The 144,179-nt window shown below is 40.0% G+C and overlaps 1 protein-coding gene across 2 annotated transcripts; it reads left to right on the top strand.

Annotated features, from left to right (window-relative positions):
- The first annotated feature begins 31,314 nt into the window (after positions 1-31,314).
- On the top strand, positions 31,315-143,734 carry TNFRSF19 (TNF receptor superfamily member 19). Of its 2 annotated transcripts, none has more exons than XM_066380997.1 (10): positions 31,315-31,664; positions 59,965-60,067; positions 62,152-62,262; positions 80,720-80,898; positions 86,199-86,284; positions 127,445-127,609; positions 128,243-128,362; positions 132,878-132,980; positions 133,575-133,966; positions 140,866-143,734. In XM_066380997.1, exons 2-9 carry the CDS (start codon positions 59,999-60,001, stop codon positions 133,930-133,932), a joined length of 1,191 nt encoding a protein of 396 aa, XP_066237094.1. In that variant the 5' UTR covers positions 31,315-31,664; positions 59,965-59,998; the 3' UTR covers positions 133,933-133,966; positions 140,866-143,734. The 2 variants fall into 2 exon arrangements, with proteins under 2 accessions (XP_066237094.1, XP_066237096.1); XM_066380999.1 differs by lacking the exon at positions 31,315-31,664 and adding an exon at positions 39,789-39,962.
- The last annotated feature ends 445 nt before the right edge of the window (positions 143,735-144,179 follow it).

The following is a 144,179-nucleotide window of genomic DNA, read 5'->3' as shown; positions in this document are numbered from 1 at the left end:
CCACTGCATCACCTCACGAGCCAGCAGGCCAATCCAAACCTTCTGAGCCTTCAAAGAAAGCCAGAATGCAAATAGACATGGAAATATTAAACTTTAGCAACTAACTCAAGTTTTCAAAAATAAAAATATTGTGGCCAACACTGCTTGAGTCAAACAAATCCTACCTGACTCCTAACCCAGAGGCAGCCAATTTAGGGTACCCAGGCAAGAGTGATGAGGTTAGAAAGTTTAGACATTGGAAATGGTGTTAAGTGGTTAGTGATCACTGAGACAAGACAGGACAGAAGTGACGTCATACATTGCTAAGCAGTGAGTGAAGTGTTGAGGAGATGGAAAATCACACTTCCTTGCTGGTCTCTTGATTTCCTGAACCATGAAGAACGACAACATTGGAGAGAGCCCGACTTAAGGACACATAAAACTCACATGATCAGAATAGCACAAGCCCTAGTTAGTTATTTATAGAAAACTCAGCACAGAGAAAAAAATCAGTCATTGTCTGTCTCTAAAAGCCCTACTATATATCAGGGGCTGGAGAGCAGGAACTGGATTTAATCAGTCAAGGTCAGTTCCATTAGTATCCCATTAATGTGGTCGCTGTCTATGATTTCTTTTGAAGTTCTACATGGTCCAGGCAGATTCTTTCAAACCCTGAAGTGATTTTGTTTTGGCTGTTGCTGGCTGAGATGCCAGAATAAGAGCCCTGGGATAGTGAGAGCACAGTGTATAGGCTGGGTCACTGCCATCACTTAGCAAATATTCACAATGAAAGGACTCTTCACTGAAATCTGTTCAAGGTGGCTAATCTTGCCTTTCAGAGGGCCTTTGCTTGGTCAGGACGCCTGGATGCTAGTTCCCACTGGAGACTGAGAAACTAGGGGAAGGTGTTTCTCTAGAATTTGGCTATTCCGTCAATAAAGTAGAAATAATGAGAACAAGGCACAGACCTGGTCCAGGAGGCTCTCTGCATCTTTCATAGTGCAATATGAAATTCAGTACTTAATCAATGTGTGCGTGTTTAATGAAGAGCTTCTATCACAAGTAAAAAAAAATTAAAAACTAAGATTTTTTTCTCTCTTTTTTAGTCTATCTCCAAATCACAAAAGAAACAGATGTCATATGACACACCTCCAATGAGCTTTTACAACCACATTCTTCATCTCATTGGAGACATTCCCAATTGTTTCAGTTCAAAGGCAGTGTTATTTAAAGGTTATGAAGTCTCTTATTGGAAAGCTCTAGTAAGTGTATCTTATTTCACTGAGCATTTCTGGAAAGCTACTTCAGAATTATTCAAAATGGTACAGGGCTATTCTGCTTCACTCAAAAGCAACAAAGGGTAATTTAGTAGCCGTGGACTGAAGCTAAATGATGTTGCTCAAACAGTGTGGAGTGTCCTGCTTAGGACCTTCCTTTAACCAATAGGAATAATTCTCACTTTCATGAATACTGAGTACAATTTAGGGTTTCTGAAGTCCTCTCTTAATGCACAGTTTGGTTCACTTAATGTTTTATCTTTTCCATTGCTTTAAAGTGTGGATTTGTTTATTTTGTAATCATTTCTGTTTAAAGACTCTAATTTGACTGTTGTGCCCATTCTTGCAATCCTTGGGGTTTTAGAAGCTAGCTATCACAGCCAATCGTGAGGCCCATTCTTCTAAAAGAGAATAATGGGATTAAAGTACCACACACATGCAAAGAGTATCTAGGAATACAGTGGAATCAATTTAAATATATGCTGTGTAGAAGATAGATGCATTGGATAGAAAGCAGATGCAAGTTCGTTCAAATGCGAGGCTTGTGTGTTCAAAGCACTCTTTCTTCCAGCTAGTGTGGCTGGTGGCAAACCCCTGGCCTTGGGTGGCCTGGAGAGATCTGTCTCCTGTTGGGTAATTCTACCCTAGGGCAAGGAGCTGGGTGAAGGCCAGAGGCAACAACACAGTGCGTGGGCCTTCCACATATAAAGAAATATTTTTGCAGGCTCCAGAGAAATTTGACCTGATGTGGTTTCTTATAGCAAAACCGTTCTGCTCTTAAGATACCATTTTTTCACCACTGCATGTGCCAGTTTGTACATTTCAAAGTAAGGGAATGCCTTCACAGTGACTGAGCTCCCGTGAGGGGTGCTGGGCAATAAGGCATATAGACAAGTGGTGACATTAACTCCTGAGGAGTGACCATCCTTGGAAATTTTACACAGTTCTCTTTGCCATTTTCACATTTAAAAAGCCTGCCATAGGCTGAATGCTGTGTCCCCCTAAGATTCATATGTTGAAATCCTAAGCCCCCAAGATGATGGTATTAGGAAGTGGGCCTTTGAGAGGTGATTAGGTCATGAAGGTGGAACTCTCATGATAGGGATTGGTGCCCTTTTAAAAGAGACCCTATAGAGACTCTTAACCCCCTTTGCCACATGACTTAAACAGCAAAAAGCCTATGAACCAGGAGGCAGGCTCTTAAACAGACACCAAGTCCACCTGTTGGTGCCTTGATCTTGAACTTTCCAGCCACCAGAAATGTGAGGAATAAATATCTGTTGATTGTGAGCAACCAAGTCTGTGATGTTTTGTTATAACAGTTCGAACTGATTAAAACCACGCTAAAAGGAGAGACAGCCATTCAGGTATCTCTTAATCATGATCTTGCATAATTAGAATGATATGACTTAGTACTTAGTGTGTAAATGCTTTTAAAATACTAGTAAAAATGACCTTTGCAACATCATTATGTTGTCCTTAGAATGAAATAGAGTTAGCATAGTTAGGAGAATGCAAAAGTACTTTCTAGCTTATTCAAGCCTAGAACCAAGGTAAGAAAACAATACTATTAGTTTGCTTATCTCAGACCAGATACCCTGGTTCAAAGAAGGCTACACTTAGCAAGTGTCAGAGTCATGATTCCTCTGACTTTCTCAACACCATTCTTTCCCACTTTCCACCATTACCTTTATTTTTATTGATTTTAGAGAGAGGGGAAGGAAGAGAAAGAGGGAGAGAGACAAGCATCAATCTGTTGTTCCACTTAATTGTGCATTCATTGGTGGATTCTTGTATGTGCCCTAATCGGGGATTGAACCTGCAACCTTCACACATTGGGATAACGTTCTAACCAACTGAACTAACTGGCCAGGGCTACCATTACCCATAGAATGACTTCCTATTACACGGTATTTGAAGGCAGGTTAAGTGTCTTGCCTAATCAATTAACAGTAACTAAAAATCTATATCAATTGAGCTGGCAACTTGGATATAATACAATCATTTAAAAGGTTAATAGCATTCAGTATACTTGAAGTACCGAAAGGAATTCACTATAATATTGCTCTTTCTTGGCCCTGGCTGGTTGGCTCAGCGGTAGAGCGTCGGCCTGGCATGCAGAAGTCCCGGGTTCGATTCCCGGCCAGGGCATACAGGAGAGGCGCCCATCTGCTTCTCCACCCCTTCCCCTCTCCTTCCTCTCTGTCTCTCTCTTCCCCTCCCGCAGCCAAGGCTCCATTGGAGCAAAAGATGGCCCGGGCGCTGGGAATGGCTCCTTGGCCTCTGCTCCAGGTGCTAGAGTGGCTCCGGTCGCGACAGAGCGATGCCCCGGATGGGCAGAGCATCGCCCCCTGGTGGGCGTGCTGGGTGGATCCCGGTCGGGCGCATGCGGGAGTCTAACTGTCTCCCTGTTTCCAGCTTCAGAAAAATACAAAAAAATATATATATATTGCTCTTTCTCTTACAGACCTGAAAACAGCAGTCCTGGGAACAGAGTGCATGAAACTGTTGCTGTCTTCTTTGGCTATGGCGATGGAGTTCTCTGTAAACCTCGGAACCCAGCATTCAGTACAGCTCCTGGCAAGGATAAGGGGTGCAGTGCATTTTTATTGGATGCTTTTTAAAACATGTTATTTATCTCTTGCTGAACACTGATTATCATTTGATTCACTTAAAATATTGAACAACAGACATACATCACTGAACAAACAATGTCCACAAGCTTAGTATAGTTTTCTTTTTACTGATTTCCATTCCTATACTAAACAGAAATCCTCTCTAGTAAGCTGTGTACATCATTTTGAAGCTCTGGTGTGTCCCTGAAATCTCTCATCACTGTCTTTACCTCAGTTCAACGACTCTACAATATTGATTCTTCACTAAGTTGCTTCTTGCAAGGCAAACTGTCCTCATTTACTCACAAAACTAGAAAACAAAATCTAGCAAGTGAAGGCACTGGGTGAGTGTCAGCTAGTCAAACGTTCATGGATTCATAGGCTGTCTCCTGAGTTCCTGTTAGCACACACCCATAGCACCTAATTATAATGTTGCTCTTCCTAGTGGTGTTAGGAGCAGCGATCTTTATTCTATAATTTATTATTACCCTTTTCAAAGAGTTTTGAACCATTATTTTAAATCTATTCTCTTATAGAACTAGAGCAAATATATTATTTCATTAGCTTAATCTGAAATATGAAGATGTTAATGTGTAGGCTTTTGAACAGTTCTTCCAATTCTGAAGATTACAGTTAGCAGGTAGGTGAACATACCTCTTATGATTTGAAGTTGTTACATCTAGGGGAAAAAAACACACCAAGAGATGAATTAATTATTAATAATTTAATAATTATTTTCATTATCTGTAAAGCATGTCCTCGCCCTTAGTGGCAATGATTTAAGATAGAAGAAGATGAATGTGTTTAAATCAGTGATTCTCACAACTGAGGGTACTTTTGTCCCCTACGGGACATTTGTAATGTCTGGAGATATTTTTCATGACCTCAACTGGGGCTTCGGAACAGTTGATACTCTCATGTATCATGATACTCACCAGGGGTGTTGCTAAACATCTTACCATGTGGGAGATAGCCTCCCGCCAAAACAACAAGCACCACACAAAGAATGTCAGTAGTGAGAGGCTAACATCGTAGGGACTTAACTTAGGTTGAAGGAGTAGTTTCCTGCCACCACTTCCTAGACTCGGAACAACATGGGTAGTTCCCAATCTTTGGACATAGAGAAACAGGTAGAGATATAGTGATCACGATCTCATTTTTGTGTCACCAGTTGCCGATGCTGTAAAATAATTGCAAACTAACAGACATCTTTCCCTCATTGTCATCCACACATTGATTTTTTCACAGGTTGCTCTCTCCTTCAACAAAAGCAGACTTGTAGAGGATTCTCTGAAGATTCACCTAACTTTAGATATTCTAATCAGAATATATATTTTTCTACTTATTTTCTGAACTGACTTGACTAGAGATTAATGTTGTCTTTACTATGGCCTCAAGGGCTTGAAAGTGACTATTTAAATCATATCAGCTTCCATTTAGGTTAAAAATCACAGTCATCATTAGATCTGAGATGTGTTCCATCTACCCACTATGCCTCCTGAAATTGCAAATTTCATAGTAACTAAATGTAACTTGGAAATGTTTTCTGTTGAGTTTTATCTAGCATGTTTTAACCTGCTCAGCCCAGCATAAAGCCAGAGAAGAAAACTGTAAATAAATTAAAAAGCTTTTCAGTTCAGTGCAAACAGTAATCCACATTCAGGGTTAAACCTTAAAATTCCAGAACAATTTGAAGGTTTTATAAGATTTATCCACCCATCATATTAATTTCAACCTCTTGTAGTATCTAATTTACTTTCTTTGAAAGACAATTATCAAAATGACTTCTTTTTCTTTTTCCTTTTAGCGTGAGGGAGAGAGAGGAGAGAGAGAGAGAGAGAGAGAGAGAGAGAGAGAGAGAGAGAACAGATGGAGACAGACAGGAAAGAGAGAGATGAAAAGCATCAATTCTTCATTGTGGCACCTTAGTTGTTCATTGATTGCTTTCTCGTAAGTGCCTTGATCGAGGGGCTCTAGCTGAGCCAGTGACCCTTTGCTCAAGCCAGCAACCCCATGCTCAAGCCAGATGAACCCGTGCTCAAGCTGGTGACCTCGGGGTTTTGAGCCCTCTACATCCCAGTCCAGTGCTCTATCCACTGCACCACTGCCTGGTCAGGCAAAATGACTTCCTTTTCTAGTAAAGATTTTGTCAATATATGTTGCTTATTTCACTAACTCTCAAACTTATGCTACTTTTTAGGAATAATATCTTTAAAACTATAATAGATGACAATAAGTCTGCCAAGGTGCTGTCTTAAATGTGTAAGATTTCTCTGGTGGAACTAATTATATAGGACACTGTGTGGTATAGCATTTAACATCCAGAACCAGAGTCAGACTGTTTGGGTTCAAATCCAGCCTTACCTTTTTCTTTGGGGGAAGGGAAGGGTGTACCCACATTACTCAGTCTATGTCTCAGCTTCCCTGTGTTTAAAATGGGGGAAACAATAATATCTTCCTCACAGGTATTTGTCAGAATTAAATTAATTAAACCAGTGTGGCCCACAAACCAGTAGCAACAGCATTACCTGAGAACTTATTAGAAATGCAAATTTTATGGCTGTACCCAGACCTACTAAATCAAAACCCCCCGGAAGTTCTGATACACGCTGTAATGTAGATCAACTTTGAGGACACTATGCTGAGTGAAGTAAACCAGTCACAAACAAGCAAATACTGCATGATTCCACTTCCATGAGGCACCTAGAGTAAATTCACAGAGACAGGTAATAGAATGGTGGTTATGGGAGGAGGGGAATAAGAATATATAAAGTTAGTGTTTAATGCTTAGAGAACTTCAGGTGTGCAGAATCAGAAGTGTTCTGAAGGTCGGTTGCACAATGTGCATGTACTTAACACCACTGAGCTGTATGCTGTGAAATGGCTATAATGGTAAATTTTATGTAAAATACTTTACCACAATTAAAAATTTTAAGTATACATTGAGTCTTTCAACCTACAATCACAATATATCTTATTTGTTTAGATATTTCTTTCAGCTAAGTTTTGTAGTTTTTAGTGACCAGATTGTACAATATTTTGCTAAATTTATCACTAGGTTCTTCATGTTTTTGATGCCATTTTAAATGATGTTGTTTAAAGATAGTTTTACTACTCGTTTTCAACTTCCCTTCCTTCCTCACTTCCTTCCTCCCTCCCTCCTTCCCTCCCTTCCTTCCTTCCTTCCTTCTTTCCTCCCCTCCCTCCCTCCCTTCCTGCCTTCCTTCCTTCTTTCCTTCCCTCCCTCCCTCCCTCCCTCCCTTTTTGCTTCTTTCCTTCCTCCCTCTCTTTTCTTTCTTTCTTTCTTTCTCTTTTTTCTTTCTTTCTTTTCTTTCTTTCTTTCTTTCTTTCTTTCTTTCTTTCTTTCTTTCTTTCTTTCTTTCTTTCTTTCATTCTTTCTTTCTCTTTCTTTCTTTCTTTTTCTTTTTGTTTTCCTTTCTTTTTCCTTTTTTTTCTTTTTTCTTGTTTTTTGTTGTACATTATATTAATTTGTATATAACCAAGATCAATGTGGAGAATAACTTTTATATGGGCAGGAACAACTCCCCTAAGCCTGTTATTCATGGCTCTTTCCTTCTTCACTTCTGCCCTGTCCTGCACAAATCTTCCAGACAGTGTCCCTGCGCCTGCAGTTGCAGGTCTTCCCTGGGAAGTGGTGACAGGTGCGAGAGGCAGTTCATTGAAAAGCCAGGGCCTCAGTCCTGCAGCCTTGTGTGCACCTGAAGGAAAGGAGCACAGTAGGAAGCAGGTGCTGCTGGACCCCAGTGTGAGCTGCACAAGCAAGGGGCAAAGCTTTCTGAGACTCCTGCTGCATCAAGTTCCTAAAAAAGTCCACCTAGATCATGCCAGAAGACAAGCTGCAACTATGGGGTGGGCCCAGACACACTTACGCTCTGGGATGAATAGCTAATATTCTACTTGAGACTAATTCAGCCCACTCTGCTCCGTTAGCTACAGGAAGAGTGATGGGAGGAAACAGAAGCCTGCCACTCACACTGAAGGAAAAGGCAGGAAATGAGTGTTACAGTGGATGAACTTAACAGCTGCACAGTCAGCCAGATTTACAATCCAAATTATTTCCTGGGCAACAGGAAGAGGAGATAGAGGTGAAAATTTCACTTCATGAATACAGGGAAAATGTCTTCTAATATGAAAGTAATATCTATGACTACCTATAAGTTCCACATCAGGAGACAACTAAACCCCAGCATTTCAGTTTGGGATCCGGGCCATTCTTTATTCTATGCTGAGTCTTCGTGTACATGCTTTCTACCAGTGCTTTCCAGTTTGTTTGCATTGTCTAGTCTAGGTCCACATCTGTCTCTGTCACCACATAAAAGCTTCTTTAAGGTCTGGGCTATGTTTTATGCCCTCTGTGCCAACCACAGTATTTTGCTTGTGTTCAAAATAAAAGGCATTAACAGATATTCTGGTCACCTAGGAAACCAAGACAAAAGTCTTTTCCTAAACATTTGATACGTTCCTAAACATTTTATATGTTCCTAAACATTTTTCCTATACATTTTATTCTCATCACTTTAAGAACAAGGAGCAATTCTTATTAGAAAATGTTTCCAATTCCAGGTATGGCATAGGACATTGCAAAATAAATACCACAGGAAATTAAAAAACAACAGATATCCAACTTTAAAACTCTGACCATAAACAACACCATAGCAATCTGTCTCTTTGGAGTCTCCAGTAGATATGTCCCTTTGAGAATTTTCTGCACCTTACTCACACACTTCAACAACTATGTAAAGTACCAATGTCTGTTTTGGAAAGCTAGCCATGAAGAATTCTGGATTCTCTGGCTGCTAACAGAAGGTTTCAATTTTACTTCTTAAGGTAACTCAGAGGAACTGATTTTACTCTACAAAGATCTATTGTCAAGGCAAAAATTCCTTAAAGATTTCTGCTTTCCCTTGCACACTTAATAGTAACTAAGATGCTGGGGCTTTGTTACCGCATATGATACAAAGATGTGAATTTCAGGGAATATGAAATTTGGTCATGAAGAGATAGTAGTTTGTGAATAATCCTCATGTTAGGCCACAGGAGATTAAGCAGGCACAATTCTGGATAGCATCCAACCTGTCTTTTTTTGGATGATGGAAAACAGGAGTAAGCAGACTAGTGAAATTTTCACATGAGATTGAAGAACATCAAAAAGAAATAGGCTGGGGGAAATGCTGAAGAATTTCTACAAGAAAAATACAGATAACATATTTAAAAATAAGACATAGCTTAGAAAAAAGAATACGTGTTAATCCACCCATTGAAATATAGAACCCAGGGGATCACATTTAAGAAATAGGTCATTCCTAACAGAAATTAGCCATTCACTTATTTAACCAGTCTTTATTGATCATCTGCTGGGCCACACCCTATTTAAGATTATAGAATGGCTACCAACATATTTATATAAGGTATTGATCTAGTTTCCAATGAAACTTTAGGGGCAAGATGGGCCCCACACCAATTAACTTGTGAAATACACAATACAACATTTATCTTCAGTTTTCCTACTTCTCTCAGCTCCTTTTCTCTCTCTGTAGCTAATTTTCTAATTTTAGACTGCCATAATTTAAAACTTATTCTAGGTAATATATATAGTTAGTGTAGTCCCATCTCAGTGGGAATTTAGATCAATGCATTTCTGCCAATCGTATCAATATTTTAAAGCTTATATATTTTAATTGAAACGCTTGACTGGCTTCAGAAAAAAAAATTCAGAAGCAGGTGTAGACAAATTCATTAGCAGAAGATGCCAACAAAGAGCCCTTTCTGTTATTCCACAGGTAAAGCTATCCTACATTTTATTATTGTTAAGAACTTGAAGGGCAAGCTTTAACTCTAAGCTTGAAATACCTTTAGTTATAAAAAATGTCTTGAGTTGGGTCAAATGCTTCAGGGATATACATCATGGAACAATAAAGAAATATTCTTTCTATAATCTGCTTCTTCAAAGACTACAGCTGGGCTGTGCAGAGCAATATTTGTTAACAGAAGTAAGTTGATATAGTTTAGAGGGTCCAGAGCAAGGCACCCTTATGATCAAAGGCATGACTTGTGCATTAAGATCAAAAGACCTGGCAGTGTGTCAACTGGTCAAGTAATGGTGGAGGGGAGATACCTGGGTACTTGATAAAAGTCTACAAATATTTAAAAGGTTGTTAACACCAAAGAAGGCAAGTCCTTATTTTGCTTGCTTGGACATGACATAATGTGAAACAGTAAAGGTAAAACTAAAGAAAGAACCATGTACATAGAATATCAGAAAATATTTCTAACAAATAACAGTTGTGGTTTTGCAAAACCAGACAATGGGAAACATTACATCTACTATGCCCATAGCAGAAAATACTAATGAATAACTTCCCTTATTTGTGACTCGTTTGTACCCATCATTTAATACTTAACTAACCCTTACTTTCTTCTACTGCCATCTAAGTTTTCTATATCTTTATAAGTCTCACCAATGACATTGCACCTACTTTTAGGCAGAATATGATTTATGTATCAAAGTCATACAGACATACAAATAAGAAAGCATGTGCATAGTTGCATTGCTATATGTGTTCCATATGTAGCATCTTTTAAAACCAAGGAGTGCACAGTTTAGGATCACAGAATTTTAAGAACTAGAAGCAAGCTCATCAGACCAGTAACCACTTTCATCAGCAAGGCTGGGTGAAGTCTCTAAAATACACAAGCCTGATGATGGAGCAAAACTGAAACAAAGTCTTCATAGGGCCTGATTCCGGTCATATAGCAACATCTTTTTCTTTGCAGTCTTAGTTGGATTTTTGGAAAGTTATGATTAGCAAATTTTAGAAAAGTTTTTGTTGTCAATTTACAAACATTCACACTTTTACTATTGCTAAGAATAAATTTATTTTAAATTGCAAATTAGGTTCATTAACAATACAGCTTTGTCCTAACATGAAAGTGATGTTACAGCAGTGTTCATGGGAGGTCAGCCTATCCACACAGTGAGATACTAGAGCGCTGAGAAGGGCTCGCCTTCACAAACAAATAAACACTTCTGCTCAGGCACCACTTCTCTACCTAGACTGGGTTTCCCATGGGGCACACCTAAGTCTGAAATAGGAGACCTTGAGTTGCCAAGAACCACTATAGCATTCTCACCATAGTCTGAGATAATGTCACCAAAAAACGTATTTTACTGATGGGACTATGGTTGTTTCTTTTTTACCTAAAAAATTCACTAGTGAAAGATGATTGTGGTGTGTGAATGGCACCACACAATTATAAATGACAGGCATCACCCATTGACCTCGTACTTCACTGACTACAAACTTTGTTCTCAGCTCTGAGCCAGACTTGAGGAAAAAGGATGAGAACAACACGATTTCTTCGCTTGAAGAGCCAAGGGTCTATATAAGGTACAAAGTGGAAACAGAAATCAACTTATAAGACTGTGATAGGTGCCAGGGTAGAGATGGTAAGTGCTGTGCTGAGGGACCCAAGAGGGAGAGAAGAGGCACAAAACCTTGATGATGTTAAAGAAAGCTTCCTAAAAGAACTGTTTTGGTTATTAAGTATTCTTCTTTCTCTATTTCTCTCGGTCTATACACAGCTATTCATACAGATAGTTTTTAGTGGCTTTTTTCTTCATACAGATTGTTAGGCAACTTGTTTTCAACAAAAACTCAAGAAATACCATCTCCATCCTTCCATGCATATTTACCTCCCTTTTTCAAATAACTAGAAAATTTGTATTTCCATCATTTATTTAACCTTTGCTCCTTTTTTAAAGACAATCATTTTTACTAATATAATCTGAATGGCAATTTACCCTCCATTTGGTCCCATGGGAGCTATGTGTGCAGTGGAGATGAGGATGGGTCTGGAGGTCAGCCTTGAGGATGGGTCTGGAGGTCAGCCTTGAGGATGGGTCTGGAGGTCAGCCTTGAGGATGGGTCTGGAGGTCAACCTTGAGGATGGGTCTGGAGGTCAGCCTTGAGGATGGGTCTGGAGGTCAGCCTTAAGGATGGGTCTGGAGGTCAGCCTTGAGGATGGGTCTGGAGGTCAACCTTGAGGATGGGTCTGGAGGTCAACCTTGAGGATGGGTCTGGAGGTCAGCCTTGAGGATGAGTCTGGAGGTCAGCCTTGAGGATGGGTCTGGAGGTCAGCCTTGAGGATGGGTCTGGAGGTAAGCCTTGCAGCTCTCGGAGTTGGGTCTGTACTGGCTAACACTCCTCTACACCAGTGGTCCACAACTAGATGGTTGGTGCTTTCCAGAAAACTATGGATGAGGGGTTGTACTCTTCCCTAAAAAACAATAGAATCTCTCTATCTTTTTCAGCTCAAATACACTTTGACCTCCAAGGTCCCTAGAGGTAATACTTTCTTAAAAGACAAAGCATTCTGAGTATCCTAAGGTTTTTCAGATTTGGGGACAGTATGGGGAAGAAAGGGGGGGAGGTGGTACTCAAGAATTGCTTGTTTATTCTCCTAACTCCCCCTGTTGTTCCCCCTAAGAGGGCAATGTGTTTCTGTTTAGTCCTTTGAAGGACACTTTTCAGGTGGCTGTTTCCTGACTAGACGTCCCCTCATCTCCGGAACCTGCCAAGGGCTGACATTAAGTGGTCCCGGCCACCACACCACTGCCCCTCAGAAAAGTTAGCCCCACCCTACAAAGTAACAGATGAGGCCTCAGCTGAACCACAGTGGAGCCTTTCTTTCTCTTCCCTGTCCTGCTGTGACTTCTGGAAAGCTGGTCTAGCCTACATCCTGGAAGGAGAGAGTACAGAAATGAACGTCTCTTAGTAGTATCTTCATCAGCAAATCTGAGGCTGCTTAATCTCCTAAAGTACCTGAAGAAACACAGTTTACCACTAATTTACATGAAGAATTTGTGATCAAGGCTATTTTTCCTATTACCCTGGCTTAGACCCTATTCTTGCAATAATGACCTTGGCTGAACTATGTCAAAGATGTGTCATTCTCTCCTGGCCTGATTACTATTACCGATGTTTCCACTTTACCTGAGAATGCATCTGCATTAGCCATCATGGCAAACAGCACCGCAAGCAGTCATGTTTCCTCTGATCTCCAAACTTCTCAACTAAAAGTACAGATGAAGCTATCGTATCAGTATCTGCCATACAAAAAATGTTGAGACAGATGCCCTTGCCAATGACCCTTGCACACACATAGAGCATATCCCCAGAACTAGAATAGATAAATGCAGATATAAACCTACTATCAGTGTATGACAAATTCTACTCTCCTTATGCATCTCCAGCAATTTAGATGTGAACGGGGAATTTTGAGGATGGGGTGAAATTAGGCAGAAAAGACAACAAGGATAGGAGGAGCACAGGAGATACTATTAGATGAAGCAGCACCAGAGAAGAGTAGAAAGACAATACATGTGAGAACTAAATTCATTCATGCACACATTCATTCACTTACCCATTCAATTCATCTTCTTCATTGTATTAGGTGCTGTGCAACTAAACAAAAACGAGGTTTATGCTGCTGGAATATGAAGTTCAGAGTTGCAAAGAAATCAGGTTGGAAGTATTGCAGAAGTTAGATGACACACAGTTGTAAGAAAGCTTGGTCCCCATCCTATAGGTAAAAGAGAAATGACTCAGTGTTATAGACTGGATATTTGTGTCCCTCCAAATTCTTCTGTTGAAACTCTAATCTCCAGTGTAATGTATTTGGAAGTGGGCATTTGGGAGGTGAGTAGGTCATGAGAGGAGAAGCATCATAATAGGATCAATGCCCTTCTAAGAAGACACAGAGGGGATAGTGTAATTCCTTTCCCTCTACCTCTTCCCCCACTCTATCCCCACCATGTGAGGACACATCATGAAGGTGGCCAGTTAGCAGTACCCTGATCTCGGTCTTCCAGCCTCCGGAACTGTGAGATATAACAGGTTGTTGTTAAGCCATCCAAGTCTATGGTAATTTGTTATAGCAGCTTGACCTGAGTAAGACACATGACCACATGGGAAATGGATTAAGGGAGCTGACACTTAGAGGCGTGGTGGAGAGAAATGCTTGTCTTTTCTTTCTCTCTCTTTCTCTTTTTTTTTTCATTGATTGATTTTTTTTAAAAGAGAGCGATAGAGAAATATTGATTTGTTTCACTTACTTACACAAATAATTGGTTGATTTCTATATGTGCCTTGACCAAAGCTCAAACCTGCAATCTGGGTATATTTTGGTGTATCAGTACAGTAACCAACGGAGCTATCCAGCCAGGACTGTCTTTTCTCTCTTGAGAAACGTGATGAGCTAGGACACTTTTGAATCAGAATTAGAGAATTTATCCCAATGTAAAAGCATATGCTGCATTGTCATGTGTTTATACCTTAAAAACTGTCATCCTAAAAATATTAACATTACAAAGCATACAAATGCCAGAAAGTCTCCCAAATGTAAGTAAGCTAAGTACTCTGAAAGTGATGTGATAGCTTGATATTTCTGCTAAAAAAAAAGAGAGGATACTCTAGTTTTGAGAATTTAGGCTTCCCTTATCATGATACAAATCCAGATCAAGGGAAAAAAAGTGTGAAACTTTTTCATTTGCATTAATACACAATGGTAGATACTGGGGGAAAGGGAATAGATAAAATCAGAAATGAAGATGAAAGGGAAAAAGTAAAATAAAATAAGGTAAAAATACAATACAATAAAATAAAGGAAAGTATAATAAAATAGTAGATCAGAAGAGTTTACATAAATAATAGTTTGCCACAAACTAAGAATAGTTCACTGATTGTGTTATAGGCATGTCCAAACACAGTCAAGTTTAAAATGCAAATAGGAGATTAGGAGATAATATTGATAACATATGTAATAGATGAGTTATAATAATATGAAAGTCACTGTTCCAAATTAATCAAAACATGTTAAATAATAGAAAAAGAGAGGAAATCACAATATTGAAAATATAAATGGCCGATAAACATGTAAAAAATTGTTAGCTTCACTTATAATCTAATGAGGAATACAAATTAAAACAATGAGATAATATTTTTCACCTCATTGACAAAAATATTGAAAATACTGATAAAATTCAATGTAAAGCAAACCTGAAGTTTACAGAAAACTTCATTTTCATATATTCCTGCAATAATATTAATTGGTAAAACATTTTCTAAAGTAATGTAGCATTACTATAAATTTTTAAATGCATATTAATTGTCTCAGCAATCTTTTAGTAATCTTTCCTAAAGAAACATTAACATGGGCTGGCAAAGATACTAACTATGATATTACTTATAATAACAAACTAATTGGAAACAACTTAATATCCACTAATAAGGGAATACCACATTAGCATTCTGATATATTTAGTGTACAAAAATACAGTAGAATATAGTATAGTCACCTTTTGTTAAAAAAAATGAAAGGTGTGTGCCTGTGTGTAGTGTGTGTCCTTTGCAGGGGTGTGTATGTGTGTGTGATGCATATGCGGCATGCGGTGTATATGTATGGTGGGGTGGGGTGTGGAGGTTTGTATGGAGGAGTGGGAGGCATGGGTGGTGTTTGTGTGTGAAGTGTGTGTATGCCTGCACAGACACACCTTTGGAAGGTCTCTCATCAGGTGGGTTGCCAAGGTGAACCCTGTGTAATAGGATTGGAATGGAAATGACAAGGAAAGGAGGTCATTGTCACTGTATACATTTCGGTGTCCTTTGAGTTCTTATAACACAACCCTGTCTTGATGTTCTCATCCCTGAGTCACATTTTCTTTCTATGCAAGACCTTTAAAGAGGAAATGGTGCAATTTTATTCGAATTCCAGTACAGAGCCCTTTTACTTAAAGAGCCTCACCAGAGGCTCTTGTTTTGCAATCTCTTCCCCAGTGTCAGAGACCTTCCTTGTAAAGGGAGTGATTGTCAGAAACATTTATTTTATAAAGCTTCATAGGTAGATACATTTGTGAGATAAAGCAGCAGAAATGCCTTTCCTGTATTAAATATCACACAGAGGTGGCACTTAAGATAGCGAGCAGAGGTTAAATAAACAAAAAAGGAAGAACACTCTTGGCAAAAAATAGAGTGCTAGTAACTTTCTTTATTCAGTATTTGTCAGTAATGAGAAAGGCAGTCTCAAGAGAAGTAGCAACAACAGTGGCTGGGTTACATTCGTGTCCTAAAAATCAAAAGAATATCAACCTGGAATAGCAACTTTTGACCTTTCTCATCTCAGTGGCACACCCAAAAAAATTTTTTTTGCTCATTTTACAGAAAAATATAGGTATAATTTTTTATTCATTCATACCCAATGGCTATTGTGTATTGACTGTTGTCATTTTTTTATTTGACAGTCTAAAGGAAAAAGAGGTCAGTGCCCCTGAATAAACAGTCTGGTATTGTATATTTAAAAAATTCTTGTAGCACACCAGTTGAAAATCGCTTATCTAGAATTATGTTCAACAAGCTGTTGACAGTCAAAGGTTTACCTCTGGGGGAAAGGACAAACTTCTGCTTCTTGCATTAATTATTTAAATCTATATTCTTTCAAAAGAATAATAAATTAGAATTATGGATGATATGAATGATTATTTTTACTGTTATTTTATGTATATTTATCCAATTCTCTATAATAAGTATATGATGTTTTATAATAATAATTTTAAAAGCTAATAATTAAAATTTAACATTTTTTTAAAAAGGGCCCGTAAGCTTCCTGTGGCCCAAGAAACCTAGTTAATTTACAGAAGCTATCAACACTTAAGTTGGCAGGTCTTCCTACTTATGAAAACAAAAACAGCCTTTTAGAAAGACATTAATTAACAGAAAAATAATAGTGAAAAATAATTGTGAGCTGGTAGAAGAACACAACTTTAGAGTCATACATTCTTGAGGTTGGTTTTAACCATGTGACTTTGAAAAGTGGCATAGCTTTTCTGACCCTTAGTGTCCTTGGCTGTTAACTGGAGATGTTGATTATGAAGCTAGCAGAGTACCAGGCTAAGGGGAGATAGTTAACCAGGAACAATTGTTCATAGCGCTGCAGAATGCAAATAAAAATTGAGAATTCTGGGGTGTTCCCAATCTCTTGAAGTCCCCTAATGAACTTGTTAGGCCATTAAGGCATTCAAAGGAGAGCTGGAAAATTCCTTACTTCTGATCAGAACCTCGCCTGCCAGTGTCTGATGCACACTGAGCGCTGAGATATTTCATTTCTAATGGTCTGAGTTTTTCCAGTTAGACATCCTCCATCTTTACCTGCTGAGGTCTCTGCTATTCACCCATGTCATATGCAATTCTTCAAGATCATATCCTTAGCCTAAGCATAAGAAGTTCAGGTTCCTCCCAGTACTTCAAGGCTTCTGTCCTCTTTCAGAAAACCCAGAATAGAATTATAAAATGCTGCCCCTTCCCGAGCCCCTGCCATATGCAGATCACCTCTATTGTCTTCCCCATTACTCCCCTCTGTCTCCATGGAGATTCCTGCTTTCCACCATACTCTTCTCCTGTGCACTTGTGAAGAACCAAAATCCTTGTCTGTTTGGGGGCACTCTGCCCCTCTGATCACAGAAGACTCACTCATCGTCTGGCAGTACCTGTATAGGAAAGACTAGTGATAAACAAATAGAGTTCAAAATTGAGAAAACAATATAATTTACAATAGCACCAAAAAATTAAATAGTTAGGAATAAATTTAGCAAAAAAAGTGAATAATATTTATTCTTATAAATACAAAACACTGATCAAAGAGAACCAAAACAGAGAGAAATGTATTACAATGTTCATGGATTGAAAAACTTAATATTGTTAGAATGTCAAGTCTCAAAAATAAGGCCTGTAGAGTCAACATAATAGTAATTTAAAACCCAGAAAGCTTTTTATATAATGTAGCAAGCTTTTTCTAATATTTGTATGGAAAATCAAAAGAACTAGAATAGTCAAAACAATTCTGAAAAAAATAAAGTTGGAAGATTCATACTACCTCATTTCAAGACTTATTATAAAAGTACAGTAATAAATATAGTGTGGTATTAACAAATTAATAGACATATGAGTCAACAGAACATAATAGAGCCAACTTATTTTTTTATTTTTTATTTTTTGTACTTTAGTGGAGAAAACTTGGTCTTTCTTTTCAACAAATTGTTATAAAATAACTGGATAGTTATAGGCAAAAAAATGAATCTTAATGTACAACTTACACTATACATAATATATAACTCAAAATGGATCATAGATTTAAAAGGAAAGTAAAAATCTATAAACTACCAGGAGAAAATATAAGAGAAAAATCTGTGTGAACTTGAGTTCATCAAACAGTTTTAAAATAGGACATCGAAAGCATGATTTACTTTAAAAATTACTACAGTAGAATTAATCAAAATTTAAAACATTTCCTCACTTGACCAGTAACTAGAGCATTGAATAGATTCAGTGAATAGAGCACTGACCTGGGACACTGAGGTCCCAGGTTCAAAACCTCAAGGTTGCCAGCTTAAGCACGGGCTCACCAGCTTGAGCACAGGTTCACCAGGATGAGCATGGAATCAACGTGATTCCACGGCTGCTGGTTTAAGCCCAAATGTCACTGGCTTGAAGCCCAATGTCACTGGTTTGAACCCAAGATTGCTGGTTTGAGCAAGGGGTCACTTGCTCAGCTGGAGCCCCTGGGTCAAAGCACATATGAGAAGCAATCTGTGAACAACTAAAGTGCTACAACTGTGAGTTGATGCTTTTCATCTCTCTCCTTCCTTTTTTATAAATAAATAAAAAATTTTTTTTATTTATAAAAAATAAAACATTTCCTCTGTGGAAGACACTAATAAGAGACTAAAAAGTCAAGCCGCAGACCAGAAGAATTTATTTTCAAATCATATTCCTGACAAAGAACTCTGAAAATTCAACAATAAGAAAACAAAATACCAATTTAAAAGTGGGCAAAAAAATCTGAACAGTCACTTTACCCAAAATGTAGGCAAGCAGCAAATAAACAAATGAAAAGATGCTCAAAAAAATAAAAAAATAAAAATGCTCAAATCATTCATCATTAGGGAATTAAAACCACAATGAGATAACACTACATATCTATTAGAAAAGCTGATATTAAAAAATGGCAATACCAAATGCTAATGAGAGTATGGAACAACTAGAAGTCTCACACATTACAGGAAGGAATGCAAATGGTACACCCTTTTTAGGAACGTTTGGAAATTTCTTATAAAACTAAAAATATCTATCATTTGACTTAGAAATTTCACACCTAGATATCTACTCAAGAGAAATAAAAAATTTTTGTTCAAACAAGAACTTGTACATTATATATTTACCAGCTTTATTTATAATTCCCAAAATTTAAAACAATCTTGATTTCTCTCAACTTGTGAATGGATAAACAAATAGTGGTACATCCATTCAATGAAATAATGTTCAACAATAAAAAGGAACAACTAATGATCCACCCAACGTAGCTACAATGGATGAAGAGTGCAGGGAGGTATTGAATACAAAGGGACAGTGCAAGGATATTGTTTGGATAATAAAACTGTACCATATGGAGCTGTGATAGTGGATACATGACCTTGCATTTGTTAAAACACACAGCACTATAACCTACAGCATAAATGTTCTGAATAATTTCTGTAGTTTATCTGATAGTACTATATCAAGATTAATACTTTAATTTTAAAAATTGTTTTATTGTTATGAATAATATTTATACATAAAAAAGTTGGATGTGATACAAGGAGACTGGACTTTGGGTGGTGAACACATAATAAAATATATGGATGATATATTATAGAATTGTATACCTGAAATCTGTATAATTGTATTAACCAAGGTCACCCCAATACATTCAATTAAAAAAAAGTTGGTGTCAGATATATGGGAACTCTGTACTATTTTTACAATTCTGTAAATTTAAAATTTTCTTAAAAGACTTTTTTCAAAGGTAATTTTATAATAAACTGAGTATGCTATACTGAATAAGATTTCTCACATAAACTTCCTTTTATTTAAACATATTAGGAGAGAAAAAATTAGTCTGGCCTTAGTAATTTTGTTTAAAATGTACTACAAACTGCATTTCTAAACATTCTCTTAACTTATTCTTCACTGTCTGAAAGTGATTGTTAATTGACTCTAGTACTTTACCTTGTGGTTTAGTTTTAATAGAACTATTCTATTTTACTTATTTTTTCACAAAACAAATTTTCTTTTTTCCTGATTTTGGTCAAGAATTATAATTATTCTGTGTGTTTTATGACCCCAGCTATATGCTAGCTGTCTTTTCAATTTCATAAATAGTTGCATCACCAAATATTTTGATTTTAGATCAGCATGTCTTAAAGTAGTCTTTAAAGGGCAGAATATCTAATCTCGTACATCCTGATGAACCCAAGTCTCTCTCTCTCTCTCTCTCTCTCTCTTTTGAGCTATTATTCTAAAGATATTTCTTACTGTCTCTTTCCAAATTTTCTCATGATTCCATTAGCAGTTTTGTTAGCGTTATCAAACTCTGCTTAGATTCACAATTAGTCTGGTATATTAATCAGCATGAGTTTTAAATAGGCAGAAGTAAAATGAAAAACATTTACTTAATATAAAATATAAGTTTGATGTTTATCTGAAAACCAGCCTGGGTGCTGAGACATTCTTTAGGATGATATGGAAAATAAGAATGATTTTGGAATCTATTGAGCCAAGTTGGAAAACAAAAAAGAAGCAGCTAGCTAGGTGGTGTGAGAAAATTGCACTGTGAATAAAGCACACTTTTGGTCACTAACAGATTGCGGCTGTGTTTTTATGTGTCTGTTGAATTAATTTATTGTTGCTGTTTCACCAGAATCAGAAACACTGCACTGCATATTTATCAGATACACTACTGATATATCACTACTTTGAAACCTCCTAAATTTGACAGATTGTTTAAATAACTAATGGCTCCATTTTTTCTGTAATTATGCCTAAATGCTTCTCTAATTTCCAATTTTACATGAAGGACATTTAAAAATGGAAGCTAACAGTACTATATATATTTGTGTGTATATGTATCTGTGACAGAGACAGAGAGAGGAACAAATAGGGACAGACAGACAGGAAGGGAAAGAGATGAGAAGCACCAATTTTTGCTGCGGCACCTTGGTTGTTCATGGATTGCTTTCTCATATGTGCCTTGATGGGGGGGGGGGGTAGAGCAGACTGAGACCCCTTGCTCAAGCCAGTGACCTTGGGCTCAAGCTGGTGAGCCTTGCTCAAACCAAATGAGCCCACGCTCAAGCTGGCAACCTTGGGGTTTCGAACCTGGGTCCTCTGCATCCCAGTCTGTTGCTCTATCCACTGCACCACTGCCCGGTCAGGTTAATGATATATTTTTAAAGTGACAAATAAAATCATAAGAATTAACAAAAATTGAAATAATGAAACGTACAGTATTTAAACATATATTTTTAACATAAAAGATCAAAATAAGCATTAACTACTTGGAAATGTTGAAATTCTTCCTTAAACTACAGCTGGTTCAAATATATATATATAAGAACCAAATATTTAAATAATAATAATGATTACCAAAACATTACAAAATTAAAACAACTTGGCCCTGGCCAGTTGGCTCAGTGATAGAACAACGGCCAGGTGTGTAGATGTCCCAGGTTCGATTCCCGGTCAAAGCACCTAGGAAAAGCACCCATCTACTTCTCTACCCCTACCCCTTTTGCACCTCTCTCTCTCTCTCCGCCTCCCCCCTGCAGCCAAGGCTCAATTAGAGCTAGTTGGCCCGAGTGCTAAGGATGACTCCATGGCTTCTACCTCAGGCACTAAAAAATGGCTCTGGTTGCAATGGAACAAGGGCCCCAGATGGGTAGAGCATCCCCCCCTAGTGGGCTTGCCGGATAGAATCTAGTCCAGGCACATGCAGGAATCTGTCTTTGCCTCCCCTCTTCTCACTAAATTGGCTCATTGTTAGAGCGTCAGCCAGGCATGTGGAAGTCCTGGGTTCAATTCCCGGTCAGGGCATACAGGAGAAGTGGCCATCTAGTTCTCCACCCCTCCTCTTTTCCTCTCTCGTTCTCTCTCTCTTTCCCCTGTCCTCCTACAGCCATGACTCATGGTTCAAGTAAGTTGGCCCAGGGAACTGAGGATGGCACCATGGCCTTGCCTCGGGCACTATAGTGGCTTGGTTATTTGGAGCAACACCCCAGATAGGCAAGCCCTAACGGGCTTGATGGGCAGATCCTGGTCAGGATGCATGTGGGAGTCTGGGAGTCTGCCTCTCTTACCTCTCTGCCTCTCACTAAATAAATAAATAAATAAATAAATAAATAAATAAATAAAGTCATTATTCCTATTCTCTCAATAAGAAAAAAAAAGCTGAAAACTAAGGACTTTTCTAGATCCATAAGACAAGGTCACAAGGCAAACTGCCACCCCAAAATCTAAAGAGAAAGCCAAATACAGAGAATAAAAGCTGACATCTGATTACTTGGAGCAGAAGCCACAGGAGCCAGTAGCTGTTAGAAACACCTACCTGATACTTTTGATGAATTATAAAGGCTGAGTGTAGACTTGTGTGAGAGTTAAAAACTGGGGGACAAATTTTAGTGAAACAACTTCACTTATATTTTACCTCCATGAACTCCACCAGATTCTCACAATGATGATCAGAGTGGAAAAAACAAAAACTCATGTGTTTTGGTAAAGGAAGGAGAAAAGTAACCATTTCAAAATATGCTCAGAACATTCTCCATAACAAAAGCCTGTCTTCCAAAGGAAACTGTATTACCAGAGATGTATCTAAACTTGGGGAGAGCAACAGGTCAACCACAGCCCCCTCTAGAATCCCTGCCTTTAATAGGTTAGAAATGCTTCACAACTCATTGAGTCTGGCCCACTACAAAACTGAGATTTAAATATAAGATCATAGGAAGTTTCCCTTCCTTATAACCTTACCACCACAACAAACGGGCTTCAATAAAATAACAATGGATTGCATTGAGAGAACTTTAAGACACAGACTCCATTTAAGAAGTTCTTAGGGAAATTCAATGACAACGGGAGAAAAACAAAGCAAGAAGACTGTAAGACACTGAAACTTCTGGCACCTACAGCTGCAGCGAACATTAAATATAGCCAATATCTTTAGCAGATTAACATAACAGTAGCCTAACATCACATAAGAGATTAACTTCACATTAAGAGTCTAATTACTTCATACATCATGCCCTACTTTCAACAAAAAATTACAAGGCATTCTAATGGGGACAAAACACAGTCTGAAGAGACAAAGCAAGCATCAGAACCAAGACTCATTACATGGTACAGATTTTAGAATTATCACATAGAAAATTTAAAATAACTATGATTAATATACAGGTGGTGGGCAAAAGTAGGTTTACAGTTATAATACAAATAAATAATGCAATAATTAATAAATAATAACACAAAAATAAACTCTGTGTTTAGTGTACTCACTATAGTAAACTTACTTTTGCTGATCCCTGTATTAAGGGTTTTGATGGAAAAATAGACAATGTGATAGAACAGATGGTAATGTAAACAAACACAAACTCTAAGAAAGAATATAAAAGAAATGTTATATATCACTGTAACAAAAATAAAGAATGTCTTTGATAGGCTCATCCATATACTGGACACAGTAAAAGAAAGAGTCAGTGAACTTGAAGAAATATCAATAGAAACTTCCCAAACTAAATTGCCAAGAATAAACAAAGAATGAAAAAAAATCTGTGAAACAATTACAAAAGTTTTAACTTACAAGTAATCGGAATGCCAACAGGAGAAGAAAGAAAGAAGCAGGAGCAGAAGAAATAACTGAAACAATAGTAGCTGTGAATATTCCAAAATTAATGACAAACAGCAAACCACAGACCAAGGAAGCTCAGAGAATACCAACAAAAATAAATGCCAAAACATTTACACCTAGGCATATAATATTTAAGCTAAAATCAAAGGCAAAGAGAAAATCTTGAAAGGCTAAATAAATATAAACTACCTATTGAAAATAGGAATAAGAATACCAGACCTCGGCCCTGACCAGTTGGCTCAGTGGTAGAGCGTCGGCCTGGCATGCGGAAGTCCCGGGTTCGATTCCCGGCCAGGGCACACAGGAGAAGCGCCCATCTGCTTCTCCACCCCCCCCCTCCTTCCTCTCTGTCTCTCTATTCCCCTCCGGCAGCCAAGGCTCCATTGGAGCAAAGTTGGCCGGGGCACTGAGGATGGCTCTGTGGCCTCTGCCTCAGGCGCTAGAGTGGCTCTGGTTGCAGCAGAGCAACACCCCAGATGGGCAGAGCATCGCCCCCTGGTGGGCGTGCCGGGTGAACCCTGGTCCGGCGCATGCAGGAGTCTGTCTGACTGCCTCCTCGTTTCCAGCTTCAGAAAAATACCAAAAAAAAAAAAAAGAATACCAGACCTCTCATAAGAAACTATGCAGGTAAAAAGAGAGCAAGATTAAATATTCAACGTGTTGAAAAAAAATTCCACAAATCTAGAATTTCTTATCTGACAAAATTATCCTCCCAAAGTGAAAATGAAACAAATACTTTCTCAGACAAATAAAAACTGAAGGAATCTGTTGCTGATAGAGCTGCCTTTCAAGAAATGTTAGATGTTTTTCAGAGAAAAGTAAACTGACAGAGGAAAAAAGGTAGACCTACATAGAGAAAGTGTGAGTAAATACCTGTAAAATAAAATCTTTAATTTTTGTTATTCTTAATTGATCTAATAGATAACTAAAGTAATAATGGCAACAACGTCTTGGGTGATGATAGAATATGGATGGATACATGAAATAAATTACAGCAATGTTATAAGGGGTGGGAAAGAGGAGCTGAGGATGTTCGGTTATAAGTCACCTGTGGTATCTGTGAAGCAGTACAGTATATTGTATGAAAGAGGATTTAAATTAATTTTTATTGTTCGCCCTAGAGTTTGCAATATACATTTACAGTTAATCAACAGATTGAGAAGAAAGAAATGAAAATTTGTTTGCTCACAGATGACATGATTACAAATAATCTCAAAGAACTGACTCCAAAGAGTTAACCAAATTGACCAAAACATTCCTGGAACCAGTAAATGATAACAGCAAGACTGCAGAATATAAGATCAATATACAAAAGAGCCAGTGTTTCCTCTATATGAGCATTGTACAATTGAAGTTATAAACATAATATTATTTATGTTAATAACCTTCAAAAAACCCTAAAATAATTAAGTATAATTTTTTAAAATGTATAATATCTACATGGGAAAACTATAAAATGTTGATGAAAGAAATCAAAGATCTAAATAAATGGAGAGCTGTTTCATGTCCTTGGATAGTAAGATTCACTATTGCTAAGATGTCTGTTTCTTTCTCAATGTGATCTATAGGTTCCATACAATCTCATTTCATTATGCGTTTGTCAAAATCTATAGAACTGTACAACAAAAGTGTCAACTTCAGTGTAAACTAAGGATTTCAATTAATTATAATATATTTGTTCATTAGTTATTACAAATATAACACCCTAATGTAAGATGATAATAAATAAGGTAAATTGTGTATGGGGTACAGGGGGCACATGGGCAGTATCTCTACTAGCAGCCTAATTTTTCTGTACATCTAAAACTATTCTTAAAATAAATTCTATGCATATAAAAACTTAAAAACCATCACGAGGTACTACTCAACACCATTTGGATGGCTAAAATTACAATTATTGATAATACCAAGTGTTGTCAAGGATGGAAATCTCATACACTGTTGACAGGAATGTAAAGTGGTACAACCACTTGGAAAACAATTTGAAAGTTTTTTTATATAGTCAAACATATATCATATAACCCAGAAATTCTATTTCTAGGTATTTACCTAAGAGAAATGAAAACATATAGCCACTCAAAGACTTGTACACTAGTGTTCATTGCTGCTTTATTTATAATAGCCAAAAATTGTGCTTTCATCTCTTTCTTTAATAGCTGTCAGTAATACTTTGCTTCACTTAACAGTACCCCAGAGGGCACTTTGGGAGAAGGAAGGAACCTTCTGCCCATAAAAAAGGTATACTCAAAGCAGGAGTATCTATAGCCGCTGAGAGGGTGTTTTACAAAGCAGATGGTAGGCTGTACTGAGGAGGAGAACATAGCCTTCTGAGATGTTGGCTGGGGGCTCTATGCTGCTTTGCTAAGGCTGTCATGACAAATAATTACAGACTGGGTGGCTTAAACAACAGAATACGATTGTCTCACAGTTCTGGAGACTAGAAGTCTAAAGTTGGGGTGTTGACAAGGGTGGCTCCTTCTGAAAGCTGAGTGAAGCAATGGTTCCAACCTTCTCTCCTTGGCTTGCAGATGGTAATCTTCCCCCTGTGTCTCTTCACATCACCTTTGCTCGATGTGTGGCTGTGTCCAAATTTCCCCTTTCTAGAAGGACACCAGTCTTATTGGTTTAGCGTCCACTCTAATGACTTCACTTTAACCCAATTGCCTCTGTAAAGACCCTATCTCCAAATAAGGTCACATTCTGCGGTGCAAGGGGTTAGGATTTTAACATATAACTTTAGGTGGATACAATTCAAGTTGTAATAGGCTTGAACCATTTTCTTTTTATGATCATGTACAGGGTGGTCCTAGATGATTTAAGAATGGTCCCTGAACTGTTAGGGGCATCTGGGTTACCCTGGCTTCAGATTAACCAGACCCAAGAGCTATGTGATAGCCTGTCCTTCCCCTTTGGAAAATGAGCCCATCTCAAATTGGAGTTTGATCTTTCAGTTAGTATCTGTGTTAAGGGTTTATTCTGCTTGATACTATCTTTTTTGTTTTTTCAATTTTTTATTGTGGTAAAATACACATAACACAAAATTTACTATCTTAACCATTTTAAGTGTCTATGTTGATAGTTCAGTAATATTAGTACATTCATATTGTTGCACAACCATCACCATCTCCAGATCTTTTTTTATCTTGCAAGACTGAACATCTGTACCCATTAAACAGCAACTCCCAATAACCCCTCACCCAAACCCTCAGTGACCACCATTGTACTTTCTTAAACTTTTAATCTCCTATTTTTCCGCACAGCCTCTGGTTAGCATCATTCTACTCTCTGTTACTGTGAGTTCAGTGAGGTTGTTATTTTGCTTTTTGTTTGTTTGTTTTAGATTCCCCCTATAAGTGAGAGCATATGCTATCCATCCTCTGTGTCTGCCTTATTTCATTTAGCATATGTCCTCCAGGGTCATACACGTTATTGCCAACATGAAGATTTCCTTCTTATTTAAGGCTGACTAATATTGCATTATATCATATATGTCACATTTTCTTTATCCACTCATCCATCCATGGACACTTAAGTTGTTCCTACATCTTGGGTGATTGTGAATAATGGTGCAGTGAACGTGGGGGTGCAGACAGCTCTTAAAGGTACAGTGATTTCATTTTCTTTGACTAAATACCAGAAATGGGTTGCTTGAAGCTCTCTATGTACATTTGTTGTCCCAGACACATTAGCGAGGTGGATGTTGTTCCCTTCTCATAATTTAGGAAAATGAAGCCCAGTGAGATTAAGAAGCTGACCCAAACTGCAGATAAATAGATTGAGACCCAGACCTTTCTGACTCTAGTGTCAATGATACTTTCTTAACATTGAGCCACTTCACACAAACACACAAGTGTGTAAATAAAATAAATTAGAAAATGATTCCTCTAACTTATGTATGAAGCTGGGCTTATCTGATACAATGCCAAATGTATCCTCTGAACAGAAACTTTAGAAAAGATGATATTACAAAGAAGCTCTAGATAACTCCAAGAACTTTGAAACTTAAAGGAAAACAGTATTGTAAATTGCCTAAATCTATATCTCACAATCAGGAATTTATGTAGTTTGCCTATCAAGAAAGCATGTTCCAGGTGTTGTAGAGAAAATAACCCTCAGTGGCAATCGGAAGAGAGGCTACGCAAGACCCTCCCCCTGAAGAATCTCACTCAGCTCCCTCCGTTCTTTGATGTGAACTATTAATATTTTCTCATTATTAAGTGCAATGAAATGCAGCCTTGAGTTCCTCAGATCAGATTGCTGCCTCGAGCCCATTACACACCAGGTGGCTGGAATGCAACTTGGTAGAAAGGGTTAAAAGCCATGCCTTGGCACTAGAAATCACCAATAAAATACCTAACTCTGTGTTGCTAAAACTAATAATTATGTGCAGTGTAGTGGCATATTTTTTGTCATCAGAACATCAAATTTAGTTCACTAATCCCAGCTTCTTGGAGGGGAAGGACGAAAGTGTCGCAGCAGCTCCCCTTCACGGTGCAGCTCAGCAACAACAGTGGTCCGGGCACATCTACACACTGAAGGGAGCCCAGGGTCAGGAGCTCATTGCTCATTTAGTGGGTCTCTGGTCACACTCTGCTCCTGGCAACAGATGGGGACCTTGTCTCAATCCCTTTTCGTCTCATACGTGGTGAGTGCTTGGCCACAGGAGGATCAGTTCAAAGTCATTTTCAGTGACTTGGTGAACAAACTCTTCCACTAGAGATAACATCGTATTGCTAAATGTATTTTGAACTACAGTTATTTCTTTTTTTTTATATATGTAATGTTCTTTCTTTTTTTTTTTTTTAAAGATTTTATTTATTCAATTTTCAGAGAGGAGAGAGAGAGAGAGAGAGAGAGAGAGATAGAGAGAGAAAGGGAGGAGCAGGAAGCATCAACTCCCATATGTGCCTTGACCAGGCAAACCCAGGGTATCGAACAGGCGACCTCAGCATTCCAGGTTGAAGCTTTATCCCACTGCACCACCACCAGTCAAGCTATAGTTCTTTCTTGATGACATTTGTATAAATTGAGGCTCATTTGACTGGTTCTCACTTAAGTCCCTACTTCCAAATGTCTCTTATAAGCTTCTAGGGAAACTATAAGAACCTTCTATCAGTCCCTCCAGTATTTCTATTGGTACTGAATTCTGTCAAGACATTAGGATAAACTCGCTTATCCAAAGACCTTTACCAAGAGTCTAGTTGTTATTTATTTTTTATTTTTTATTTAAGTGAGAAGTGGGAGGCAGAAACAGACTCCTGCATACATCCCAACTGGGATCCACCTGGCAGGCTCCTACCAGGTGATGTGCTGCCCAGCTACGCCAAGCCATGGCTGCAGGAGGGGAAGAGAGAGAGGGGTGGGGGGAGAGAGGGAGAGAAACAGATAGTCACCTCTCTTGTGTGCCCTGACCAGGAATCAAATCTGGGACTTCCACATGCTGGGCCAATGCTCTACTGCTGAACCAACCGGCCAGGGCTGGTTATGTTTTAATGTATTGGTGTATCAGGAAACCTTATTCCTGAGTGCAGTTTGACGGAATACGTATTTCATGGTATAGCACCTAAGAGAAGAAATGGGCAAATATCCACTTGGAAATATTAAGTCTTTTTAAATATTTTCCTTTTATTTAAAAAAGCCCGGGAAGCATTTTGTGTAGGTCAGGAATTACAGGAAATTTTCTGCTCTAATTTTGAGAAGTCATGGATGATCACATCTGCACTTCAAATTCTATCTGAGCTCTGTGAATCTTTGAGAAATGATGTAAAAGATAATATATATATATAGATATATATATATTAAAAAATAAACATGACTGCCTGACCAGGTGGTGACACAATGGATAGAGCATTGACTTGGGACACTGAGGACCCAGGTTCAAATCCCAGAGGTGGCCAGCTTGAGCCTGGGCTCATCTAGCTTGAGTGCAGGGTCTCTAGTTTGAGTGTGGGATCATAGACATGACCCCATAGTCACTAGCTTGAGCACAAAGGTCACTGGCTTGAAGCCCAAGGTCACTGGTTTAGGCCCAAGGTCATTGGCTTGAGCAAGAGGTCACTGGCTCAGCTGGAGACCCCCGGGCAAGGCACATATGAGAAGCAATCAATGAACAACTAAGATGCCACAACTCTGAGTTGATATTTATCATGTCTGTCTCTTTCTCTCTCTCAGTAAAAATAAATAAATAAATAAATAAACAAACATGACAATTGAAATGTTATATTGAACTCAACTGTTCAAAGCAAATATTTTACTATTAAAATCTTTTCAAGAATCATAGACATCTGGAAATAAACACATCATAAACTACATTTTCAAGTATCACATCAGAAAAAAATTAGATGAAACCTACTAGAGAGGGCAGTAACATAAAAAAAGATTAAATTTTTTTTAAATTTGATCTTCTGTTTTGAAAAAATACAGTTTCACTGACCTTCTAAGAGTAAAAGTTGGCCAGTTTCCATTATAAAACAAAATTTTCCTTCATTCCATGGAAGAATGCCCTGGAATTCAGAAACACATTGTATCCTGGATTGTCATTAAGATAAAATTTCTGATTATCTTCTATTTTAGTAAATACTAAAATTGAAATAATCTTTTTTTGACTCTGCTATTGTTAAGAAACAATAGTAAGACAATTTTAAATAATGTGTACTTTTAAATAATGTGTTACTTTTAAATTTTGGACAATTAGACAAATGCGGCAATTTTTAGTGAGTTAAGTGTTCAAACTAGGGTGTTGGAAGAAACACCCTCAAAGGCAAGAAACACGGCTTTGGGTTAGCACAGGGCTTGTGGTTTGCTGTACATCATTCTTTTCTTTTGTAAACTTTAAATGTGCTCAACAGGTGTTAATGAATTGTACCTATCTAAGAACTACATGTTTTAAAATCTAATTTCCAGAATCTCAAACTAAGACCTAGACTAAGATTAAGCCTGCGCAAGGGTTTACGTGAGAAAGTGGCAGATAATATAGTCTCCAATTAACTGTTGGCTGCCTGCCCATTAATTTTTTTAATCAAAACATTTTAATTGCCAGTCAATTTTAATAACTTAAATTTCAAGAAAAAAGACAGTTTACTTGAAATCCTTAAGGATCTATCATATTTAAAACAAAAACACATTTTTTTTAAATGTCATCTTTTCCAACTGGCAGTGTCCCTCAGTGTTTTCTGGAATGGTCTGACAATGATCTTTAACTTCTAAATATTCGACAGTCTTTGTTAAAAAAAAAAAAGTTGATTTTATCAACAGTCCATTAAATGCTGGCATTTGGAACCTGTGTGGCTCAGGGATCTTATCACACTAGAATCAAACCGCAGCAATTGCAGACCTCTGCAACTGGGAAGCAGATAACAGAAACTGTCCTGCCAGAGGCACAATAGTCTAACGTGATTAGAAATCAGGCAAACTCGAGCTTCTCTGGAGCTGCACTCCCCCACAGGCTGAATTATAGCTCTCCTACCAGTCCCACGGCGCTGAATGATGTCATGGGATCTGCAGTTCAGCTAGATGAAAGGGATAAGGCAGAAGCCGCTGGCACTAGGCAGCTCCCAGCACACAATCCACAACACAGCTTTGGGAACTGAAAAGGCTACGGGACGGATCCAGCCACTCAGCCCGGGCTCCAAGCTCTTGAGAACCACTGGCTTTGCCTTCTTGCCAAAAAAAGGGGGGTTGGGGGGAGAGGAGGACAACAACGTGATCCATGTTAAACAAAAGAATTTGCGGACTAAGAGGCGGGAGGATGACTTACCTGCTGAAAGTGAACTTTCTTGATATCCCTGCTTATATATAAACTTAGCCCTGCCTTTGATGTTCTGCAACTGATCACCGATCAGATTACCGCATTTCATCTCCCTGCTCCCCTGCCTTTGATCTGCATGGTTAATTTTATTTTCCTGGATTTGAAGTTTCGTCTAGGCTTGTGCTGACACACAGTTTTGGGAAGGTGGAAGCATTTGGCACAGCAGCGCTGCCAACGAGAAACTCAGTTGCCTGGAGGGTGAGTACTGGAAAGAGTTCAGCACTTTGCAGGTACATTTTACATGTTGTTGTGAGCTTTCACTTCGCTTCTCCTATGTGTTCTAAGAAAAAGATGGCTTTACTCAAAAACAAGCGTTTTTATATTTGACTGCTACATTATACTCGATATCTGTATCAGAGTAATTATGATTCTGGATGCCATGTTAGTAGTTTGTACAAAAGGGATTGCAATCTGTCATGCAAATTTTACTTGGGAATGAGTTGTTCAAACAGGACAAGCAAAGACGAGTGCTAACTTTAGCACACAGCCCATGCTCCAGAGCCTGAGGTCTGTAAACTGTAATTGCTCTCGGTATTTACAGATTACTTTATTTAGGAAACAGTCAGTAGGACTTTACTTGTGCCGATGTTTTCTTACAGAAAAGAGCACAGTGCATGTCTGGCAATACTATTTCTGTAGTTTATTTATTCTCTCACCTCCAGGATGTAAATCTATCAAATACATTTCTCTATGCACTTTGTATCCTTAAGGCATTCAAGTATGATTGAAGCTTTTTATGTGTATAACTGAAGAATTTGAAAACAGTGAGGGTGAAGTGGGGCTAGGTTTGGTTTTAAAATCCTCTAGCGCTATTCTGTAACCTCTGAAAACAGTACAAGCCTTATTTACACAAACAGTTACAAGGTCAATATTCCCAAATTAATATTTACTTTAAATGTATAGTGACAGCTGTTATAAGTTATAATTGGCCAACTGTGTATGAAAAGTATCTGAGTAAGCAACAGTTATTATGTGACAGAGTTTTTACTCATGTGTGACATAGAGTTTTCACTTTAGTTTATACTCACCATGGCAAAACCAAATATATTGGTGTGTTAAATTTGAAAGTTAGCTGTTGTGGGTTTTTTTTATTTTTGTGTCAATTAAGCAATCACGCTCCCACATACTCACACATGCAGAGTAAAATCTTTACACTGCAATTTAAAAAATGTTAATACAGTGAAGAACTAAGAGTTCCATGTTCAGGTCAGTTTATTTTAATGTTCTAGTACTAAATTTATTTGGGTAAAAAATTTAATTATCAGCACAACCAACAGTCTATTTTATGCTCTGTGAACCACAAAGAAATTACAAATGAAAAGACCAGTCATCCTTTAGTTTGAAATTCTGATGAAACAGGAAAGGCCTAATGAGGCTCATTTCATATGTAATTAATTTTTTAGAGCCAATTAATTAAATTACCTTCAAAACTTTCCTCCTGATATTAGAAGGAAGGTAATTAGTACTGTTTGCTTAATTTTAAAACTTTGATAGCTTTTAAGTGGAGATTATTTTAAACCATACTACACTGACTATATTTTTTTCAATGTGTCAGTAAGAATTGAATCAAAAGATTAAACTGTTTTTTATAGTAATGCCAAGAGAGGCATTTAAGTTTTTGTTTTATTGAGAGTATAATAAAGTATGTTCACAATATACTGGATTATCCATTTAGGTTGACTTTTTTTTTTTTTCATTTGTTTGCCTAAAAAGTTCCCTTTAAATCACAAAAGCAGTATTAATGTTCATATTCAGGTAAAATTAAGCTTTTAAAGTAGTAACTGGAGACGATGCCTAAATAAATAGTGTGCTTAGGAAATCGATCAGTTAGTTCAGATTTGGGATTTTTAAACTTTTAAATGACTGCTTTCTGTTACTAGGCTCAGGTCAACAAATGGAGGCTCTACTCATCACAAAAGGGAGAATTGGCAATTATCTGATTAATTTAGACTTTGTAGAAAACTCGCTTGGGCAAGTCAGGTCCTTGAAAATCTACTTCAGTATCTGAATTAATTCAGTTAATTGTTTACCTCTGTGTCTTTGTAAGAAAATGAAACAGATTCTATTTGATTTTAAAAGAAAGATAGCTAATGCTGAATGTACAGGTACAGTCTCAAAAGGCATTTCTGAATTGCCACATGACGGTCTTGATTATGGTTTAAGTAGGTATACTCCATAGCACTTCCTCTGAACAAAAAAACCCCTTGATGTTACATCCTTCAAAGCACTTTCCTAGTTATTGCTTCAATGGCGGCTTTGTTACAGCAGACAGTCCATACGCTTCAAAGACTTTTATTTCTAGCCATGATTCTGTCACTGATTAGCTATGTGACCTTAAGAAAGTCACTTCACTACTCATTTTTCTCATATATGAAATGAAGGAATTGCTCAGATCATCCTCATGAAATAAGAAGGAAGGAAATTTTATAGCCATTTTACAGATGAGGAAACTGAGACTAGAGAAAAGTAACTTGACTATCTTCACTAAGGTCACATAGCTAGTTTTGTAAGTCCAGTGTGCTTTCTAGTTCACCATGCGTATAGTCTGTTTTCCAATCACTGATAAAACAAATGCATTGGTACCCGATCAGAAGACAGTGTTAGTTTGAATCATACCGACGGACATTTCCTATTGCAAAACATTTTTTTCTCATTTCCATGGTAGATATGTCTGTCAACTGGATTAGTGTGGTATTTCCCAAATGTTCTTTTTGCTTCCATATTTCTAAGCAGTCTCTAAACTCAATTACTACCACACATAATTTACCATGAAATTTAAAATAATTTTACCTCAACATTTAATATTTCAATGCAATGTGGAATTATATATATTTGTGTGCCTGTGTGTGTGTGTATATACAAGTTTGGAATTATGTAAGTACATCTTTGTGTGTTTCCAAGGAATTAAAGATGTCAATGGAGTCCATGAAAAATTTAATTGTTAAGTAGAGGATGTTACTCCTCAAGGGAGATTCCCAATGGGATTTTCTGAGATTTTCAGTCTGCAAATTCAATATGGGTTTGTGTATGATATGTGTTCCATACTACATTTGTATTCCATATGTAGATTTATATATGGATTCATGATTATGTTAAGAATCCTTGAATATGTTTTCATTAACTCTTTCTGGGTTTTTTCCTTGAAAAAAATGAATATATTTCTTGTGAATAAACTTCTGTATTGACTGTAAATTGTGCACAGGTACACTGCTCTCAAGGCCGAATAGCTGTCCGTTTGTCATGTCTTATTATTCTCATACAGGTTTCATATAAAGCTTTATAAATGATTAGTTAGTAATGTTCATTAATATTTGATTGGCCAATTATTAATTAATTCAGTAATATTTATTGAGTATTTGTCTACCAGACACTCTAACAGCATTTTAAAAAATACTATCACATTTAAATGTACAATTACATTTGTCATGCCCATTATACAGATGAGGCAAGTGAGTCTCAGGGGGGTCAAATAACATGTGCAAGATCACAGGGCTAATTAAATGGCAGTACTAGAGTATATCTGGGGTTTTGTTTGTTTGTTTTTGGACTAGGCAGTTAATTCTTTCTGTTATAAGCATTATATAGAGCTGAAATTTTAGTTAAAAATGTCTTTGTTTTCTTTTTTTTGATACATTTGTGAAAGCTATTAGAAATTTTTGAAAGAGTTTTCCATCAGTTGGCTTAGAACTTTAGCTATAAAGGACCTCCAGATACGATCCATTCCTTCTCTGCTTCAAGACTGAACTAAACTCAAGAAACCACATTTTGTTTGGCCAGGAATAATGAGTAATTTAGTGCACTGTTAAAGAGTGATTCTTTTCAAATTTTCAGCCAAATTGAGGAGAAGGGGCAATGGAAGGATCACAGAAGGAGGCTCCCTGGTAGCAGTGCTTAATTTTTCCTCTACTGTCACAAGTCATTCAGCTTTGGCTCCAAGTCTAACTACTTGTTGAAATCACCACTCAGAGTTTACCAACATCATTCACTGTGACTCAACTTTGCTCTTTAGTGGGAAGGGTAAGGTGGGGGTGTGAAGCAACTTTATCAAACCATTCCTTCCAACATAAACCATCCTCTCTCTGAGATGAGTTCTGATAAGTACAACTTTCTCTATCCTGTTAAATGTCTCCAGTACGTTGGCAACCCTGTGGCCTAGCATCATGGGCCATTGCCCAGCAAGCCTGTTCCTTGACTCAACCATATGCAGAAAAGTGTTACATATTTATCTGGAAGGAGAGGAGGAAAGTTAAAGACTTATTTCTTCTCTCATTAAACTCATGAAAACAGTCTAGCCAACAGGGGTGTCATAAACTCATAAGGATCAGTGCAAGTGCTACAGCTTATAACAACTTTGCTCTGTAGATGTAATGAGTTTGACATTATATAAACTACATAAATAGTTCCTTGGCCTTTTCGTGTATATTGGCTTATGCATTGGTGGTATGGTGAAGATTATGTTAGGAGCCTAGATTTTAATTCTAGCTTTATTATTAATTTGGTGTATGACCTTGAGCAAGTCACTCAATGTCTGGTCCCAATCCTACACTGATAGTCTGTAGTGGACAGCAATGGGAGTTGAGAATTACTTAAATTGCTGGAGCTTGCTAATTTTTTTCCTTAACTATATTTGTCAAACTTTATTATTCTTTGGGATTCCTACTCCCATTCATCAATTCATTCAACAAATTTTTGTGTACCTACTAGGTATAGACAATGTGAACTAACAAACAAAAATCAGGATTTTCATGTAGCTTGCATTCTACTCCATTTTCCCAAAGAATAATGATTTATCCTAGGAATTACTATGAAGACAAGTAGTTTTCCATTAACTTTTCTGCCAGTGAGCTAGCTTATCACTGAAAATATTTTTCAAGAACTTTGCTACTTCAGGCCCTGGTAGTTGGCTCAGCTGTAGAGTGTCTGACCAGCATGTGGAAGTCCTGGGTTTGATTCCTGGCCAGGGCACACAGGAGAAGTGCCCAACTGCTTTTCCACCCCTCCCCCTCTACTTTCTCTCTGTCTCTCTCTTCCCCTCAGGCAGCCAAGGCTCCACTGGAGCAAAGTTGGCCCCGGGTGCTGAGGGCGGCTCCATGGCCTCAGCCCCAGGCTCTGGCTTCAATGGAGCAATGTCCCAGATGTGCAGAGCATCACCCCTTTGTGAGAATGCCAGGTGGATCCCAGTCGGGTGCATGTGGGAGTCTGTCTGACTGCCTCCCCGCTTCTAACTTCCAGGGAAAAAAATAAATGAATTAAAAAAGAAAAAGAAAAGACGTTTGCTACTTCATTAGTTCAACTTAAAAAAAAAAAATTCTAAACAAATACACGTTTGTATCCACTTAGATATTGTTAAAACTAGCTTCAGAAAAAACGAACCTTAACCAAAACCACTTTACAGTAAACATTTCAACCTATTAATAATAGTGTTTTAAAGAGAGAAAAATGCTTGCAGCTCTAATTATAAGCTTGGTTTCATTCTAAATGAACCTAGGGATCTGACAGTTCTTTTTGTACCACCTCTGGTTCTTAATTGTGGACCTGGTTTTTCCTTCAGATGCCGTTTCCAGATCATATAGAATGTACTTTCTAAGTGAGGTAAAGTGGGGAGTGTTTATTAACTTAACATGCCTCTTCCTGGAGAATAAGATTTAATAGAGCACAGAGGTTCGATGCTCTCTGTCCCCACTGTCAATATCATTTCAATGCGAGGCATCATCTGCCCTATAAAAGGTAGGCCGCTGGCTAATATTTGCTGCTGCTGAGTGTGCACTTACTATGTTCCAGGCACTGAGCTGAATGATCTCAATACCTTATCTTATTTTTAATAACCACCAATGAAACAACTCATTTTACAGTTGAAGAAATGGAGGTTAAATAACTTTTCCAAAGGCATGCAACCAGTGAATGGCAAATTGTCATCTAAGACTAGATTATCTGATGACAAAGCCTGTGTTTGAAAGCCTGTGTTTGATCACAATAGGGTTTCTCTCCACAGTGAGCTAACAGGCTTACTGGGAAGATCCATCACATCCACAGGAAATGATGCAAGAACTAATCAACTACATCATGTATCACTGCCTCTAAGTACAAAAGGTGGCTAGAGAAAAAAAGAACATTTGGCTAAAGTCAAAGAGACAGTTCTTGAGCTGGCAGAATAAATTCCACTCAGAAAACATTTATTGAACATTTCTGTGAATGATACTATCAGAGACACAAGTTCGGACAAAACATGACCCTTCTCTTAAAGCAGAATCCATTTAATTCATGAGGAAGAACTCTCAGTCACAGACAGTTATGACACATGAATGTGGCAAGTGCTTTCATTCTAATAAGAAGGTCACAACCTTGGAAATACCCACGAAAGTTGTGGTTTTTAAGGTAGTCCTGAAATAATAGACAAGTATGGTATCAAAGAGGTAAGGGAAATAGGTGAGCGTAAACAAGAAATTTAGCAAAGGGAAGAGCAAGTTCAGGGCACTTTGAGGCATGGTATGCAGACCAGTTTGGCCAGAATATAAAGTGTACAATCCAGAGGGGAGAAAGATAAGGCTGAAAATGTGGTTGGAGTCCAAACCTGGAAATTTCTGACTGCTATCTCAAGGATTATAGAAGCCATTCTTTACAATGAGGAATGTTAATCATTTAATTGGACAGTGACAGTAATGACAGGCAGGAGGAAACAGGTCCACTGAACTAAGCCACAGGGAGAAAGGTTTGATGATATTCCAACCCTGTAGGGGCAATATTCAAGTGAAGGGCGGGGAGGGCATTTACTGTGGTGGAGGTGGCGGGATCAAGAGAAAAATAAGAGGTGAATGCATGAGTCTTTACAAAGGAAGGTGTGATAACTCAGCTTAACAAATTTCTGAGAATCCTATGCGCTAGCTAGGCTCTGGGATATTATGAAAATAAGATGCACCCTCAGGACATTGAAGTGTAGTTGGGGAAAGGAAAACAGACAAACAGATAATTTCAATATAATGACAACACATTAGGGCAGTACATATTCTGTAGTAGTACTAGGTAACAGCTCCTACGCCAAGGAAACATATACTTGCTTTGCGGTTCAAATAAGCTAGTGTACATCACTTGTAAATTGTTTGCAAGCAAGTCATTATTGTGACTTACATCTTGATCATCCTATATGTAAAGTAGACAATCTTGATTTTGACACTTGGGATGATAATATTTTAATGTATTTTTCACAAGAAACTACTACAACACTACAATGTTCTCAGTATGGATCAGGAGATGTGCTTATCAGTAGTTAATTCTATTAATTTATTCATTGACCCAACAAATATTTGTTGAGAGGCCTATATGCCTATATGGGCGTTGGGGTATATAAAACATAGGATTTGAATCCATCCAAAGGACGTGTGGGGAAAATGAAACGAACACATAAGATACGGTGGATGTTTCTTCGTCCCAAAGTCACCTGGTGTCTTGGGTTTGAATGTGTTGGTATACATATTTAGTCACTCACTGGACAGATAAAACAATAATTGCTTACAGAGCATTCTACTGCCTCAAAAGTACTTTTGTTATATACATAATTCTTTCACACTTTCCAACAAATCTGCAAAGTGGGCACCCTTTAGTTCTGCTTCATAAATCAACAAACAAGTTCAGGAGTGTCAACACCTTATGCAAAGTACTAGTGAAGGCACGGAAACTAGGCTATTAGTTTTTGAGGGACCTTGGGAGCTGGTCTTAGCTTGGAGGAGGCAGAGTTGACTAGCACCCTCCAACCCCCCCCCCCCCCCCAAAGGGCGTTGGGTGAATGTCTGCTGGAAAAATCCATCAATGAATGAATGAGTCGGCTGTTGGTGAGCAAGGTCATCGTGATCTTGATAGACCAGAGCAAATGTGCCCCGCTATCTTCCCGGGGCCTTTGCTCATGGGCCGAAGCGGGAGCTGGGTAGAATGTGACCCGCAAGGGAAAGGCAGAAAGGTGCTGGGGATACACGTGCAGGGTAGAACCGAAGGATCCCTCCCTTCGCCAAGACAGTTACTCTAATACAGTCAAGCTCTCGGTGCTCGTGGTGTTCCTCCGACACTCCCTCAAGCCCCGCGCCCCCGCCATCCCCACCCCAGGTCGCATTCACAGCTCCCACAGCCGCTGCGGGCGGCCAACTGCGCTGGCCAGCGGGCGGGGCTGCCAGCCCGGGTCAAACGGATCAGAGACTGCGAGGGGGCGCGGCCGAGAGCCTAATGGCAGTGCGGAGGGTTCGGGTGGCGCCGTGGGCGGGGCCCTAGGTGGGCGGGTCTCCGGGGGTGGGCGGGGCCCTAGGAGGCGGCGGTCGTTGCCGGGCTACCGAGAGCGCGGAGCGGGTGGTCCCAGGAAGCGACCCGCGTGCGCGCGGAGAGAGGACCCTCGGCTCCGCTCGGAACGGGTACCCTGCCTCTTCCCGAACCCGTGCGCCTCCGCGCCTCCGACTCCCGCCGGGACCTGCGGGGCGCGAGGCGGAGGGCAGAGCCTCTCAGGTGACAGGGGAGGTAAGTGTGCCCCTGACCGGGGGCTGCGCCGCGCTGCTCGGCGGTCCCCAGCCCTCATCCCTGGGGGACTGCGGCGGGGTGGCGGCTCTGAGAGGTAGGTCAGCGGCCTGACTGAGGGAGGCAGGCAGGCAGGGGCTGCTCCCGTGCAGAGTGTGTGTGTGTGTGTGTGTGTGTGTGTGTGTGGTGTGTGTGTGTGTGTGTGTGTGTGTGTGGTGTGTGTGTGTGTGTGTGTGTGTGTGTGTGTGTGAGAGGGGGCGGACTGAGCTGGGCGAGGGCGACCCCCCGGCAAGGAGTGACAGTCTGGGGCTGTCGGGGAAGGCGGCTCCCGAAACGCTGGGGCTTCGGTCGCAGCTGATAGCGGGACGAAAGGGTGTGCACGTATCCCGGTCTCCGTGGGCGTTCGGAATGACCGGACTTGGTGTTTTTCTCCAGGGATCTTGTAAATATTGTAGAAAATCGGCTTGGAAGGCAAACGTGTGTAAGTATATAAATCAGTCTGCCTGCAGTTCCAACCCGCCCTTGAGCCGTTGGTGCTCGGCCCCTGCCCGGGGCACCTCCATCCAGCCTGCGCCCGGAGCGCTGCTTGGGAGGAATCTGTGTGCAGGCCGGGACAACCAGTTATATAGCTGGGGAGGTAGGAAGAGAACATTTACGAGCTTTGTAAGTGGTTCATAAACATAGTTATTGGGTGGAAAAAGCCAGTTTCGCAAATGTAAGCATATTTCATAATATATAGTGACGATGGGGAGAGCAAGTAATAGCAAGTAATATATAGATTAGAGAGAAAGGGTAGCTTTCACAGCCCCTGTCAAGCTTCTCATGCCATTTCAGGGGATAGAAATTTAGCTAATATACTCAGTGATCTGTCTTGGTGGTAAGGAACTTACATTTACCATTATAAGAAATACTGTCACTTTTTTTTTGCATTTTAATAAAAGGGCTCAATTTGCAAACAAAACCATAGCATTGTTCAATATTTCTTCAATTGAAACAATTTAACTCAAAATATTTATGAAGTGGTGGTTTTGACTCCAATGACAGTTTTCTTTTATGTAAACAGTAAAAGAGTTGTTGTTAAATGTCTCATGCAAACAGAAGAATTTGTTTTAATATGTTGTTTTTTCGCCCTGGCCGGTTGGCTCAGCGGTAGAGCGTCGGCCTAGCGTGCGGAGGACCCGGGTTCGATTCCCGGCCGGGGCACATAGGAGAAGCGCCCATTTGCTTCTCCACCCCTCCGCCGCGCTTTCCTCTCTGTCTCTCTCTTCCCCTCCCGCAGCCAAGGCTCCATTGGAGCAAAGATGGCCCGGGCGCTGGGCATGGCTCTGTGGCCTCTGCCTCAGGCGCTGGAGTGGCTCTGGTCGCAATATGGCGACGCCCAGGATGGGCAGAGCATCGCCCCCTGGGGGGCAGAGCACCGCCCCTGGTGGGCGTGCCGGGTGGATCCCGGTCGGGCGCATGCGGGAGTCTGTCTGACTGTCTCTCCCTGTTTCCGCTTCAGAAAAATGAAAAAAAAAAAAAAAGAGAAAAAAAAAAAAAAAAAAAAATATGTTGTTTTTTCATGATCAAATACTTTATGCCAGAGAGGAAATTATGGTGCATTAGTTCAGAATTTACTCAGTATGTTTCTTGTTGTGCAGTTTCATCTTAGGCGTTTTTGCTGATGCTACTTTAAATGTTGTTTAAAAATATATTTTATTTCAAGCACTGATTTAAAGATTTGTAACTAGAGGGGTTGAGAATTGAGTCCTAGTGTGGAAGAGAGTTTTTGACATTATTATTCACAGAGATGTGGGTATATAAAAATAAATTTTCGTTGCATGATACTTACCAAGATGTTCTGAAAATAATTCAAAACACAGAGACTCCATTTCACTTGTAAAATATTGCTTTAACATCAATGCATGGTGCGTTATCATGAGCTCTATAAGTTCTTTACTTTTTAACCCATGAAGATATCTTTTGTCATTTTACTTTATTACGGAGACCACATGGTTTTATTGACTTTAGAATTTTTTTTTCCTGTACCAAGTGCTAACTCTGGGATGTTGTATTATTTTCTGGGACATTCATGGAAATTATTTGTTTCTTTGATGGGAATGCCTTTTGACTCAGTCCAGGCTGGATCTTGAATGTGAAGTTAATGTTATGTGAAGGTTTTTTATGAACTTGAAATTGCAATGAAAACCGTCTTTTTCTATCCAGAAGACTGGATGGGAAGAGCATTGAGACATGTAGTGGTTGCGTGCTGTGGTAAACATACTGCTTTAATTTACTAGTTATAGCTCTAATATATGAATCTAGCGAGATACTCTGAAATGTAAGTGAGGAATTCTGCTAACACTCATTTGATTCTCCTTTTTCACACATTTCAATCTCTGAACCCACACTTAACCCAATCCCCTGTGACTATTCAGTCCTACCATTCAGAAATTAACACAACACCAATGAAAAACTGCAGACATTTTAATACAGGAAAAACCAAGTACTTTTAAATCTGACGAATCAATGTGTAAAATCAAGCATTTAAAATTCTGGAGAAGGCCAACAATCTCTGTGTTGACTTCAGATTGAATAAGGATTCCCACCTTTAATAAATGTACATCAGATAAATAGACATCTATGTGGTAGGAGAAGCAGAAACAGTTAAACAGTTAACTGTCTCATGGCAGCTAATTATAAAATGGTCATAGCCTTTTTAAAGTAACCTATTTGAAGGAAAAGAACAGTAAAGCAGTATAAGCATAATTTCTTTTCTTGATTTACTGGTTGAGCATTGAGTTCATTCATTGTATTTTATCTGTCTAAAATGTTTACTTTTAGAAGTAGGATGTTTAAACAGTATTAGGTTCTCTTCTAGTCCATACATAAGAGCATATGTACCATTTAAACCAAAGTTTTAAAGCCTGGGTTTTTAAAAGAGAAAAACCACCTCTTAACAATTATATATGACAAAGGAACTTGTACATATGAAAAATAAAATGTTATTTAGCCACTCTTGAGTTGGCTTGGCCGGGTCTAATATGAGTAAATCCTAAAAGAATGGGGGCTACTTATACTGGAGAAGAACACTACAAATGTTTTAGGGAGTGGTTTGGAATCTATCCAGACTCACTTCTAAAATAAAAATTTAAACAGCTGTGTTTTAGAAATGGTTATGCATAATTCTCTTAGAATAGACTGTGTCGATGTTTGATGTCCCCTTAGTACTTCATGCTTCAATTGTTCTATTTGTTGTTTAAAATAAACATTTATGAATTTGGGGAAAGGTACCTTAGTTACAATATGCTTGTTGATTGAACAATTTAAGAATACTGTATGACAGTTATTTTCCTAAGGCAAAAATGATAGAGTCTACAACTCAGAGAAATAAAAGGAATTAGTCTCAAAAACCCTGCCCTACTTTAAGTTCTGTTAAAAAGAAATTATCACGACAGTGTGTGGTCCTCAATGTTTTTTAACTTTGGGGGAACTGACAATAGAATATTTTAGAGCTTACGGAGTTTTTAGCATAAAATATTTCATGATTTGAGAAAGGAAAGTCATTTTCATTTCCTAGCCAACAACAATATGTATTTTTTATTATAGCATACCTTTATGAGCTTCTTATGCTATAGAAAGGGCTGCCAACTCCATGATGGTGGAAGAACAATTTACAGAATATAGTGAAATTGAAGGCAAAGGTACAGAATAGCTAGAGGCTATAGGGGTTATTGTCCTATTTGGAAATAGCAGTACCCTGAATTTCTAGTTAATTTTTTATTCTCTTAGCATATGGGACTGACATTATGTCTAAGCCATTTATTATTATGCTGCACCATTAAAATGTAAAATTCTATATGTGTAGCACAGTATTTATTTTAATGCTGATTTTATAAATTGTAAGCTTGCCAGTTTAATGTTGATTAAAAAATATTTCGGCTTATTGCATACTGGAAAAATGTATGAGTTGAACATATTCATCACATAATGTTATTACAGTTTTACTAGAACTACTACCTGTTGCATACACTGCATGTTCGATAATAAATCATATAGTTTTAAAGGATGGAAAAATAAAGAAATTAATTTATTCTGAAAAAATTATCCAGGTTGTTGGAATTATTCTGAATCATATATTTGGGTCATTTATAAGATGAAAAACAAAGATCCTTCTCAGAAGGTTACTGATTTGTTAAGATTAGCGAGATAAATACCAGATGTTCCTCCTTAGGGATTGCAGTCATTATTATAGCATTACATGCAAGACATGGGGTCCTGACCTAAGGTGTATTCTATTATAGTAACTTGTACTTCAATCTCAAGTTATAGGTGCACATATTTTTCACATATATTGTTTTAGTTTTTATAGCAACCCTAAGAGGTAAAATATTATCTTAGGGATAATATTAGGTTATTAATATTAATTAGGTTAATGTATTTATTTCATTCATTCTACATGTATGGGGTAGATTTTTGGGTGAATTACAATTCTAGAGAAAGATCAAATTTCTTGTCATTAAGTGCGCAAACACTAGTTGCTGGTAAACTTTCTTGGCTTGGCTGGTAATAAAATGAAGTAACAGAGCTCCAGGTGACAATAGGGAATGGTGGAGACAGGAACCTGGAAAGTATATGTTTGTCTATGTACAGAACAACTGATCACTCAGCTCTAGCTCATGTTGCTTTGTCATAGGAATTATGGTGGCCACGTTCTCTAACTTTTCAAGAAAACTATTCATTTTTAATATTAAAAACATTTAAAACTTAAGTGCTGTGTAGACAGTGGAAAATTAATGCTGCTGCTGGCAACACAGGGGCTGCAAAGAGAAAGAGGTAGTCAGGTAATCATGCTGGGTGTAGAGGTGAGTCCAGGGCGCTGTGGAGGAACAGGGGAGAGGTGCTCAGGGTGGGAGACCCCAGAAGAACTGTGACAGATTGGGGCGCAGGCATGGTAGGTAATCACAGTGGGTTTGGACCCAGTGGTCTGCCCAGCCAGGAAGAGATGTGGCCTGGCACTGCGTCACTCCTGCACACTGCCACCCCTGAGGCCCTGCCTCTTTGCCTGGTGAAATACCAGTGCAGGTTTTCATGGTTTGGACAAGGAAATAGAAAAGGTGTGTATTTCAGTATTTGTTGGATTTGCCTCTTTTAGATGCTGGCCAGTGAAGACACAGTCATGTTACTTATCATTTGTTAAAATGAGTGAGCTGAGCAGCTCTATTGATAAGTAGCTACTTTCTGTGCAGCTGAACAGAATGCTTGCCGGCTCTGAGCCTTAGGCTCTTGTCTTTCTTTCTTTCTTTCTTTCTTTCTTTCTTTCTTTCTTTCTTTCTTTCTTTCTTTCTTTCTTTCTTTCTTTCTTTCTTTCTTTCTTTCTTTCTTTCTTTCTTTCTTTCTTTCTTTCTTTCTTTCTTTCTTTCTTTCTTTCTTTCTTTCTTTCTTTCTTTCTTTCTTTCTTTCTTTCTTTCTTTCTTTCTTTCTTTCTTTCTTTCTTTCTTTCTTTCTTTCTTTCTTTCTTTCTTTCTTTCTTTCTTTCTTTCTTTCTTTCTTTCTTTCTTTTTCTTTCTTTCTTTCTTTCTTCCTTTCTTCCCTTTCTTCCCTTTCTTCCCTTTCTTTCCTTTCTTTCCTTTCTTTCCTTTCTTTCCTTTCCTTTCTTTCCTTTCTTTCCTTCTTTCTTTCTCTTTCTTTCTTTTTTATTTATCTTCCCTGGTTCTCCTGATATTGCCACCCTGCTGGATATTGTTGAACAGCAGATAGTAGTGAGGCAGAAATTTCATACTCCTAGAATATAGAAACACAGACATTATCAGACTTCTTAATTGCTTTCTGCACACAGTTTGCCAAAATGGTTGCTGGATATTTAGTCGATGTTGTGTAGTATGTGTATTTTGGCAAACTGAGATAATCCCAGTGGACCCATTGTACATAATATAAATAATTTGTATGTCTCATGGTTGATAAGTATCCCCAAAGAAATAGACTACTGAAGCATAAAAAAAAGCATTTTTCTATTTGGACCAGGCCCTGAATTCCCAGAATTTAAAATCAATTTTAATAAATACCTTTTTTTTTTTTTTTTGCATTTTTCTGAAGCTGGAAACAGGGAGAGACAGTCAGACTCCCGCATGCGCCCGACCGGGATCCACCGGCACGCCCACCAGGGGGCATGCTCTGCCCATCCTGGGCATCGCCATGTTGCGACCAGAGCCACTCTAGCGCCTGAGGCAGAGGCCACAGAGCCATCCCCAGCGCCCGGGCCATCTTTGCTCCAATGGAGCCTTGGCTGCGGGAGGGGAAGAGAGAGACAGAGAGGAAGGCGCCACAGAGGGGTGGAGAAGCAAATGGGCGCTTCTCCTGTGTGCCCTGGCCGGGAATCGAACCCGGGTCCTCTGCACGCTAGGCTGACGCTCTACCGCTGAGCCAGCCGGCCAGGGCCAATAAATACCTTTTTATTGTCTTATTTTAATTTTAAATCCTAGTACTTAAGCACCTGTTATTTCATTACATTTTCTTTATTTTCATGAATGCTGAAGCATTTCTTAAGGTATTTCATTTTATTCCAAGAAATTTCAGGTTACATACATAATATCCCACTAGCTAAATTGTTTCCTTTAAAATAAAGCCTGCTGTGTTAAAACTGTATTTTAAAGGTGGTTAAGAGATCTTACTAGCTAGGAGCGCCTTCAAAAGCACACCTTTGTAGGTGTCCTCCCCACTCTGATGCTGCCTCCTTTCAGGTACCTAATAACTCTTTTATTTTTGTATTTTTCCGAAGTTAGAAGCGGAAAGGCAGTCAGACAGACTCATCCGGGGCGTTGCTCCATTGCGGCCTGAGCCATTCTAGCGCCTGAGGCGGAGGCAACAAAGTTGTCCTTACCACCCGGGCCAACTTTGCTTCAGTGGAAGAGAGAGACAGAGAGGAAGGAGAGGGGAAGGGTAGAGAGGCAGATGGGCCCTTCTCCTGTGTGCCCTAACCAGGAATCGAACCCAGGACTTCCACACGCCGAGCTGATGCTCTACTACTGAGCCAACCGGCCAGGGCCCCCAATAACTCTTTAATTGGGGTGTATTGAATTAATGGATAAATCATGACTTGTATTATTTTTTTATATAGCCTTGTTTCTGTTGATCAATTTTGTTGATGTAGTCCCACTTTGCCAAATGGAAGGGGTCACTGGATGCTGCAACATAGGATACAACCAGAAGTCAACCTAGCAGAATGAATGGCCAAGAGCCCTATTTTGCTAGGAGTCAACAGGAATGAATTAGATTCGTTTCAACCTTTACTAAGACACGTGTCCTTTGACTCCAGTTTTCTCTCATTGTGTAGGGAAGATTGTCTACTTTAGAGTATGGTAGTTAGGAAGAGATTTTTTTATGAAGCTAACACAGTACTGTACTTGACATTAAAAATCCTTAGTTCAAACTTTGGATTGGTTCTTAGTCTTCAAATGCTTTCTGCGGTTTTGTATGTCTCAAGGTCTGAAACCCTCTGAATAATGTCACACATTTGTCTAGCAGTTACAGTCTCAAAGAACTATCATGTACGTTGGATCTTTTGATCCCCAGTAGTAATATCATTCATAACGACAGCCATCATGGCTAACACTTACGTAGCACTTCTGGTTGCCAGAAACAGTTTATATATCAATGAACTCTCCTAGAAGTGCTTTACAGCTGTTAAACTCACACATTCCTCATAGCCGTCTCAGGAGGTAGGTACTATCACTATGCCCAATTTAGAGTTGGGGAGACTGAGACCTGGGTTAAGTAACTTGTCCAGGTTCACACAGCTAATGAGTGGTGTTCTCATTAACAGCAGCCACAATAACAACATCAGCAACCACCATCAATTATGCCTTCATTCTGTTCTAGACACTTTATAGGCATTATCTCAGTTAATCCTCACCACATCCCTCAGAAAATGTTTTATTTTTCTCTCTGTAGCTGTGTAGTCTGAAAGTGACATTGCTAAGAAATGGGACTGAAAACTCATGTGTTCTAGTTTGCCATTTTTTCCTGACAGTTCCTGATAAATCTCATGCTATTTTTACCCATGTTGGGTACACCTGTACTTGGGAGCATCCTAGTTGCTGTTAGGACCGTCTACCTAGTCTGAATTATTTCCCAGCCTCTTAGTATCAAAAGCCAGCAGAAAGGAGAACTCACAGAAAACAGAAGTGACACAATTCAGTGACACAGTTTTAGTCTCTAGCTCCCAATGTAAGAAAAGTGAATTTAGATTTTAAAAAATATATTACTCTATTATTTAATGCCTTGAAGATGTAATAAGATTATATATATATGAATGTTTACATATATTAGAATGTTTATTTTATTCACCACAGAAGAATTAGGTCTGTTATGTGCAACCAACCTCACTTGTTTCCCACAATATATTCTTCCTTGTTTTGTGCTTCTTTTTTTTTTAATTTTTTAATTTAATTTAATTTTTTTATTTTTCTGAAGCTGGAAACAGGGAGAGATAGACAGACTCCCTCATGCGCCCAACCTGGATCCACCCGGCACACCCACCGGGGGGGGGGGGGCAATGCTCTGCCCACCAGGGGGCGATGCTCTGCCCCTCTGGGGCGTCGCTCTGTTGCTACCAGAGCCACTCTAGCACCTGGGGCAGAGGCCACAGAGCCATCCCCAGCGCCCGGGCCATCTTTGCTCCAATGGAGCCTCGCTGCGGGAGGGGAAGAGACAGAGAGGAAGGAGAGGGGGAGGGGTGGAGAAGCAGATGGGCGCTTCTCCTGTGTGCCCTGGCCGGGAATCGAACCCGGGACTTCTGCATGCCAGGCCGACGCTCTACCGCTGAGCCTACCGGCCAGGGCTGTGCTTCTTTATTCACTTGATTCCCAAGCATTCATTGAGAACCTTTATGCACTGGGGACCATGCTAGACACTGAGAATACAAAGAGGAATAAGATGTGGTTTCTATTTTAAGGAGAACACAACATGGTGAGTAAACTGAGACACATATGAGCATAATTGCTGTGCAACATGATAGATACTGTATGTGAATGTGGAAGGGGCTATAGGGCCAAGGGGAGCAACTCTTTTCTCTGTGCTGGGTTATGGACAGCAGTCAGCAGGATAATAATTGAACCGATTCTTGTAGAGAGATTAGGAGGAAGACCCTCCTGGTCAAGGTAACAGCCTGTGTGCAAGGGCAAGATCACAGGTACTCAGGAGAAACATGAGTATGGGGGTAGGGCTGGGCTGGATGGGCAATAAGAGGACTGACCAGTGGTGAAACTGGTAGGCCAGTGGGTGAAATTGTGAAGGGCACAGGGGCCACGCTAAAGAGTTTAGAAGAGAATTTGTGGGGATAAACCTACACGTAACCCCTGGAAATTTAGGCAAGGCAATGCTACTTTCATATTTTCTGTTCAGACTGTTCAATTTAACATGTGTATTGAGAGAAAATACAATTCAGCACATGGGGAATGGATCCATTAATTTTTTTCTACCCTATCATCTAAAAAACATCTCTTTAAGGTAATTCCATTCTGCTTTCCACAGTGGCTGCACTATCTACATTTCCTTCAACAGTACACGAGGGTTCCCTTTTCTCCACACCCTCACTAGCACTTGTTTGTTAATTTATTGATGAGCGCCATTCTGACAGGTGTAAGGTGATATTGTGGCTTTAATTTGCATTTACCTGATGATCAGTGATGTTGAGAGCATCTTTTCATAAGTTTATTGGCCATCTACATGTCTTTTTTGGAGAAATGTCTGTTCAAGTCCTTTGCCCATTGCTTAGTTGGATTGTTTGCCTTTTTGGTGTTGGGTTTTGTAAGTTCCTTATGAATTTTGAATATTAAACCCTTATCAGATGTATTGGCAAATATATTCTCCCATTCAGTGGGTTGTCTTTTAATTTTGTTGATGGTTTCCTTTGTTGTACAAAAACCTTTTAGTCTGATGTCGTCTTATGTGTCTCTTTTTCTGTGTGTGTGTGTGTATTATGTGTATGTGTCTGACATAAGGAGAGAGAGGGACAGACAGACAGGAAGGGAGAGATGAGAAGCATCAGCTCTTTGTTGCAGCACCTCAGTTGTTCATCTATTGCTTTCTCATATGTGCCTTGACCTGGGGGCTACAGCAGAGTGAGTGACTCCTTGCTCAAGCCAACAACCTTGGGCTCAAGCCAGCCACCATGGGATCATGTCTATGATCCCACGCTCAAGCCAGTGACCTCGCACTCAAGCTGGTGAGCCTGCCCTCAACAACTTTGGGCTCAAGCCAGCCACCATGGGGTCATGTCTATGATCCCACGCTCAAGCCAATGACCCTACACTCAAGCTGGTGAGCCTGCCCTCAAGCTGGATGAACCTGTGCTCAAGCTATCGATCTCGGGGTTTTGAACCTAGGTCCTCTGCATCCCAGTCCGATGCTCTATCTACTGCGCCACCACCTGGTCAGGCTGTTTGTTTTTCTTTTGTTTCCCTTGGCCAAGTGATATATCAGAGAAAATATTGCTACGAGAAATGTCTGAGATTTTGCTATGTTTTGGACTGTTTTATGACCTAGCAATTCTGCTTCTGGGAATATGTCCAAAGAAACCCCAAACACTAGTTTGAAAGAATATATGCGCCCCTATGTTCATTGCAGCATTATTTACATTAGCTAAGATTTGGAAGCAGCCCAAGTGCCCATCAGTAGACAAGTGCATAAAAAACCTGCAGTACGTTTACACAATGGAATACTACTCATCTGTAAAAAAGAAGGAAATCTTACCTTTTGTGTGACAGCATGGATAGACCCGGAGAGCACTATGTTAAGTGAAATAAGCCAAAGAAAGACAAGTACCATATGATTTCATTTATATGTGGAATCTAATGAGCAAAATAAATTAACAAACAAAATAGAAACAGACTCATAGATAGAGAACAGACTGACAGTTGTCAGAGAGGGTGAGGGTTGGAGGGCTGGGAGAAAAATGTGAAGGGATTAAGCAAAAAAACACACAGAAAACCCCCTCTTAGACACAACAGTATGGCTGTTACAAGAGGGAAAGGAGTAGGGAGGTAGAGGAGGGTAGAGAGGGGGACAAAGGGTGATGCAGGGAGACTTGACTTGGGGTGGTGAGCACACGGTACAATATGCAGATGATGCATTACAGAGTTATACACCTGGAACCTATATAATTTATAACCTAGTGTCACCCCCAATAAATTCAATAAAAAATTGAAAAAACTCTGTGGTACAAAAATTCACAGTACTTTATTTAATTTTCTTCTTCCTTTGGTAGGTTGTGTATGGTTTTTCTCTTGTCACCTCTTTCATAAACTGTTCAAGGAGGACCATGTCACTTAGCTTTTGGCCCTAAAATTATTACACATATTTTTTTCATTATTAATGAAATACTAACAATATAAAGAATTTTTAGGAAAGAAAGGGGAGGAATTCGCCCACAATGCCACAGTATGAACCTAATATTGATATTATTTTGACATAATTTTTTTTTTTTTTTTTGTGGCAGAGACAGAGTCAGAGAGAGGGACAGATAGGAACAGACAGACAGGAAGGGAGAGAGATGAGAAACATCAATTCTTCATTGCGGCTCCTTAGTTGTTCATTGATTATTTCTCATATGTGCCTTGACTGAGGGGCTACAGCAGACCAAGTGAACCCTTGATTGAGCCAGCGACCTTGGGCTCAAGCTGGTGAGCCTTGCTCAAACCAGATGAGCCCGCGCTCAAACTGGCGACCTTGGGGTCTCGAACCTGGGTTCTCCACATCCCAGTCTAATGCTCCATCTACTGTGCCACTGCCTGGTCAGGCTTGACATAAATTAAGTATATATCAGGGGTCGGGAACCTTTTTGGCTGAGAGACCCATGAACGCCACATATTTTAAAATGTAATTCCATGAGAGGCATATAATGACCCGGGTACGTTATGCATTATCCAATAAAAATTTGGTGTTGTCCCGCAGGACAGCTGTGATTGGCTCCAGCCACCTGCAACCATGAACATGAGTGGTAGGAAATGAATGGATTGTAACACATGAGAATGTTTTATATTTTTAACATTATTATTTGTTTTATTAAAGATTTGTCTGTGAGCCAGATGCAGCCATCAAAAGAGCCACATCTGGCTTGCGAGCCATAGGTTCCCGACCCCTGAAGTATATCTTATGGAGTCAGATCATATTGCCATGACTTCTAACTTGTGCATGTCAGTAATTGCCTTTATAAGAATATGCTACAGTATTTGTCTATCTTCCTCAAGTCACTAGTACAGGGGGTCATTATTACTCCCTTGAGAGCACTCTGTCCAAACTAGTTGCTCAATTATTGTATGCACCAACTCAAATCTCTTTTTTCTCAAATCTTTTGTAAATGCTCTGGTATTTATACCCTCTTTTTTCATATTAGTTTAATTCCATATAGATTTGATGTTTATACCTTTTTTAAAATTAATTTATTTTAGTGAGAAGAGAGAGAGACAGAGAGAAAGAGAGAGAGAGAGAGAAGGGAGGGAGGAACAGGAAGCATCAACTCCCATATGTGCCTTGACCAGGAAACTGCAAGCTTTTGAACCTCAGCATTCCAGGTTGACGCTTTATCCACTGTACCACCACAGGTCAGGCTTTTTTGTATTTTTCTGAAGTGAGAAGCAGGGAGGCAGAGAGACAGACTCCCGCATGCACCTGACCGGGATCCACATGGTATGCCAACCAGGGGGTGATGCTCTGCCCTTCTGGGGCATTGCTCCATTGCAACTGGAGCCATTCTAGTGCCTGAGGTGGAAGCCATGGAGCCATCCTCAGAGCGCAGGCCAACTTTGCTCCAATGAAGCCTTGGCTGTGGGAGAGGAAGAGAGAGGTAGAGAGAAAGGAGAGGAAGAAGGGTGGAGAAGCAGATGTGTGCCCTGGCCAGTAATTGAACCCAGGACTTCCACACGCCCGGCTGATGCTCTACTGCTGAGCCAACCGGCTAGGGCCTGATGTTTTATACTTTTAAAAATTAGCACATTTAGGACCATGTTGAGAAAGATAACTAGCAGCATACCTTTCATAAAATGTGACTTTATCTTCTGACCCCAACCCTGTGTCTGCACAGGCAGTGAGTTGTACGGTTGGGTAATTGCTGGATGATTCTGAGATATGCAAGGGGAGAAAAAGGCTACAACCAAGAAGTGGAAAAGCAGTAAAAGCTGATTGAATTTACTACAAATGGGTCATTCATTCAACAAACTTAAAACTAATATTTTTATTGCCCTGAGCATTTGACCTGTGCAGGTGCTGAAATGACCGTGTGTGTTATAGATGTCTGGGCTGTGCTCAGGTGCACTCCGGGTTGGCCATGTGGCTAGCAGTCGACACAGCAGTGTGGCCAACTCTGCTTCTTCTATTATTATTGTTATTGTTTTTCTTGAGCTATTTTGCCCACAGTTCTGGTTCTCTGCTCTGGTTTTTTTTAAAGTAGTCAAATTATTTGCTCTGGGTCTCTTAGTTTTGGAAGATTCAGCTCTAAAGAGAACACTGTTTCACTACCGGATAGGTGGAGCTCCCAGAGAAGTCTTCACTTAAAAAATGTCTATCTCATGCCATTGTCTGGTGTAATAAACAACCAGATTTGTTTCTACACTTTAAATAATTTCTGGTGAAGACAAAGAAGCTTGGATGATCTTTAATTGAAATGTCAGATTAGTGCCTCCAATTTCATCACTTGCAAATGATTTTTTTAGATGTTTTTAAATGAATGCATATTTTTTTCTGCTAATATATAATATATACTGAACTGGTTTGGGGAAAAAATGCCAAATGTTAGCTGTATTTTTTTCTAAGTGGAGCTGAAGTTCCAAGATCTAAAAAAGATTGTTATGCGGGGAATAGTGACATAGCGACACTGGAGGCAACCCACCTGGGTTTGTATTCAGCTCTGCCTCTTGCCAGCAATGTGACCTTGGGCATGTGACTCAGCTCTCTCTCAGCCTCAGTTTCCCCTTTCTAAACTGGGATAGCAACAGTATCTACCTTCTAGGATAGTTGTAAAGATTAGTTGAGTTAACATGCTAAAAATAGTGCGTGGCACATGATACTTAGCAGGTTGCTGTTATTTTATCACTATTATTATCCTCTTGGCACTAGTCCCATCCATAGAATGGAAGGTTTACATAGTCATATTTCAAATGTAATTCTCTACTGAATGAAGTAGATTGGACACTACAGAGACTTGGGCAGTGGTGGGATTCAAATAATTTAACAACTAGTTCTCTCCCTAATAACTGTTTTAAGTATTAAAAAAACAATACACCAAAAGGTACCGTATTTTTGGCTCCATAAGACGCACTCCCCCGCCCCCCCCCCCAAAAGTGGAGGGGAAAATGCCCGTGCATCTTATGCAGCATCTTATGCGCTGCTCTGGTAAACGTATGTAGAATGAGCACCAGTGGGAGCATAATCATACCTGCCATGATGGCGTGCAGAACCCCAGCATCTGCTGAGCAATCTCCTTATTCCGGTGTCCACAGTTGCATGCAGAGCAGGAGCGAAGGTGAGCGACGTTGTGTGGGCGCATTCATCTGGCATCATTGAGAGCAGACGTGAGAGGTGCGCTGCAGCGGTGGAGGGCTGCGCTGCAGCTCCTGGAGCTGTGTGTGAAGTGCTGACGTCACTTGTTGCCAGCCTAATAGCATTTCATTGGCTGACTGGCTGGCACATAGGAGAGGGATCAAAGGTGCGAGGCACGTGCAGTGAGCAAGGAAGCCAGTGAGAGCACAGACAAAGCAGCAGCAGAGGGAGCAGGCTGTGCTGCTCATCTGCATCAGTTTATTCCAGCTGGAATCCAGGTAGTTTACCTATGTGGTGACATTAGAATAAAAAATAACTGGACTTTCCCTAGTGCAGCAGCAGGAGGGTATCCTGAATTAAAGAAGAGCAACAACCTGAATGGCGGGTCCTGGAGTCTAAAATACTTCAGGGCCAGCAGATTTACTATCCCCTACATCGCCCATAAACACTCACTGTTTCGGGGTGTTTCACGCTGCATCTTCGCAGCTAAATTGTGCTCCTGAGCCCAGCCATTCAATTAGACCGGATGCCTGCGCATGCCGCAGACCACAGTGGTACCGGGGATGCTGCCGTTCCCTCCAAATACTGGAGCTGTGTCTGATACAGGGCCTTATGCCATGTATAGCCTGGCATAAAGTGCTGAGTGGACCAGAGCCTGTGCGTGTGCCATGGGAACATGGGAAAGGTACCGTTTATGAGCAATCCAGGAGGTTTCATATGGCGGGGTATCTCAAATCGGGATGCCCCAAGGAAATGGACCAAAACCCCACATTTTGGTCCATTTTAAGTCACCCCTTGTGTCATTGGTCCTCTGTACTACTAGGAACTGCTGACACTTACCATACCTCTTCTGGAAGCGTTCTATAGCAGCCACAGAGCAGCCCCTCAGGCTTGCAGGGTGCGCAGTAATGTGCACAGCTGTACAGCGAGCATGATAAAACTGCTTGCGGGCATATAGGGCACAAATAACAAAGTGGTAAGAATCAGCGGCCTCGTTTCCAGCGGTATGGAGGGCCAATGTACACGGGGGCATCCCAATTTGGAATGCCCCCTGCTGTGGACTAATGGAAAGACCAGTCATTTTTTAGTAGATTTCATCTTTAAAGCAAACCAACACCAATTTGTAAGAAAATGGGTCTGAGTACCCGCACACTAGGCTCAGGGGAGCATCCCGATCGTGAGGAACCGCCGTCCTCAAAGGCTCGTTTCACTTAACTCACCACGCTCCCCGGTGAATCTGCACCTGCACACCTGCAACTGGCCTGACTGCCATCGCCCAGTCACAGGTGCCAGTCTTTCAGGGGGCAATGTGCAAGTAAGCCTAGTATGCGAGTACCAACACCCATTTTCCTAAAAAGCATAATTCTGGGACACAGGCCTCATGCATGTACCATAAATTTAAAAAAAATCATGCTCGTAGATGAAAAAATAGGACGAAACTATAGACTGCACTCCCCAAGCCCACTGCTGTGTTTCAGGTTCCCTCTGCAGCTGCTGGTCCGGACCTTGCCGGATTGGTGCTACAACTTGCCAACACCTGGTGTCGAGCCGTTGACGTAAACCCCTCACCTAACCCCCCTCCTTAGCTTCTGACATTAACCGCCTCACCTAACCCCCAGCCGCTGACCAGAACCCCTCATATATCCTCCCTCCCCGGTCTGTATTTGGTGCTCTGTATATTAATGTTTGGGTCTGGGAACAGGATCTGCTGATGCGCCCCTAAGGGTCCACTCACACGACCATATCCTTGAAAATCTGAAAAAAACCCACTGATGACGTCTGTGTTGCATCCATTTTTTTCAAGACCCATTGACTGTGGAAACAAAATACAGTCATGTGAATGGAGTCTAAGAAAGTATCCTTCCATAACGTGTCCCCTATGAGGGTATAACTCTAATGGTGTCCCCCATAACAGTGTGTCAGCAGCTAGTCCACCTGCATAACAGTGCATCTGTAGTAGATCAACTCCATAATAGTGTGATATTACTGTATTTTCTTGCAGAAAAATACCACAATCTTTTGCTACCTACACAAATGTCAAAGGAGAAAAGGCTAGCGTATAAAATTCCTTTTAAACTGAAGATAGTAAAATATGCTAAGAAACATGGAAACAGAGCAGCAGTGAGACATTTTGGGCCACCTCCTACTGAAAAAATGATAAGGGAGTGGATAAAACAGGAGGATCAGCTGCAAAAAGCAGATAAATGTATGCATGCTCTTCATGGGCATGCTATAAAGTGGCCAGAGTTACACGTGGACATGAAAGAATGGATCACACATCACAGGAATAATAGTTTCTCAATCTCTACAAAAATTATAATATATGAAGCCAAAGGCATAGCTGTAGAGAAAGGCATTCAGGATTTTACTGGATCACCATCACGGTGCTACAGAGTTATGAAGTGATGTGGCCTTGCCATGTGTACCAAAACTAGAATTGCACAAAACATGCCAAAAGAATATGAGTCAAAGATTCTGTCTTTTCACAAATTTGTAATTGATGCTAGGAAGAAAAATGATTTTGAAATTGGCCAGATTGGGAACATGGACGAAGTCCCGCTAACCTTTGATGTGCCATTTAACAGGACATTTGATCTGAAAGGTGCCAAAACCATAACCGTGAAAACGTCAGGACATGAGAAAACCCATTACAAGTTGTGTTGTCCTGCTGTGCAGGTGGCACGAAACTGCCACCGATGTTAATATTCAAAAGGAAAATCATGCCAAAAGAAGTGATCCTACGAGGAGTTGTTGTGCACGTTCATGAGAAAGGATGGATGGATGAAAATGGAATGAGAGAGTGGATTGAAAAAGTTTGGTCCAAATCGTCCAAAAATCTGCCCGATTAGTGCTTGACCAGTTTAGAGCACATATTAGCGAAACAAACAAACAAAATCAACTTTAAAAAGTGAAAACTCCTGGGGCCCTGGCCGGTTGGCTCAGCGGTAGAGCGTCGGCCTAGCGTGCGGAGGACCCGGGTTCGATTCCCGGCCAGGGCACACAGGAGAAGCGCCCATTTGCTTCTCCACCCCTCCGCCGCGCTTTCCTCTCTGTCTCTCTCTTCCCCTCCCGCAGCCAAGGCTCCATTGGAGCAAAGATGGCCCGGGCGCTGGGGATGGCTCCTTGGCCTCTGCCCCAGGCGCTAGAGTGGCTCTGGTCGCAATATGGCGACGCCCAGGATGGGCAGAGCATCGCCCCCTGGTGGGCAGAGCGTTGCCCCATGGTGGGCGTGCCGGGTGGATCCCGGTTGGGCGCATGCGGGAGTCTGTCCGACTGTCTCTCCCCGTTTCCAGCTTCAGAAAAATGAAAAAAAAAAACAAAAAAAAAAAAAACAAAAAAAAAAAAACAAAAAAAAAAAAAAAAAAAAGTGAAAACTCCTGGGAGTCTTACCAGCCAGTTGCAACCTCTTGACGTTTCCATCAACAAACCATTTAAAGTCTGTATGTGAGAAGAGTGGAACAAATGGATGGCTGCTGGTGATCATGATCTGACACCAACTGGATGAATGAAGAGACCCACCATCACTCAAGTTTGTGAATGGGTGAAACATCATGGCAGTCAGTGAAGAATGAAACCGTGGTACAGTCATTCAAAACTGTGGCATTAGCAATGCCTTATGGTACTGAAGATGCTAACATATGAAAATAGCGAAGAAAGTGATATTGATTGTGGTGAGCAACTGAGCTTCTTAAATTCTGACACTAACGGTGATGAGTTCCTGGGGTTCCCGGACAACTAGAAGAGTATTTGAACATTAAAATCTCTTCTCAGCCCTGGCCGGTTGGCTCAGCGGTAGAGCGTCGGCCTAGCGCGTGCGGAGGACCCGGGTTCGATTCCCGGCCAGGGCACACAGGAGAAGCGCCCATTTGCTTCTCCACCCCTCCGCCGCGCTTTCCTCTCTGTCTCTCTCTTCCCCTCCCGCAGCCAAGGCTCCAATGGAGCAAAAATGGCCCGGGCGCTGGGGATGGCTCTGTGGCCTCTGCCTCAGGCGCTAGAGTGGCTCTGGTCGTAACATGGCGACGCCCAGGATGGGCAGAGCATCACCCCCTGGTGGGCAGAGCGTCGCCCCCTGGTGGGGGCGTGCCGGGTGGATCCCGGTCGGGCGCATGCGGGAGTCTGTCTGACTTTCTCTCCCCGTTTCCAGCTTCAGAAAAATGGAAAAAAAAAAAAAAAAAAAAAAAAAAAAATCTCTTCTCATTTGTTAATAACAGTGCTAATGGTTGTTAATACTGCTGTTGAGTTTACATTGTTGAAATATTATTGTGGTATATTTTATTAAATATTTTAACACAGCGTTTGGTTCAGAATTTGTTTATTTTTATTTTCCTTCATAAAACCCTAGGTGCATCTTATGGTCAAGTGCATCTTATGGAACAAAAAATATGGTAGTTTGTTATTTCATGCATTTAATACTTAAATAAGAACAATAAAAGAGGTACACAAAACTAGATTATGTTATAAGAAAGAGTTTTAAAATATTAATGAAAAAATATTTAATAATACCTGACAAAACAATAAAACTTATTTAAGATAGTTCCATATTGGTGGGTTTTTTTAATTAATTTTTTTTAGTGAGAGGAGGGAAGACAGAGACAGACTCCGAATGGGCCCTGACCAGAATCTGCCTGGCAAGCCCACTAGAGGCAATGCTCTGCCCATCTGGGGCCCTTGCTCCATTGCAACTGGAGCCATTTTTTTTTTTTTTTTTTTTTTTTTTTAGTGCCTGAGGTGGAGCCTATGGAGTCCATTGAGCCATTCTCAGCATCTGGGGCCAACTTGCTTCATTCGAGCCCTGGCTGCAGGAGGGGAAGGGAAGAAAGAGAGAAAAGCGAGGGGGTGGTGGTGAAGAAGCAGATGGGCACTTCTCCTGTATGTCCTGGTCGGGAATTGAACCTGGGACATCCACAAGCCAGGCTGACACTCTACCACTGAGCCAATCGGCCAGGACCCCATACTGTTTCTTGATTGGTGTCTTCACTTGCCATTTTTTTCACCTATGGACAGAATGAACATTACTATGGAAGCTTACAATAAGCTGTTGCACAGATGAATGTTAAAGAGTAAGGAATGTAAACTTGTGATTTCTACATTGGACGGCTGCCCAGGCACTCACTTTAGAGAAAACTCAGATTACGAGTGCCATTTAACAACTGTTTTGCTGAACTCAACAAATGATTAGGGTACTGGTTATGCCAAACCGTTGCAAACCAGCTGAATCCCACCACTGGAGTTGAGTAGAAAATAAAGACCTGGGAATTCAAAATCAGAGGGAGTTTTGCATATGGTATGTTCGTAGACAAAGCATCAACTCACATAACTTAAATTTTTAAACATTATATATTCTATGCCTATTATATCTTTCTAATAGTGATTCTTTTTAAAATATAAATACTACTGTCATCTAGTATGTATAAGCAAATAGTAAACATTATATGGTAAATACAGAGCACAGTCACTAATTGTTATTGTGTCAACTGTTCTTATCTTTTAGAACTCTTCAACAATAAATACACTCGATAAGAACCATGGCTTTAAAAGCACTACCAGAACAAGACAAAACATTTTTCACCATTGTAATTTTACTAGCCTATTTGGTAAGTCAATTCTACTTTCATAAGAATATGATGAAAGAATTCTTAACAGTGCTACCAAACTATTTTCTATGTCTGATTCCATATTTTAAATTTTTTTCAAGTTGCATTTTATATTTTTACATTTCATTAACAAATTAAAAATTGCTTCTGAGTCTGGACATTTGTAACATTGTTAAAATTATTGTATTTAAACTTAGATGAAGTCAAAATCACAGCATTTCCTGCAGCCCCTTGACAGTTAGTACCTTGGGTTTATCGGTATCCCCACAGCACAGCCTAGATCCTAGAAAGACAGAGTCTAATTTGGAACCAGGACTCACAGAATTTGTGGAGTATTTAGAATTGATTTTTCTTAGTTCTGTTATTTTTATATACTTATTTATAGCCTTGGCTCCAAAAAGCATTTAAAGACAGATGGAGAATTTTCATGATTGAAAGCTTGACAGAAAGATCTGTGAAACTGTTCACCTTGTTTAGTTTGAAGATATACTCATGATCTACAGCTATGAAAAGAACTTACACTGAAGGCAGTATCCAGAGTCTTCTTGGAAGACAAAGTAAGAGGAAATGGGGTCCATTTGCGGACTGGGATGCAGGCAATGCGAGGCAAGCTTCCTTGCAGTTGCGGTTGTTATACATCGGAATGCAGGTTTAGGAGGGAGGTTGGGGAGTGTCATTTTCAAAGCCATTACAGTCTCTTTGCGGTGAGAGGGAATCTCCCACCTCTGTTAAATAAAATCAAACTCCTCTAAGACTGGTAGTCAAGGGCAGTTCAGAGAGACAGGAGATTATTAGACCTTTAGCACCAAGTCATGTTCTAGTCTTAAATTCCCTCTTGACCTCTCCCTCTTGCCCACATTGGAGGTTCAGGCTTTGATTTTATAGAAAGAGGCTGGGGGACATCGTTATAGGGATTTCTGATTCAAGGTGCAGGTAGTTTGTACTGAATAATTGCTAATAATTAAAATCACCAAAACCAATTTTGTGTGCACCTCTGTGTGACAGACTTGATCCATGCCAGCAGTCTGTTCTCCCAGTGCTTCCTAAGGTTTTCAGCTTTCATCTCAGGAAACAAAAGCATAGTCAGGAAGGTCATTGAGGGCATTCCTGCTCTTGATAAAAGGTTGAATGGAATGTTGTCCCCAACCTGAAATTGTTATTACCAACAGTTTTTACAAAATAGTGTTAAGCAGATTAACACATTTTTGTAGGATGATAGTATATAAAGTGACTTTACTGTTTTTATATAAAATAAGAAATATTTTGGAAAATGAGATACAACTTTTGTTTTTGCCAAACTAGATCATCTTTCCATTTAAGTCCTATACTGTGAAGCAAAGTATAATATTAGGTCCCATTTAAATTGTTAAATGGTAATCAGTAAGAATGTAAGTTCATATTTACATAGCACTTTACTTTGAATCGTTCAGGGAGTATAGCTCCTACTGTCATCTTCATCATAGTCCAGAATTTACTGATCACGTGCTTGTCAGAAGTTTTTGAAAGATAATTTCTAAAAAAATACAGTTCGCCTGAGAAAGGTTGAAACTTCTACATCAAAACTGGGTGGCATATATACCTAAAGGGTAATAGCAAAGTGCCTGTAGCTTTACCAATTTATTTCATTTATTTATTTATTCAATTGATTATCCTTAAATGTGCTGATATTTCTTGATGATAGGAAAGTATAGTTTTGGAAATCAGAATTTTTCAGATTGCAAAAGGACCTTGGGTCTCTGCATAACTATTCTTTTATATAGCCTCTTAGAAAATAGAGCATCTCCTAAGTAGTGTTCTACCTCGGGTCCTCAGAAATGTATCAGAGGAAGGTAGCAGTTGATTCCAAGAGAAAAGGAGATCTCATTCAAGGAATACAGAGAAGAATTAGGCGTATTGATTTATTTGTTCCACTGACTTCCTAAAGTGAAAATTAAATTGGCCTCACTCTAGCTTAATGTTTACATTCAGTGATTATGGGAATTACACTGATGATATTGTTTCTTTCTTGCAAAAAATGCAATTAACTTTTTTTTTCTTTTTTTAAACTTTTTTTAATATAATGTTTTATGAAACTTTTTTTTCAGGTATGTAAAGTGATTTGTGAAACAGGGGACTGTAGACAACAAGAATTCAGGGCTCGGTCTGGAAATTGTGTTCTCTGCAAGCAATGTGGGCCTGGCATGGAGTTGTCTAAGGTATGGTCTGCATGGTAAGATTGTAGATCTGTGTTTTTTAAATACATTCTTTTTAGCTAAATTCTTTTAGTTAATTACTAGTGAAGATTTGGACACAATGACAGGATTCATGGTTCTTTGTGTCACTTTAGCCAAATATAACACAATTCCCTTTTCAGTACTTTTTTTTAATGTTTATTTTATTGATTTTAAAGAGAGGGGAAAGGGAAAGAGAGAGAGACAGGAACGTCAATCATCAATCTGTCCCTGTGTGTGCCCTGACCAGGGATTGAACCAGCAACCTCTGCACTTCGGGATGATGCTCTAACTAACCAACCGAGCTATCCAGACAGGGCACTTTTCAATACTTTTAACTATGTGTCTGACTGAGATAAAAGAAACAGGTTCTAATAACCAGAACTCAATAAATGTCATTATATTATATGTCGGTGTTTGTTGTATTTTATTGAAAGAATAGCATTAAGTTTTACTTGCATTAATTAAGAAGAATTGGTAGTCTACTAAGATTTAAATATAAAGCATTGATAACAGCAAGTGGTAATGCAACCATTTGCTGAGACTTCTTTTTCTTAAAATAAATGTTATTATTGCTACTCAAAGAAGTAGAGCTCAATAGTGTCTTAAGTAATGACGCTTCAACGGGGGGGGGGGGGGGGGGGGGGGGTTCTGAAACCTAACCCTTGTGATAGGCTAGGGATATATTATTCTTTGGTTCTAAATAAAGCACCAAACCCTTCCTGTTAGAAAAGGGACAAAAGATTTTTCTTTTTATTTAAAGTGACTTAGAAGTTTTTTGCCCCTACAGACTGCCATTATTTAATGTTGAATCTTCTCATTCATACATTTTTTTGTTCAATGATCTACAAATAGTAGAAAACTAAGATTTGTGCATACCACAAGTAATTCCTGGCGTATGGCCTCTCTCTGGTTGTTGCATTAAATAAGTGGTAGCTTTTAGTATCCTGGGCTTTCCATTTGGATTGAAACTGGCCAACCTGTGAACTTTGTGTGATGTCCAGTTAATGGTAGCACCTCAGCTGATATGGTTTAATCTGTGGATTGTAGTAACATGCAATTTCAGACATAGGCTTTGCTCTGTGTAGGTGTATAAAGACTCATAGAAGATCTGCATATCTATGTAGAATCAGTGGGCAAAGTAGTTAAAAATGCAGTGGGTCCCAAGAGGAGCACAGATGATGTTTCTACACCTCTGAAGATCTTCCTTCCCCACATCTCTGTGAAACTTTACAAATGTCAAGATGAGTAAATCATTTCTGAGAAATTGCTCCCTAACCTTCATCCTTTGAATACAGAGACTGTAATCTCAAAGTAATTTCTGGAGAATCAAACCAGAAGATGAAGCTACTATTAGCTCTAATATTTTTTATTTTTAAAAAATCGATCTCCTGAGATGATCTGATAATAGTTTTCACATTGTAATGTTTCATGGACATCCAGAAGAAATATTTTTCTGTAGGTAGCAGTTTTCCCTGAGCGTTGAACTAGCTGTCCAATCTCATTACATTGGAAGTAGCCCAAGGAAACAATTCAAATGCTTCTTCTCTATGTACTTATTTCATTTATTAATTTTCATTTCAATATTTCTTACTATTTTCTTCACTTAAAAGAAAGACCAGGACAAATTGAGTGAGGAAGAACAAAGTGGAAGTAATGACTTCACTGAAATATTAGATTCTCAAGCTCCGCTTAGACGCACAAATGTTACAAATGTGTACGGTCCATCCTGAGGGCAGGTGCCTGCCTCACTCAGCTTGCATCCTCACTGTCTATGCAGAGCACCTCGCTCCTAGCGGACACAGAGCATATCTTTGCTAAAGGAGTGAATGAATCAGTGAATCTCAGGTAGTTTCAGGAGGAAAAAAGTGACAATTAAATCTAGTAATATAAAAGTTAACAAATTTGTGTGTGTTATAAATAATATATTTCACCAAGTCTTTGATCTTGATTTTAACTCTTAGTAAATAAAATTAGCACTGAACCTTGACCGTGGTCTAAGATGCAAAACATAATCGAGGCAAAGGAATCAAACTTGCTAATGGAAGTATGAATATATTTTTATTTCCCAGTTAACTAATCAAGGCAAAGAGCTTGAGGTTTTCTAAGCAATTACTTTGAGCCTAAAATTTCTAAACTGGACCACTCATAAATTTGCAGTTTCTTTTTGGGCTGCCTTTATTAAGTTTTTAGCAATAACATATACCTTTCATAGGAAAGAAAAGTAAGTTTTGAACATATTAAAATCAGATAAATTAAGAAATATATTTAACTGGTTAATTATCACATCCCACCTTAAAAATCAAGGGAAAGTGTAATCTTTTAACTGAGACTAAACTTTTTATTAATTGTCAGGTGACTGCATTTATAAAGAATCTAATTACGTTTTGCTTGGAATACTAAGTATATGCTACTCACTGTTTAAGACATTGAAATGGCCCTGGCTGGTTGGCTCAGTGGTAGAGCCTGCCCTGTCCTGGGTTCGATTCCCAGTCAGGGCACACAAGAGAAGCAACCATCTGCTTTTCCTTTCCCCCACTCCTTCCTCTCTCTCTTCCTCTCCTGCAGCCATAGCTTTATTAGTTTGAGCACATCAGCCCAGGGCACGGAGGATGGCTCCATGGAGCCTCCACCTCAGGTGCTAAAAATAGCTTTGTTGTGAGCATGGCCCCAGATGAGCAGAGCATCGGCCCCAGACAAGCATTGCCAGGTAGATCTTGGTCAGCGTGCATGCAGAAGTCTGTCTCTCCATCTCCCCTCATCTTACTTGGGAAAAGAAAAGACGTTGAAATGTGGCTTGTGTCACCAAGAAACTGGATTATTTCATTTTAACAATTGAATTTAAGTTGCACTACCTGAGGTTATAGCTGTTGTCTCAGACAGTGCCTTTCTAGAATGGCGAGCTTTCCTCCAGAAGTTCTAGCCTAGGGCCGACTTCTAAAACAGATAGCTGTCCAAAGTGTGTTGACTGCATGCCCATGCACAGTGCTGGTGCTGTCCTCTCGTCAGCCTTTGTCCTTTCCTTCCTCCTTTGGGCTTCCCTGGTCCTGGCCGCTGGTTTCCAACCACGCCTGTTTCTGTTCCTTCGCAGCTCCTGTGTGGTTCTGCCAAGAGGGACCCTCTCGGGCCTTCCTCAGCATCTCATCACATTTGGTTTCCAGTTCCCTCCCTGAAAGCCCCCAATATCATTTCTTCTTATTTAGGTTATTTTAATAATTCAGCTTACTTAGTAGTTTTTCTTGTATCTTTGGGGAAATTGCTGACCCATCACTGAGTCATTAGGGGACTGTTTTAAGGATTTTATACTTTGAGCCATATTTAGTTTTTCTCTCTTCTACTATAGGGTTTAGATTTTGAAAGCTTATGAGAAAGATAACTGATAATGTCTTTTTCCTATTTCTGAGGCAAAAAACACACAAAATACTGTTTACGTTGCTCCACGAGAAGTACACACTGGGCGTTCGTTCCGGGCAGTGAGTGTGGGTAGGAGTGTGACATAGCCATCCTTTCGGCTCATGAGAATAAACACCATTGCGATATATAAGAGGGGCTGAGTTTTGTTTTCCTAAAGTGACCACTCAGACTTTTACTCTCCGCTGTCTGAAATGTGCCTGGCCCCGGCCCCTCCTCCCTCCTGAGCATCAAGGCCAACAATGCGCTTTTAACATGATCACCTCCCAGCAGTAAATCAGGAAGCTCATTTTCTCATGAACCACTTGAAAGAGACTTCAAGTCTCTGGCACAATTTTCCAAGTAAGCTTTTCTAACCAATTATTGGGGTGACTTTAGCTCTGGGAGAAAATTAATTCTTGTAAGCAGCAGCATACCTCTCTCTACACAGGTGCATGTGCAGCTTCCTATTTTAAAAGATATCGACTTTTTGTAAAACTGTTTTCATCCATATGAAGAAAATTACATAAAAAATGTAATTTGCAAGCATAAAAAGATTCATTTTTGCCACTTAATTACAGTGTTGCTTGCTTTATTTATGTTTAATTATACCTAATCGGGTCCTGTGATGTTTGGCAGATATTAACAAGCTCTAGCTTGTACTTTTTATTTCAGAAACTCAAACCGCAGATTTTCATAAACTGAAAGTTGGGAGAAATATGACTTTGGTTTTGTTTTATGAAAGGACTTTTAAAAAGTTGATTTCTGAACACCAGCCATGCAATCTAATTTGTCATTTTCATTTGTGTGCCCTAGATTTTCTCCACAACTAATTTCTTCTTCGTCCAGAATTGAACTTTTAAAGGTCAAAGAACCAAAGTTAATAACTTATTGGCTATACAAATAAATAATGCTTCAATAGTGCTTTAGCCCCAGGGCTCCAGAACGTATATCCTGGACAATAGGGGGCCTGTGAGGCTCCCATGGCCTGAGGACTTGCTCCTCGGAAATGTAGGGGTCAGTGGGACCCCTTTATGTTTTTATTCAGTGCAGAGGGAGATGAGGATTTGAAGACTATTTACTTTGAGTCATTTTGTTACTGCAAAGCCACCAAATATGGCTTAAAATAATTATAGTGTCTCTGTGATTTATATAGTGTCTCTGTATTTATTTATTTCTTTTTCTAGTGCTTTAGAAATAGGACAGTCCATTCTAAAAGTGATTACTGCCCTGGACACTATACTGTAATTTAAATTCTTGAAACTACATTCTCTGAATTTTCAGTTAATTAAATGTTTCTGATTTATAACATGTAGAATGGTCACTTCATAAATTTCTTGACTATCATAGATTGAAAGCTATGTTATTTTTAAGTGTTTAAAAATAATAGGCAGGTTTTCTTTTTTTCTTTTCTTTTTTTTTTACAGGGACAGAGAGAAAGTCAGAAAGAGGGATAGATAGGGACAGACAGACAGGAACGGAGAGAGATGAGAAACATCAATCATTAGTTTTTCATTGCGACACCTTAGTTGTTCATTGATTGCTTTCTCATATGTGCCTTGACCGTGGGCCTTAAGCAAACCGAGTAACCCCTTGCTTGAGCCAGTGACCTTGGGTCCAAGCTGGTGAGCTTTTTGCTCAAGCCAGATGAGCCCGCGCTCAAGCTAGCGACCTCGGGTCTCGAACCTGGGTCCTTCCGCATCCCAGTCCGATGCTTTATCCGCTGCGCCACCGCCTGGTCAGGCCAGGTTTTCTAATGTTATATTTTTTTAATTGGCAAATACTTTAGAAAGAATAAACTTAAATAACATTTCCCCTCCCCCCCAAATAATCTCTATAAAAATTCCTAGGGGACTGTTTTATATATAGTGTATGCTCAGTACATCATATCATTATTTGTGGTACTATGGTAGTAATTGATACAATGCCTCATTCAAGCCTCACCTAAATCTACCACAAAATGAATTTTGTCACCAAAACATAAACTCTAAGCAGAAACAGTAACTTGATACCCAGATAATGAAGGCAAACTAGGATGCTTGGAGAGGTTTTATTTCTGTACATGATTTTGGGCAGTATAGAATAAACCCCCAATTTTTTTTATGACATCTTCATTTACAAAATATGATGACACAAAATGATCTATGGTAAAAATGCATTGGTTAAAATAGTCCTTGTGTACAGTGTGAACTCTAGAACACAGTAAAAAATAAGCACAAAGATCTCAGCACTAAAGTCTGTGATCCTTTTCAAACACAGATGAGACTGTTTATATTTTTCAAGTTCATTTCTTTTGGATCATTTAATCTAGTTTCTTAGAAATGGAGAGAAGTGAGGCCTTGTAGACAGTGATACTCACCAGGAGCAAGAAATGGTAACTGATTGCCTGGCAGGGATGTTAGAACAGCAAACTGCCCGCCCTTGCTGCCGCCATTCGCAGGCATGGGTCCCTGGGTCTTTGTGTTACAGCACAATGCAGCAGTTGATTCAGCCAGATAAGGTGAAATTCTATTTTAGGTAACTTGTTTGTTTATTTATTTATTTATTTATTTATATTTTTCTGAAGTTGGAAACGGGGAGGCAGTCAGACGGACTCCCGCATGCACCCTACCGGGATCCACCCGGCATGCCCACCAGGGGGCGATGCTCTGCCCATCTGGGGCATTGCTCTGTTTTGACCAGAGCCATTTTAGCGCCTGAGGTAGAGGCCATGGAGCCATCCTCAGTGCCTGGGCCAACTTTGCTCCAATGGAGCCTCGGTTGCGGGAGGGGAAAAGAGAGACAGAGAGGAAGGAGAGGGGGAGGGGTAGAGAAGCAGATGGGCGCTTCTCCTGTGTGCCCTGGCCGGGAATTGAACCCAGGACTCCTGCACGCCAGGTCTACGCTCTACCACTGAGCCAACCGGCCAGGGCAGGTAACTTGTTTTTTTAAAAAGCAAGTAATTGTGATTCATTTTAGAAACATTTTTATTCAGTAAAAATATTTAAGATGGAAAGTAATGTTTTAAGTTATCTAGAAAAAAGTTGGGGGTTTAAAGATTCCCTATTCCCCAGGGTTACACTTGAATCAGGAAAGGTGGTTTGCTGGGTTGTAGAAAACCCAAAATAATAATCACCCTATATGGGTATCATTTATTTGACAAATGCTCACTGTGTGCTTCATTTACAGTTTAGAGCAGTAATGGGCAATCTTTTGAGCTTGGTGTGTCAAAATTCGCCAAAAAACCAAGCATAACTCGGGTGGTGTGTCACTTCGAGAAAAAAAAAACATAATTTCACAATATTTAAAGTTTAAATAACAAAAATGTATAATTGTAATATATAACTGTATTTAATAAACCAAAAACTAATTATTTAACCTACCTGCTTAGTGACTTCTTTGTTCATCTGTTAGTCGGTTTCTTTTGTTGGTCTTGATATTATTTAACTTGTGAGGGGTGCCGTGAACTAAGATAAGTGAGAGGGAGGGAGAATTCTTTAACCTGCCTATTAGTGACTTTTTTGTTGCTGAATTTCATTGGCTAAATCTTCAATTGAAGGTTGGTATTTTGTACACTTCAAGCCCAAGCAAGTGCTACTAACTTCATCTGTCTGTTTCTTTTGTTGGTTTTGATATTATATAATGCTGAGAATAAGGTCTCACTAAAGTACATAGAAGGAAAAATTGTGAGTAAAGCCATTGCTATATTTTTCAGGGTGCTAAAAGTGTCTGGTAATCAGTTGCAGGCACTCCAAATTTCCTGTTCATAGTGATACTCCTTTTTCATTCTCCAAGCGGCACCTTTCCAGATTCTCAAGCTTTGACTTCAAGTTGATAAACACCTGAGCCCAGATGCTGTCTTGAAATTCTGCAAGTTGCATCTTATGTAAATTAAGATGGCTGCCGCTATTTCTAAGGGCGGGAAACGGCACCCATAGCACAGGCCCTCTCCTCTCCCAGCCTCCCCCTCACTTATCTCAGTAATGATGGTCAATTAGAAATCCAGACACCCCGGAACAGTAGATTGGATGATGGTTGCTGTGGTTATCTGGTTGCTGGTAATGGCGATCACAGGGCTCCCAGAGATCCGTTTCCCACGCATTCCGCTGCTCCCAGCTTCACCGGCCAGAAGTGAGGTCAAAGATCCCCTAATGGCTTAACCGGAAGTCCCAGAACTAGATGCTCTGTGCCGGAGTTCTGTTGTTTAGGCCTATAGATCTCCGGGACAGGGTGTCTACACTGCAGCAAATGTTTTATCCTCGGCTACTGCACCTGGCCCTGCAGGAGCCGAGGATGAAACGTCCTTCTTGGCATGCAGCCCCATACTTCTCTGGTATGTGGCCGCATGTCATTGAAAATAGCTACACGTGTCAGTGCCGACACGCATGTCATAGTCGCCATCATGGGTTTAGAGGCTTAATAGGTTTTTTGTTTATTCCTCAGAACAACTTCATAGGGCAGGTATTATTAGCACCATTTTGTTAACAGTGATAGCTAGCTAGTTGTGAATAAAGGAAGGGAGGAAATGGAATCTGACATTAGGCCTCATTCACTAGAAAGCCACAGCATTCATAGGCTCCCCTGGGCATGGTGGCATCCTTGCCCTTGGGACTTACTTCTGTAAGTGGTCAGGAAAAATCTTCCCAGTTAGGGATTATGGGTGGGAGATAAGAGGAGGAATTCCGCTGCAGGTCACATGCCCAGTGGAAGCCACGATGGTGCAGAGGGAAGTAGAAACCAGATGACACAGCAGAGCTTTGGGACACGTGCAGTCGAAGCCAAGATGGTGACCATGAAGAGGAAGTGCCTAATCTGGAGAAAAGACAAGACTGGGTAGGGGAAGGCTTCAGCACAAGCCCCAAAAGGTTGGGAAAAAGGTTGGTCAGTTCAAAAGAATTCCTGGTCTTTCCCCAGCGTGCAATACAATCAGAGTTAAAGGTCTCTCTTGGTAGCATTTGCCCCTTCACTGGCACATATTCTCTCTATAGAAGCCACACAGGCTCAAGCATGGGCTCCAAGTGCTGGCCGGGCAGCTGGTAGTCTCCAAGCACAGACCTGGTACAGCAATGCAATGTGCTGGCTAGAGTGCAGACATAACAGAGACTAAGCTAGCTGGACGGGGACAGAGACTAGACTAAGCTTTGGCATGGGTTTAACTGAAGTACGGGTTTAACCCAGGCATGGCCAACATATGGCCCGCAGGCCGGATGCGACCCGCGATTAAATTTTTAATATTCTCCGCACGTCGCACTGTGGAAATGAAATAAGTGGTACTTTTAAATCATTATACATAAACTACGATATCTAACCATTGTATAACAATGAAAGTTAAAATCTCAGCTACTCAGAAGCAGAAGCATCTTTTTTTATTTTTTCTTTTCTTTTTAATTGAGTTTTATTGGGGTGACATTGGTTAACACAATTATACAGTTTTCAGATGCCCAATTCTACAACACATCTCTGTACACTGCATTGTGTGCCTTTTGTTTTTATTTTTTTATTTTTTATTTATTTATTTATTTATTTTTTAATAAATTTTTATTAATGATAATGGGATGACATTAATAAATCAGGGTACATATATTCAAAGAAAACATGTCTAGGTTATTTTGTCATTAAATTATGTTGCATACCCCTTGCCCAAAGTCAGATTGTCCTCCGCCTCCCTCTATCCAGTTCTCTATGCCCCTCCCCCTCCCCCTAACTCTCTCCCTCCCTCCCTCCCATGTCCTCCCTCCCCCCACCCCTGGTAACCACCACACTCTTGTCCATGTCTCTTAGTCTCGTTTTTATATTCCACCAATGTATGGAATCATGTAGTTCTTCTTTTTTTCTGATTTACTTATTTCACTCCGTATAATGTTATCAAGATCCCACCATTTTGCTGTAAATGATCTGATGTCATCATTTCTTATGGCTGAGTAGTATTCCATAGTGTATATGTGCCACATCTTCTTTATCCAATCTTCTATTGAAGGGCTTTTTGGTTGTTTCCATGTCTTGGCCACTGTGAACAGTGATGCAATGAACATGGGGCTACATGTGTCTTTACGTATCAATGTTTTTGAGGTTTTGGGGTATATTCCCAGTAGAGGGATTGCTGGGTCATAAGGTAGTTCTATTTGTAGTTTTTTGAGGAACCACCATACTTTCCTCCATAATGGTTGTACTACTTTACAGTCCCACCAACAGTGGATGAGAGTTCCCTTTTCTCCGCAGCCTCTCCAACATTTGCTATTACCCGTCTTGTTGATAATAGCTAATCTAACAGGGGTGAGGTGGTATCTCATTGTAGTTTTGATTTGCATTTCTCTAATAACTAATGAAGCTGAGCATCTTTTCATATATCTGTTGGCCATTTGTATCTCTTCCTGGGAGAAGTGTCTGTTCATGTCCTCTTCCCATTTTTTTATTGGATTGTTTGTTTGTTTGTTGTTGAGTTTTATGAGTTCTTTGTAAATTTTGGATATTAGGCCCTTATCTGAGCTGTTGTTTGAAAATATCATTTCCCATTTAGTTGGCTGTCTGTTTATTTTGATATCAGTTTCTCTTGCTGAGCAAAAACTTTTTATTCTGATGTAGTCCCATTCATTTATCTTTGCCTTCACTTCTCTTGCCATTGGAGTCAAGTTCATAAAATGTTCTTTAAAACCCAGGTCCATGAGTTTAGTACCTATGTCTTCTTCTATGTACTTTATTGTTTCAGGTCTTATATTTAGGTCTTTGATCCATTTTGAATTAATTTTAGTACACGGGGACAGGCTGTAGTCGAGTTTCATTCTTTTGCATGTGGCTTTCCAGTTTTCCCAACACCATTTGTTGAAGAGGCTTTCTTTTCTCCATTGTGTGTTGTTGGCCCCTTTATCAAAGATTATTTGACCATATATATGTGGTTTTATTTCTGGGCTTTCTATTCTGTTCCATTGGTCTGAGTGTCTATTTTTCTGCCAATACCATGCTGTTTTGATTATCGTGGCCCTATAATATAGTTTAAAGTCAGGTATTGTAATGCCCCCAGCTTCATTCTTTTTCCTTAGGATTGTTTTGGCTATTCGGGGTTTTTTATAGTTCCATATAAATCTGATGATTTTTTGTTCCATTTCTTTAAAAAATCTCATAGGAATTTTGATGGGAATTGCATTAAATTTATATATTGCTTTGGGTAATATGGCCATTTTAATTATATTTATTCTTCCTATCCAAGAACAAGGAATATTTTTCCATCTCATTGTGTCTTTTTCTATTTCTCTTAATAATGCCTTGTAGTTTTCATTATATAGGTCCTTTACATTCTTTGTTATGTTTATTCCTAGGTATTTTATTTTTTTTGTTGCAATCGTGAAGGGGATTATTTTTTTGAGTTCGTTTTCTAATATTTCATTGTTGGCATATAGAAAGGCTATGGACTTTTGTATGTTAATTTTGTATCCTGCGACCTTACTGTATTGGTTTATTGTTTCTAATAATCTTTTTGTGGAGTCCTTCGGGTTTTCGATGTATAGGATCATATCATCAGCAAAAAGTGATACCTTTACTTCTTCTTTTCCGATGTGGATGCCTTTTATTTCTTTGTCTTGTCTGATTGCTCTGGCCAGAACTTCTTGCACCACGTTAAATAAGAGTGGAGAGAGTGGACAACCCTGTCTTGTTTCTGATTTAAGGTAGAAAGTCCTCAGTTTTATGCCGTTTAATATGATGTTGGCTGATGGTTTATCATATATGGCCTTTATCATTTTGAGATATTTTCCTTCTATACCCATTTTATTGAGAGTCTTAAACATAAAATTGTGTTGTATTTTATCAAAAGCCTTTTCTGCATCTATTGATAATATCATGTGGTTTTTGTTCTTTGTTTTGTTGATATGGTGTATTACATTAACCGTTTTGCGTATGTTGAACCATCCTTGAGATTCTGGGATGAATCCCACTTGATCATGATGTATTATTTTTTTAATATGTTGTTGTATTCGGTTTGCCAGTATTTTGTTTAGTATTTTAGCATCTGTATTCATTAGAGATATTGGTCTGTAGTTTTCTTTCTTTGTGCCATCCTTGCCAGGTTTTGGTATGAGGGTTATGTTGGCCTCATAAAATGTGTTTGGAAGTATTGCTTCTTCTTCAATTTTTTGGAAGACTTTGAGTAGAATAGGAACCAAGTCTTCTTTGAATGTTTGATAGAATTCACTAGTATAACCGTCTGGGCCTGGACTTTTATTTTTGGGGAGGTTTTTAATAGTTTTTTCTATTTCCTCCCTGCTGATTGGTCTGTTTAGGCTTTCTGCTTCTTCATGACTCAGTCTAGGAAGGTTGTATTGTTCTAGGAATTTATCCATTTCTTCTAGATTGTTGTATTTGGTGGCATATAATTTTTCATAGTATTCTATAATAATTCTTTGTATATCTATGATGTCTGTGGTGATCTCTCCTCTCGCATTTTGGATTTTATTTATTTGAGTCCTATGCCTTTTTTCCTTGGTGAGTCGTGCCAAGGGTTTGTCAATTTTGTTGATCTTTTCAAAGAACCAGCTCCTTGTTTTATTGATTTTTTCTATAGTTTTTCTGTTCTCTATTTCATTTATTTCTGCTCTGATTTTTATTATGTCCTTTCTTCGGCTGGTTTTGGGTTGTCTTTGTTCTTCTTTTTCTAGTTCCTTAAGGTGTGAAGTTAAGTGGTTTACTTCGGCTCTCTCTTGTTTGTTCATATAGGCCTGAAGTGATATGAACTTTCCTCTTATTACTGCTTTTGCTGCATCCCAGAGATTCTGATATGTCGTATTTTCATTTTCATTTGTCTGTATATATCTTTTGATCTCTGCGCTTATTTCTTCTTTGACCCATTCATTTTTTAGAAGTATGTTGTTTAGTTTCCACATTTTTGTGGGTTTTTCCCCCTCTTTTTTGCAGTTGAATTCTAGTTTCAAGGCTTTATGATCAGAAAATATGCTTGGTACAATTTCAATTTTTCTAAATTTGCTGATATTGTCTTTGTGGCCCAACATATGGTCAATTCTTGAGAATGTTCCATGTACACTAGAGAAAAATGTATACTCTGTCGCTTTGGGATGAAGTGTCCTGTAGATGTCTATCATATCCAGGTGTTCTAGTATTTCATTTAAGGCCACTATATCTTTATTGATTCTCTGTTTGGATGACCGATCTAGAGCCGTCAGCGGTGTATTGAGGTCTCCAAGTATAATTGTATTTTTGTTAGTTTTTGTTTTAAGGTCAATAAGTAGCTGTCTTATATATTTTGGTGCTCCTTGGTTTGGTGCATATATATTAAGGATTGTTATGTCTTCTTGATTCAACTTCCCCTTAATCATTATGAAATGACCATTTTTGTCTCTGAGTACTTTTTCTGTCTTGTAGTCAGCATTATTAGATATGAGTATTGCTACACCTGCTTTTTTTTTGGGTGTTGTTTGCTTGGAGTATTGTTTTCCAGCCTTTCACTTTGAATTTGTTTTTATCCTTGTTGCTTAGATGTGTTTCTTGTAGGCAGCATATAGTTGGATTTTCTTTTTTAATTCATTCTGCTACTCTGTTTCTTTTTATTGGTAAGTTTAATCCATTTACATTTAGTGTAATTATTGACACTTGTGGGTTCCCTACTGCCATTTTATAAATTGCTCTCTGTTAGTTTTGTATCTTGTTTGATTCTTCTCTTTTGTTTTTCTATCATTTGTTTTTGTTTGTTTGTGTTCCATACTTCTTTCCTCTGTTGCTACCTTTTTTAAGTGAAGTGTTTTTGTGGTGGTTTTTTCAAGGGTGGTTACCATTAAGTAATGAAAAGGGTACCTACCATATTCATTGTAGTACCCTATCTTATAAGTATTTCTGCACTTCATTGTCCTTTGCTACTGTTAATCTCCATCCTCTCCCCCCTTTTTTTCCTTTGTTGTCACAGTTTAAGTTTGGTTTTATTGTGTTCTTGGTGGAGCTGTTACTTGTGGTGTTGTTTTCTTTTGTTCTTTGAATCTGGTTGGAAAACCCCCTTTAGTATTTCCTGGAGTGGGGACTTTCTGTTGATAAATTCTCTCATCTTTTCTGTATTTGTGAATGTTTTTATATCTCCTTCGTACTTGAAGGATAGCTTTGATGGGTATAGTATTCTTGGCTGAAAGTTCCTCTCTTTCAGGGCTTTAAATATTGGGGTCCACTCTCTTCTAGCTTGTAGAGTTTCTGCTGAGAAATCTGATGATAATCTAATAGGCCTTCCTTTATATGTTGTACTCTTCTTTTCCCTGGCTGCCTTGAGAATTTTTTCTTTGTCATTGGTTTGTGTCATCTTTATTATGATGTGCCTTGGAGTGGGTTTGTTGGGGTTAAGAAAACTCGGTGTTCTGTTTGCTTCTTGAATTTGAGGCTTTAGTTCTTTCCACAGGCTTGGGAAGTTCTCGTCTATTATTTGTTTGAGTATATTCTTCATTCCATTTTCTTTCTCTTCTCCCTCTGATATACCTATTATTCTTATGTTATTCTTTCTGATGGATCAGACAATTCCTGTAGGGCTTTCTCGTTTTTTATTATTTTTGAGTCTCTTTCTTCTTCTCTCTGTTGTGCCTCAAGTTGTTTGTCTTCTATTTCACTAATCCTATCTTCTATCTGGGCTAAGCTTGTTACCTCGTTTTTCAGCTCGTGAATTGAGTTTTTCATTTCTGTTTGATTTGTTTTTATAGTTTCAATTTCCTTGGTAATATATTCTTTGTGTTCATTGAGTTGTTTTCTGATCTCCCTAAATTGCCTTTCTGTGTTTTCTTGTATATCTCTGAGTATTTTTAAGATTTCTATTTTAAATTCTCTGTCATTTAGCTCCAAGGCTTCCAATATGTTAAGTCTTTTCTCCATAGATTTTTCCACATCTATTTGTGTTACCTCTCTTTCTTTTGTATCCATAATATTCGATTTCCTCTTTCTTATTGGCATCTGAGGCTGGTCTTGTTGATAGCACACAGGCGCACTCCCTCCGCGGCTTGAATGAACGTCTCTGCGGTAGTTAGCTTCCTCCACACCCTCGTCTCTCAGATTCAAGTGATAACAGTCCTTTCGCTTTCAGTTTGTGTGGAACTCCGGAATGCTCCGGGGATAAATTTTTCTGTTTCTAGTTGATAAATTTGTTTTGATTTGGGGGAGATCTGTCGGACGCGCTGCTCACGGCGCCATTTCCGTGACGTCACCCAGAAGCATCTTTGATTATTGGAAATCAAGATATTTAAGAAGATAGTGATACGCGGAAAAGAATTCTGCGTGTGACTAATCTAGGGTTTACTTCCAATAATTGGTTGAATGGATTCACGATACTTCTTTATTTTTTAAAAAATTCCATTATAAAGATTTTTTTTGTTAATTTGTTGTACTAAATTACTTACATTTATTCATAAACAAATTACATAATAAAATTTTGTTTACTTAAACAAATCATTTTTATATTTAACGTTTTTTAATTTTAATATTTCATCCAGCTCGTGAAAAAAGTTTTCTTTCTAATCTGGCCTGGGGGCAAAAACTGTTGGCCACACCTGGTTTAACCCATTGTTGGGCAAATGAGTTGTAAAAACTGTATTTTCTGTTTTTGCTCACTCTTATTGTTAAAAATGGCCACTGCTCACGTGATGATGCTCTCACGTGATACAGCTGATTGCTTTCATGCTTGGGAAGGGGCGTGGTTATGCTAATGTGTGCTGGGGGAGGACTTTTGTGCCAAAAAGTTTTAAAAGAAGGAGCTCGGAGGCCATTTTGAGAGAGAGACCACATTGTTGTGGAGAGAGGAGGAGACCACGTGGTTTGGAGGAGAGGAGGCAGTCAAGATGGCCGGGTGCTGAAGGAGAAGCCAGTTTGTGCAGAGAGGAGATGGGAGATGGGGAACCAGAGGGGATAAGACTAGTGGGGGCTTTGATTCTAGGAAACTCGGATGTGTCAGTAGCTTTGTGAGCACCGAATGAGTGGGTTTTGGAGCTCATTGTGTTTGTGTTTACTCGCTTGCCGAGTGCGAGTTAGGAATAAAGGTAATGGCCCACCAGTTCTTGGCTCTGTTGTTTTATTACTGTCTGTCCAAAACAAATGCGAACCTTCAAAGGCCAGGCAGCTGTGATGTGACCGCAGCTCCTGGCCCTGCACCCCTGTTATGCCTCACCAATGCTGGACCAAGGCATGGAAGTTCTGGACCCCACTCTTCATCTGGGCTTGATGAAGACAAGGCTGGACTTCTTCCACAGCCGAACAGATGGAATTGAGACACTGGGAACCTGGGGGTAGTCTTTTATTTCTACTCCAATATATCTTACCACTCTACCTCTTCCTCCCATCCAGGTCCCCAAAATGGTTTTCTTGCAATTCCCTGGAAGAACCCCATTTCTATTGTCAACCATTTCACAGATGAAGACAGGATCAGAGAGTTCCCAGAATAACTCAGCTGACAAGTGTAGAGTAGGCATTAAACCAGGGGTCCCCAAACTACGGCCTGCGGGCCACATGCTGCCCCCTGAGGCCATTTATCCGGCCCCCGCCGCACTTCTGGAAGGGGCACCTCTTTCATTGGTGGTCAGTGAGAGGAGCATAGTTCCCATTGAAATACTGGTCAGTTTGTTGATTTAAATTTACTTGTTCTTTATTTTAAATATTGTATTTGTTCCCCCTTTTGTTTTTTTATTTTAAAATAAGATATGTGCAGTGTGCATAGGGATTTGTTCACAGTTTTTTTTTTATACTCTGGCCCTCCAACAGTCTGAAGGACAGTGAAGCCCCCTGTGTAAAAAATTTGGGGACCCCTGCATTAAACTCATGTGTCTTTACTTCAATGTAGGAAAATACACACTTTTCCTCTGTCAACCAGGTTTGAACACCTCTTTCGTCTTTCTCCTTTCTCTCCCTTTGGTTTCCTTTCTACTCTTCCTTTTTCCCTTCTTTGTTGTGTTTTAATTTGTGTGTGAGACCTTTACAGTCCAAGCTACCTGGATCAAATCATGATTTTGAAATATTGCATTTGCCTATGAACAGCCGGGTCTCATCACCCCCTGATTCTTGGAGACTGGGTGGAGCCTCCCTTCTATACTTAAAGAAAGCCTGTGGATGAACTGGGTTCTCTTAACAACTGAAGTGCTCAGCACAAACACACTTCTGTCGCCACATAGAACCATGTTGCCCATGGACAGAGCACCAGAAAAAAATAGATACCAATGGCCTCCCCACAGAGACCTAGTACGTGTCCCAAGAAATTCTTTGTGAATATATATCTTTATTTTTTTCCTGATTACTAGAGTAATGGTGCTTTTTGAAAAAAAAAAAGTAAATTATTACAGAATTATAAAAATTGAAAATGACTCATAATTACACTAATTTCTATTAATAGTCAAAGAAATTCTAATTCATTAATTATTCTTTAAATCAAATGGTTAGGTCCTCTTGTCTGTGCTTTGCTTTAAAGAGTTGTGTAGCTGGAGCATTCAGGATGAAGAACGTGGTTGGCCTTCTGCTCTTGTTTTTTGGTTTTTTTCTTTTATCTTCTCTGCTCTTTGTTATGTGTGTTCAAAGTATACATTTGAAAGACAGGCAGAGTAAACAAAAGGTGGAAAGGAGGTACCACTCTCTACAATCTGAATGAGTTCATTAGTGAAAAAAGAATCCAGATTAAAGTGTTACAACTAATATTCTTTATTGATTAGTTTATTGAGTATAGGAAATACTATCCCTTGTGTTAGTTTTGATTTAATTTTTAAGCAGTTTGAAGTAGCTAGGATTTGCTTCTGGCATCCGGGGTTTGCAGATGAGGAGGCTGAGTCTCTAAGGATTCTCTCAGCCCTTCCTCCCTCTGTGCCTTGTTTGTGGGTCTGCTCAGCATGCTGTCTTCACGCATTCTCCTTACAGTCTTAAGCTGCTGTCTTTTCCTTTTTTATGACCAGTGTTCCCCAGAAACCATTACAAAGTGTAGATAACCAGTGTTGACATTTGGTATGCAATCTTTCCGACATCTTCCTATGTCTGGATCAGATGAAATAGCTGACAGACCCTGCAGGGTAGTGTTATGAAGTCTGGCTCTGGAATTAAACTGTGCCAGTTGAAAGCCTGGTTCTGACATTAGCTGTGTCACCTTACTTAAGGTGACTCCCTACCTTCCAGAAAGCTCCATACTTTCATCTGTGAAATGGGAATCATGATGTTTATCTCATTGAGAAGGAGTATGAATTAATGAGATAATAGATAAAAAGTTCCTGGCATAGAGTAAGCACCCAACAAATATTAGTGCTCATTATTAATGTTTTGTAAGAAATAGGATCATACTTCTAATTTTGAATTATAGCTTATTTTTTGAACAATCATGAATACACATCTGTTTCATTCTTTTTATGGTTGCATTATAATTACATTATGTGACTTGCTATAATTTGTTTAGTTCCTGAACTTGTGGAAAGGATCATAATGTGGGTCAAAGAGCCATCTGTTTTGCCCAGCCTTGGATAACAGTGCTGTGTTCTGATATCCAAATCCGAGATGCTTAAGACCACACAATTTTATTCAAACAAGAATGTAGAGTTTTTGAAAGAAATGTGTAAGAATCTTCCTACTATCAGACAGTGTTCAGCTGCTAAACATTTCAGGGTGTTCTCTGTTGGCTAGACTTCCAGGCTTGTAAGCTTATGAAATTTCTTATGAGTTCTCATTTTCTAAAGTACCTCTGTTGATATCAAAGTACTTTTCTGCCTTGATAAATGAATAATGAATATTTTCCTGACTTTAGGTTCTGAACATTCACAAGCCTGGCTTAAATAGAAAAAGGGTGAAGTGCCATCATTCTGCCATAAACTGCAATGATGCAGCAATGGGGGTCCCGGAGAACCATTGTTATTCAAATACTTGTGGCTTCTTGAGTAAAGTGGATGACTAAGTATGTTTCTCATAGTAAGAGAGATGATTAGCAGTGGGAGACACATTTGAACTTGCTTAGAGAGCTGCCTTTGTCTCTAGGAAGGAAGGCACTCCGTAATTACTAGAACAGATCTTCGTTTCATCCCAGCATCTTTGCTTTTCCATGCTTGCCATGTCTGAATAGTTTTCTATTGCCTGTTAATCCCCGCAGGAATGTGGCTTTGGCTATGGGGAGGATGCTCAGTGTGTGACTTGCCGGCCGTACAGGTTCAAGGAGGACTGGGGCTCTCAGAAGTGCAAGCCGTGCCTCGACTGTGTGCTGGTGAACCGCTTCCAGAGAGCAAACTGTTCTGCTGCCAGCGATGCCGTCTGTGGGGACTGCTTGCCAGGGTAGGTTGGATGGTTTCTTAACATAAAAAATATCTAATCATTTTTAAAAAGGAATTTTTCATGTTCTTTTCCAAACGTAAATGCACACTGATAATAACCTGAACACATCTTTTGGGTGTTCATGACTTTGCCTCTCGGCAGTCTCCTCTACATTCTCAGTTTCCGTGAATGTAGAGCTCTGTGATGGGTGCCGCTTATAAATAAAATGAATAAGCGTACTAGCAAAAGATTAGTGTCACAAAATTCTAAAGAGTCCCTATAGGTCAATAAAAAAGAAAACATGAACAAATGGATAAAAAAATGAAGAGGCAATTCGCAAAAGAAGAAAAACATATGGCTTGTGATCTGAAGATGTTCAAATCCTCACTGGAGATCAGAGAAATGCGAATTGTGACCGGCTAGTCATTCCAGCAGATGTTTGTCCAACGTGCTCTGGGTAAAGCTAGGCATTGCTTAGGTCAGGAGGCCAAAATCCCTGCTCGTGAGGAGCTTATATCCCAGTAAGGTTTTAAAAAATAACTAAACAGTAAATATCAAAGAAGTAAATTATGCAGAAAGGTAGATGATGATGATTTCTATGGGAAAAAAAGAAAGCATAGAACAGCTAAGGGGGATTGGGCATGCATCGGGGAATGGATAGACAAATTTCTTATTAAAATATAGGCATGACTGAAAGAGGGATCTGAACAGAGACCTGAAGGAGATGAGGTAATTAGCCAAGAAGCTATGTGGGGAAGATCCCTGTATGTAGACACTGGCAGCCACTAGGAACAGGCCCCAAGGGGGACATAAACCTGGGATTTTTAAGAAGCTGCAAAGAAGTATCTTCAGGAGGCCGGAAGAGTCAAGTCGAAAGAGAGGGTGGGAGGGGTTGAGTACATGTGAACAGTGGACATCTTAAATGTGTGCGTTGAAAAGGAACCCAGGTCATGGAAGGAAAGGGGACTATACCTGGGCCAGGTGGAGAGACAGAGCCCAGGAAGAGTAATTTTAAAGTTTTGAGTGTTCCTGAGTAAGATTTGGATAGCTATGCCCAATAGAGCGTGCAGCTAGGGACAGACTCTGTCTGCAGAGTGGGTCTCAGTGAGGCATGGGCGCTGATTTGTTAGGGAATGAGCTGCGTTACTGCCCAAGGTTGAAAGAAAGAGAGGCAAAGCGGAATATCAGAATACTGTCATGGGTGTAGAGTGCAGCCTGTTAGCAGCCAAAGACAGATGGAAGAGGGAGAACCCAGAATTCCTAGAGCTGTGGAAAGCAGGTCTTGCTGAAGAGATTAAAACAAAACAAGACAAAACAAAAAACCAAGCAGCATTTCAGGAGCAGCAAACATTTATGATTTATAATGTGCTAGGCACTTGGCTAAGTACTTTTACATGAGTTATGTTCATAGTGTCTTAAAAATAAGAAAGTGAGACTTATTGAGGTTGGAGGTTATTCAGGCAAGTTCACTTAGCCACTACGTGGTGGAGCTTGGAGCCACATCCAGGCCACCATCTGTGTTCCAGGTCACTGACTCTCACTGGACTTGGCCAGAACACGCCCCAAGATCAGGGTGCTTTTGAGCAAATATCACAGTGATAGTTCTGGGGCTCTTGTTGAGGCCAGAGGGGGAGAGGAAGCTCTGGACTGGAAAGGCAGAAGCTGGGTAGGAAATAGCCTGTGGGTCGAGGATGGCCTTAGGCAACAACTCAACACCAAAAACAGTGCAGAAAGTAGTAGTTTAACACCAAAAGTGTAAGCAATCAAATAAAAAATAGCTTTACTAAACTTACTCAAAATTAAAATTGTTTGTGCTTCAAAGGATACCGTTAAGAAAAGGAGCCCTGGCAGGTTTGCTCAGTGGATAGAGTGTCAACCTGGCATGTGGATGTCCCAGGTTCTATTTCTGGTCAGGGCACACAGGAGAAGTGATCGTTGGCTTCTCTCCCCCATCTTCCCCCTTCTCTCCTTCTTCCCCTCCTGCAGCCAGTGGCTCGATTGGTTTGAGTGTGGCCCTGTGTGCTGAGGAGAGCTCGCTTGATTTGAGCATCGGCCCCAGGCAGGGACTGTAGGGTGGATCCTCACTGGGGCGCATGCAGGAGTCTGTCTCACTACCGCTTCTCCCCTCACTTGAAAAAAAAAAAGAAAGAAAATAAAAAGACAACCACAGAATTAGAGAAATTATTTGTAAATTATACATATATATATGTATGTAATAAGGGATTATCTTATTTAGAATATATAAAGAACTTTTACAACTCAATAATAAAAAGTCAAACAACCCAATTAAAACATGGGCAAAGGATTTGATTAGACATTTCTCCAAAGAAGATATACAAATGGTCAATAATGAGCACAGGGAAAAAATACTCAATGTTATTAGCCATCAGGAAAATGCAAATTAAAACTGCATACTTCAGACCCACTATGGTGGCTATTACTAAAAAGACAGTAACAGGTATTGGTGAAGATGCAGAGAAAATGGAATATACACTCTTGGAGGAAATGTAAAATGATGCTGCCACTTGCAAAAGTCTGGCAGTTCCTGGACAAGTGAAACATTGTAATCGTGTGCCCCAGCACTTTTGCTTTTAATTATATAACCAAGATCATTGAAAACATCCACAAGAAAACCTGTCCACAAATGTTCATAGCAGCATTATATATAGTAGTCAAAAGGGGAAACAACCTCAGTTTTTTTCTACTGGTGAATGGATAAGCAAAATGGAAGGTATGCAAACATTGGAATTTTATTCAGCAATAAAAAGGAATCAATTACTAATTCATGCTACAAAATGGACAAACCTAGAAAACATTATGTTCAATGAAAGAAGTCACTCACAAGAAACCACCTATTGTATGTACCATTGCATGAATATCCAGAATAGGTAAATTTATAAAGAGAGAAATTATTTTAAGCTAGTGGTTGTCTAGAGCTGGGGTGGGGGTCAGGAAAATGGTGATGAGGGGATATAGATACAGAGTTTCTTTTGTGGGATGTTAAAAATGTTCTCAAATTAATTATACTGATGGCTACACAAATCTGTGAATATATTAAGACCATTTAATGGTATACTTGAAATGGATGCATTCTGTGGTTTATAAATTCTATTTCAATAATTCTGTTACTTAGTTTGTAATAATTTAAAACTTTTTGGTTTGACTTTTTTTAACCACTTTATTAAGATATGACTGACGTGAAAAGCCGTACATATTTACTCGACGAGTGTGGGAATCAGTATACATTGATCGTGTTCTTTAATGCATAAGTTTAAGTTTGATGTAGTTCAACTTGTCTATTTTTGTTTTTCCTGCTTGTTTCGTGTATACCTTTTGATCCCTTTTTGGTGTCATATCCAATAAGCTATTGTCAAATTCAGTGTCATTAAGCTTTTTTCCTATGTTCTATTTATGTTTTTACCCCAACTTGATTATTTCTTTACAATACATTTTTAAATGAAATTATTGGATAAAGGATAATTATTAAGATAACTGAACTATTTTATTAAGTTCTGATGACATATTACTAAATTGCCCTCCTGCAAGTGGGCATTATATCCCCACAGGCAGCATACACATGTGCCTATCTGCCTGTCCTTATACTTTTGCAGTTTTCTCAGTAAAAATGGTGTATTTTCATTGCAATTTATATTTACTTGATTAGTGATGAGGGTAAACATTTTAATGTTAAAGAAAAAATGGCATCCTTTTGAGTTTTAATTACGAAAAGTAAAATTATGAAATGTTATTCTCTTGGGAATTAATGTTCTTTGCCTGTATTTTCCTTTTGCCATAATGATTTTTAAGTGTAATGTTATAGACTTGTTATAGAAAATGCTGTGATCAGAACTATTATTTTTAATTTTCATTTATTTATTTTTGCCAACTAGGTTGATGATGCTTTGTTTTTGTTTTTCAGTTATCTTTAATATTGGGTGTGTGTTGTTTTCTTTTTTTAAAAATATTATTTAGAAAATTAACTTTAACAGAGTGACTTTGATCAATAAGAGTACATAGGTTTCGCCTGACCTGTGGTGGCACAGTGGATAAAGTGTCGACCTGGAACACTGAGGTCACCAGTTTGAAACCCTGGGCTTGCCTGGTCAAGGCACATATGGGAGTTGATGCTTCCTGCTCCTCCCCCCCCCCCTTTCTCTCTCCTCTCTAAAATAAATAAATAAAATCTTAAAAAAAAGAGTACATAGGTTTTAGGTAAACCTTTTTATAGCATTCGAACTGTTGATTATGTTGTATACCCATCACCCAAAGTCAAATCATTTTTTGTCATGTGTATTTGTCCCTCTTTACACCGTTCCCTCCTCTACTCCGCCTGGTAACCACTTCACTTTTACCTATGTCTATGGGTCTCAGTTTTATTTATTTTTGTATTTTTCTGAAGTGAGAAGCAGGGAGGCAGAAAACTCCTGCATGCACATGACTGGGATCCACCCGGAATGCCCATAGGGGCAATGCTTTTCCCATCTGGGGCATTGTCCATTGCAACTGAAGCCATTCTAGTGCCTGAGGTGGAGGCCATGGAGCCATCCTCAGCACCTGGGCCAACTTTGCTCCCATGGAACCCTGGCTGCGGGAGGGGAAGAGAGAGAGAAAGGAGAAGATGAGGGGTGGAGAAACAGATGGGTGCTTCTTCTGTGTGCCCTGGCCCGGAATCGAACTCGGGACTTCCACACGCCTGGCCAGTGCTCTGCCAGTGAGCCAACTGACCAGGGCCTATGGGTCTCAGGTTTATATCCCACCTATGTGTAGAATCATGCAGTTCTTGACTTTTTATGATTTACTTATTTCACTCAGTATAATGTTCTCAAGGTGTGTTGTTTTCAAAACTGCTAATCTTTTCCATTCTGGCTTCTGTGTCTTGTCATGTCTATAAGATATCCCTGTATCAAAATTCTGTAAGCATCTCCCTACATTTTTCCATTGCTTTTATGATTTGTTTGACTTTTTTGGTTTCTGAATTTCAAATGTTAAAAACTAGCACTTTATTTATAAGGCATTTTATCATTTAAACTGAGTTCTCATTCCCTCACCAGCCCCCCCCCCCCAATATAGAAAAAGTAAGGCTGAGTAAAATCTGCCAAGTCATGCTTAGTGGAATTGGAACCTTAAGTATTCACTGCATGCTCAGAGGGGTTTCTAAGGGTGTCTGTCTAAGGTATACTGTATTTAAGGCTTTGAGAAACCTTTTTTTTTTAAACAATAGCATTGATAACGGAGTCTGCCAGTAATTTATATACTGTGCTCACTGCAGCTGTGAGCTTAGATAAAAGAACTAACAAGGATTATTTTCCTTTTTCTTCTAGATTTTATAGGAAGACAAAACTTGTTGGTTTTCAAGACATGGAGTGTGTACCTTGTGGAGACCCCCCTCCTCCCTATGAACCGCACTGTGAGTGAGCTCCATACAAATACTATGTAGCAGTAGGCTCTCTGCCTTTTTGTTTTAAAACAACAACAACACAAAAAAACCTTTGTTCAGTTGGCAAATGAAGCAAAATCTCCCTCTACTCCTCTACTGTGGGGCTTATAGTGTGCACTCTTTCATCAAGCTTCCAGCAGGACATAAAGCCCTTCTGTTGTGGGCCTCAGTTAGCAAACTGTGCCCATTGACTTGAATCTCAAAATGAAGTAGGGACATTTTGTGACTGCTGTATTCCATTTGAACACATATCTCAGGCAACTCCAGTTAACCAGGTGGTCCAAATCCTAATGCATAAAATCTTCATGCCATGGCCCCATGAATTCCTATGTTTTCCCATTTTCGTCCCCAGACACTGTCACATGGTGTCTTTTCTGCCATTCCAGAGACAATTTTTCTCCATGAGTCGTTTGCCCTAATTAATGTAGTGTTAAATCGAATCTTAGTTCACTCCATTCATTCCTTTATTTTTATCATTTAACAAATAAAAAGAGAAACCCATTGTGTACTGGGAATATAACTGTAAATGAGAAAATTGTGCCCTTTTCTGTTTCTATTAATATTAGTTCATCTTTTTTACCATACTTTCCCTTAGATACAAAAGATGTTTGTTGCAAGTTTATGAACCTGCACTGATTTTGAATGGGAATCCTAAGTACAAATATGGCCAATGGAAACCCACAGGTGTTGGGCCAGGGAAGAGCTCAGCAGGTGGCCCCCTCATGTGCCCTGCTTGTTGTGCTTGTCTTTGCTGAGCAGGGCTTTAGTGCACTGTGCTTCACTGCACACAAGAGATAGCAGCTCCAGGCAGAGGGGGCGGGGGGCTTACATCCCAAGCATAGGTTGCTCATGCCTTCCCGGGGAGCATTGGTAACATCAGTGGTTACATTTCAGGGTTGTTTTGATATAATTTTCAATGCATAACTAATTGAAAATTACAGCATTATTTGATAAGGTCACATAGTAGTAGTCTCTCCCAGAGCATCATTGAATATTGAAGTCCATATTATTGTACATCCTTTACCAAAATGCATTACTTTTTATTCTTCATTTGAAGTGTTAGAAAAGAAAAAGAAAGAAGACTCTAACTTTTATAGAACTGTATTTTGATCCTCATTTTTATACTATCCATACATTCAGCAAATAATTTATTGCAGCTAACAAATGTGATATTGAATGCCTGTTATGTATTAGTCACCATGGGGAAACAATTGGTTTTACTTAATTTTCTCAATACCACATCATCAGCCTACATTTGTTAAGGAGGACCGCAGGTCCAGAGAGGTTACTAACGGTTCATTGTTGCTGGTATTTGGCAGAGTCAAGATCCAAACAGAAGTCTGTCCAGGTCCAAGTGGGGTACTCTTTCCACCATACTCTGCTGTCTCCCTAAGAAAAACCAAACGATCTAACCTGTCATCTGTTCGCTGATGTAATCTACCACTTGTTGACTTCTTCTTATAGTGTTTGCTTTAATATTCATAATTTAATGAAAACTATAAAAATCTAACATAGAGAAGACCCTCAAAGAGCCTCCTTGTGCTACACAATCCATAAAGTGACATGTTCTCTTGCCAGCTCAGATGGGGCTGCAGCCTGGTCTTGCCCATGGGTCAGCACAGCCATTGTTTTGTCCAGAAGGCAAAGATTACCCCCAAAACTACAATTAAAAGATTTAGTAAAGAAATTGACATTGCCCAATTTAGAGTTGGAACGTACTGGGTTAAAATTCTTCTGTTTAATCATCTAGTCCTAAGTCTGAGGCATTGGAATTTTTTGCCTTTGGAGATCTGGCAAAGTTTGGACATCATAAATTAGCCTTTAAACATAGATTTCACATTTAAGTTTTAATGTCTCGTAAAGTCCTAATTAAGTTATAATTTGAAAAGAGAATTAGTTTAACTTATATGTATATGTATGTGTGTGTGTGTGTGTGTGTGTGTGTGTGTATATATATATATATATATATATATATATATATATATATATATATCTCCATAGATGAAACTTATTAGAAAGAAAAGGAAAATGAATTATTTTTCAGTTGGAAATGTAATGTGCTCAGCTAGTGCCCGTCTGCACTGTGAAACAAGCCTGTTGGTCTTCTGCGAGTGTTAATCCTTATCTCTGTGAAGGAAAGCTTGCAGCCTTTGGCACAGCTCTTGGGAATCATTTCAGAACGCAACTAATCTCAAAAAAGAGCTTTGACCTTTTGGGGGAAATTATGTAAGGCACCTTATATTTTCATTTCTCATACTTTGGGCTTTTCAATGTATTCACAAAAAAACCCACTTTATCTTTTTTTCCGTGGTATTTCTCCCTTGAGCTCCTGCATTATTGACTCTTAGCTGTAAGAAAGTGACGCTCCTCAAGCTACCTCAAGTAATGGGGTTTGTTTCAAGGATGCAGGCGTGTTGACAGAGGCAGGAACTTCCTGGAACCCAGGGGTAGCCCTTGCCTGAGACTCCAGGCAACGGGAGTCTGGGGCCATGGCCCTGCTGTAGCCAGAGGCTCTGAGCCCTGCCCGGGGCCCTGTGTCAGCCACACAGCTGCTTGCTCAGCCTGTAGGCCTTTGTTTTTGGCCCCTGGTTCTCCCTCATACTTTCACTGAACTGCTTTGGTCACCTCCTTCACCGCTTCCCTATTCAAGCTCCGGAGGCGGGGAGTCTGATTGGCCTAGTTAAATACCATGTCCTGTGGGGCAGGCCCTTTTCTTTTTACCTGTCAAACAAACATCTGAGTGTTTTGCACACAGCGGAGGACAGACAGACCCCAGTCCTTCTCTTCATGGCGGACACAGTATAGTGGCGGAATTGTCAAACCTCTACTCCAAGTTAGACAGTGTTCAAATACAATACATGTAGAGGTGAAACTGGGACTGCTTAGACTCGTGTCTGGAAGGATCCATAGGGCTCTGAGGGTGAATCATGGGTAATGATGTAGGAGCAAGAGGGAAGGCTTTGAGCTGTGGTGGAAAGGATCGGCTAGGAAGATGAGCCTGAAAGGGATACTAAACACAGGGTCCAGAGAAGTCTGGGGGGACCAGGGAAGTATAGTGGCTAGCAGCACTGTAAGCTGTGTGCAGGTTGAGTCAGTTGACACTGGAAATGTCCTTTTCACCCTGGAGGTCTTGGATGACATTGACTAGAACCATTTTAGTGAGTAATGGAAATGGAAACCCTATTAAAATGAAACTAGAAATTTAATGTAAGGGAAGAATGGAGACCTTATAGATGACTCTGCAGATGTTTGCCTGTGCAGCCTGCAGGCAAAGGAAGGGTTTTATTTTATTTCATTTTTTAGGTGCAGACACATCTGCATGTTTTCATGTTGAGAGAATCAAAACGTAATCAGGCACAGAGGGCGTGATGGAGAAGGATCCCGAAGCTCAGGTGCTTGGCGGACCTTCTGCGAGGAGGGGGGACAGATCCTGGCCGTGACCTCGGGAGGAGGGTGCTTGGCGGACCTTCTGCGAGGAGGGGGGACAGATCCTGGCCGTGACCTCAGAAGGAGGGTGCTTGGCGGACCTTCTGCGAGGAGGGGGGACAGATCCTGGCCGTGACCTCGGGAGGAGGGTGCTTGGCGGACCTTCTGTGAGGAGGAGGGAGAGATCCTGGCCGTGACCTCGGGAGGAGGGTGCTTGGCGGACCTTCTGCGAGGAGGGGGGACAGATCCTGGCCGTGACCTCAGAAGGAGGGTGCTTGGCGGACCTTCTGCGAGGAGGGGGGACAGATCCTGGCCGTGACCTCGGGAGGAGGGTGCTTGGCAGACCTTCTGCAAGGAGGAGGGAGAGATCCTGGCCGTGGCCTCGGGAGGAGGGTGCTTGGTGGACCTTCTGCAAGGAGGAGGGAGAGATCCTGGCCGTGGCCTCGGGAGGAGGGTGCTTGGTGGACCTTCTGCAAGGAGGAGGGAGAGATCCTGGCCGTGGCCTCGGGAGGAGGGGCGGGGCTGATGAGCATGGGCTTGTCACTCAGCGAGGGGGTTGGGGGTTTCTGTACACTGCTTCTGTGTGTGTGACAGAGGAGGTGAGGCACTGTGTTCCACCAAGTAACGCAGGGGACAAGGACCGCAGAGGCTGGGAGAGCACAGGTGCTTAAAGTCCTCATTACAGAGAGGGGAGGCAAGTGGATTAGAGAACACAGTAGGTTTCCTGGTGTGAAGTCTGTGGTCCTGGTGACACATTGTTTACTTCTCATATGCTGTCCAAAGGGGCTTCTACTGTGCGGATGACTCAGGCCACCTCTGAAGTGGCCCCAAGACATATAAGTTGCACCCTAAATATGCAGCATAGAGCAAGTTACAAACAAGTTTTTAAAAAGGATTACTGTCTGTTAACACAAGAATAATTTAAAATTAATATAATAGTTTAAAAAATATTTCTATAATACCTAAAGCAAACCAAAGTAACAACTTAACAGAAAACACGAGGTTGAGAACTTCGCATCTGTATGCCAGCCTTCCAGGAGCCACTCCAGGTCCCACGTGGACCCCCTGCAGGTGTCGCTTTGGCCAAGTGACGTCCTGACTTCATTAGGCTTGGACTGGTCTCCGTAAAATGGGGTGACACCTACCTACGTAGGTTGTTGTAAGTCCCGACTAGTCAGTATATGTCAGTCGCTGGCACAGTGTCTGGTGATGAGCAGGGTCTCCAGTCTGTGGGCCCCTTCCTTGCTCCTTCTCCCCTGCAATGCTTCTTGGATATTGAGAGCTTATCTCTTCGTATTTGGGGGACCTGTTGTGTTGAGAGAGAGCCCACTGCCCAGGGCTTTGGTATTCAGCAGAGGCAGTGGTACAAAGACGACCACTGAGCTAGAACTGTGTGTTTAACGGCCCCACTATACAGGAAGTGGGGCAATGGGAGATTGAGGAAACTTTAGCCATTATGTAACAGATTCTCTACATCGTAAATGTGTAATAAAGTGTCTAAATAGGTTTCTTTCCTGTAGGACATACCTGTATTGTTTGTAAAATGATTTCAAAAACAAGAAATAAGTTTCTATTCCTCATGATTTTTTATATTGACACAGCCCTCAAAAATTTGGCTTCTCTCAGAGGCAGTAGGGTGCAGCTGAACACAGTAGGAGTCCTGTTGCTAGAAGTTTTGGATTCACATCTAGGCTCTGCCTTGTACTGATGGTGTAACCTTGGTAAAATCATTTCACCACTTTGAACTTCTGTTCACTCCTTGGAAAATGGAGATAATCATGCCATGTTGGTAGATATTAGAATGAAATGAGACAGTATCCAGAAGCATACCTGCCGCAGAGTGAACTCAGTGACCACTCTGCCTGCCGGCCTGCCCTCTTCCAAATAATGGCTGCGTTCGCCCCGCACCCTTGGCCAGGTGTGCTCTGTGGAGGGGATGGCAGGTGGGAGTAGTCCCATATAGGGAGGATCTCATGACACAGCTGGCTCTGATGTTCGTTTTGCTGATCCTTCACCTCCAGTGGTGGGGGAGCAATGGAAGACACCTAGAAAGGGGCACCAGTAGATTGTTAGGTTCCTCGAATGGCTGGACTACCAGGCCGAAGAAGCCCTCTTTGGGCCGATCTCGGTTTCCTCTGTCCCATGACCCAAGGCCTCATTCCCCATGCCCAATCAGCATGGCTTTAAGCCCTGCGCCCCTCCACATAATAATGAGTATGTGCACATAAATTGATTAGTCCATCCATAACTTCTTTGTCAGTTACTAGGAGCACTAATTTGTGACCTTGACTGTTTGGGTGTGGAGCCCAGTGTTGGTTAGTGGACTCACCGTGAATCACAGGTGAATAGAAGGGACATTTCCAGAGAGATCCCTGCTTTAGGCTCTGAGCCTCTTTGTGCTCTCACTTCCTAATAGCATGCACCCATTTAGGGCATTAAGGAAAAATAGACAAAAACACACAAGAGATTTTAGAAGAGCGACATTCTGCCCTGGGCCTGATCAGAAACGAAGGTTTTGTCTTATTTCTTTTAGCAGTATTTACTTACTGTGGAACAAAGTTGGACCAAATGGTTTGGAAAAAATTTAGAGCAGTTTTTAGCCAAGTCCAGTTTTATTTAAGTGTATTTAACCTAGATGTTTGCTTTGTTCTTGGGGGCTTTGTAAAACAAGTCATGTGATTGCGAAGAGATAAGCGATCAGATTAGTCCCTGTGTGGGGGAGAGAGGCAGCTCTGCTGACCTGGAACTGCTGAGGAATCTTAGCCGCTTGGACCTCGGAGCACAGCAGGGCCCGGTACCAGGAAGTAATCACATTATTAAAAAAGGATTTTTTCCAAAGGAAAATTAAAATTTCTAAATAGTGAATCAAAGTAATTTCAAAATAAACTTTTAAGAGAAATATTTGTTTATTCAAGGTAATGTAAAAAGTTAAATAGAAAAAAGAAGTGGGAACATCGTAAACAAAACATTTCCAACATCAGAGCACACAAAACAAGATACAGCCTTTTTTTTTTTTTTTTTTACAAGGACAGAGAGAGAGTCAGAGAGAGGGATAGATAGGGACAGACAGGAATGGAGAGAGATGAGAAGCATCAATCATCAGTTTTTCGTTGCGACATCTTAGTTGTTCATTGATTGCTTTCTCATATGTGCCTTGACCGCGGGCCTTCAGCAGACTGAGTAACCCCTTGCTTGAGCCAGCGAAGCTGGTGAGTTTTTTTTTTTTTTTTTTTTTGTTTTTTTTTGCTCAAGCCAGATGAGCCCACGCTCAAGCTGGCGACCTCGGAGTCTCGAACCTGTGTCCTTCTGCATCCCAGTTCGACGCTCTACCCACTGCGCCACCACTTGGTCAGGCAAGATACAGCCTTTTGATGTTTTATTTGTCTTTTTTCTATCTGTACCACTGATTTTTAAAAAATAAATATAATTATGCTGTCCATATTATTTTGTATCATTTTCCCTCTTGAGATATAAATTTTTAGATGTAAATTTTTGTTCACATACTATTCTGAGCATTACTCTGATGTGTTTATTGAGTAAAGTACCGTATAGGTGTTTGGACGACAGGGGTTTTAGGCTGCGTGTTCCCCAACTGCTGCTGTTCACGTCTCTCTATAGACATCTTTCCATATTTACACTAACAAATTGACACTCACAGTGTGTTTATGGATCCAGAGGTGGCATTATTTTTGTCTCTTGACATGCAGTGTTAAATCATTTTAAGTAAGGGTACCTGGTAAATGCCTCTTTTAAAGAAAACAAAAACAAATTTAAAAAAGTAAATTGGAAGTGTTTGAAATCAATACCAATATGAATTCTCCAGTTTTCTTCAGAAAAGGAGGGGAAGGGAACAGGGGAGAAGGATGAGGAGGGAAGGTGAATCACAAGGTGACTTAAGCTTTAATGAAATGATTTTGCCAGTAGATGCCTGATGTTAAGAAACCAGTGCCTGGTGTTCTCCCGAGCAAACATCTTTGCGTCATGGGGTGCTTGAACACTTACTGAACCTGATCACTGTAAATACCTGTATAATGGGATATGGAAGAGATGCTGAAATCCAGAACTATTGTACATTTGCTTTGGAGAAATTAAATGATTTTTGTATCTGGTTCTTTTGTTTCTGCAGCAGAGTTCTTCCGATGAGTTTGCTGATATCTAGTGGTCTAGCTTTTCAGAGATCTTTTTTTTTCTTTTCTTTTCTTTTTTTTTTTTTACAGAGACAGAGAGAGAGAGAGAGAGAGAGAGGGATAGACAGAAACAGAGAGAGATGAGAAGCATCAATCATTATTAGTTTCTCGTTGTGACACCTTAGTTGTTCATTGATTGCTTTCTCATATGTGCCTTGACCGTGGGGCTACAGCAGACCGAGTAACCCCTTGCTCAAGCCAGCGACCACGCTGGTGAGCTTTTGCTCAAACCAGATAAGCCCACACTCAAGCTGGTGACCTCGGGGTCTTGAACCTGAGTCCTCCGCATCCCAGTCCGACACTCTATCCACTGTGCCACTGCCTGGTCAGGCCTTTTAGAGATCTTACTAGGTCTTTGCAGGATGAGTCCACAGAGCCAGTATGTACTGATTAAGGGTTCAGTTTACTGAAGTTTTTCAAGTAGTCTGTGGTCCTTACTCCAAGATTCTTAAGTGTAAGGGGGTCACTGCCATGTCTTGTGTTTTAGGAGCCCTCCTTGGGGCTGGTTTTGGGATAAGATGAGTGCCATTGTGTGTCCTGAACAAATGGTTAAAGCAGTGGAGATAGGGAGCTTCATAAAAATAAGTCTTAACAATATGGCTCTTTCCTGATAGACTTTCAGGGTGGGGAGTAGGACAATGACATCAAAGAGAGCTTGGCAAAACCGACAAAACAGCCCACCGCTTGTGGCAGACAGACTGCTAACATTTGAAACATTCCTTGTTTCCACAAACGTATCTGTTGGGTTAGGGTCCGATTGCTCTTCCTTCTGCTCTCTGTAGCTCCCTGCTTGTCCTTTACATCACCCTTTCTTTTTTGTCAATATTATATCATTTCATTATTTTATTGAAAAACAAATCTAAAATAGTAATAGTCAAAGGAAACCCAAAACAACAGCAGCATGTCTTTTCGCAGAATCGAGGCACTGCAGTGCTACTTGAGAGGAATGCCTTTTATAGCCCTCCCGTGGAACCCACTTGTTTTTTATTGTAAGCCTTGCTCTGCCAAACTAAACAGCCCTGCTGAAGGGGTGGAGAAGAGTTGGAAGAAGGTAACAGAGGCAGAGAAATGAATGCAGCAAGCAGCAAAAGGGCAGCCTGCAGTCCAGCAGGGAGGAGTCAGAAACAGCAAAAACAGCCACAAGAACTCCAAATACACTGTAATTTTGTTCTAATTGGAACTAATTGGTGTAGAGCAAACAGACCCATACAGTCGGATGACCAGCCCCTGAGGTCTTCTAATACTGCTCAGCACAGCAGCGATAGTTCTCATTATTATCCTGGATGTGGAAAGGGAGTGGGGGAGGATAAGATTGCACATTTGCTGTAGTCTTTTTAAGAAAGCAGAAAACTGTTATAATTTATTTGAACACAATTTTTTTATACTCATTTGCTTAGGGAGCTCAACAACTGTTAGCTGGAAACTTGTTATAGCAAGGCCCTCACTTTCCAAGGATGTTGAAAAAATAACTGGGCAGTTTAAATGTCTTGGCCCCCTTTAGAGAAAAAAAAAAGTGCTATAAATGTGACTGCTTTGGATAATTATTTAGTGATTTCAAATATTTATCTTTACTTAGGCCTAGTTTCATTAGAGTTATAGAAATCAAACATTCTTAAAAAGAGTTTACTTAAACTCATGTGCTCCACATTCATTCTTTTCTCCCAGTATAAAATTTCTAAATATTTGCAAGCCATTTACTTTGTCGCAAGTGGAGAAAAGAAAAACGTAACCGCCCAATGAGTCAGGTTTCCGTGTGCCCTGAGTCGAGAGATGCTCCGTGGAGCCCTCCCTGGCCTGCCACTGTCTGGGCGGCGGGAGCCCCTGGGCTGCAGGCTGCGGGCCGGAGGCTTTGATCAGCCCTCCAGGAACAGTAGCAGTTGATTATTACTTAGTCAGTTATAAATCTAACTTCTCTGCCTTTATCTTCAGTTTCTTTTAGACATTTAAAGTCAATGAGCTGGTTTAAATATTTACTCATGAAGAAACAGGTTGCGATTTGTTAAAGCCCGTCACAAAATTAAATGAATATTAGATTAAGTACAGTTTATTTTAAAAATATGTCATCTAGCAGGCCTGTTTCATTAAGTTGTGGACTTTTACAAATGGATCAGTGATTGGTGTATGTATCCATTATATGCTTAAAATAAATATATGCGGAGAAAAGCAATCTAAACGTTTCTGCCAAACCTATAGTGGAAATGCTCAGCTTAAGTTTAGAGATCGCTCCTTTTCATACACAGAACATTTATTCTCACAGGTTTGTGTGTAAGGGCTCACACTTTGCCAGGATTGTCCTCTGTGGACCTCCATTCTAGAGGAGACCAGAATACGTAGCCATCACCAGTGGCCAGTGGTTTTCAACCCTTTTTACACTTGAGGCCTGGTGAAAATAGAATTATTTTAGGCATTGCTAAGGCAGAAATCACCCTGAGTATAAGCGAATTTGACTAAGATTATTGGCTCTAAAATCTTCACACAACATCAGGGTGACTAACTCTTTTGCAGACCAGTGCAAAATTTCTGGCAGAAGGGTCCACAGACCAGTGGTTGAAAAACAGTGGTCTGTAGGGTCCTTTGTCTTGAAGCACACATAAGTGCCTGGCTACTTTCTGCATCAACTGCTTAAGGAGGGGGGTTGAATTTGAGAAACACCATTTTGAGGAGGGAAGAGAGAACTACCAGGAGAGTTTAAAATAGCAAACACTTCTCTGTGGTGGGCTTGCTAATGCCCTCGCTTCACAACCAGAAGGCAATTACAGTGCATGAAAGAGGAGACAGAATTTGAACTGAAGCCAACCTGACTGCACAGACTTGCTGAGCTCAGTACTGCCTCTCCTGGTGAACTCTGAAGAGCTTAGGAAGAAGAGTATTTAAAATTAATTTTAAAATTGAGAAAAAATTTCAGACTACAAATGAAATGTAGTTGAGTCATCTTTACTAGAAAAAATAGTGTAAAATAACTCAAAGTTTGGAAAAGGTAGTAGAAAATAAAAATTGAATGCCTGAAGTCAAATATCAAACAGGATTAATTTTTTTTCTTAAGTGAGAGTAAGGGAGCTAGACAGACTCTTGTATGTGCCCCAAACGAGATTCACCCAGCAACCCCTGTCTGGGGCTGATGCTTGTACCAACCAAGCTATCCACAGCACCTGGGGCCAATACTCAAACCAATTGAGACACAAGCTGCAAGAGGGGAAGAGAGAGAGAAGGGGGATAGGGAGAGGGAGAAGCAGATGGTCACTACTTCTGTGTGCCAGTGTGCCTTGACCGGGGATGGAACCCAGGATCTTCATACACCAGGTTGATGCTCTATCCACTGAGCCACCGGCCAGGGCCAGGAATTAATTTTTAAAAGATAACATGTTTTAACTGACTTATTTGTTATTTTGACTATCTCAAGAGAAATTATGTTAAGCATTCATTAGCGTGTTGTCTATATTATGAATCATAGCTATTTTATTAATTGAATATTCAAGCAACATCTTTGCTTGATATTTATACAGTTATAAAGAGAAGCCTGACCAGGCGGCGGCGCAGTAGGTAGAGCGTCGGACTGAGATACAGAAGACCCAGGTTCGAGACCCTGAGGTCGCCAGCTTGAGCGCAGGCTCATCTGGTTTGAGCAAAAGCTTACCAGCTTGGACCCAAGATCACTGGCTCGAGCAAGGGGTTACTCAGTTTGCTAAAGGCCCACGGTCAAGGCACATATGAGAAAGCAATCAATGAACAACTAAGGTGTCGCAACGAAAAACTGATGATTGATGCTTCTAATCTTTCTTTGTTCCTGTCTCTCTGTCCTTATCTATCCCTCCCTCTGACTCTCTCTCTGTCTCCGTATAAAAAAAGAGAAGTGCATCTTTTTTAACTGATGCAAAATATTTTTTTACTGTTATTGAAATATAATTGACATATAAGATGCACCATTTTAAGTGTATAATTCAGTGAGTTTTGACGCGTTATATACCTGTGTAATTGTCTCCCCAATGAAGATGTAAAGTCTTCTTGTCATCACTCCCAAAAGTAATTCATGTTAAGCAATGACTTGAGAGTAGACTCAGAAGATTCTTTCTGTCTTAAATCAACTGCCTTGAAGATATATATAGTTTGGATAGTTTTCTGTTTTATATTCTTTAAAATTTATGTATGTGTATTGTAGTGTTTTCGGTCCATGTGTTTTTTTTTTCTCCTTTCTTATCAGGAGACCAAAGGGTTGTGTTATGAAATGTTGAATTTTGTCTTTGAATGATTTTCTGCAAAAGCTTAAGTATCAAACTTAAAAAAAAGTCACTGAAAATAATCATTTCCAGAAAACTTTTTAGTGGTCACAGGAGGCAAGCTTTTCTTCAAAATGAGAAAAATTACTTTTTAAAAGTCATAGTATTAGGCTTTTTAACTCAGGAGGCATGTCAGGGAGTATGTCTGAGTGCCTAATGCTAGTCTAAATCTCAGCAAAATGCATCATAAAGACACTTCTCCTGTGTTGTAAATTACCTGCAGATGAGTTTATCCTCTCATTCACTGACCAATATACGGAATGCCGACCAGGAGCACTACTGGAGACCCCACCGTGACAAACACAGAATAAGTTCCCAGTCCTTAGGAAGTGACATTCTCATTTTGCACAGTGTGGGCTTATTTAAAATAGGTGGTCAGCCTGACCGGGCAGTGGCGCAGTGGATAGAGCATCGGACTGGGATGCAGAGAACCCAGGTTTGAGGCCCCGAGGTCACCAGCTTGAGCGTGGGCTCATCTGGTTTGAGCAAAAGCTCACCAGCTTGAGCCCAAGGTCTCTGGCTCGAGTAAGGGGTTACTCGGTCTGCTGAAGACCCACGGTCAAGGCACATATGAGAAGGCAATCAATGAACAACTAAGGTGTTGCAATGCGCAACGAAAAACTAATGATTGATGCTTCTCATCTCTCCATTCCTGTCTGTCTTTCCTTGTCTATCCCTCTCTCTGACTCTCTCTCTGTCTCTGTAAAAATAAATAAATAAATAAAATAGGTGGTCAGGGAAGGCCTAAATAAGGTGGGCCATGGGCAGGGTTCTGAAGGAAGGGAGGAGGGTGCAAGCTGTGGGCAGAATGTCAGCAGAGGCTGGAGCCCACTGAACAGGGAGGAGGGACTTGGGGAAGACCTGCCTTTCCTCTGAGGGAGATGGCAGATGAGAATTACAGGGATAACATGATCTGACGGAAGTTATAAAAAGATCCTCTGGTCGCTGTGGAGAGGACTTCAGGGAAACAAGGGAAGGTGCTAGATAACTAGTTAAAAACAGTACAATATTTTTAGCTTATTTAATTTTTAAAAATTTTTATTTATTGACTTAGGTGGAAAGGGAGAGAAGTGTCAATTTGTTGTTCCCTCATTCATGCCGTCACTGTTTGATTCTTGTTTGTGCTGTGACCGGGGATCTAAGCCACAACCTTGGCATGTTGAGGCCATGCTCTAACCTACTGAGCTACCAGGCCAGGACCTGAATGCAGTATTGTTAGCTGATACAATAAATTTATATACTTGGAAGAATAGGCTTTCCACTCTTTTCTCAAGAGTTAATTATGAATATAATTAATTTAATTCAAATACATTTAATTTACTTAGTTATTAGTTATAGTAATAATATATTTGTTATGTTTTGCATGCTCTGTGTGATGTCAAAGAAAATTACAGAAGAGTAGCATCTGGTTGATTTTTCTTTTTCCTAAACTTGAGCAAAAGCCAAATTTGGAAGAGGTTAACTTAAGATTTTACACTGTACCATAGATTTTTAGGCCATAGGAATACAGATAAAGATCATAAAAATAACAGGGGGCTTTCTAACTTCTAATACAAGTGATCACTGAAAGGACATTTTCTCATATCTACCTCATTTGATCATTTCCAGGCTTATGCAAACTAATATCAATTTGATGCTTTTCCTGGATTAGTTTATTTAATCTTCACAATGAAGAGGGCTTGATTTTGAGTCCTTGTCTTAACACCTAACTTACAGACAAGTTATTTAACTTTCCTGTGGCCAGTCTTTTCTAACATTTTTAAAAGAGGAATAAAGATTTGGTTGAATTCCTGAATCTGCCTTATATTCCAAGCCTCCAGAAAGTGTGTTATTTCTGACCTACCCTAGAGCTTTGCTCTTTACCATAAATCTGTTAACTATAAAATCATAAGTCAATTGATAGCAGTATCCAGTCTTCTGGAATAGGCGATAGGAAGAACCACAGTCTAAATCCAGATTTCTTTTTCAGTGTAGACCAGCCATATTAAACCATGCATAGACATACACACATTTTTCTTCTTAGGAGGAAGTTAATGGTTGGAAATCATCTAAGTTTCATCATCTTAGAATAATTTCACAGAAAATACTTCTTTTAATACTGCAGTGAGGTAAATAAGAATTATCTGCTTTACTAATAACAGGGAACCTAAGACTTACAGGATGCAGCGTCCTCAGGTGAAAGCGTGCCTATCTTGATGGTGCCTTCTCCAAAGATGAGATACAGTGAACAAGGCCATGCTTTCATTGCGACAGATCCCAGGGCTGTACATGGAGCCTGGCACTGCAAGGGTTAAGCAAAGTCCGTGCAGGAATAGGGAGGGCAGGAAAAGTTTCATATCTTTGTTTCAACTCCCAGATAGTAGCCTTGTTTGTTAGTTCCAATTGAAGCAAAAACTATTTTTGAGTCTGTGTGTCCTTCAGCACAGATGTTCAGGACATTATAATGTGTTTCTTTTATGGTGTCTTTTCTGTTTCTTGGTGTAAAGTTTAAACGCTTCATTGTTTCATCTGTCAAACAAACACAGCAAGACCCTATAGGGCTGTGGGATCATAAAAAGAAAAACATCCTTGGAAGCAGGGAAAAATTATTTTACTTCATCATGTTTTCAGAGAAATACTAAAGGCAATCTGCTGCCATTTTGTGGTTTATAATTTCTCCAGTGTCAATTATGGTGTTTATCTTAATTAACATACCAAACAGTTATGCTTAGAATCCACTAAGTGCCCAAAAAAAAAAAAAAATCTAAAGTAATGAGTTCACTCTTGGCATAACAGACTCTCTGAACAGCAAATGGCAGCAATAGCCTTTAATCGATCCAGTGGTCCCAGCTGTGGGTCACAATGGCCTGTTCACCTCCTGCCTCACCAGCTTCTGTCCTGTGATAGTTATCTTCTTTCTTTCCTGTCCCCTTAAAGACATGCATGATAATATTTGGTGCAGTTCTGGTGGCAGACAGATCGCTAGGCTGAGTGGTCTGGAAGCAGGATTAAGAACCGCAGAAACTAAATTCAGTTACGTGGTTTACTGAAGTCTCAGCCACTGTGACCTCCTGCTCCTATCAACGAGCATCACTTCCGACGATTTCCTCCCTTCGAATGCTTCTAGTGTCGTGTTGGGGAATCCCTTTGACCTCGAGTCCTTCGGATCACTCTGGCTGCCTTCCCCGGAGCCTTGTGTCTGTCGCCAGCCTGAGCCTCTCCATCACCAGCATATATCTCTCTTAACAAAGTTCCTGCCCCTCTGCTTGCTCAGCCTGCAAGCACACCTCAGCCATCACACCCCTGGGCTAGTGACAGCCCTGCAATCCCGTTTCTCCCTAGCTTTATTGTTACACCTCTGACAGTACATTTGATGACATTCACACCTTAAAGACCGGAGAACTCTATCTCAATCATCTATAATTTTCTTTTGTCCTGTTGAGAAGAAATATAACTGTTCACTTCAATACCTTAATTTTCATTTTCTGGATAGAAACATTCACATTTTTGTACTAATAAATAAAATCCAAAGGCAAATGTAAAAAAAAATTCTAAAAATCTTTGCCCCTCACTACTGGTAACAATCAGCAGTCACTGAGCAAGCACTCAATCAGTTATTGGTGCTCTGGGGTGATGACTGGCCTGGCCAGGACACCTGTTCAAGTCACAGCCCTCTAAGTCCCCTCAGCCCGGGAGCTGTGCCTGTGTTCAGCCGTGCCCACAGCCTGGGTGGATTTCCCCTCCCCCTTCCCCTGGTGCCTCCCCACCAGTGTGGGGAGCAAACTATAAAAGGGCATGGCTCTAAGAGTCCACACCTAGTCTTTATTTCCTAGGCAGCTCCTCAGCCAGTAGTGTGTGGTCCAAACAAAATAGGCTCACCTGGCCAGTTCAGGCCACAGGACAGCGGTCTGTATGGCCCAGCCTGGCAGGTTGCAGGCCAGTTAGGAGGCCTTGCAGTAGACAAGGAGATGATTAGCCAGAACCCAGGCAATCGCTGAAGAGAAGAGGAGAAGGGCCCAAGTATTCAGAAGGATGGTTTTCAAAGCAGTATGCACTACTGGATGTGAAAGAATATGCTAAAATCATTATTTTTGTAGCAATTGAAATACAAAGTACTTACAATTGCAGTCAGAATGAATGATGATCCTGTGGTTTTTCCACCAAGAAACCAAACAAAACTATATTGGCAGGGTAACAATGCTGGGTAATTAAGTTGTTAAGTACCATCAACTTACTTTCTAGTCAGTGTTTACAGTAGTCTAATACATGAGCCTAGCGGGGAAGGGAACAGGGAGTGGAGGAGCAGAGAGCGTGCGCGGGGTGGTATTGGGTGGTGCTGGCTCAGAGGAACAGCTTGGCCGCCCGAAGACTCTGTTAGAACTTGCTGTGGGAGGCTGTTTACTAAATTGAGGAGGTTTGCCATGGAAGAGAATGGTCTCAATTGGACAGGGAACCAAGTCCACGAGTACACATACCTAGTAAAGATCTGGTGACTTCTGACTTTTTTTTTTTTTTTTTAAAGAGAGAAACAGACACACAGGCAGAAAGGAGGAGAAATGAGAAGCATCAACTTGTAGTTCTGTCACTATAGTTGTTCATTGATTACTTCTCATACATGCCTTGACCGGGGGCTCCATCCAAGCCAAGCCAGTGACCTCTTGCTCAAGCCAGAGACCTTAGGCTTCAAGCCAGTGACCAAGGGGTCATATCTATGACCCCACTCTCAAGCTGGCTACCTCGGGGTTTCAAACCTGGGTTCTAAGTGTCTCAGGTCAACACTCGATCCACTATGCTACCAGCTGGTCAGGCCTCTGCCTTATTTTTTTTAAAATTAATTTTAATGCAGTGACAATGATAAATCAGGGTACATAAATCAGGGTACATATGTTCAGAGAAAACATCTCTAGGTTATTTTGACATTTGATTATGCTGCATTCCCATCACCCAAAGTCCAATTGTCTTCCGTCACCTTCTAACTGGTTTTCTTTGTGCCCCTCCCCTCCCCCAACACCCTCCCTCTCCTCCCCCCCACCCCGTAACCCCCACACTCTTGTCCATGTCTCTGAGTCTCATTTTTATGTCCCACCTATGTATGGAATCATATAGTTCTTAGTTTTTTTTCTGATTTATTTATTATGCTCAGTATAATGTTATCAAGGTCCATCCATGTTGTTGTAAATGATCCGATGTCATCATTTCTTATGGCTGAGTAGTATTCCATAGTATATATGTACCACAGCTTTTTAATCCACTTGTCCACTGACGGACACTTGGGCTGTTTCCAAATCTTTGCTATTGTGAACAATGCTGCCATAAACATGGAGGTGCATTTCTTCTTTTGAAACAGTGCTATGGTGTTCTTGGGGTATATTCCTAAAAAGTGGGATAGCTGGGTGAAAAGGCAGTTCCATTTTTAATTTTTTGAGGAATCTCCATACTGTTTTCCACAGTGGTTGCACCAGTCTGCATTCCCACGAGCAGTGCAGGAGGGTTCCCTTTTCTCCACATCCTCGCCAGCACTTATTCTTTGTTGTTTTGTTGACGAGTGCCATTCTGACTGGTGTGAGGTGATATCTCATTATGGTTTTAATTTGCATTTCTCTAACGATTAGTGATGTTGAGCATTTTTTCATATGCCAATTGGCCATCTGTATGTCCTCTTTGGAGAAGTGTCTATTCATTTCTTTTGCCCATTTTTGATTGGATTGTTTGTCTTCCTGGTATTAAGTTTTACAAGTTCTTTATAAATTTTGGTTATTCACCCCTTATCAGATGTATTGTCAAATATATTCTTCATTGTGTAGTTTGTCTTTTTATTCTGTTCTTACTGTTTTTAGCTGTGCAGAAGCTTTTTAGTTTGATATAGTCCCATTTGTTTATCCTTTTATTTCACTTGCCTGTGGAGATAAATAGGCAAATATATTGCTGCGAGAGATGTCAGAAAGCTTACTGCCTATGTTTTCTTCTAAGATGCTTATGGTTTCACAGCTTACATTTAAGTCTTTTATCCATTTTGAGTTTATTTCTGTGAATGGTGTAAATTGGTGGTCTAGTTTCATTTTTTTGCAGGTAGCTATCCAATTTTCCCAACACCATTTTTTGAAGAGGCTGTCTTTACTCCAATGTATGCCCTTACCTCATTTGTCAAATATCAGTTGTCCATAAAAGTGTGGGTTTATTTCTGGGTTCTCAGTTCTGTTCCATTGATCTATATGCCTGTTCTTATGCCAGTACCAGGCTGTTTTGAGTACAATGGCCTTATAATATAACTTGATATCCGGAAGTGTGATACCTCCCAGTTTATTCTTCCTTTTCAAGATTGCTGAGGCTATTCGTGTTCTCTTTTGGTTCCATATAAATTTTTGGAATATGTGTTCTATATATTAGAAGTAAGTCATTGGTATTTTGATCGATATTGCATTGAATTTATAAATTGCTTTGGGTAATACAGACATTTTAATGATGTTTATTCTTCCTAACCATGAGCACGGTATGTGCTTCCACTTGTTTGTGTCTTCCCTGATTTCTTTTATCAATGATTTATAATTTTCCAAGTACAAGTCTTTAATCTCCCTGGTTAAATTTATTCCTAGGTACTTTTTTTTTTTGGTTGCAGTGGTGAAGGGGATTGCTTCCTTAATATCTCTTTCTGACAGTTCATTGTTAGTGTATAAAAATGCCTCTGATTTCTGAGTATTAATTTTATATTCTGCCACCTTGCTGAATTCACTTATCAGGTCTAGTAGTTTTTTGACTGAGACTTTAGGGTTTTCTATATACAATATCATATCATCTGCAAATAATGATAGTTTTACTTCTCCTTTTCCAATTTGGATGCCTTTTATTTCTTTTTCTTGTCTGATTGCTGTGGCTAGGACTTCCAGAACTATGTTGAATAAGAGTGGTGAAAGGGAGCACCCCTGCCTTGTTCCTGATCTTAAGGGTATTGCTTTTAATTTTTTCCCATTGAGTATGATGTTGGCTGTGGGTTTGTCATAGATGGCCTTTATCATGTTGAGGTATGTTCACTGTATTCCAACTTTGCTGAGAGGTTTGATCATGAATGGATGCTGGATTTATCAAATGCTTTTTCTGCATCTATTGAAATTATCACGTGGTTTTTCTCCTTTTGTTTATGTGATGAACCACATTTTTTGATTTGCGAATATTGTACCAGCCTTGCCTCCCCAGAATAAATCCCACTTGATCATGGTGTATGATTTTTTTCCTATATTGCTGGATCTGGTTTGTTAATATTTTGTTGAGGATTTTAGCATCTAAATTCATCAGAGATATTGGCCTATAATTTTCTTTCTTTGTGTTGTCTTTGCCTGGTTTTGAAATCAGAATTATACTCGCCTCAAAAAAGGAGCTTGGAAGTCTTCCATCCTCTTGAATTTTTTGAAATAGCTTGAAAAGGATAGGAGTTAGTTCTTTGAATATTTGGTAGAATTCACTTGTGAAGCCATCAGGCCCAGGACTTTTTTGGGGGGGAGTTTTTTGATAACTGTTTCAATCTCAATTGTTGTAATTTGTCTGTTCAGGTTTTCTGATTCTTCCAGATTAATTTTTGGAAGATTATATGATTCAAGGAATTTGTCCATTTCATCTAGGTTGTCTAGTTTTTTGGCCTACAGACTTCCTAGTATTTTCTTACAATATTTTGTATTTCTGTTGTGTCAGTTGTTATTTCTCCACTCTCATTTCTAATTTTATTTATTTGAGTCCTCTCTCTCTTTTTTCCTTGGTAAGTCTGGTTAAAGGTTCATCGATCTTGTTTACCTTTCCAAAGAACCAACTCCTGGTTTCATTGATCCTCTGTATTGTTTCTTTAGCCTCTGTCATTTATTTCTGCTCTGATCTTTATTATTTCCTTCCTTCTACTACTTCTGGGCTTTACTTGCTGTTCTTTTTCTAGTTCTTTTAGATGTTTGGTCAAGTTGTTTATTTGAGCTTTTTCTAGCTTCTTAAGTTATGCCTGTAATGCTATGAACTTCCCTCTCAGGACTGCTTTTGCTGTGTCCCATAAATGTTGTGTTGATGTATGCAGTTATTGTTCATTTCTAGGAATTTTTTTTTATTTTTTCTTTGATCTCATTGTTAACCCATTCATTATTTAATAACATGCTATTTAGTTTCCAAGTGTTTGAGTATTTTTCAGTTTTTCTGTTGTGGTTGATTTTTAGTTTCATGCCATTGTGATCAGAGAAAGTGCTTGATATGATTTCAATCTTCTTAAATTTGTTGACACCACTTTTGTACCCTAACATGTGGTCTATCCTAGAGAATGTACCATGAGCACTTGAAAAGAATATATATTCTGCTGCTTTAGGGTGAAAGGTTCTGAAGATATCTATTAAATTGAGTTGATCTAGTATGTCCTTTAAGTCTGCTGTTTCTTTGTTAATTTTCTTTCTTGAGGATCTATCTAGTGATGTTAGTGAGGTATTGAATTCCCCTACTATTATAGTGTTGCTGTTGATCTTGCCCTTTAAATCCATCAAAGTCTGCTTTATATATTTAGGTGCTCCTATATTAGGTACGTAGATATTTATAATGATTATCTCTTCCTGTTGGATTGCTCCCTTTATCATTATGTAGTGAACTTCTTTATCTCTTACTATAGCCTTTATTTTAAAGTCCATTTTATCTGATATAAGTATTGCTGCCCCAGCTTTTTTTTCAATTCTATTTGCATGAAATATTTTTTTCCATCTTTTTATCTTCAGTCTATGTGCATCTTTTGTTTTAAGGTGTTTCTCTTGTAGACAGCATATATATGGGTTCTGTTTTCTTATCCATGCAGCTACCCTATGTCTTTTGATCAGATCACTTAATCCATTTACATTTAAGGTTATTATTGATATGTAGTTGTTTATTGCCATTTTATTCTTTAAAACTGTATTCCTCTTTTGCTATATTCTTTTTCTCCTTTGATCTGTTTACAACAGGCCCCTTAGCATTTCTTGCAGCCTTGGTTTGGTTGTAGTGAATTCCTTGAGGTTTTGGGGGTTTTTTGTCTGGAAAGCTTTTTATTTCTCCTTCAATTTTAAACCATATCCTTGCTGGTTAAAGTAGTCTTGGTTGTAGGCTCTTGTTCTGCATTACTTATCTCTTGCCATTCCCTTCTGGCCTCAGGTGTTTCTGTTGAGAGTTGGAAGTCATCCTTATGGGGGCTCCTTTGTAGGTGATAGTCTTTTTTCCTTTAGCAGCTTTTAATATTTTCTCCTTATCACTTCGCTTTAGTATTTTAATTATGATGTGTCTTGGTGTAGATTTCTTTGGGTTTCTCTTTAATGGAGTTCTCTGCACTTCTTGAACTTGTGAGATGTTTTCCTGCCTTAATTGAGGGAAGTTTTCAGCTATGATATGTTTGAACAAAGTCTCTATCCCTTGTTCTTTCTCTTCTTCTTCAGGATCCCCTATGATGTGGATGTTATTTCTCTTCATGTTGTCACAGAGCTCTCTTAGAGTTTCCTCAGACTTTTTGAATCTTTCTTTTTTCTGCTCTGCTTCCGTGCCTTTATTTATCTTGTCCTCTAACTCACTGATTCGATTCTCAGCTTCATCCATCCTGCTTTTAATTCCTTCCACTGTGTTCTTCATTTCTGATATTGTATTTGTCATTTCTGACTGATTCTTTTTTATTATTTCAATGTCTTTTTTTATATTTGCTATCCCTTTATTTAGGTGTTCATAATGACCATCTATTGTTCTAATATCCTTGAGCATCCTAACAATCATTATTTTAAACTGTGCATCTGGAAATTTGGTTATATCTGACTCATTTAGGTCCTTTTCTGGGGATTTCTCTTGATTCATTTGTTTTGCATTTCTCTGCCTTCTCATTTTATCTTTGTAAAAGAAAGTTTTGGCCACTGGAGTCCACTGGGTGTGGCCTCTTTGTTCCCTAGGTGTGGTCTGTCTGTAGGCCCACTACCCCCTCTGCTGTTGCTGCCTAGGGCGTTTGGGTATGGGCGTTGCCGGTGCCTGCCCACTGGGGCTGTTGCTGTGGTTTCCGCCTCTTCTTCATGAGAGTGGCTGTGCAAGCCTCGGTGGCCTTGACTTTGGCCCCGCCCCCATGGGTGGCGTTATACTTGCCCTGAGGGCAGTGGTGAGCACCTTTGCTCAGCTGCGGGTCTCCACCTGGTTCCAGGCTTTCGCCCCACCCTTGCAGGAAAGCCCACTCATGGGACGGCTGCAAGCCTTGGCTCCACAGGCCAGGCAGGACTGCGTGCCCTTGCTCAGTAGTGGGACTCCACCTGTTCTAGGCTTTTGGCTCCACTCCTCGGGAGGAGCCAGCTCCCAAGTCAGGCCACAAGCCTTGGTTCCGCAGGCGGGGCAAGGCTGTGCCCCTGCGCCCTTGCTTAAGGGCAGGTCTCTGCCCCTTCCGGGGCTCCTGCCCTTCTCCCACAGGCTGGATTGCAGGCAGCACACAGCTGGGCTTGACCAGTTTCAAACGTCCCTTCTCCTCAGCCAGGCAAGACTGAGCTCACACCTGGGTCTCAGTGGTGGCCAGCCGGCTTCCACCCTTGCCGACAGAACCTCACTTTCGCGTCCTGCCGCTGCCCGCCCTCGGACGGGCCCTCAGCCATGTGGGTGGGGGCGCTGCAGCTCAGACCCTAAGACTCACTACTGTAGTCCTGAAAGCTCCCTCCTTCTAAGCGACTCTGCTCTGAGTGCTGCAGGAGAGCTTGTTTGGCTGATGTCCTGCTTCCCTTTGCTGGTATTGCTGTTTCCAGGGGAAATATCCACTTCATATTTGAAGAGAAACTCATCCCAGAGGTTAGGGTGGCTGTCTCTCAAAGTGTTTCTGCCTGTGCCTCCTAGATTACACTCTCTTCCTGCTACTCCAGTCCTCTCCTCTCTCCCCGTCCCCCGGACCCCAGGTGAGTGGCTGTGAGAGAGGTTTTCTGTGTGGTCCCTTTATGAAGAATCCTCAGTCTGAGAAATCAGTCTCTTTCTCACAAACAGTATCCTGTCTTGTTTCCAGCTAAGTACTGTCCATACGCCTCTTCTAGGCTCTGTGGCTGCAGGCTGGGGCTTTGTTCCTGGGACTCAGGACCCTCCCCTCTCTGTTAAACTCACTTTCTGCCATGTGAGTCTCTCCCGGCTGCCGTTCACTCCTGGGAGCTGGGCAGCCCTCTCCATGTTTCCGCTTTTCCTACCAGTCTCAGTGTGCCTTCTGCAGTGTTCCTTGGTTGAAGAGTCCTCTTAGTTTAGTCCAAAGTTGGTTTTTCCAGATGATGGTTCTTAAAATTAGTTTGTAATCCACTTTGGTTCTGGGAGGTGGAAGTTGGTATGTCCGCCTACTCCATCGCCATCTTGTCTTCTCTGCCTTATTTTTTAAAATCAGTTTTTGTAATCACACAGGTTAGTAATTTAAGTCAGAAAATGTTGCTAGCTGTGTTGTTGAGAATATTCTACTCTCCTTAACTTCACACTGTCAGTTTATTGTCAAATAAAGACTATCATGGACTTCCTTGACTGCTAAAATGTACCCACCTTTGAGTGAGAATTTGATCCTCTCCAACTAAAGACAGAAAGTAAAGTTAAGCAGAGAGAAGAGGCATAATATACGATATCACCAACAGTGGATATAATCTTCCAGTGATCAGTATTTCTTTTTGGGTAAAATGCTATGCTGGGCAAGATGGGCATCTGTATTGTTGACATAAGAACATTCCTCTTCTCATATTGGCAGTTCAAAATGTTACAAATATTCATCTGAGTGTCACTGCTCCACCTTCATGAATTAAGTCAAAAAAACTTTTCCACAAAGATAATTATCAATGTCCATGCAACTGATCTCTTCTTGTGCCGTAATTTGCAATAAGGCAAGACCATTTAAACATTAGTGTAGAGCCAGACAAATATATGTATATATAATATATATTTCTTTTTGAAGAATATATGATTGCTTGTCTCTGTTTTCCTTCAGTGACCACTTTTTTGCATGTAATTTAAATATGTGATTATTTTTGTTTAACATTTGTTTATATTTCTGTCACTATGTAGTTAGTAAGTCCAAATCATGATTTTAGTGCTCAAGGAGTGAGGGAAGAAACAATTTTAATGTTTTAGTTCATTCTCTTAAAAAACCTGTACCAGTAATACTTAATAAAAGCCTTTGAAAAAGGTTTGGAAATCTTGTACAAAACTTACACTCAGTTGTGGTACTATCAGCTGGCTTCTCATCCATGCAGAACTCTCTGTAAATGTATTTGAAGAAAAGTATATGCAGGTCCTGTAGCTTGTCTTCCAGATCCCTTCAGTGAGAACATTAGCCCAGGGTTATCTGCAAAGTCTTGGTGGGTGTGCCTCAGCTCTGTATGCTAAGAGTGCTCTCTGTAACTGACAAATCATTACATTTTCCTCTTATTTGCCTATCAAAGGGTTATTTTTTCCCCCCTGAAAGATTTTCTTAGTATTGGCTTTGAGGTTTACATATTTTGCTAATTCTTTTTATATATTTTTGCTTATTCTTACATAACATTAATTATGGATACCAATTAGGAGATCATATTACAAGACCTTTTGGGATACTTAGATGAAAATAGTAGTAGCTTTTTCTTTTATAAGAAGCCCCTCTATACTTTTAGAGAGAATTATCTGGGCTTATTTTTATTATTAACTTTCCTCATGAACATTCTAGTGCTTTAGGATGTTTTATGGGGACACATGCATGAACATCCAGTGGCAAATAGCTCATTCTATCAATTTATTCAATGACTGACCTACTGTGTAGGTGGTTTCAATTTAGTTAAAAGACAATCCAGATTCCAACATAATAATAACTGCAATACAATGTGTGATTCCAAATAGTAAGAGGAGAATGTATGGCTAATGTTTATAGGAATTTTTCTATGTGAGGTGCCATGCTAACTATTTATGTGCCTCACTTCATCCATTTCTCACAAAAATCCTGTGAAGTAGGGATTGTCATTCTCTGAGCTTACTGATGAGGAAACTGAGCTGAAAAGTTGTCACCTGCTAGCCTTAACACAGCTGGTAAATGGCAAAATCAGGTTTGAACCTGGACTGTCAGCGATAACACTCGTAGCCAGTAGAATGTGCAGCACTTTACAGAAAGTTTTAAAGCAGGAGAAAAGGGGAAGGAAAAAGGATGAACGAAGGCCTACTGACCTGCATGTATCACACATGTGCCAGTGGAGGGAGGCTTCTGCCCAAATCCTTTCTAAAATTTATCATCCTTTTAGAAGCAAGGGCTTATGCTGATCAGCAAGCACTGCTTCTGGCTCTCTCAGTAGCCGCCTACTCCAGAGCCCCAGCAGAGAGAGCAGGTCTGGCCTTTGGAATATGTGTGTTTGCTATTTTAATTCTCACTTAGTGAAATCAGGCTTGTGTAAACACAACTAGAGTATGTTCTACATATATGGGCTGTTTACCACTAGAATCTGCTAATTGTTATTATACAGTAAATAGTAATTTAGCAGGACAGTCATTACTGCCATTTTCTGCTTTGTCATTAGTAGGTTTAATTAAAGACAACTATTCTATATAATTAAAATATTAATATTGCATTTTTATTTTTAACCCTTTGATGCTTAATAGTGTTCTATCAGTACCAAACTACTAACAATCGATTACCTTACTTCTTTTATTACCTTATTCTACAGACTTTAGTTAAAACTTTCTAAGAGATAAAGTTGCAGATAAGAACTGATAGACAGGCCTGACCAGGCAGTGGCACAGTGGATAGAGTGTTGGACTGGGACATGTAGGACCCAGGTTCGAAACCCCAAGGTCACCGGCTTGAGTGCAGGCTCATCTGGTTTGTGCAAGGTTCGCCAGCTTGAGATCAAGGTCACTGGCTTGAGCAAGGGGTTACTTGGTCTGTTGTAGCCCCCCCCCCGGTCAAGGCACATATGAGAAAGCAATCAATAAACAACTAAGGTGCCACAAAGAATTGATGCTTCTCATCTCTCTCCCTTCCTGTCTGTCTGTCCCTATCTGTGCCTCTCTGTCTCTGTCACAATAAATAAATAAATAAATAAATAAATAAATAAATAAATAAATAAATAAAATGAATAACTGATAGACAAAGAACCGGTAGGCCTATTAAAGAAATTTCTGCTTTTCTGATAACATACCTCTCCTGTTATAAGGAATTCAATAAAATTGTCAGATGAAAACTTTACAAAATATAATAATGGGCTTTGGTTTATATCACTAATGTTTTAATTACAAGATTTGAACCTTTCCTTCTATAATTCAAAAGATACGCCTGACCAGGCAGTGGCGCAGTGGATAGAGCGTTGGACTGGGATGTGGAAGGACCCAGGTTCGAGACCTCGAGGTTGCCAGCTTGAGCGCAGGCTCATCTGGCTCATCTGGCTTGAGCAAAAAGCTCACCAGCTTGGACCCAGGGTCGCTGGCTCCAGCAAGGGGTTACTCAGTCTGCTGAAGGCCCGCGGTCAAGGCACATATGATAAAGCAATCAATGAACAACTAAGAAGTCGCAATGCACAATGAAAAACTAATGATTGATGCTTCTCATCTGTCTCCATTCCTGTCTGTCTGTCCCTGTCTATCCCTCTGACTCTCTATCTGTCTCTGTAAAAAAAAAAAAAAAAAAAAAAGAAGATACTGGGATAATTGGAACCATTTTAGAATATTGTCTATAATCATATCTTTTTAAATATCTTATAATAGAGAGTAATGTTTATTAGTAATCTAAATAATAATTATTATTTAAATGACTCTTCATATAAGATTACAGGAATAAACATAGATGTGAAGAACACTTCTAAGTGCTTTAAATTTAAGAATGAATATACAGTTAACCCTTGAGCAAAGCAGGGGTTAGGGGCACTGACCTTTTCTGCAGTAAAAAATCTGCAATATAACTTCTTTAAATTTTTAATTTAAGTTAGAAAAGGTATTGGGGTAATATTGGTTAATAATATTACATAAATTTCAGGTGTACAACTTTATAATATGACACCTGTATACTCTAATGTGTGCTGATCCGTAAAATCTAGTGTCCTTCAGACAACATGCGTTTGATCCCTCTTGTCCTTCCTTCAGCCCCCTTTTTCTCTGGTAACCACCATTTTGTTGTCTGTAGCTATGAGGTTTTCTTGTTGTTGTTTGTATGTTTATTTTGTTTGTTTGTTGCCTTACGTTTTATATCCCATACAGTCATACAGTCCTTGTCCCTTTTCAACTGACTTATTTCACTTAGCATGACGTTCTCAAAATCCAGCCATATTGTCACAAATGGCAGTATTTCATCATTTTAATGACTGAGTAATATTCTATCATGTGTATATACCACATCTTCTTTATTCAGTCATCTTTTGAAGGACATGTAGGTTGTTTCCATGTCTTGGATATTATGAATAACGCTACAGTAAACAGAAGGGTATGTACACCTTTACAGAGAAGTATTTTCAAATATTTCAGATAGATACTCAGAGGACAGATTGCTGGGTCATGTGGTAGCTCTATTCTTCATTTTTTCAACTCAACAACACAAAAACAAGCAATCAGGTAAAAAAAAAAAAAAAAAAAAAAAAAAAGCAGAGGACTTGAATAGATACTTTTCCAAGAAAGATATATATAACTTTTGACTCCCCAAAAATTAAAAATTTTTTTCGTATTTTTCTGAAGTTAGAAGCAGGGAGGCAATCAGACAGACTCCTGCATGTACCCAACTGGGATCTACATGGCATGCCCACCAGGGAGTGATGCTCTGCCTATCTGGGGCATTGCTCCGTTGTGACCGAAGCCATTCTAGTGCCTGAGGTGGAGGCCATGGAGCCATCCTCAGTGCCTTGGCCAACTTTGCTCCCATGGAGCTTTGGCTGCAGGAGGGGAAGAGAGAGAGAGGAAAGAGAGGGGGAAGGGTGGAGAAGAAGTTGGGCACTTCTCCTGTGTGCCTTGACTGGGAACCAAACCTGGGACTTCCAAACATTGGGCTGACGCTCTACCTCTGAGCCAACCGGCCAGAGCCAAAAATTTAATTTGTGGTTCCAGGACCCCCTGTCAATACCAATATCAGCAGATGCTCAGAGGTTACCTATATAAAATAGCCACAGATCAATGCATTCAGTCAGCCCTCTGCATCTATGGATCAAAATCAGTATAGGTATTTACAGTATGGAGAACACTCTGAATATAAGTGGACCCATGCAGTTTACACCCATATTGATCAAGGATCCACTATTGTATTTCCCCTCTCTCTTCATCTCTGCCTCCAAGTTTCAAGAAAGACATTTAACAATTTCTTCATGGTTTCCTCCCAATAAACATGGTAATGGGCTGAGAATGGAAATAACACAGTGATGAGCAGGCACCCCAGAGGAAAACAGAAATCAATCAAATCAGAGAGAACTCAAAGGCCCTTTGGGGAGGAATCTGAGGATCTCCTGCCCCGTCTGCTCTAAGTAACCCGAGTAACCTCCATGCCATAGTGCCACAGGGGGAGAGGCTGTCGGTGCCTCTGCAGCAGCTACCCTAGGTTTTTCTGGTTCTGGGGATGTCCTTTCCCCCTCCACATTCCACGTTCTGTGCTCTCACTGTGTAGCTCTTAGCTACAGCCTGACCAAGTGGGAAGTACAGATCTAGAACCTGCCTTCTTAGGAATGGGCCCTGCTTATAATAAAGCCATCTTTGTGACTCATCGGTATTATTATTTGGAGAAAGCAAGCTTGGGGCTACCCTGGGGTTCTGCCTTGGTTCACTTCAGTTTAAATCACTGAAGAACTGGTAATTAGGGCAGTGCCAGAAGGGAAGTTAAAAGAAGGAATCAAGCTGGAAATTCTGTATTTATAAACAAATGTTAAAACATTGCTCAACAAAGGAAAAATGCTTGCAGAGCTGGACTATTTTTTGATGTGCTCTTTATTCAAAAAGGCAAGTCAGTAAAAACAGATTAGAACACTAACTTGGAACACTAATTAGAGGATGTTTGGAAAGTGGTATGGCACGACCTACTTCCAGTTCTAGATACACGTTAGAAGAAAGTCTGGCCAATGTTTACTAATCTTGGATGCTGGTAAAGAGATGTCAGGCCAAAAATATACATATACTTGTTTGGATGAAGCTTCAAAAGTAAGGTCAGAAAAATTCCTTGGGAAAAATATGTAATTCCTAGTACGTATAAACCGTCTATCATTCACTTGAAAAATGGTACTCTATTAATTTACATAATCTTGCTTATGAAATTATGGAATCTTGATTTAATCATGTTTACTATTTGTTATAAACACTCTGAGCTTTGCTCCTCTTATTTTTGTGACATCACATTTTAAAATCACATTTTGGTTTCATTTTAATTCAAAGTTTCATTCAATAAATTTGCTACAAGGTCACTAGTTCTTTTTAAAATAATGTCTTTTTAACTTTCCTCCGAATGTTGAAATTTGCTTTCTGTAGCTAATCCCCAAATTAAGAAACCCCAAGGTAACCTAGTCATGTAAGCATCAGAAGAATTCATCTCCTTAAGCTTTAGGTGACTGCTTCGTGCAGTGAGTTCCTTTCTGGGCTTCCTCGTCACCAGCCCTGCTTGTTTTCTTCCCAGAGCAGGCTGGCTGCTCCTCTTCTGACCTCCTGATTTCAGAGTGCGCCTGGCTCATTCCTCGGTCCTCCTCTTTATCTACAGTACACCTGCAGGTGACTTTAACAGTCCTCGGCTTTGGAAATTATACACTGAGGATTTGCAAATTTTTATCTCCAATTCCAAACTCTTTTTTGCTTCATTCGAATATCCAAATGCTAACTCAGCAGCTCTACGTGGATAATAGGATCTCAAACTTAACATCTTCCCCGAACCCCTGTCAAATTCACTGACCCTCAAGTTTTTGCTATCCCAGTCAGTAAATGGAACCACTATTTAGTTGGTGGTTTACTCCAAAACTAGGCATCATCACTGATTCCTGACTCATAGTCAATATACACAAGAACAAATATCTCTCAAATGGAGCCAGTTGGCAGCATCTCCATGGCTATAATCTTTACCCAGGGCATCGTCATTGTCGTCATCCACTGCAGCACCCTCGCCCCTCACATCTTTCCCTCAGCGCCCTGCACACGGTCACCTCTCTAAAGAATGAGACAGAGCATGTCACTCTCCACACTTGAAATCCTCTAGTCTCTTCCTAGTATTCTTTTTTTTTATTGTGATAAAATTTGTCACTTTAACTGTACAATTCAGTGGTATATAATTACATACATAATTGGAATTTTAAATTCTAATCTCTTTTCTGTCTCTATAAATTTGCCTCTTCCAGATTTTTAATATATGTGGAATTATATCAATATTTGTCCTTTTGTATTTGGCTCATTTTATTTAGCATAACATTTTCAAGATTCATCCATGGTGTAGCATGTATCAGATTTGTATTCCTCTTTAAGACTGAATAATACTCTGGGAGAATTACTTCAAGTGTTGTTTAGTTTGAGTAAATCTGTACGGGTAAGAGCAGGGCCAGAAGCAGAATCCCCCGTCCAAACCTGGCCACCATCGCTCTGCCCTTGTCTGCCCTGAGTGTGCAGCGAGTCTTGCTGGATGCTGGCTTTGTGGAAAACCACTGGCTCAGGGTGCGTGCAGGCAATGACTCTTCCGAATTTATTTAGTGCTTTTATCATGAAAGGATGTTGAATTTTGTCAAGTGCTTTTCAGCATAGTTGATAGAACCATGTGAGGTTTTCCCTCTCATTTTATTGTATATTAATTACAGTGATTGATTTTTGTATGCTCAGTCATCATTGCCTTCCTGGAATAAATCCCCATTGGTCATGGTATATAATTCTTTAATATGCTGTAAATTAGATTTAATACTACTTTGTTGAGGATTTTTTCATCTTTATTTGTAAGGGATCTTAAGTATCAGTTTTGTTGGTTCATGTATTTCTAAGAATTTGTCTATCTCCTCTAGTTCATCCAATTTTTGGTGCACAGTTTTATAGTATTTTTATAATCATTTTATTTCTGTAAAGTCAGTAAAAATATCCTCTTTTATTTTGATTTCTAGGAATTTGAATCATCTGCCTTTTTTCTTAGTCAATCGGAAATTTTGTCAATTTTGTTTTCAAAGAACCAACTTTTGTTTTTATTGATTCTATTGTGTTTATATTCCCTATTTTATTTCTCTAGACTGTAATTCTTATTGTTTCCTCCCATATGCTAGCTTTGGATATAGTTTGCTTGAAGATTAGGTAATTGATTTTAGATTTTTTTTTTTAATGTAGATATCTACTGCTATAAATTTCCTTCTAAGCAATGCTTTTGCTGTTTCCCATAAGTTTTGGTGTATGTTTTTATTTTCATTCATCTCAAAGTATTTTCTGATACCCATTGTAATTTCTTCTGTACCATTGGTTATTTAACAGTATAGTATTTATTTCTGCATATTTGTGAATTTTTCAGTTTTCTTTTCATTAATGATTTCTGGTTTAATTCCATTTTGATTAGAAAAGATACACTGTCTGATTTCAGTCTTCTTAAATTTAGTGAGACTTGCTTTGTGACTTAACATATGGTCTCTCCTGGAGAACACTCCACATGCACTTGAGAAGAATGTGTACTCTGCTGTCATTGAGTACTTCCTATTATTCATAGACTAGAAACCAAAGTCCTCACCATTTAAACATGGACTGCCACTAACCCCTTCTCTGGGGTCATCTCCCTCCACTCTTCTAGTTCTTGCTCAGTAAACATACTTATTTTCTGACTTGTTAATTAATTTAATGTTTTAGTGTAATAATACTGAGTATATAACTAACTTATTAATGAATTTAATGTTTTAGTGTAATAACAATAACATATCTTTTGATAGCATTTGGAGTAATTTCTGTGTATCTTTGTGAAAAAATTTTAAATATATGGGAAAAAGGCTTGTAAATGAATGTTCATAGCAGCATTATTCACAATAGCCAAAAGTTGGAGAGGACTCAAATGTCCATCAACTGATGAATGGATAAACAAAATGTGGTTCAGATTTTGCCTGTTATCCAAAAGTAGAGCGTTCCTGTGAAACCCTTTGTAAGCCCAATGGCATAACGCTAAGAGCAATTACGCTAAGACACATCTTGCTAACAGATGCACAAAGGAAACGGAGATAAAGCACAGATGCTCACACAGTTCAAAGCTCTGGCGGCTCCATGCTGAGATGCTGAGTGTGGTTCCCAGGAAAGAGCTGGAGGTGCCACCCGTGACGCCCTGGGTGCTGCTGCCTCTATCACGCTTACTGCAAAACAAATGCTGAATGCTGTCTTTGCTTTTCTTCATAAAAGCAAAAATTCTCTTTGCATTTCTTTTGGTTACCAAAAAACAGGCACTAATATGGGTCTTTAGTAGAAACGATGTGGCATAAGATGAACTTTCCAGAAGTAGAGTATACCTGTATATCCGTATGATAAAATGTTTTTCAGCCACAAAATGGAAAGACGTTCTGATCCATGCTACAACATGGATGAACCTTGAAAACACAAGGCTAAATGAAAAAAGCTGGACACAGCCACATACTATTACATTATTTTATTTACACGAAATATCCAGAATAGACAAATCCAGGGAGACGGAAAGCAGAGTAGTCTTGCTAGGAGGGGATCAAGGGGACTGGGGAGTGACTGCTTAATTGGGGTTTTTCTTTTGGGGTGATGAAAAAAGGTTCTGAAATTAGTGGTGATGGTTCACAACATTGTGACTATACTCAGTGTCACTAATAGTAAATTATATTTCACATTTTAACTACAATAAGAAAATCTGTTTCATTTATATATTTATTTATTAACTGTAAACAAAAAAAGCTCTTTAGGAGTAATATTTTTATCAGTTATTGAAAAACATGCCACATAGCTCTAAGACCAAAGTCTAAAATGAAAAAGTAAAAGATAAAGGCTTACTCTCCTACATTCACCCAGTGTCAGTGAGCTCAGTATAAAGTGGATCAAAAAAATCAGACGATTTTGTTGATTGGCAGACTCCTTCGCAGTGCATCTGGAATTCATATGCTGAGTGTTATCATAGGTATTTTTGTTTAATCAGGTTAGATTAACAAGAGAAATCTTGCCCTATAGAACTATATCCTTCCCTCAGTAAGACTTGAAGGAATTATTTGTTACTTGTTTTTAAAGAAAGATCATGACTAGAGGTAGATGCATCAGATGTTAATCTTGTTAAACCTTTATTCAACATGGGATTTTTGGTGCTCGTGGTGGTGGTAGAGCACAGAAAGCAATGGGTTAAATTGTTTCCTTGAAACAAACATAAAAGTCAAATATAAAATCTTTTACTGAAAATTATTAGAAAATGTCTCAATTGTATGTTTATATCCCGAAGTAATTGTTCATTGAATTTCATGTGCCAAAATGTAATCAACAAGTAAAAATGCTCGCATTTCCAATTCTATTGGCATTTCCAAAGTGACTTGTGACACAGCAAGAAACCTGATGTGTGCTCTTTGTGTGCTAAACTCTCTGGTGAGCACAAGGCATTAGTGAGACCTCAAAAATGGAAGTCCAGACAGAAAGCATAAGTAGTTCATTTACAATGTGTTTGTCTCTACCATGTTTATTTGATACTCATCTAATTATACTATGTAAAAATAACATTTAAAAAAGGAATTTTAAAAATCATGTTATTTTTCTTTGCAATAAAATATAATAGCCTCTTTAACCTTAAAATTTAAAGCTATATTTATTTTTAAATTAGGTAAAGTTATATTGTATATGTTAACTAATTAACTAGAGTTTAATGGCCTGTATAAAATTTGAACCAATAATCCTTCACACTCTAGTGTATTTTTTGCTCTAAATGGTTAGAAAGAGATAGCATAATTTCTTGGGGGGGGGGAGCATAAGTTTTAGAGTCAGACAAACCAAGATCAAATCTAGATTCAACTACCTGATGGCTTTTCGAAATGAAAAAAAAAATTATTTATAGATATGTATAGACTTCTTCATCTATAAAATTTTACCATAAAGGATCAGTGTGACATTCTAAAAAGTAAGTTAAGGGGCTGGCCCACTGTGGGTGTTTGGTATGTGGTTGCCGTTGTGGTATTGATGATCATTTGGATAACTTTCCACAAAAAATAATTATAGGTTCTTGTTGCTAACAGTGTTCTAGATGCTCATGTCATTTTATTTATACTTCTAAATACTTTTTAAGGGTAGAGGGTATGTGTACAGGTAAGATTAATATGCTTAATTTGATAAAATGATACAAATGCTTAATTGTTCCCTTTACCCAATTTGCCTAATAATCAGTTTCTGAAATTGACAGCAGAGCGGCCTCCTGTGTGAGATGAGATTGATCTCCAGAAGGTCCTCCTGTTCTCGGGGTTCTTGGTAATGCCTCAGAGACCTGCTGTCACTAAGTGCGCGTCATCACCTAAGAACACATTTGGCATATAATAACTAAAATAAGATCCCTTGTGATAATTCCATACAATACTAATTAAAATTGACGAGAGAAGACTAAATTTTTGTTTAGTATTCGTTCCGAGGTTATAGTCAGTCATCTTCAAGGCTTGTGTATTGATAGATCTGAGCAACCCTTGTTTTTTCATACATACTGAAATTAGCATTATATAAAATAAGTGCATGCAAATAACTCCGTTATTTACCTCATTATTTCCATCCATACTGTCACCAGCTATAAAGCCAAAGGTGGAAGGATAGAAGACAAGCGTGTTTTGGGCATAATTTCATCTTTTAAAAAGTTTTTAATTTAATTTATTGGGGAAGCATTGGTTGATAAAATTATATAGGTGTTAAGTGTACAATTCTATAATACATGATCTGTATATTACATTGTGTGTTTACCACTCAAAGTCAAATTGCCTAATCTCATCTTACTGATTGGGACAATTCCCCATTAAATAAACTTGTTGCAATACTTTCCAGTTTCTTTCACAAATACTCACTTATTTGATCACTTATCAAATATCTATCAGGCACTATCTGTGTACCAGGACTTCTTGTAATTATTAGAAGCACAGTAGTGAACAAAACCAGCCCAAACCCTTGCCCTTGTGGAACCTCTATTTTAGTCTTTAGTGAGGGATTGTATTGGTCAGGGCAAACACTAAGCTGCTGTAACAAGGAAACCCCCAGATATCACAGCTTCAGTAAAGAGAGTTTCCTCTCTCTGTTCTGTGGCAGTCTAGCCAGCTCAGCCTGGTGGAGCAGCCGGACTGCAGATCATTCAGAGGCCCCGTGGCTTTGCCAGCCTTTGGATATCTTCCTCACCTGTAGAGTCAAGACCCAGCTGCTGCTACATCCAGCTTCCATCCTGTAGTGGAAGGAAAGTCTAAGGCGAGCAATTTGTTCCTAAACTGGAGATGACACAGGTGCTACACACATCACTTTTTCTCCCTGCCCCCTACCCCTGCCGTTCCCCATTGACTCTAATACAGACATATTATCACCCCAGCTGCAAAGGAGGCTGGAAAACGCAGGCTCTTGCTGGGCCCAGTGTAAACATAAACGAGGTGGGTGTATTGGGGAAGCAGCACGGATTATATTATTTCCACCATAGGGGAGAATGACAAGAAGCAAACAAATTAAAGATATAAAATGTCATGTGGCCATAAGTGCTAGGGAGGCAAAGAAGGCAGGGAAGTGGGTAGAAACCACTGGAAGAGAAAAATAATTTTAGTTTGGTGAGGAAGCCTTACTGCGTAGGGGATGTTTGAGACAGGACCTACAGCAGCTGAAAGAGCAGCCGCCCAAAGAACGCTGCAGAAACAGGTATGCAGGTAGCTAAAAATCTGTGGGCAGTCGGTTTTTGGGAGGGATTGGAAAAGAGGGAATCATAATTTTAATGGAGAACTCATTTTTTGAATCTGTTGAGTTTAAGGTATATCTCTGACCCAGTGGAAATGTTCAATAGTCTGTTGGATATATGAATCCAGTGTTTAAGAAGGCAGCTCCAACAGGAAATATACATTTCTGAGTAGTGAAACATACATCCTACTTCATCTTATTCTTTAAAAGTGATGCTTATTTCTGTTGGAAGAAACCAACAAGGCCATAGAGAGATCATGGGACTTCTCAATAGCTATCCAAGTATGTATGGATGCTAGTTTCACATTGTTTATTGGCTTAAAATTTAACGAGGGATTTTTAGTGGCCCCCACGGTGGGTCTTGGTGTCTGCATTGTGAGCCACTGTTTGATTTCCCCTGTGAAGAAACTGAGATTTGGAGGTAAAAGGTCTTGTGCATGGCCAGGGCAGAAAGGGCTGAGAGCCAGGTTAGGAGACCCGTTCCCCTGCCTCCCAGCCAGCCTTCCTGGACAGAGCCCTTTGTTAGGCGTATACTCTGGGAAGAAGGATCTTTTGTTTAGCAGGTTTTAAACGTAGCCTGCTATGTTGCCTGGCCAGTTCAATAGGTAGAGCTTGAGACTTGAACAGTAATCTCCTAGAAGGTCAGAGTGGTTAAACATGTAGGAAGATCAACAGAAAAGGCACCGGTATGTCTACACAAAGGAGGTGAGACCTAGAATCCAGACAGAGCACACTGCTGAGCCTGATACTTCCAGCAACCATCTTTGCAAATCCTTCTCTCTCTCTCTCTCTCTCTCTCTCTCTCTCTCTCTCTCTAATTGGCCCTTTCCAGATTCTGTCACCCCCATAAAGTTTCCTCTCCTTCCCTTGTCAGTGACACTCTGTCATTGCTCAGTGTGCCCACTCCCGGCACACTACTCATGGCAGCTCATCATGTGACACGGAGGTCCCATGGAGGCAGAGGGGCGCTGCGACTTTTCTCAGGGCCGATGTGGAGCCTCTCCCATTTGCACACGAGCAGGCCTGCTGTTAGGAGGTCCCGCAGTCTTTCTGTGGCCTGGCTGGCTTCTCCTCTCAGGTTTGAGCATGGCCTTCACAGAAACAGGCTTGAGCCACATTTTGTTTGTTACCTTGAAGAATATTTTACTCTCTTAGAAGCTGCATGCACCTGTGGAACACTGCGGTCCACTGGAAGGGGTCAAAAGGCCTAATTCCAGCTCTCGAGCAGTCTCCGCTTTGCTGTGTGACTTTGACAAATCACTTAAAAACTCGGCTTCTCATCATTCAGATGAGATCTCATCAGCAATACAGTCAGCACTGTGTCTTGTTTGTACGAGGGTGACGTGACTGAAGGTGTGTGAGCAATGTCAGGAACAAAGGCACACAGAAATCTGCAGGAACAGGTGCTCACCTTTCAGTCCGTCATGTGGCCTGCAAAAGAGTTCCTCTTCTAAGACTTTCCCATGACCAGTCAGAGGCCATAACACAGGTCTCTTTAATACATGTGTGTCTCCAGCTGTCTTCCAGAGCTCCCTGGAGGGGGAGATGTGAGGAGAGCATCTCTGCTGTTTGGATTTGTGTACCTCGGTCACACTCAGAGGGTAAACGTAGACTTGATAACAACACTTGCCACACTCTGTTGGTGACCTCCATTCTCTCTTCTTCTATTCTGGTTCTCATTCATCTTGTTGAGTAATTTGTAGGCTGTCTTTTGTAAAATAGATACTCAGTACCTCATTGTTCAGCTGAGCTGAACTCCTAAGGAAATGTATAATGTGAAATTGAACCTATGTCATGTATGTAAAGTGATGTAAAATATAATCTAAGGAAGCAGTTCTCACTGAAGCAAATTGCCAAGTAGTGCTAAGATTATAGTGGAATTAATAACTTAATTGATTAGGGTAAAAGGTGCTTTTATAGTCCAGAAAAGTTAAAACTTGCCCCAAAATGTAAGTATTCTATTCCCAGTTCTTCAAAAGTACAGTCAGTATTCTAATAAGATTTGGGGATAACTCCTCGCAGACATCCAGTGTACATGGTGAACTGTGAAGAGGGAATTTGGTCAAGGTGTGTGGTGGGAAGAACCTTTAATCTCAAAGTCACTGCAGCTGTTGCACATCAGCAAAGCCATCCATACTTCTTAGTCTGTAGCAGGATTCCTTTTCTGAGAAGTCCTCAGCACCATCTGCATTAACCAGGACTTCATAGAGTAGAGTAGAAGCCACTTCTTATAGTTAGTACCGGCCTCCTCCCCCTCCTCCTCCTCCTCCTCCTCCTCCTTCCTCTTCTCTTTCTCTCCCTCTCCCTCTCCTCCTCCTCCTCCTCCTCCACTTCCTCCTCCTCCTCCTCCTCTTCCTCCTCCTCCTCCTCCTCTTCCTCCTCCTCCTCCTCCTCTTCCTCCTCCTTCTTCCTCTTCTTCTTCCTCTCCCTCCTCCTTCTTCTTCCTCTTCTCTTCCTCCTCCTCCTCCTCCTTCTTCTTCTTCCTCTTCTCCTCCTCCTCCTTCTTCCTTCTTCCTTCTTCTTCCTTCTTCTTTTTCTTTTTTCTGCTCGAGACAAAAAGGAAATGGGCTTTCCCTTTTGGAGTTTCTGGGGTTGTTCCAAACACGAATGATAGCCGGTCCATAGCCTCCTTTATGTCTGTGCTGCTGTACGTGAGAGCTGAGCCCGGGTGATGAACCGCTTCCTCTGAGCAAGGTCATGTCTGCTGTGTCATAAACACATACACGTAAACAGGGGTCAGAGCCTGACTCCCCGTGGGGTCTCTCTGAGGGAGCGTTTGAGTTAACAAAATACTGTACCTTTTCTTATATAGGTCTCAACAATTAAGTGGTAAAACTACTGTATTTTTCTTGTTCATCTTCAGATGTACAGCCTGGGAGAGGTATAGAGAGAAGGAGCTTATTTCTTTTAAAACTGATGATATTATGGCAACTCTATATTACTGAAATCGCAGAATTAGTTTTGTATCATGGAAAAATGCATATTAGCAAGACTTTTATGATTGGCTTGGGGAAAATAAATCCTGAATCACAACCATCAAATTAAAAACAAAAATTCTCATTTGGAGGCGTTTCAGTTTGTTTATAAGTCAGAAATAGTTCCTTTTATATGAAGGCAAATAAGTTGACTAATATATTTTAGGAAGATTTTAAAAGAAGAACTTACAGGAGTCTAATAATTAAATAATTTAAAATCCCGATCCTTAGGAGGGTTTTTCTGACTATCCAGTACTATGTTAATTGATGACTTTAACTCAATAGTTACAACATGATTAAAAACTTTGATATCTTCAACTCACATCATATATTATGTCTCATTTTGATGACAGCAAGAGCTGGTTTATTTAATGGAAAGTTAAGCTAAGGGACCTGATCTCACCCCTGAGTAAACTGCCTTTCTCACAAACATAAATGAGATGGCAGTTTTCCACAACTTTCCTATTTGGTCCACATAGACAACACTTATATTTCCTGAATCACCTCTTTCAATGTAACCTGCTATTTTACTTGCATAGGATGCAAATTCCTTGTCAATTATCTATTTGTCAGTATTTGTACAGTGGTGCCTGGTTCACACATCCTCTTGTGAATTGTCCGCTGACAGAGACTGTTTCAGATTCAGATTTAATCCCTATTAGGTCATGGATGTAAATGAACTTGATGTATGATGAACATTTAATATGTGCTAATGATTTTCCCAGTTTGTCTAAGTGTATAGAGTACAGCTATAAGTGATAAAATATATTAACATGTTCACCAACAAATATTCTTTAAAATGTATGATTGGATTGTGATTGCTGTTTATCCAAGGCATATAGCTTATATAAATCCTGAATAAAAAATATTTGTCTTTCCAGGTGGCAATAAGAACCTTTTTATCAGTTTATCCCTGAATCAGCCTAGAAATACCAAGACAGTTCTATGCTGTATTTATGATTCAATAACAGTAACTCAGAAGGTTCTCTATGTTTCTCGCCTCAAGTGTCATACAGTGGAAACCGAGCTTCTGAGGGGAGGGTCCCAAGCAGCCAGGGCCACAGAGAAAGGTACCAGCTGATGAGCTGGCCTGTGTTTAGGTGCCATGTCACACAGATAGTACATAGACCAGTCTTCAGTCTCCAGCGCTGTGGTATCCAGTACGATAGCCATTAACCACACGTGCCTAGTGAGCACTGAAATGTGCTAGTCCAAACTGAGATGTGCTGTCAGTGCGAAATCACACCCGACTTTGACATTTTTGTACAAAATAGAGAATGCAAAAGATGTCAATAATAATTTCTCTATTGAATACATGTTGAAATGGTAATGTTTGAAGATATATTGGGTTAAGAAAAATAGATTTGTTTTATTTGTTTATTTTTCCTTTTTAACCTGAATTCTAGACAACTTAAAATTACACGAGAGGCACATGCTGCTTCTGTCAGGCAGCAGGGATCTGGATGAGCCCTCAGCACAGGGGAGCCTTGCTGGGTGTTAACAAGGAGCTGAGTGCAACCGAGGGGAGCAGAGAGGGCCCCTCTCAGCCAAGGGCAGTTGCTCGGAGCCAAGGAAGTCGTCCCTCTAGGTTTTCATCTCTGAAATTTCTTTGAGGCTCAATAGGACACGAGGCGATTCTGAACTGAGTCTTTCTCCCCTCGTTCCCCGAGACTAAGGGCAGCTGTGCTCTCCACTGCTGCACCAGCTAGTGAGTCTCCAGCACTGGGCGCAGGGCCTGTCTCCAGTGCTCTCCTGATCGCCCATTCATCCTCTCACCGGCCCGGTGACAGGGACCTCTGTTTGAACAGATGTGGGCTTGAGACTCCGAGATATTAAGTAATTGGTTCAAGGTCACGTCTTGAGGTTGGCCCAGGCAATAGGATCCCAGGATCTCAGCCTGGAGCCATGATGCCATGCCAACCTCTAAGACAGAATCATTTTCTTGATTCTTTCCTAACACATTAGTCTGCCCTCCTCTCCACAGTATACCAATAGTGCCAGTCTTTTCTCCACAACTCAGATGTTATTCAGTGATTGAACAACTAAAATTTAAAAAGGTTTAATTTTTTGGAAATTGGGGCCTTGTTTTCCCTAAAGTTACCCCCAAAAGCATACCTTAGTTTAGTCGGTTTAAAAATATATGTAGTGTAATCCCAATGAAATAAATACTAAGTACCTAGTAAGTGCCAAACACATTGTCAAGTACCAGGACAAAGAGATAAAGATGGCGAATGCCCAGATTTGCCAGCGGGTCTGATGTAGGAGACCTGCCACACATTCCTGCCACACAGTGTCGAGGGCTGTGCCTCGTGCTATGGGCACGGAGAAATGGCACACCTGCACACCTTGGGGTTCAGGGCAAGGTATAGTATTCAAGAAATCTAAGAAGTGGAGGTGCTTGAGCCATCTTCACACGCCTCCCACTGGTTTCCTGGGGTTTCATTCATGCTACATGAAGGCCATTGCTCGTGATGACAGCCAAGGTCAGTGTAAGCATCTGAGCCTCGATTCCGCTTGCTTGGTTTTCAGGTAGCAGCAAGGTCAACCTGGTGAAGATCCCGTCCACCGCCTCCCGCCCGCGGGACGCCGCGCTGGCCGCTGTTATCTGCAGCGCCTTGGCCACCGTCCTGCTGGCCCTGCTCATTCTCGGCATCATCTACTGTAAGAGGCAGTTTATGGAGAAAAAACCCAGCTGTGAGTTTTCAATTACATATTTTTTAATTTTCCTTTTTAATTTACTGTGTTGACATGGTTTCAAGTGTTCCACTCAATATAACACCCTCTACACCCCACATTGCGCCCCCCGTGCACCATGCAGTGTCTCTGTGGTGAGCGTGTTCATCATCGCTGCGTTATGTGTACCACAGGAGACTGGAGCAGAGTGAGAGTCAAGGAACTATTAAAGGGACAGAATACATGAAAATAGATCTTACAGTCCTCTGTTCCAAAGAGGCACTGCAGGAGCCGTCTGATGGCTGGCCCCAGTTTATAAGGACATTGGAACAGCAGGGATATCCCCATGCCACCAGGCAAAAACAAAAATCTTTTTTTTTTATGATAGAATGGTACAACTCAAGTTGTGTAATTGTATTAACCAATGTCACCCCAATAAATTCAATTAAAATATTAAATAAAATAACACTTAAACACAAAATAAAATCGTTCTTGGTTCTGACAACATAAGTACTCTCCATTTTGAGCTTTCTTCACAAATTGTTTCATGTTTGTGCCTTCTTTTTCTTTGAAAACGAAAAGGCTATGGTGGTGCCGGTCAGCATCATGCAGGGAAGGAAACTGCCTCCCTGACAGAATTCTCGCCTCCTCTAGGGTCTCTGAGAGCACAGGACACTCAGTACAATGGTTCTGAAATGTCCTGTTTCGACAGACCGCGGGACAAATCCCCCAGGGCATGTTGTCAGTGCCACCAGGACCTCGCCCAGATTTGTGGTAAGTTTATATTCCTTTCTGTTTGGTGGAGTCACACTTAACGTCCATGTACCCGGATTAAAGAGGGGGAGGAAGCTCTATGACCGGGTTTTCCACAAATCATAATTGCCTCCTAGGTTATTGACAGAAATGATAATTTGGGGAAGAAATTCAAATGGGAATTGGTTTCTAATGTGGGCAAAAATGGGCAAAGGTAGTACCAACTTCCTTTGCCATTTACATGTATTCATCAACATAAGGTTTCTACACTTTCCCCATTCCCATCCCTACCGTAATGACCTCATCTCCTCTGCAGTGTAAGATTTGATGCGGTCAGCAATCCCTTCCAAAAGCCTGCCCTGGCCGCCCTCTGCCCTCCACACCTCCCTGTTCTCTTTAGCATCTCTGAGGCAATACTAACAGCACCCTTTGTCTCTTATTCTTCAAGTGAAGTGGATCCCAATCAGCATGACTTATCCTCATTCAATCATTCTTTCCAAGAAATTGTAGGATTTATCTTTTTATCTAATATTTCATACGTGGAATAAGGAGTTTTCAACATAATTATTTTTCTACTTATTACCATATTCTATTTTAGAAATGGGTTTAAAAATGAAACATAAGACTTTTATGGTATGTGTGGATGTATTTTTGCCTCTGCCTATGTAGATAATACAGTGTGTCTGTAAAGTCATGGTGCACTTTTGACCCGTCACAGGAAAGCAACAAAAGACGATAGAAATGTGAAATCTGCACCAAATAAAAGGAAAACCCTCCCAATTTCTGTAGGATGATGTGGCAGCATGTGCACATGCGCAGATGATGACGTAACACCATGTATACAGTGGAGCAGCCCTCGGCCATGCCAGTCGAGATGTGGACGGTACAGAGGAAAGTTCAGTGTGTTCTGTGGCTCGCTAAATTCGAATCTGTGACCAAAGTGCAACGTGAATATTGGCACGTTTATAACGAAGCGCCACAACATAGGAATAACATTACTCAGTGGGATAAGCAGTTGAAGGAAACCGGCAGTTTGGTGGAGAAACCCCGTTCTGGTAGGCCATCAGCCAGTGACGAGTCTGTAGAGGCTATACGGGATAGCTACCTAAGGAGCCCTAAAAAATCTGTGCGTGAGCCCACATCGAACTGCACTGAATAGGTATGAAACTGGGAGAGTTTTCCTTTTATTTGGTGTAAATTTTACATTTCTATCATCTTTTGTTGCTTTCCTGTGACCAGTCAAAAGTGCACCATGACTTTACGGACACACTGTAGAGTCTCAGGCAGCAACCAACAACTACTTGGGGATCCTCAAAATGCGCCAAGCATTATTTCCTAGATCCTCTAGCATGACATTGACACAGAATCAGAGTGAGGAGGGATCATTTCTTGAGAGATGAACTCAGATTTTAAATGTAATAAAATACAGCTTTGTGCAAACTCTCCCTTACCTGAACTTTTAACTGAAAAGATTACGTATAGAGAGCCTTGTTTTGTATTCTCTAAACAGAACTCTGATCTTAATCCCCGCATGCTAATGCCCAGGTTCAGTTTAATTTTTCATTTAAATTGCTTCCTCCTTAATGACAGTGCTTTTTTCTTTCAACCTTTTATTTGACATATTTCCAGGCTTACTAAAACTTTGAAGGACTAAGACAAAGAATTCCCACATACCCGTTACCCACATTCCCCAAATATTAACATTGATCTCATCTGACATTTACTTTATTATTATTATCTCTTTCTAAGTATGTTGGTGTGTGTGTGTATATATATATATATTTTTTGTATTTTGTGTATTTTGTATGTATACATATGCTTTTTGCCACTTAAAAATTATTTGCAGATATGTTATTCCCTTACCCCTTAATACATACTTTGGTGTTTGTTTCATAAGAACAAGAACATTCCATTACATAACAGCTTGATTATTAAATCAGGAAATTAAAATTAAGTCTATTGCTATTATACAGAATATATTCAGATTTTTTTTTTTAAGTGAGAGGTGGGAAGGCAGAGACAGACTTCTACATGCGCCCTGACGGGGATCCACCCGGCAGGCCCCCGGGCTGCTGCTTTGTTGCTCAGCAACTGAGCTATTTTAGCACCTGAGGTGAGGCCTTGGAGCCATCCTCAGTGCCTGGGGCCAACTTGCTTGAACCATTCGAGCCATGGCTGCAGGAGGTAAAGGGAAAGGGAGAAAGAAAGGAGAGGGTGGGGTGGAGAAGCAGATGTTCACTTCTCCTGTGTGCCCTGACCAGGAATTGAACATGGGACATCCACACACCGAGCTGATGCTCTACCACTGAGCCAACTGGCCAGGGCAGATTTTCTTAATTGTCTCAATAATGTCTTCTGCAGCAAAAAAAAAAAAAAAAAAATCCCAGATAACACTCTTGTATTTAGTTGTCCTCTTTCTTTACTCTCATTCGATATGGAATATTTCTTTAATCTTCCTTTATGTTTTATGACATTAATATTTTTTATGAGCACAGGCCAATAATTCTTTAGAATGACCCTCCTTTGGGCTTTCTGGTGTTTTCTTATGACTAGATTCAGAAAAACCACAGAGGTGATGCTGTGTCCTCCTCAGTGCCCTGTATCAGCAGATTTATCTGTCCCATTCCTAGTCAGATTAACTTGGGTCACTTTTTTAAAGTGGGTCTGCAAGCTTTCTCTGCTGGAAAATTGTTAGTCTCTTTGTAATTAATAAAACCTCATAAATTATTTGAGATTGTGTAAATATCCTATTGCTTCTAAACTTTTGCCCACTCATTTAGCATTCTCTGATGATTCTTCCTGACTCAGTCATTAGTATGATGATTAATTGCTGATTTTCTAATTCCACCATTTTCTTTTTTTTTTTTTTTTTACTTCTTTATTTTATTTTATTATTTTTTTTCTTTTTTACAGGGACAGAGAGAGAGTCAGATAGAGGGACAGATAGGGACAGACAGACAGGAACGGAGAGAGACGAGAAGCATCAATCATCAGTTTTACGTTGCGACACCATAGTTGTTCATTGATTGCTTTCCCACATGTGCTATGATCGCGGGCCTTCAGCAGACTGAGCAACCCCCCGCTCGAGCCAGTGACCTTGGGTCCATGCTAGCATGCTAGTGAGGTTTTTTGCTAAAGCCAGATGAGCCCACGCTCAAGCTGGCTATCCTGGGGTCTCGAACCTGGGTCCTTCCGCATCCCAGTCCGACGCTCTATCCACTGCGCCACTGCCTGGTCTCAAGCCTAATTCCACCATTCTTTCTACATTTATTAGTTGACTTCCTATGGTCAGAGGGAACTTTCCCTTCTTCCTTATTTATTTATTTACTTTAGTTAGTGTGGACTCATGGACTCCATTCAGTGGGTTACAATCCTTTGCTATCATTATTTATTTTGGTGCTCAAATTTTTCTAGACTTGGTCAGTGGAAGTCCCTTCAGCTTCATTTTGACATGTTCCATTATTCTTTTAGCACTTTATTACTTTCTGACACACAAAGAATTCCCAGGCTCATCTTATAGTTTCTCTGGTTGAGCCCTAGAACCAGTCATTTCTATAAGGAATGACAGTGCCTTTGCTTTTAAGGAATTTTGAGAAATTCCTTAAAAGTGACTGTGACACTTTTGTTAATTGGTAGTGAATCCCGATGAGTTTCCCATGGTTATAGTCTATCTATTCAGATAGCACAAGATGGCGGCCTATTTTGGAAGTCAGATGAAAATAAATGTTTTGGGTGTCCATCTTACATCCAACTTAACACTGGTTTACAGTTGTATCTCTCTTTCTAACATTCATTTTTTAAAATGAATGGTTTCATAATATTTTCCTGATTATAAAAATAGATAATCATGTTAAATTTGAATATATGCAAACATGTATGTTTACATGTACATGTAAATATATGATTATTTCAAGTCTTTTTCTCTATATATATGTGTGTGTATGTGTTTGTATGTTCCTGCATGCCTTAGTCTGTCTATAGTTTTATAAAATTAGAATTATATAGTATATACACACACACACACATAGAGAGAGAGAGAAGTCTAGAATGTTGTTCATCAAATATGGACAGTGTTTATTTCTAGTTTATAAGGCTGAGGAAGATTTATTTTTAAATTTATCTAATATCTCTTTTCATTTATACCTTTTTTCAATAATTTAAGTATAAATTTTAGTGGATTAAATACATTCACATTATTGTGGAACCATTCCCACCCGTCATCTCTGGAATTTTCCACCTTCCTCAACTGAAACTGTGCCCACTGAACACTAACTCTCCATTCCCATCTGCACCCTAGTCCCTGGCAGCTGCCACTCTACTTTCTGTCTCTGTGAATTCGACTACTCTAGGCCCATCACTTAAGTAGTTAATCTTTTTTTTAGGATAAAAAAGAGAAACAAATTAAGCCTCACATCCCCTTCTCCCAAAAAGATAACCATGGAAATAGCTCAAGTTCAAAGACCAGTGTTGAACTGGTAGTAAAGAGAGCATCCCTAGGCAAAGCATGGCGCTTCATAGTTCTGCTGGCTTTCCTAGGGCCCGTCCACCTGATCCCATCCTTGTGCTGTGAGGACACCTGCAGCATGGACCAGGTGGCCCTCGGTTGCAGGGCACATTCCAAGGCCACACTTCAGGAGAGGTAACTGGGTATTTTCTAAGCACTTTAACTGTGTAATCCCTTGTGCAGGTGTGTGTTATATGCATTTATCAGTTTTCATGTGGGGCAATTGAAAATGTTTGATGAGGGCCTTACTTTTTTGATGCCATTGATGACATTCTGGTCATTTAAGGGGACATGAGTTTGGCAAGAATTAACTAAGTCTCTCAGGGTTACTAAATTCCAATGCAACATTTTTTGTACCTTAAACTCAATTTTCCTTTTGTCTTATATTCATGATTTTGACACTTCTGTCATCTGCAAGTAATTTTTAACATGTCAAGTACTCATAAAATTTTAGAACAGCCTTCATATTCAGTAAGACCCCGGAAAGCGCATGTTTAGACATCATATTAAGTATATCTATATTGATTAAAAGTAGGCATATCAGTTCAGGTTTAAAGTAAATGAGGAATTCAATGTATTGCATTAAAGCAAGTGTATAACAACTAGAATTCTGACTTAGTAAATTACTGTTCCATCCAAAAAATTTAAAAGTATAGTTACAATTTAGCTTTGTAGTGGTGCTTTCTTCTCCCTACAGACCACTTACAGATCTTTTGAACGTGTGTTCAGAAATGCAGATCCAGTGGGGGAGACGGTGCCAGCTTTCTTCGGGTCCCTTTCCCGGTCCATCTGTGGCGAGTTTTCGGACGCCTGGCCTCTGATGCAGAATCCCATTTGTGGTGATGGCATCTCTTTTTGTGACTCTTATCCCGAACTCACTGGAGAAGACATTCATTCTCTCAGTCCTGAAGACGAATCACTGGATTCAAACAGCAGTCAGTATTTGGTTGGGAGCGCTGTTCCAGGGCAAGCTCCTTCCGAAGACTTTACAGTAACTACTGATTTGTTTAGATACAACTCAGAGACAGAACCAGTGCTAGTGCAGGATGACTCCCTGCTTGAAGCCCGCTCCATCAAGCGAGCGTGATATCAGTACCCCGACCACTCAGATGTCCCTCCAGGTAAGGCGAGAATGATGGCAGCGGGGACGTGGCCCTGACTTTGGAAGATCTTAGGGAGTGGAGTTCTGTTCCTACCACAATGTGTGGGGGAGACTGACGGGAGGTTTTTCATGAAAAATATATTTTCAATGAAATTTCAGGAGTTTTCTTTAGCTAACGGCTAATGTATAAGGTTGTAAAGGGCAGCTGCGGTTTTTAATTCTTTGTAAATCCAACTACAGTTGACTCTTGAGCATCACGAGACTTAGGGGCACAAAACCTCTGCACAGTGGAAAATCCAAGTAGAACCTTTGACTCTCCAAATCTTAACTACTGACATAGAGCAAGCAAACAAGATTTACAGTTGTTTATATGAAAAATAATATAATTAATAAATATAAATAATGATAAACTTTGTGTTTCTGTACTCACCACTGTAAACCTACTTTTACTTACCGCTGTATTGACCAGAAGCCTTATAGATAACATAAAAGGTAGGTTAACACATATTTTGTACGTTATATGGATTATATACTGTATTCTTACAATAAAATGAGAGAAAACATTAATAAAATCATAAGGAAGAGAAAATATATTTACAATACTATACATATGTCTTTTTAGAAATCCACATATTAGCTAACTCAGTTCAAACCTGTGTTGTCCAAGAGTCGACGCTACTTAGCACAGTGCCCCAGGCTCCATTCCTGATGGGGAGAGAAGACGTAGTCATGGGAGCATTTTGTAAACAATTCCTTACCTTCGTGTGTGTGTGTGTGTGTGTGTGTGTGTGTGTGGTGTGTGTGTGTGTGGTGTGTGTGTGTGTGTGAGTGACAGAGACAGACAGCGAGAAGGACAGACAGGGACAGACAGGAAGGGAGAGAGATGAGAAGCATCAGTTCTTTGTTGTGGCACCTTAGTTGTTCATTGATTGCTTTCTCATATGTGCATGGACTGGGGGACTACAGCACTTACCTTCATTTTTCCCTGTAATATTCTAATGCCCTATACATCAAGGCACTTCATTTAGTGTGAACTTCATGGGAATTTAGATCTCCTAAAGCTATGCTTTTCCTTCCTCTCTCGTACTGTTTTGTTGTTGTTGTTTTGAGAAAGACAGGGAGAGAGACAGGAACATCAGTCTGTCCCTGTTTATGCCCTGACCGGGGATTGACCAGCAACCTCTGGGCTCTGGGACAAAGCTCCAACCAACCAAGCTATCTGACCAGGGTTTAATTTTTATTGATTTTTAGAGAGACAGAGAGGGGAAGGAGAAGGGAAGTATTTGTTGCACTTAGTCGTGCATTCTTTGGTTGCTTCCCGTGTGTGCCCTGACCCGGATCAAACCTGCAACCTTGCTGTTTCGGGATGATGCTCTTAACGGACTGAGCTAACCGGCCCCGGCCAACTATTGTTTTCTTGATTACTCTGCTTTGACTGGCTGACAAATTTGGTTGGAAATTGATTGTCCATTGTGATCAGAGACTAAGTATAACATAAGAGCATTCTAGATAAAAGGCTTTAAAATAAGGTTGGGGGAGCTGGTGACTGCAGGCCAGTGGGTCTTCTGGCATGCCACTGGACTGGAGGCCAGGAAGCTCTCTGGGACTCGTAGGCAAGGATGTGGCCTTTGCTGAGTTTGACTTCATGTTTATAAATATTTCCTTAATGTCAGCACCTACCTATATTGTTGGCATACATTCTTCTGAAAGGGTGACGCCAGCCTTGGGTATAAGGGCGGAGTCACAGAGCAGCAAGTCTCCCAGGCTCCACGAGACCAGCGTTGCTCTCATGGCACTGACCAGTGGGGGCCTGGGCACTAAGGCGGCACTCAGACATGCTGCCTGTGCTCGTTGTCTACTTATCTAGGAAACAAGCCAATATTAACATGGAGAGGAACATGTGTTCCTTTTAAGAATAGTTCATGGCCCTGACTGGGTGGTTCAGTGGTTAGAGTGTTGTTGTAGCACCCCTGTGGTCGTGGGCTCGATCCCCAGTCAGGTCATGTAGGAGAAGCAACCAATAAGTGCACAACTAAGTGGAACAATGACTTGATGCCTCTCTCTCTCTCTCTCCTCCTCTGTCAATTACTTGAAAAAATTAAAAGAGCCCTGGCTGACTTTCTCAGTGGATAGATTCTCCTGGCACACTGAGGTCACAGGAATTCCCGGGTCCATCTCCAGTCAGGGCAGGTGCTAGAAGCAATCAGTTTTTGCACAACTACCGTATTTTTTACTCCATAAAATGCACCTGACCATAAGACACATCTAGGGTTTTAAGGAGGAAAATAAGAAAAAAACATATTCTGAACCAAATGGCGCGTTAAAATATTTAATAAAATACCATATTTTTTGCTCCATAAGATGCAGGGGCATTTTCTCCTCCACTTTTTTTGGAAAAAAATGTGTCTTACCCTGGCTGGTTGGCTCAGTGGTAGAGCGCTGGCCCGGTGTGTGATTCCGGCAACAGGAGAAGCGCCCATCTGCTTCTCCACCCTTCCCTTTCTCCTTCCTCTCTATCTCTCTCTTCTCCTCCTGCAGCCAAGGCTCTATTGGAGCAAAGTTGGCTCGGTGCTGAGGACGGCTCCATGGCCTCCACCTCAGGTGCTAGTATGGCTCCAGCTGCAACAAAGCAACATCCCAGATGGGCAGAGCATCACCCCCTGGTGGGCATGCTGGGTGGATCCCAGTCGGATGCATGCGGAAGTCTCTCTGACTGCCTCCCCACTTCTAACTTCGAAAAAATACAAAAGAAAAAAAGTGTCTTATGGAGTGAAAAATATAATATGTGGAAGAACCATTTGATGCTTCTCTCCCTTCCTCTCTCTCTCTCTCAAATCGGTGGCAAAATTTCAACATAGTACATATGTTGTATAAATTTGCAGAACTTTTCTCTTTAACTACAATAAATTTCTATAGAGAATTTATAGGGAATTCTATACAAAAAAAATTGTTGAGTTTGGAGACGTGTTTCTTAAAAGAAAGGAAATGAAGAAGAGAGAAGTAAAGGGGGGGAAATAAACAAACTTGACAGTTAAAACATAACTCTGTAGCTGGGAAAGATTGTTAACTGACCTTGTTCTTTTGAGCCATCTCATAACTTTTATAATTTTCATGATAATAATAAGAAAAGATTTAAGAGTTAGCCTAACTCCATGTAGGTCTCAAGAATGGCTTGTGGCCCCCAAACCTTCCAGGCTGAGAACTCCCAGCAGCTCAGAGCATGTAACTGTCCCTGACAACAGGTTAGAGATGCGGGAACAGGATGAAGAGGACCTCAGCCCCTTCACAACCAGTCCCAACGTCCCAATCAGATGCCTTGCCAGGTTCTCCAAAGTAAAAGTCTTAGAGCTCCTAAAATTTAATCTGAGTCTCATTTTCATTACAAGATGTTGAAATTTCTTTTATGTCAAGTGAATTGGCACTGATATCAGACTTGCTTGTGTTTCCTTCACAAATATCGATTACATCTTCTCATACATCATTGTTAGGGGAAAGTCTGAGTAACTAGAATAACTGTACTATTGTCAGTAACTAGAATCACCACTCATCTTAATTTTGTAGCTTGTCCCCAATTTTGTGATGAAATTCTAAGACTAAGGAATGAACCATCTTGATACCAAGTCATATAACCAACTCATTCTCTACCTTTTCTATTCATGTTGTTGGTGAGGTGGACATATGGCTGATAAACACTATGATCTCAGGTGCATGAATGTCAAAATTTAGAAACATGTCATATATATGAGTGGTATATAATAGACATTAATTCTCTTTCAAAGAGCATTCTTAAGGTGACTATGATCTGCATAAAGTTATTTTCAATACAAGTTATTATGGAAAGTTATAATTACACATAACATGAATAAGAAAGTGTTATAGTCAAGTTGCACAATATAATTTATTAATGAAAGGTTTTTTATTAGCATTCCAAGATGTGTTATCATATAATGATTACATAATTTTAGTAAATCTATATAAGACATTCTGAATTTAGAGGAAAAATTGTTAAAATGTAAATTGTTGGCCCTGGCCGGTTGGCTCAGTGGTAGAGCGTCGGCCTGGCGTGCAGGAGTCCCAGGTTCGATTCCCGGCCAGGGCACACAGGAGAAGCGCCCATCTGCTTCTCCATCCCTCCCCCTCTCCTTCCTCTCTGTCTCTCTCTTCCCCTCCTGCAGCCGAGGCTCCATTGGAGCAAAAGATGGCCCGGGCGCTGGGGATGGCTCCTTGGCCTCTGCCCCAGGCGCTAGAGTGGCTCTGGTCGCGGCAGAGCGACGCCCCGGAGGGGCAGAGCATCGCTCCCTGGTGGGCAGAGCATCGCCCCTGGTGGGCGTGCCGGGTGGATCCCGGTCGGGCGCATGCGGGAGTCTGTCTGACTGCCTCCCCATTTCCAGCTTCAGAAAAATACAAAAAAAAAAATGTAAATTGTTTTTATGTTCACCCTAAAATTAAAATCAGCAAATACTATTTTGAGCCCATTCTAAGACCTTTTTCCAGATTCTGAGAAGCATTTTCTCTGGTTGCATTTACTAAATGTGCGAAACTTAGTGACTGAAGCTTAATTTTCAGAAGAAAACAGGATATAGCAGCAATTGTACATTTTGGGAAATCAACCCTCTTTTTTTATTTCAAGTCAGCCAAATATTTAACTCGATTAGTTCTGTTTGTTTCCAATCCTTTAGATTCCAACAAGCAATTCAGATTTCTCTCTGCAGGCTAATTTCCCAAGGTGGAGAATATATTTACTTCTCATTTAAAAAAAATTTATTTCAGCAGCTTATTATTATGAATCAAAGTGAGGTCATGGCTAGGCAGCTTGGCTACCTGTAATGGGTTCATTTGTAATTCAGGGAAACACTGGATTCTGTTTAGATGTGTGAGGGCAGTGAGAGCCAGCAGAATAGCCTTTTTTTTAAGTGACTAATTTATTTTAAATAAAACTTTAAGTTCCTCCACAGGCATTCATTTATATAAATATTTTCAGTTAACATCTCTTCACTTCCTCCCCAGATTTATGGAGATATACTGACATATAACATTGTATAAGTTGAAGATCTACAATGTGATTTGCTATATGTATATGTTTCGACATGTATAACAGCACTTTCGTCTTTACTTGGTGTGAAGCTCAGATTTCGACTGCAGGATGTATTTGTTTCCAATAAACGTATTTTTACATAGTAGTTTTCTTGTGAGCGGTTTAAGACCACCCAGAATGTGATGATGAGATTATAGTTCAAGACAAAGAGAAGAGGCGTCAGGGCCTTCTAATGTCTGTGTGACTTCATCCTACCCTCCCCAAAGGGAACGAAGATATCTGAGTCTGAACTTACGGGAGAAGCTCTTCTTGGTGTTGTTTCTAAACCAACATTTTAAGTCAACATAAAACAATGAAAGTAATAGTAGAAAAGATATGAAATGACCTGGGGTCCAGCTTTTTAATCTGTTAAAACCTCTGTTTTATTTTTGCAAAATGAATCTAATTTGCTGCCTATAGTAGTATCAATGTGGTTATCATAATATCTGATTGACAAAACTATCTCTGATTATGAAGAGTATATCAGCAGTTTCTATTTTCGGATACTCTCCTTAAACCTGGGGGGGGGGGGAATCCTTTTTATAAACTTTTCTAATATGTCACCAATGCCAAATCAGTGATACATAAGTTAATGGAGAGTCAGTGCACACCCTGAAGGTTTACTCCCAGCAAGGTGCCATTGGTGGTGCTTCTTCCCTCCAGAGGTGAGATCACTGCCCTTTGGTAACAAGGACAAATCTCAGGGCTCTACTTTGCGAAGGCCGTTGACCCTATGGAGATTGTGAATACTGTATTCCAAGGAGATCATTATAAGGGAAATATTATTCCCAAACTATTTCTAAACTTTCTCCAGTAGTTTTTTTGTGGCTATTTTTTTTTAAATTCAGTGAGAGGAGGGGAGGTAGAGTCAGGCTGCTGCATGTGCCCTGTCCAGGATCCACCCAGCAAGCCCACTAGAGGGTGATGCTCTGCCCATCCGGATTATTGCTCCATTGCTCAGCAAATGAGCTTTTCTTAGTGCCTGAGGTGGAAGCCATGGAGCCATCCTCAGCGTCCGGAGCCAACTCGCTCCAATGAGCTATGGCTGCAAGAGAGGAAGAAAGAGAAGAGAGAAGAAAGAGGGGGAGGAGTAGAGAAGCAGAGGGGCATTTCTCCTGTGTGCCCTGACGGGGAATCAAACCTGAGACATCCACATACCGGGCCAACACTCTACCACTGAGCCACCAACCAGGGTCAGCTCTCTTCAGTAGTTTAATGTATATTTTAAATTCAAAGACGAAGAGTGGCACTTTTCATTAATCATCTTTGTTCTTTTAAATTAGGGTCCAATGGCTCATAGATCTTTACCCACGAAGCAGGCATCCCCAAACTACGGCCCGCGGGCAGTTTGTGGCCCCCTGAGGCCATTTATCCGGCCCTCCGCCGCACTTCCAGAAGGGGCACCTCTTTCATTGGTGGTCAGTGAGAGGAGCATTGTATGTGGTGGCCCTCCAACCGTCTGAGGGACAGTGAACTGGCCCCTTGTGTAAAAAGTTTGGGGACCCCTGGAAAGATGCAGCACAGAAACAGCTTTCAGTGTTTAAATGAGGTTGAAAATCAGCAGCAGATTGTTAGTTAATATGTTTTGTTTACTGTGGGTGACAATATCATCTTTTAAATACTTTTTGCAAATATTAACAATGAGTTATGGAATTTTTATTTTATCCTCAGAATAATAAGTATCTGAATATTTGAACACCATTACATGAGCTGCTTGACTGTGATTTAATTCACATGTAATACTAGTAAAAGTTATGTATATTAATTTTTTTTGCAATTACAGTTTCACAGTTTTAACTTGTAAGGTGTGATCTTTTAAAGCTCTCCTTCTGTTGCTGTTTTAGGGAGCTTACCGGACTCGGCTCTTTCTGGAACAGACACGCACATTTGGAACCCAGGGGCACGCACTCCGTTTGCGCTTACGGACTGAACAGTCTGGACCTTGCTTGGCTTCTGGGGGAAGAAAATAAATCTGAACTATACTGATAGCTGTTTAAGCCATTCAACCAGTTGCTTCTGAGCCAGACCAGCTGTAAGCTGAAACCTCAAGGAATAACAAGAAAAACTGCAGGCGCTCACGATGCTTTGCATCTCTCCCAAACAAGAAGCTTCTATGCTGCAAACACGACTTCAAAGACTGACGCGCTGCACTGGCAGCCTATGAGACTGCGGCCTTAATAAGAACCAGAAATACAGTCATGCTTATTTTCATGGTGAACGTGGTTTTACAAGACTGAAGACCCAGAGTATAAATTTTCATCTTGTATTTTCTTCCAAAAATAATTTCACATGGCCGATTACCCTACTAAGAGTCAGTTAGATTATTTACCTTAGTTTTTATATAGATTGGTTTCAAAAGTGGGTGTTTCCATTTGAGGAAAGTCACTTTTTTGTTATCTAAGCTAATTTGTTTAGTTAGGAGATTAGAATTGACTTTGTACTGTCTGCCTAAACCTTGGGTTTATTAAATGAAGTCAATTTGCCTAACTAGAAATTAAAGGAAAGCAAGTCTTTTAAAGAATTGACACGTCTAATCTCAGCCACTGTCTCCCAAACATCTACTGGCCGGAGCTAGTAAGGAGGGGACTGAGCTAGAAAGTGCGTGATGACAGGGCCGCCCATCACCCTGAGTCTAAAACCACTTAATACACACAGTCTAGTACTTGCACACAAAGATGAGCATATTTCTGTGAAAATCAGTTGATATTGAAGCATCTATCCCTGTGACTGAACTTAGAAGATGCAGAATTTCTCTTCCATAGGAAAATGGTATTTATAAAGATAATGATTTTTTTAATTATTATTTCTCTTATCCTCTCCTCTCCCCCTTCCTCTGGCAACAACAATTTGTTCTCTGTATCTGTGAGCTCAGTTTGGGGGTGTTTTTTATTTTGCATATCATACTAAGGGATTTAGAAATTACAGTATATCAGCGTTCCTTATGACTGAAACGTGTTACTGAGGGACAGCCTTATGAGACTATGTGTTAGAGCCAGGGACAAAGCAGTTTGCCAGCAGCCTTTTGGTGAACAGCCTGTAACTGCTGTGCTGTAGTCTGACCAAGGTGCTACAGTGTTTCCTCCGACCTGTCAGCGTAGTCAGCACAGTGACACCCCGTCTTAGCCGGACAGTGCTGACGAGGAGCTTGCCGCTCGGCTGGGGCGCCTCCCCGGCCCTGCTTACCAAGGCGTGTGTGCACTACACAGATCTCTGGGGCTGAGACAGAGATGAACCCAGTTCACTCACTGACTTGGCGTGGCTCATTTCTCTTCATCTTTATGGCCTGGAGAGGAGTTAATTGAGCAGGATTTATTTTTTTCCTACTTGAACCTTCATGATTAGATCCAGCCTTTGCCTTTTAGCTGACTGCATTAGCTCTGTTCCATTTGCACTTAACACAGAAAGAGACCTTTGAACTTCAGTGTGTGAGAGTGCACTAGAATACTTTGCTTCAAAATTACCTCATGCAAATCAGTCTCTTACCTAAACTGAATATTTAAACTGAACCTTAAAAATCTGCCTTTCCATGGACATTTTTATCTTCTCACTTATTACCCCATACTTTTCTGTTTTGGCAAGACGTTAGTCTTGCCAAAACAGAAAACAAGCCCTCCTCCTGTGGCTGGACATTTTCTATCATGGGTTCAGGTTGTGATATGTGCGTGTTAGCTTGCCTGGGCTCAGTCATGTTCATGACCGTTCCCCTAGCCCACATAGGAAATTAGAGTGTCTCCTTTAACACACTATCTTTTGTGTCTATCAAGTGCCCTGTCATAATTGATTGATTCTACTTTTTTTTTTTTTTTTAGCATAATCCAATTGTTCTTAAACCTTGGTATCCACTGACTCTTATGAGAACTGCCTTTAGGAAACTCAGGTGAAGTATTTATGATTTGATCACAAGATGTCTATGAAATGCAAGTAGACTGGCCTTCCTATAACTCACATGTGTGTGCCATTGTTTGCAACCTGATCATTTTTGTTTTAGCAGAGGGATGATCAGAGTAAGCCAGGGTTGTGCTCATTTATGTAAACTGAATATATTCTCCATATGTAGAGCCCTTATTAACTTTAAAGACAAACACTTGACAAGAATGAAACTTTGGCCAAAAACCTTGAAACATCACTTTTGATCAGTAGAGAAATACTTAGGGTCAAAAGTTGACCTGGTTTCATACTGCGTTTGAAAAATCCTGGGTGGTTTTTATCAAGACAAAGACTTTTAGCCCCACCTACTATAGAAATATGCAATGTTATATGCCATACTCGGTAAACACTTGAAAGCACCTATTTTGCATTTGACATGGTTGGAATACCCAGCACTCAGATCAACTCAGCTGCTAGGTAGGGTGCCAATGGCAGGAAATTGGGAGTGCACAATCATCATGTTTGATGCTGCAGCAACTCATTGACGAGAGTGAGACAAGGATTTGTTGAAAAGCAACCACATAAAGGCATGGGTTCTCTAATTTTGTGTAGATGGACTATATTTTTCAATGATATTTTTTTTACTTTAGGTAAAGTGTAAATATTGCTGTTACCTAGGTTAAGCACTACTTACTGTCTATGCTAGTAAAAAGAAGAAGAAAAACATCATTGGTTTAAGGCAGTCAGTTTGACTCAAGTTAGATTAAACTGTTACTGTTTTGCATACTGGAATTTTCTTATATGAATAGTTTTGTAATACCTTTTTTATTTGTGAATAAAATTGTTACCTGGTATTCTTATTTGTATGTCCAGTAAGAAAGCAGTGTGTGGTGTGAATGCACACCATCTTACTGCCCGTGTGAGGGTCCGACTGATTCCTGGTCTTCCCAGTATAATCCTTGCTAGTGATCTGGCTATATTTCCAAGGCCTGTCAAGCAACTGACAATGCTGAGTCATTTGAGAAGCTTTGGTGTCAAGATTTTATTATGATCTCTCCGCCCCCTCCCCATTTTATAACACAGAGAGGGAAGGAGCTAGAGAGGTTTTATGTTCACTCTTTGTGGAGGTGACAGCGCATCTCCTGCCGGGGAGTGGGCCACAGAGAGACAGAAACTTCCACGGAGCAACGCTGGTTACCTTAAAGGCTGCCTTTTCCCTTCTGAGCTTCCTACCTTCCTTCTTGCTCAATCCCTTTATTCCTTCTTCCCTTCTCTCCCCTTAGGAAGCTAA

Source organism: Saccopteryx leptura, chromosome 4 (genome assembly GCF_036850995.1).
Source record: "Saccopteryx leptura isolate mSacLep1 chromosome 4, mSacLep1_pri_phased_curated, whole genome shotgun sequence".
NCBI lineage: Eukaryota > Metazoa > Chordata > Mammalia > Chiroptera > Emballonuridae > Saccopteryx > Saccopteryx leptura.
Note: the sequence above shows the minus strand (reverse complement) of the source record. Positions and strands in the feature narration are given on the sequence as shown.

Bases quoted from the DNA above. Each gene is read 5' to 3' on its own strand.
- TNFRSF19 (XM_066380997.1), top strand. From the start codon at position 59,999: ATGGCTTTAAAAGCACTACCAGAACAAGACAAAACATTTTTCACCATT. The intron at 80,899-86,198 runs GTAGGTTGGATG...TTTTTCTTCTAG, and splicing joins TGTGGGGACTGCTTGCCAGG to ATTTTATAGGAAGACAAAAC. The intron at 132,981-133,574 runs GTAACTGGGTAT...ACGTGTGTTCAG, and splicing joins AAGGCCACACTTCAGGAGAG to AAATGCAGATCCAGTGGGGG.